We start from the raw sequence: 120,721 nt of genomic DNA, 5'->3' as shown, positions 1-120,721 counted from the left end.
TCCGATCCTAAATTTAGGATCGGATGTAGTATCTTTTAAATAGATCAAGACATGCTTAAGAAAAGATATAGAGGCAAGCATCAGGACAGGTTACTGTTCGCTAACAATTAAATTACTAAATAGCACAAATATCAGTTCCGCGCTCTTACATATAGTTGCAGGAAATGGAGCTTTGTCACCAAATTACATGACACTACATGACTTAACTGAATCTAGCACACATTATATAGAGGTAATTAATAACTAACAGGAGCATAGTTGGAGCTGTTATGGTTTAATCTTGTTACATCCAAATAATGTAGCTGCCTAATTTCTTTTCTGTCACGTAAGATATATTCAAGTGAGTGTTATAATCACGTGGACTGCTTCCTTCTGTTGTTTAGCTGTCATGGTTGCCAAGCAACGAAGAAGACCATTCCACACTAGCTAAGTACCGGCAGATCAACCTATGAAATTGTTGCATTGGGGATTTATGTGGGCCAATTGCACCGGCAACATTCGCAGGAAGAAGTATTTCCTACTGACAGTGGGTATACGTGGGTGGCGCTGAATCCGCTGATCAAGAGTGAAGATTAGGCGCTAGATGCACTGAAGAAAATCAAGAATTCAGTTGAGACAGAACCGAGTCTGAAAGTAATTAATGGGGCTCAGGACAGACCGAGGTGGAGAGTTCACATCCTATAAGTTTGGTCAGTTGTGTGATGAAACTGGCATTCGGCATTTCCTAACAGCCCCGTACACGCAGCTGCACAATGGTGTCGTTGATAGGAGGAACTGTAACCCTATGCAAGTTCCAATGGAAGCCAGACTGCATTTGAGCAAGAACTTTGTACCGTACAAGTTTAAGGTACTTAGTAACACACACCTGACCTGACATTACTTATTCAGTGGGGATTATGAGCAGATATATGGAGTATCCTACCACTGAACATTTATTTGATAGCCGTCAAGCACATTCTGAGGTACCTCCCAAGAAATAGAGGCTGTCAGATGGGTCTGTCAGGGTATAGTGACAGTTATATAGGTGGTGAAGTTGATCATGGTCGCAAGAGCCCAACCCCGGTGATCTTCCATTTCGGTTCAAGTCCTATTGCACTACTACTACAAAAGACATTAATCTTGCAAGTTCAGCACCGACGCGCAGCGGAAAAAAGTTTGTATCGACTCTATTAGGAGCTGCAGTCACAGCGAAAAAAAAATCATCTATGATGTTTTAAAAAATAAAAATAAAACATCAGAAGTGACATGGTTACCTCTGACGCTTCCTACTTCTGACATTTTTAGTATTTACTTGGTGAGGGTTCAATTACTGACGTTTTTTGGGCTTGTCGGTGTGATTTTCGGTCCACACTAATCTCTACTCCGAAGCCACTGAATAAACATAAGCGTTCCCAACATGCTAGCAAATAAACTCGATCCCCTCCTCTCGGTCCAACGGGCTGGCCCAGGCCCTCCAAGCCCACTTAAGTGAGCCGTGCCGGCGAACCCAAGACCGGGCACGGCACATGGCCACTATATTTTTCTTTTCTATTCTCTTCCTCTGTTCTCCCCACTTCTCTCCCCCCACGCTCATGCTCCCCAGCTCCGGCCTCTCTTCCTCACGCCCCCAACCTCCTCCTCTCGACCTCGTCGCCGCCCTTCCTCTTGCCGCTCCACCGCACTGCGCCTCCTCTCACCGCCGCACCTCCTGCGCGCCGCCGCCGTGCGAAGCCGTCGACAGGAGGTCAGATCTTGGCCCTGCACGCCCTACTAGGGCGCCACATCGATCCGCGCACTGCCGCCATCGACTAGGTAAGTGTTTTTGGTAAATAAAAATAAGCTAAAATAAAATGAATATAAAAATAATGATGGAAAAATAAATTTTCGAAAATTAAAAGACCAAAATAGAAAATAAAATTGAAAAGTCAAAAAAACTTAAATTCTAAAATTTTAAAGGAAAACATTGAAAAATAAAAAGTTGTCAAAAGAAGCAAAAAATTAAAAATCTAACAGCCCAAAAATGGACTGTTGGAATTTGACCGCCACCTTCTGTCCTGGCAGACGACCACCAAATAAACTAGCCCGTATTTTCGTGTATGCATGCTTGGTGGATGGATCGAGTTGGTAATGGATCTGTGATTGCATAATTGGTTGTAGTGATAAATTGGTGAATTAATTTACTATTTTTTTAAACCCTCAAAAAGTAATCTCTGAGGTTTCTAAACTCTACAGCTCAGTGGCGAAAATGTTACCTCTGACCCACATGAACGCGTCAGAACTGATCGTCTTAGACATTTGTCCTCTGACGTTTTTGTTTTGGGTCTGTTTTAGGCGCGTCAGTATATAGTTAATTAATGACAGCAAAAACATTCATGACACCAAGTCACCAACGAGCTATTTAAGTTATAGAAGGCCAAGTTGATGGCGGGTTTGTCTCCACCGCCGGGAAAACCCAATGTAACAAATAACAAGTCCATATCATTCATTTTGTAATTGTAATACCATTGTTAACTTTTTTTTGTTTAGAAGGAGATGGCACAACAACGTACTTAGATGGGATATTTATGTTTGTTGTGAGATTAATTAAAAATTTAAGACTGTTCGATAGTTTTGTTTTCATTTCAGTCTGGTTTTGCGTATTCACACCTATGCATGCAATAAATTTTGCGTATTCAGTATTGACACGGCTAGTAAGAAGTACCTAACCATCTAACTCCCTTAAAAAAAACACTCTAACTTCTCGGTCGGAGTTTCTTGAAAAATAAGTCTGGACAAGGTCATTTTGTATTTCTTTAGGTTATATGCACGCACTAGATCTAGATGCATGTCATGTATCTTCTATACCTAAATATGAGATCCGACTACATGATTTATCTTAACATGCAAGCATGCCACCTCATCATGTCCAGCACACGCAAATCATACATGTCACCTCATTAAGTCATGCATGCATTTTGTTTTGAACCCATGCATGTATTCATTTACTTTCTTACATTATCTATCAATCCAAATCATGCCACATCATCAATTCAGTCATGTTTTCTCTTTTTATATATTTCTTAGGTTTTATTTTTTCTTAAATGCAAAATGAGAATACTTTTACATCTTTTCTTATTAGTTTAGTCAATTTTAAGTTTTTATATATATTTATTTTAGCATGTTAGACATGTGTGCAACAGATGACATTGCAACAAGTTATATCCAGCATGTTGGCAATACAGTATACTATCCTTACTTTAATTAGTATCAGCACTGATGCCGAGACTCGTGGCTAGGGGATACTGGAAGAAAAATAGGGCGGGCGAACATTATCAAATTCTTAATTAATCACAGAAAAAACATTCATCACACCAACAAGATATTTAAGTTATATATATAAGGCCAAGTTGATAGTGGGTTTGTATTCACCCTGGAAACTCGGTGTAACAATCAACAGGTCCATGCCATTCATGTTGTAATTGTAGTATAATTGTTAACTTTTGTTTTTGTTTAGACGGAGATGGCTCAACTACATACTTACATAAAAATGCTTATGTTTGTTGTGATTAATTAAAGACAGAGGACTGATCGAGGACCTATATACATAGTTTTGTCTTTCATTTCAGTCAGAGTATTGCGTATTCACACAATCACACCTATGCATGCAAATCAGTTTTGCGCATTCAGTAATCACATTCACATGATTAACCACCCTAACTTGTCAGTTGTCAGTCAGAGTACGTTTCTTGAAAAATAAAACTGGCCAAGGTAATTTTTTTCTTCATTGAAGTTACATGCATGTAACAGCTGCATGTCCAGTGTTAGTGAAACCATGTGTGCTACAGATCACATGGCAAACAAGTTATAACCCGCTGTTGGTTAGCTATACTATCCTTGCTCTTATTATCAGCACTGACGCTGAACTCACGGCCAGAGCATGCTGGAAGAAGAATAGTGCGGTCGACATTATTGATCGAATTCTTTATTCGTCACCCAAGACTATTTTGCTAGGTCTTCCCATGGTAGTCCTTAATTAATCACAGCAAAACCATTCAAGAGACCAACAAGATATTTGAGTTATACAAGGCCATGTTGATGGTGGGTTTGTCGTCACCTCCGGGAAAACCCAATGTAACAAACAACATTTCCATATCATTCATGTTGTAATGGTTATATAATTGTTCACATTTGTTTTTGCTTAGACGCAGAAGGCACAACTAGGTACTTAGATGTAATATTTTTGTTTGTTGTGATTAATTAAAGACGTAAGACTGTTCGAGGACCCATATATATATATAGTTTTGTCTTTCATTTCAGTCAGTGTTTTGCGTATCCACACCTATGCGTGCAAATCAGTTTTGCGTATTTAGTATTCGCATGACTAATACAAGGCACCTAACCACCCTAACTTCTCAATAAGAATTTCTTGAAAAATAAAACAGGCCAATGTTATTTTGTCTTTCTTTAAGTTATATGCATTGATGCATGCACCAGCTGTCTGTCCTGTGTTGGTCATACCGTGTGTGTTATAGATGACATGGCAACAAGTTTTATCCTGTTGGCTATCATATTATCCTTGCTCTTATTAATTATTAGGACTGATGTTAGGCTGGTCATAAGGGGAGTAACATAAGCTAGTAACATGCATATGTTACTACTTCAATAGTGGGTAGTAACATATTTGTGGTAACATAAAAGTCTCATTTATTAGTTTTATAGACTCATCGTATCTTGAAAAGTGTGGTGTGATGGTAACATATCTAGTTACCCCAACCTTCTCTTTCCTCATTAATAACATGACACATCATCAAAATTGCTTAGTTGGCACTTTAGTTAACACCTTTGTTACTCCCACTATGACTAGTCTTAAAGCTCATACCATGTTGGAACTTGAAAAAAGAATAGGGTGGTCTACATTATTGGTCAGATTCTTTATTTGTCACCCAAGATGATTTTGCTAGGTCCTCCCACGGTAGTCGTTAATTAACCCAACAAAAACATTCATGACATGAAGAGTCTCTATTTAAGTTACACATTGTCAAGTTGATGGTGGGGGTTTGTCTTTACACCCAAGAAAACCAAATTGCTTATATCCTTTAAGAGAAGTGGTACAATACTATTGGAAGGATTTTCCGACCAGATGAGAGGAGATTAGCTATGCGAATTGGGACACGCAGCCACTATGTTCTATTTATATGTACGTCATGTCAAGGAGTGGTGTCATGACGTAATGACTGAGATAGACATGATATATGAGATTATTTACAGTACCTCGGTACTCCAGAAACCACTAAGGGAGTGCCAATTAGATCTCACCATCTATATCAAAGGCCTTGCGGCCGAAAAAGAACTCAACAATATGTCCGTAATAACCTCCATCAATTTAGGCCGGCAGTTGGAGCCACGTTTCCCATTTACCTTAAACATGTTTCCTAATTACTCATAACAATCAACAATTCCTTAATCAAAGCTCATCTGTCTCCTCGCTGCAGCTGCTCCCAGCAGCTCCCGCCGACCAAGGTCAGGTGTTACCATGTGCCGTTAACCTCCTCCTATGTCCCACACCTTAAGCACAGGCCTAATGCTCGTCCGGTCTCGTACAGGCTTTGGTGCCGGTGTGTATGGGTGGGGCAAGAATTTGGGGCTTTCACGAAGGTCTTGTTCTCAATGCAAATGCTTGGGGATGGCTTACCCCTTGCGGGTCTAGTTTTCATTTACCTAAAAGAAAAAAAAACACTTAAACAAATGATACGTGAGTTACATGCTACCAAAATTATATAGTTAAATTTGTATTCACTACTACAGAAAGGTTTATCAGTAACGGTCGGGGCCGCCGTTACTAACTTCCTATTACTGATGATGGGTATCATCATTAACGGTCGCTCCAACCGTTACTGATGTACCTATCATCAGTAACGGTTTATGCGACCGTTACTGATGTACCATCATCAGTGGCAGGCAGCCCGACCCGACCGTTACTAATGAATACCATCATCAGTGACGGTCACGTTCCCGCGCCCGTCACTGATGATATGTACATCAGTAACGGTTGCTTTGCAACATCAGTGTCGGGCGAGCGACCGACATTGATACATTTTCAGTAATTAAAAAAATAATTAAAACCACAGAAAATACACAGAAAAATATATATTTGAATACACAGCACAACACAGCACAGCACAACACAGCACAGAAAAATACACAACCATATCATTTAAAACATACAAATGTATATAAAGCCGCATCATTTAAAGCATATAAAGAATACAAATGTATCTCATTTCAAATTTGAAGCTATTGTTGTGGGTGAACCATAGTCACCACTTGTTCCACGCGTTCGTAGAAGTCCCTACTAGGCTTGATTACCTCATTGTTGATGAGATGGGCAAACTCCCTTTGAATGTTATACACGACCCATTTAGGTCGGTGTCCCATCGTCATTTGGGGCCGCCAGTACTCTTCCATCGCCACGACTGACCCCTTCCACTCAGGCTTGAACATGTTGGCATTCTCCATAAGGATGTGACAACAGTAGTAGCCAGAGAACACACTGCCGGGTGGCTGTTGCTGGCAAGGGAACCTGTGGTTGTGATGAGGCTCGTCTTTATAGCCTTTACCAGCTAGTTTTTCCTTGGTCGCCACTTTCCAGGCAGTGTTAATAAGCGATTTGATGGGTTTCCAGTACCGACCTCGAACACCCTTCTTCGGAAGTAGTGAATCGAAGTAGTACACACTACGGACCAAGGCAAACAAATGAGTAGTGTCACCCAATGATCTCTGTTTTCAAAAGAAACAAACTTTACTATCTAAGGGTGTATAAGAAAGACTGAATTAGAAAAAACAAACAGTTCCATATATAAAACTCAACTTACTCCAAATTAAGGAAGAAGAGGATAAAGTCGTGGTCCGCGTATTTCTCCAGACATGCCACCAAGTAATTAGATGCCAGGGTTCTTGAGGGATCCTTTTCTGGCTCAAGACCGATGTCACCGTAGTTGAACACCGCGGGGTCTAAAATGGCTACTTTTTTTACCTCCATTCGCCGCATTTCCCTTATTTGGTAGGCAGACCACAGCCTTAAGAGGTTGATATCAAGCTTTTGGCGGTTGAAGAGGTGGAACAGTTCGTTGAACTCCACACCAAAGGTGATAGGACATCCTTGAATGTTTCCAGTTTCTTGGTCAAAGAAGCCATAGTCTCGTGGGATTCGAACATTGATTTGTTGGGCATGCTGTTGAGAACCAGCTGATGCTTGCATCTAGAACTGATGAAGCTCTCGCATCTCTCTGGACACGGCACGCAGGGAATCTTCGGTGACCATCGGTCTTCCAGGATAGTAAATAAGCACCCGGTCAAACTCCCTAGCAACGAAATAGGATCCGTCTTCGAATCTCTCGCCTTGATGGGGGTTCTTCATGAGAATGTCAGGCCTATTGTCTTCCCAGACACCAGTTATGTCAGGCACATAGTGCATCTCATCTTAATTGACATTGGAGGAGTCCTTGATGGTCTTGCCGCCGCGCCCCCTCTTTCTATGCCCCCTCTTATTGTCCCATGCCTTTTGCTCCTCTGCCTTGAACTTGTCATCGATCTTGCGGCCACCCATGGACTCAGTGGCACCCAAGAGAGAGAAGGTAGGAGGGACGCTTCCAGCCTGTGCCGACCCTGTGGTCTGGCTATCTTTGAGCTGTGGAGGCATCGACATTGCCCGCTCTTCATCTCCGCCGGCATCGATAGGAGGACGTATCCTAGGGGAAAGGCCAAGCGGCAATTGAGAAGTACCTTTGTGGGCGGAGGGAGGTGGAGTCATAGAGGGCCGGCGCTGGTTGTAGAGAGATACCAAGCTCCTAGGCCACATAATCCGGTAGTTTGGACAACCGCCTAGGATATCCACGCCTTCCTCCGGAGGTAGCGGGATAGCATAATCACGATGCTCCTCGACGACGAGTCCACCATCACACTCACTTGTGTGTTGTTCATAAGAATGCCGTGCACTAGTGGCGGTGATTGTCTGGGCATCAGGCGGCCAATGGCGCCTACAAGCTTCCCAGGCTTGTCTACGTGGATACGACACTTCACCGGTGCCTGCGCGTAACAAGAAGAAGGCATATGTGTGTAAGATCTTTATTCATGAAGGTAAGGAGTGAAAAAGAGTTTCAAAAGTATGCTTACAAGGATATTGTCGCTCAGACCCGGATCGTTATCCCGGATGCCCTCGCTTGGGTCCGGTTGGCTAGCGGGGGCGTTGTCCATGCTAGGAGCCGGGTTGTAACCTGGGGTGTATGTGTCATCGTCTTCCATATGTGTGTTGGATGCGGCACTACTCTTCAGCTGGGTGCTCTTTCGCGGAGGAAGAGGAGGAAGGAGGTTCCTCAAACCCTCCACTCCTCCCCCGAGTATGGCGTCAAGGGCGGGGTGGTCTTTGGCCAATGCTGACACCAAATGATGGACGGCTTGCTCTGCATATTCTCTTGACACCTCTTGACACACCATAGATGTCTACTCTCACGCCTCCGCCTTAGCTTGTTCTATTATTTCAACAGAAGCGGGGAGCTTTTTCTGGACCCTGCTTCGCTTCGGAGCAGGCGGGAAATCATCCCATCAGGCCCCTTTGCCTTCCCCTAGAACACGGCCCGTGTGCTCCCCCTTTTGCAAGCCGGCGGTCACAGCCGACTCCCACCTCTTGCTCTGCACGGAGTCGGCGGATGTTTCTGACCTCTTGCTCTCCTCCCATTTGTGGGCATTTTCATGTTATCATATAAGACAGGACGTGAGTCTATATGGATCATGAGTGACATAATTAACGCCGAAAACAAATTAATGCACATGAACCCTTACCGCAAATTTTTTAACAGGCGGCTGCATTGGCTCAATGCCCGCCCACTCCTCTGGTGTCATGTGCTGACGTGCATATTCTCTAGCACGTTGGTCCTCCAGCATGTTATTGAAGCGACCGCCCCCGTATACGGGTTCGATCTCTGTGCTTTAGTGCTAGTCCCTAGATCGACTCACTAGCACACACAGTTTCAAGATGTAATATCATAGAACAAAGGTCTCAATATTACAACGAATCATCCAGAATTTAAAAAGGTACTTACAACTCGCATGACCTCATGGGTTAGCTGGAAATAAAACAACTGTTTAGCAACGGAAAGTGAAAGATACAAGGGCACATCAACACCACGGTGAGAGCGTGTTGGAATGTAAGCCCGTAACCCAAACAAGCAGAACGTTCATCTTACTCGTCGTCGGAGCTTCCTGCATCATTAAACGATGCAGCCACTAGGGTCAATACATTGGATGTATTGGCAAGATTCACTAGGAGTTATATCAGAACCTACCAAATATATGCATAATGTGGCAGAGTGGGGTTCAAGCTATTTGCATAAAAGCTTTGTTATTGAATCCTATCTTTTAATCAAATAGATTTTTATCACTATTGGACACAGGGTAGACACACCCATGCTCCTATTATCCTAGAGCACATTGATGTGGATTCATCAAGTGCTCCTACCCTGTTCAACCATTCATTTTATTTAGAAATTAGTATGAATGAGACTTTCCTTACAGCTCCACATCTAGTCGCTCAAATTGTCCGTTGCCGGGGACACGGCTAAGTACTTAGTTTTGACGCTCTCGAGAGTTTGTACACATTCGCCACAAGAAACCGATGTGTTAATCCCTTGCTGTCCTCAGGGTAGAGTAGCAACGGCATCGATTACGAGATTTTCAGAGGTAATTCCCTAAACCACGAGAGAATCACGCTCCCCTTACACAGCTACCTCAGTACAATTCCTCGGGTCTAGGTTCATACAACTTACTCTTGTCTCGCCAGAGCCCATATAGCATTGTGGTTGTACTAGAAGCTTCTAAATAGGAAACTAGTCCAGTCTCGGTTACCCCAAGTGGCATTCCACATTTGCAACGTAGGCGCTCCCCGAATCCACGGGAGAGACGTCCATGGACGATCCATTCCTGAATTCACAGGAACTTGACTCAGAGGGACCCATAGAAATGGACCTGATGCCGCTAATCCTCAAAATCTTCAAAGCAGCCCACCCAGGACGGTTCATTGAATTATTTGTTTTGCCTTACATCTAACAAAAACATTTCATATCGCCAAAGGCATAACAATATCATAATGTAGTTATTTCCCCCACGATACTACCATTCCCCCACGATACTACCATAGCCTAGCATTCAACTATAATCGATGGCAATTTTGGTAGCAAGGTAATGGCGAGGGTAAACTATACTACCTAGGATTTAGAGCTAGCATAGAAGTACGAGTAATATTCCTGATGCAACTAATAAAACATCTAGTGCATAGTAAAACTATTTAGGAGAATGATCAAAGTGAACTTGCCTTGTCCAAAGTTGAGGTAGTTCTCGCACTCTTCGCAACAACAATGATTACACTCCACACAATCTAAAATAAAAGAAACATGCACACAATAAACACAACATTCAATACAAAAGCTATGCCATGATGCATATGCTATGATGATGCACATCAAAGGTTACTTCTAAAGTACAAAGTTTCGTTTCTGTTTTGAAAAGTTTTTCAAATGATTTGGACAGATTATACAACATCAAAGAGGTAATTACTATGCATGATACCTGGATAGGGTTTAAAACAAAAGATTGTGCGGCCTTTGCAACACAAAGTAATACTTAACTTGTATGCCATGATTATACACAAAATAATTTCTTTTCTGGTCCTAATGGACAGAGAACAAGTTTAAATAATTTTACAGCAAGATAACATGCTCAAAACTATTTTGAAACAATTCATTTGAAATTTAAACCATATTCAATCATTCTGTAAATAGCTACTGTCTAAGTTGTCCAAAACTTAAATTAAACAGTGCCAAAATATTCTACATGTTGTGACGATTCCAAAAACGTGTGGAACACAATTTTTGGACAAACGGTTTGAAAGATATGGGGCTTTGAAGTTGTAGGGTCTTTTCTGCAAAAATGCATTATCTAATTTGGCCGAATTAAAAAAAACAAAAAAAATACTACCACGTGGCAGAACGTGAGTGGCCGGAGCCTAGGGTTCCGGCCGGCCGGGCTAGCTCGCCGGACGGCGGCGGCACGGGTAGGCGGAGGCGGCGCCGACGGCACGGCTGCGCGGCGGGGGCGGCGCAGGCAACGGCCGGCGGCGGGCGCGGGCGGCCGAGCGCAGGCGGCGGCGGGCGCGCGGGGCGGCGCGCGGCGCAGGGCGCGGGCGCGGGGCGAACCGCGGGCGGCGGGCGGCGCCGGCGCTGGGGAAGAAGGCAGACGGCGGCGACCAAACTCAAAACGGAGCGCGTCACGGCGTTCGGAACGAGGAGAGGAGGGAGGCTAGGGGGTTGGCGCGGGGAGAACCTCACCGGAACGGCGGAGAAACGCGAAGAACGGCGGCGGCAGCAACGAACTCCGGCGAGCAATTAAATCCTAACTGATGCGAAACTGGACGTGAGGTTTGGGGGAAGTGGTAGAGGAGTCCGGGGTCTTCGATATGACGCGCGGGGTTTCAGATTTGGTGGTTCGTGCGCAAAGAAATCGGAACGGAATCGTGAGCCACTCGGAGTCGTGCGTGGCCGGGCTTCTCGGGCAGGCGGTTTGGGGAAGAAGGGTGGCGGGGCCCACCGGTCAGTGGGAGTGGGCGGCTGGGCTAGGCGGAGCCGGTCGGTCCGGTCCGGTTCGGCCGGTTTTCGTCGGTTTTTTTTTTCTTTTATTTATTTTCTATTTTTGAACCTCAAAATTGATTCGAAGCTCCAAATCACTCCAAATAAAATGCAACAAAATTTTTAAAATCATATTTTCATATGATCTAACTTTTGGAACAACAATTTTCTCAAAATAAAATATTTAAAAATACATTTGCCTATAAAATGGCTTTTAGGGCCCTTAGGCTATCGAAACAAATTATTTTTCAAAATATTTTCAAAAGCCAATTTATGGAATAGCTTTATATAGGCATTAAATCCCTTTTTACTACAATACCCTCATGGATTAAAATGCAAATACTCAAGAGCAAGATCAAAGCCCAAAATCAAATAAAGGCATCTGTGCAAAAGGGTTTTCTGGGCAAAATTTAGGGTTTTGAAAGTGATCAAATGCAAGGGTGACATGATGCTTATGATATGCAATGCATATGAAGAGTCATATGAAGAGTTTTGAAAATTGGGATGTTACAGTTATGCACTGGAGGCACCCTGCCTACCGCCTCGAGAATTCGGTCCTGCTTGCGCTAGACCATTTTCTTCCCCTCTTTCCCTGCACTCCCTAGCCTGTGGTTCAAGGGCTTCCTCGCGTGCAACGCCCTCATACGTTCACTCTTCGCAATGAAGGCAGGGTTAAACGATTCCTTTTTGATTTTTTCCCATTCGGCCTCATCAGTTATCGACGGCCACTTCTTCTTGATGATCTCATAGGGTTTGTCCATCCACTTTCTAGCGGTACATTTCCAATTAGCAAGACCATTCCGCACTGCTATGTTGACGGACGCTAGGAATCGCTCGCGCCACTCGTCAGTGACTTGGAACCTCCTTGCAACGTCCGCGATGCACGTGTTTCTAATGACTTCGGAGATGTCACTCCACTCGTCAGTGATCTTGCAATATTTACGTGCAACGGCTCCACAGGGGGTTGCGAAGGCCTTCTGTGCCCTCTCAGTGACTCCGGGCGTCCTTTGTTAGAGTGTCGGGTGACCACGTAACAAAACTCCTTCAAGTTGTGGCTCCCCCTCGGCGTCTTCTTCCTTGGCTTCTTAGCCGTAGAAGCAGTTGGCTGCGGGTTACTCTCTTCCACCCTTTTCTCGTTGTCGCGCTCTTCTGAACGAGAGCTACCTTCGCCAGAGCTAGGTTCGCCGCCAGAGCTGACAATTTGCTCTCCCGATGAAGACTCTTCATCGACACGATCTACCTCCTTAGGAGCTACGTCCTCAAGAACTAATTTCTGGCTACTCTTGCCCATTTCGTACCTATGCCATCAAAACCATCAAATATATATCGGCCGAAAATTTTGGCATGACCTATGCTAAAAAACTAGCAAATTTTGTCTACTAGAAGCTCGAAACCTGCATAAAAAAACCCACCCGCATATGTACCCCGTCGGCACGATGGCCGGCCCCTTCTCCAATGACCCGACACGATGGTCGGGCCCACAATTCACATAAATGAATCACTTTCCAAAGCGGCATGTATATAAACAACATTTATAAACAGCATGTATATAAACAGCATTTACAATGTATATAGCTTTCAAACAGCATGTGTATAAACAACATTTGTAATTCCAGCATGTATATACAACATTTGTAATTCCAGCATGCATATACAACATTTGTAATTCCAGCATGCATATACAACATTTGTAATTTCAGTTAAGCCCTAACACCTAACCAACAGCAGCAGTTAAACAAAAACAGGGGCAGAGCAGCAGTTAAACAAATTCCAGCATGTATATACAACATTTGTAATTCCAGCATGTATATACAACATTTGTAATTTCAGCATGTATAAACAACATTTGTAATTTCAGTGAACCCTAACACTTGTAAAACAGGGGCAGAAGCAGCAAGAACGTGTAATTCCAGCATGTATAAACAGCACGTAACAACATTTGTAAAACAGGGGCAGAAGCAGCAACAATCTAGACTAACCCTAACCCTAACCCTAACAATGAACCCTAACACTAACCCTAACCCTAACAGTGAACCCTAACACTAACAGTGAACCCTAACCCTAACAGTGAGAGGGAGGCAGAGGGAGCGCGCACCTGTGCGTCGAGGAAGACGGCTCGGTGGCGCGGGGTCGATGGCGGGGAAGAGGAAGACGATCGATGCGGCGCGGCGGGCTCGGGAACGACGGCGTGGGCTCGGGGCGGAGGAGGAAGACAGTGACGAGGTTGCGGGCGAGGGTGACGGCTGCTCCGGGCGAGGACGACGAGGCCGTCGGCGGCGGGCTCCGGTCGAGGACGGGGAGGCGCGGGCTCGGGGCGGAGGAAGACGGCGCGGAATCCGGTGCGGGCTCGGGGCGGAGGAGGAAGGAGGCGAGGACGAGGAGGTCGGCGGCGGGCTCGGGGCAGCACGCGTGGCGGCGCGACAATCCGGAAGTGCTTCGCTAGGGTTAGGGAGGCGCCCACTGCTGGTCTCTCGGGTTAGGGGAGGACGCGCAGGCGAGAATGAGACCAGACCGTTTCGACGTGTTCTCTTATATACCCTACATACATCAGTAAGCGGCGGGTAAGGGAGCCGACCGTTACTGATGTGCCTTCAATCATCAGTAATGCTCGCGCTAGAATGCGACCGCCACTGATAAGCTCTTATGAGCAATGCACAACCACTCATCAGTAACGGTCGCACAGCAGCGGGACCGTTACTGATGAGTTTCTCATCAGTAACGGGCGAATAACAGGCCAACCGTTACTGATGATTATACTTACTAGTATTTCAAGTTTGATGAATAAATTCATGCATTCGTCTAGTATTTATACACCACATCATGTCTTGTCTAGTATTTGTACACTACATCATGGAATTCATGTATTTAAAGTTTGATGAATAAATTCATGCATTTGTCTAGTATTTGTGCTAAATTAAATTCAAATAATTCATCACATGCATACACAAAAGTACACCGATCACACATAATTTCACTTAGTACAAAGTTTGCATTCCAATTCAGTACGAGTACATTACAATGTGACTACTAGTGCTTCTCCTTCCTTTGGTAAGTCATAACTTGACTCCTCGCAGTACTGCTTCTGAGGTAGGGTTTTTGTGGTACTTTCTCGCTCTCGCTCCCATCACTTCTTCTTTTCCCTCTCCTTTTCCTCGTTAATATTGTGCGTTCCGCTTCTTCGTCATCTGCAGCGGTCGTCGGATCATGGAAACCTTCGTAGTCTTCCTGTGCAGTAACTCCATCCACTCCAACAATACTTCTTTTCCCTCTTCTTACTATGACGTGGCCTTTATTTGCCGGGTCGTCTATGTAGAATACATGCTTGCATTGTTTAGCAAAGACCCATGGTTCCTCTCTTGCCGGGATTTTTCTCACGTCAACTTGTTCACGAGGGATCTCAGGAGGTAGCACCATCGTCGTGAACCTGTGACTTTCTTCTTTGTCACCTTTGGTCCATCTTACACGGAACATTGGGATCTTTGTGATCGAGTACTCCAATTCCCAGATCTCCTCGATAACGCCGAAGAACGCTTTGGTTTTGCTGTTGTTGTCGGTCGCGGTCTCAAAAGTCATGACTACACCACTATTTTGATACGTGCTTTTACGGTCCTAAGACGCAGTGTAGAAGTTATAGCCGTTGATCGCATATGATTGCCAAGTAGAGACGTGGTAAGCAGGTTCCCGTGACAAACATGCAACCGTCTCTTTAGATTCATTGGTCGTCTCCCTGCCGTTCCAATAATTCTTCAGCCACGCTGCGAATGTTTTATTGTGCTCCCAGTGGATCCAGACTTCTCCTCTTTTAGGGTTTTCATTTCGCAGTAGTTCCATGTGCATTTCCAGATAAGGCCGGCAGCAATCGATAGTTTGCAACACAACCAAATGTGCTCTTTCTAAGTCAGCTTCTCTTCCTCTTCCATAGACATTAAGGAATGTATGTCCAAGGCCACCTTCACCATCGAGCTTGCCCTTGTGCCGTGATTCGGGAACACCTATTGATTTCTGATCGGCCAACCAATCCGTGCAGAACTCGATGCACTCTTCTGCCCTAAAGCCTTCCACGATGCTACCTTCTGGACATGATCTGTTACGAGCGTAGCGCTTTAGAACCCCGTTGTATCGTTCAGGGCCATACATGTTATGCAGGAACGAGGGCCCTAGGGACAAGATCTCATCGCATATGTGGATCATTAGATGGACCATGATATCGAAGAATGATGGAGGGAAGAACATCTCGAGTTCGCACAGAATCTGTATCATACTATCTTGCAGTATCTGGCATCGTCTAACGATGATTGACTTCTGCAAGATGCTGTCAAAGAAGTCAGAAAGCTTCATGATTGTCTCCCTTACGTGCGGCTCCATGATACCTCTGATTGCGACTGGAAGTAACTGACTGAGTATGACATGGTTGTCGTGAGACTGCATGCCAGATAGCTTGTGACTCTTCATGTCAACTAGATGCTTGATGCTCGATGAGTAGTTCGATGGGACTTTAATGCCCTGCAGGCACTGGCTGTCGCACCCGTGGCACCCGGGGTACCACCGTTGCTCAACGCGTGGGTCGCCTCGCTTGCTCCCCGCAAGGACGGCACCCTGGGCAGCATAGTGCAAGCTGCCCGGGAAGCCACCAGCACGGCAAGAGTCTGGGAAAGGGGTTGCCCTGGAGCAGGACAAGCCGGGCTGCGGGGGTTACCCTGGATGACAGTGTGAAGATCCCCATCAGGACGCCCCCCGGGAAGCTCACTTGCCGGGGAGGGTGTCTCCTGACGTAGGCGCTTACGTCAGGGCCGGTGCCCAGTGCAGACAGGGTATCGACGCCACGTGGCCGCCCGGCAGGCTCCTTCTGTGCAGGGCTGGTCGGAGCTTGAAGTGTGGCACAAGTCGAGCATTAAATGCTCTGACAGGGAAGTGGTTTCCTGTCTAGTCAACCTACAGTGAGTAGCTCGCAGTGAATCGAGGGCGCGTATCGCCCTAGCTATTGTGCTTTGTACCGTGCATGCATGCCAGCGCAGCAAAGGCAGACTGCCTAGGGTCTTTGTTCGGCGCGTATCCAAAACCGCGTCCCCCATGCAGACCGAGGCACCTGTGGGTCCCCTTGACTATAAAAGGAGGACTGATGCCACTAGTCAAAGGGTTCGACTCTAGCTGGGTTACTATTCCTAGAGATTTAGCCCGGAAGTAGTAAGTAGCCATTTAGCAGAAAGGAAGAGAGCGCCCGGGAACTCCCCCGGCAACCTATAAACACTTGTTCATTGGCTAATACATACTCAGAAGCAGGACGTAGGGTTTTACACCTCCAGGTGGCCCGAACCTGGGTAAACTTGCTTGGTCATTGCTACGCTCGTCATTGGCCTCGCCGGCGATCGCCAGAGCGATCCCCATTGCCCACTGCCGAACCAAAAAGGGGGTGCCCAGCATCCCCGATGCCTAAGCCCCGGGCTACGACATCTGGCGCGCCAGGTAGGGGGCGCGTGCGAAGAGCTTGCCGGTGACCGCCGGCGCCATCGTCTTCAGCTACATCAGCTTCGCCTTCTCTCACGACAGTATTCGTCGCTATGCCTCCTAAGCGGGCTGGCGACTCTCGGATCAAGCCGCGTGGTGCCCCGGCGGGAACACGCGGTCACACGACGTGCAGCGCACGTCGCAGGATCAGGAGAACCCTGAGCCTGCCCGGGTGCAGCAACAGCAGCAGCAAGTGATACTTCCTCCGCCTCCGCCACGCTCCGTTGGAGACCGGCCGAGGCTAGCCCCGCAGCCTAGCACTGGGGCCAGTCATAGCTGGGTCGCTGCTCGTGCTCGCGAGCCGCACGTCGAGTAGCCGCGGACCAACGACGAACCGCATCCATCTCAGCATCCTTCTGTTGCTTCCCAAGCAACTCCCTCCGGCTCGCGGGATCGTCCGCGAGGCACCGGAGCTGTCCCAGACGGCAGCGCTGGGCGGAAGCACGTGGTGTCTCCTGTCCGAACTAGGTCAGAAGCCCTCGTGGCGACTCAGGCCATCATGCGCTACGAGCCGCCGCAGGGAACACCGCCGCTCGCCGCCCTCCTCGCTGCAGCCAACCGCCGGTCAAGAGGATCACACGGCTAGTCTAGGACTGACACCGACCCGGTTGTGGGGCTTGGTTCAGGCCCTAACCCCCAGCCGGAGCGTGGGGTGCCCGGCGGTAGACGTCGCACGGGCGTGGAGCCCAGCGACCTCGTCATCAACCATCCTGCCTGCGGACCTGCGGGGGATGCTCAACGCGCGTCAGAAGGAGGATCTGCGTGAGTGCCTTGAGCAGCGTCACCGACTTGCACGTGACCGCGCCAACCCTGGAGGCCAAGGTGAAGAGCTCCGGGGGGCTGACGACGGTTGCCTCACGTTCACCTGTGAACTGCGGCAGGTGGAGTGGCCCCGCAAGTTCCGAGCCCCGCCAACGCTCGGGATGTACGACAGGACCACGAACCCTAAGGATTTCCTCCTAACTTACTCGTTGGGCATGAACACCGTGGGTGCCGACAAGAAGGTTAAGGTCAACCGGTTCCCCATGGTCCTGAAAGGATCGGCGAGAACTTGGTTCCTCAACTTGCCGGCAGGATCCATCTCCTCGTGGGATGACTTGCGCGAGCATTTTGTCAGTGCGTTCCAGGGCGGCTACAAGCGCCCAGGAACCATGGCGGAGCTGCACACCGTGGTGCAGAATGAAGCGATCCCCCTTCACCAAGGGTTCGATCTCTGTGCTTACTGTGCTAATCCCTGGATCGACTCACTAGCACACATAGTTTCATGATGAAATATATAGAAGCAAAGGTCAAAGTACTTTATTACATCGCATCATCCAAAATTTAATAGTACTTACAACCTCGCATGACCTCTGGGGCCAGCATAAAACAAATACTGTTTCAACATCATAAAACAATATTTCGAAATACTGCAGCGGAAAAGGGTAGAACATAAGGGCCACACTACTCCAAGGTGAGAGCATGTTGGAATGTAAGCACATGACCCATGACAAAACGACGAACCTCACTCATCGTCGGATCCACCTGCATTATTAATTGCAGCCACTACGTGGTCAATACATTTGAATGTATTGGCAAGCTCACTAGAGTTATAAAGGACCTACCACGTACATGCATAGTTTGGCTAAGTGGGGTTTGGCTATTTTGCATAAAGGCATCATTATTCAAATCCTATCATTTTTAGATAAATAGCTTTGAATTCTATTGGACACGGGGTAGAAACACCCATGGTCCTATTAACCTAGGCACATTGAGTAGAAACATCAATGCTCCTACCCAGTTCAAACCATTCATTTTATTAGGACATTAGAATGAGTGAGACCTTCCTTACAGCTCCAATATCTAGTTGCTCATAATTGTCCGTAACCGAGGACACGGCTAAGTACTTAGTTTGACACTCTCGAGAGGTGGTACACTTTACCCACAAGAAATCGACGTGTTAATCCCTTACTGTCCTCAGGGTAGAGTAGCAACGGCATCGACTACAGGAATTTTCAGAACATAATCCCCCAGACCACCTGAGGGACGCGCCCCCACCTACACTGCTACATACTGATGTCACCTCGGATCCGGGTTCATACTTCTTACATCCATCCTGGCAGAGCCCATAATACCATGTGGTTGTATTGGAAGCTACTAAACAGGAAACTAGTCCAGTCTCTGGTTACCCCGGGTGGCATTCCTCGGTTGCAACGCAGGCGCTCCCATAGAAATGGCAAGACGACTCATAGAAATGGACCCATAGAAATGGACCTGACGCCGCATACATCTCCACTTCCTCAAAGCAGCCCACCCAGGACGGTTCATTGAATTACTTGTTTTGCCATACACTAGGAAAACTATATTTGTAATTCAATAGTATCACATTGTAATAATACCGCCCTCGTATATTATCATAGCATAGCGTATCACTACTACGATGGCAATTGGTGGTGAGGAAATGGCAAAGGTGTCCTATACTACTAGGAGAGATCATAGCTAGCATAGATACAATAATAATCCTAACAATGCAACTAATAAAAATCTAGTGCATAATAAAATAATGGGATAATGATCAAAGTGAACTTGCCTCGATAGTAGTTGGAGTTCAAACACTCGTCACAATCGCAAGGTTCGCTCTCCGAGAATACTATACAATCAACAAACATATACATAAACACACAATACAAACATGACAAAAGAATATGTATGCCATGATGCGATGCAAATCATGTGACATGAGTGGGTTGGTTTTATTTGGGTGATCTATTGATCCAAAACATTGATAATTAAGCACATGCAATTAGGGCTTTTAAATAAATTGCAAAGGCTAGGGTTTAAACCCTAAAATGAGGTTTTATTAGCATCAGCCGAATAGATTAATTCAAAGCATTTATTTCTCTGTCCCATTGGACAGAGGACATTAAAACAAAATTTTGGGCACTGGTTTCATTCAAAAAGGACTTCTAAATAATTAGTTATGATTTAAATGGCATAAAACCCTAATCTGTAATTTGAATGTGATTCAAATATTCAAATTTGAAATTGGATTCCAAAAAGGTGTGGATCACTAAATTTGACCAAACAGATTTAAAGTTATGATCATTTGAAGTTACAGGGGCCTATCTGCAAAAGTGCCTTTTATTAATTCCGGGGAATTAAAATTACATTTCTATTTTATAAAACCGAGTGCCACGTGGCGCATTATTATTGGACGGTACCGGTTCGGTTTATAAATAAATCCGAGCCATTAGATCTAACTTATAAAGATCGGACGCTCTAGAGTGCGTACCGGTTCGTTTCATAAGTGATCTAATCCTAGCCATCGATCTAGATCGGACGGACGAGGGGAGTTCTAGGGTTTTACCGGGCGGCGCGGGCTGCCGGAGTTGGAGAAGACGGCGGCGCGGGCACGGGCGGGGCGGCGCGGGGTGCTCCGGCGTCGCGGGCGGCTCGGGGAAGTCACGGGGAGGCGCGGCGCGGCACGGCGGAGACGGGGGCGCGGTCGGCGGTGCTCGGGGACGGCGCGCTCGGCGCCTAGGACGAAGAGGACGCGGCGGCGCGGGTGCGGCTCCGGCGAGGGATTCCGGCGGCCTGGCGGCGTGCGAGCTAGGGAAAACGGGGGGGAAAAAGAGAGGGGGTCGCGGGAGTTCTATAGACGTGCTCGGGAGTGAAAATGGAAGGCCGGAGGAGGAGATTGCGGCGGCGGGCGCGGGGGGACGGCGGCCGGAAATCGCGGCGGCGGTGCGAGGGTTTCCTTCCAGGGAAGAAGCCCCTGACAGGTGGGCCCCACCTTTCAGCGGGTGCGGGCACGCGCGGGCGGTCGGGCGGGCGGGGCCGGTCGGGCGCGGTCGGACTGGGCCGGTTCGGCCCAAAGTGGCCGGGCCGGTCCGGTTTACCTTTTTTTTTTCTTTTTCTGTTTTTCTCATTTCTTTGATATCTTTTGAGTTGGAACTCCAAATTGGTCCAAATGAATCCCAGAAAATTTGTAAAATCATGTTATACCATGATACAACTTTTGGAAGTTGTTTCCTCTCAAAATAAAATATATAAAAATACATTTGCCCTATAAATGCCTTTAGAGCTATATATCCATTTAAATAAAATACTTTTTCAACTCCAAATAATTATCCAAAAATTATGGGATAGCTTATATATGCAATAAATCCCTTTTATACTTGAACCTTAATGGTTTGAAGATCCAAAGCTCAAATGGGTGTAAACCCTAGGGTTTAAAATGAAACAAAAATCTTTCCAAAGCCCTTTTGAGATTCAAATTTGAATTCAAATATGCAATTGTGGCATGATGCTTATGAATGCAATGCTCATGTAAAGGTTTGAAATTTTGGGATGTTACACAGAAGCAAGGAAAGATGTTGCGGAACTTCATCAACTGCTTCTCCAGTCTCTCCTACTCAATTCCTGAGGCGGAGGCTGCAGCCATCATCAACACCTTCGCCATCAACGTCCATGACCCTAAGATGCGTGAGAAGCTGAACACGCACCAGATTCGGACGACGCATGAGCTCTACACCTTGGCGCACAAGTGTGCCATGACCGAGAAATTGCAGCTAAGGCTACCGCGAATCCTGCTGAGGGCTCGCAGAAGAAGGGTTCCCGAAAGCGCAGCGGGAAGCAACTACTTGCCGCGGAACCGGGGGCTACCTCAAGGCCTGCAAAAAAGGTCTCGTCCACTGGCAGGTCTGCCGGCAAGCCGGGCAACGCGTGCCGCTGCCCCATCCACACCAACGCCACCCATGACGCATAGGATTGCCGCATCCTGCAGGGTATCAAGCAGAGGTGCGAGCAGCGCCACGAGGAGCGCCGAGTAGCCGGCGTCTGCTTCAACTGCGGGGATATCAGGCATCTCTCCCGCGACTGCCCGAATGACCCCAGAGCTGGAGCGAAGCTTGCCGGCGGAGGTGTCGGCAGAGAGGAAGCCCAGGGGGGTCGAGACCAAGCCCACGCCGTCAAGGAGCGGCTTCCCTGGGGACGGGACAAGGCTCGTGCTGAGGAGCAGCGCGAGTCCGATTACAGTGAGGGCGACGAGCCCGGCTTCCAGGAGCCCTGCGGCATCGCCTGCATCCATTGGGGAGCTTATGCTCTCTCATACTATAGCGCGGTAAAGTGCCTCACCCGGGAGGTGTGTGCTGTTGCCGGACATGGAGATGTAGCAGCCGTTGAAGTGGTTGCACGTGCCGATCACCTTCAACTCTGACGATCACCCAGCCCGGCAGCTGGGGTCAGGGGTTTTGCCCTTCGTGGTCTCACCGATCATCAACAACATGACGGTGACCAAGGTGCTGGTGGACGACGGAGCAGGGTTAAACCCCCTGTCCGCCAAGTGGGTGGAGAAGCTTCAGTTGCCGCTGTAGCAGATGAAGCCCACCGACCCGTTCCGGGGAGTGAACCCCAGGATCGTGCCGGTTACCTTCGGGTCCCGGGAAGCGTTTAGGACTGAGCACCTCATGTTTGATGTGGCTCATACCCCGTTGCCGTACAACAGGATCTTTGGTCGGCCGGCACTGATCAAGTTCATGGCGACAACCCATTGCGCCTATGGCGTGATGAAGATGCCGTCCACGTATGGAGTCCTGTCCATCAAGTGCGATCTCAAGGACGCGGCTTGGTGTATTGGCGAGGTCGTCAAGGCCACCGCCGTAGCCGATTCTGGTGAACAAGGCGTCACCGGAAGTGAAGGTTCGTTGCCGGGCGATCGCCCACAGCGAAGAAGGCTTGTGTTACCCTGCAGCAACTTGCCGGGGGAAGCACAAGCTCGAGCTCACGCTCCGGCAAGGGCCAGAAGCTCAAGGAGGAGGCCGTCAAGGTGAAGAAGCTGCCCCTCCAAGTCGGCAACGAGGAACGCACCGTCACCATCGGTGCGAACCTCGATGCCAAATAGGAAAGCACCCTCATCACTTTCCTCCGAGAGAACGCCGACGTGTTCGCTTGGGAACCATCGGATCTTCCCGGAGTCCCTAGGGAGGTGATCGAGCATCGACTTGCGGTGCGTCCAGACGCCCGCCCCGTCAAGCAGAAGGTCCGCCGGCAAGCACAGGAGCACAAAGACGTCATCAAAGCAAGAAGTGGACAAGCTAAAAGCTGCGGAGGCAATCAGGGAAGTATTGTACCCCACTTGGTTAGCAAAACCAGTTGTAGTACCCAAAGGGGAAAACAAACTGCGCATGTGTGTAGATTTTACTGATCTAAACCATGCATGTTCCAAAGACCCCTTCCCTGTACCCCGCATTGATCAAATAGTAAATTCCACTGCCGGTTGCGATTTGTTATGTTTTTTGGATGCTTTTTCCAGCTACCATCAAATTAAGATGGTAGTTGAGGACGAGAAGAAAACGGCGTTCATCACCCCGGTTGGCTGCTACTGTTACATGTGCATGCCTTTCGGGTTGAAGAACGCGGGCTCAACATTCCAGCGTGCCTTACGTGAGTGTTTGGAACCCCAGCTAGGCCGAAACGTTGAGGCCTACATGGACGATATCGTCATCAAGTCAAAGCGCGGGGACTCGTTTATTGATGTCTTGTGGGAGATGTTCGATAAGCTCCGCAAGATCAAGCTCAAGTTGAACCCTGAGAAATGCACTTTTGGTGTAGACTCGGGGCAGCTTCTGGGCTTCTTTGTTTCGCATAGGGGGATTCAGGCCAACCCAAAGAAGATAGAAGCTATCGAGTAGATGGAGGCTCCCCGCAAGGTGAAGGACGTCCAGCGCCTCAATGGCTCTATTGCCGCACTGGGGCATTTCATTTAAAGGCTGAGCGAACGCGCCTTGCCTTTCTTCAAGGTAATGAAGAAGAAGGGCCCAATCGATTGGACCCCCGAGGCTGAGGCGGCGTTCCAGGACCTAAAGCAGTATCTGAAATCGCCGCCGATCCTCGTCGCGCCCAAGCTGGGCGAGCCGCTGCTACTCTACCTAGTGGCGACTGACCAAGTGGTCAGCTCGGTGCTTGTTGCTGAGAGAGAAGAAGATCTCCCGGGGGCTGGGGTTACGGGGCTGGGGGCTGAGCCAGCCCCGGCAACAGCATCGAATCCGGGAACCGCCATCGAGCCGGCGGCGCCGATACCACGCAAGCGGCTCGTGCAACACCCTGTGTACTTCGTCAGCACGGTGTAGCGCGACACCATCGTACGGTACCCGCAAGTTCAGAAACTCTTGCTGGGGATTCTGCTTGCATCCCGCAAGCTGCGCCATTACTTCCAGGCGCACCGCATTACGGTGCTGTCAGGGTTCTGCCTCGAGCGGGCCCTCACCAACCGTGAAGCCACCGGGAGAGTGGCCGAGTGCAGGATGGAGTTATCGGAGTTTGATCTGCACTTCACGAACACCAAGAGTATCAAGAGTGTCGCTCTGGCTGATTTCGTTACGGAGTGGACCTCGACAGGCATAGAAGAAGAGGAGCCAGAGATGTGATTGAGTACTTCGACACCGGGCAGGCTGGACGAAGGCCACTGGATCATGTACTTCGACGGCGCGTTCAGCCTGCAGGGGGCTAGCGCTAGAGTCGTGATCGAGTCACTCACGGGGGACCAGTTGAAATTCACCATCCAACTCGACTTCCCCAACTCCACCAACAACACGGCTGAGTACGAGGGGTTGCTTGCCGAGTTGCGGGCGGCAATCGCCCACGATATTAAGCGCCTGGTTGTCCGCGGAGATTCCCAACTCGTGATCAACCAGGTTAACAAGGACTACGACTGCCCACAGATGGCAGTGTACGTGGATGAAGTCCGCAAGCTAGAATGCAAGTTCAAGGGTTTGCGATTCGAGCACATCAAGCGCAAGGATAACTTCACGGCTGATGAACTGTCCAAGTGGGCAGTAGAGCGCCGGAAAGTCCCGGCAGGAGTGTTCTGGCACAAGCGGATTATGCCTTCAGTCACTCCCAAGCCGGCTGCCGGGAAAGCCCCCCCGGCAACCGAAGGAAACCCCGCAACAGCGGAGGTCCATGCTACTGATGTGGTAGCATGCATGAGTAGGGAAACCCCACCTTGGGCGGTGGACATCGCCCGCTACCTCAAGGGGGAAGCCCTCCCTGAAGACGACGTTGCCGCGGAACGCATAGCCCGGCAAGCCAAGATGGACGCTCTGGTAGACGGGAATCTCTACCGGAGGCGTGCAAACGGAGCAAAACTCCTTTGCGTACCCCAAGACGAAGGGCGCACACTTCTGGAAGATATACACAGAGGCACATGCTCTCACCATGTGGCCTCCCGGGCTCTGGCCGGCAAGGCTTTTCGGCACGGCTTCTCCTGGCCTACAGCACTAGCCGATACCGAACAACTAGTCAAGACATGCGAGGCGTGCCAATTCCATGCAAAGAAGAGTAATCAGCCGGCGCAAGCCCTGCAATTCATTCCATCCTCCTGGCCGTTCGCGGTCTGGGGGCTGGACATCGTCGGCAAGTTGCCGAGAGCAGTTGGCGGCTATGAGTACATACTCGTGGCCATCGTCAAGTTCTCCAAGTGGGTGGAAGTGGAACCAGTGCGGAAGGTGACCGCTCAGGCGGCCATCAAGTTCTTCAAGGGCATTGTGTGCCGATTTGGTGTGCCTAACGGCATCATCACCGATAATGGCACACAATTTACGAGCGCCGTGTTCCAAGCCTACTGCGAGGACATGGCCAACGCAAAGGTGCTGCAGGGGCTCAAGACGAGAACCTTTGACAAGCTCAAAGGCCACGAGAAGCACTGGATTCAAGAACTCCAGCCCGTGCTGTGGTCGATCAGGACCACACCTAGCCGGGCAACGGGTGAAACTCCATTCGCCCTTGTCTACGGGGCAGAAGCGGTGCTGCCCCTCGAGCTCAAGCATGGATCCCCTCGAGTACGCGCGTACGGCAAGCATAGCCAACACGAGCAGAGGGTTGACGATCTTAACTTCATCGAAGAACTTTGATGCCGGGCTGTTGTACGAGCTGCACGCTACCAGCAGGGACTCCGCCGTTATCACGACAGGCGAGTCCGTACCCGGGAGCTCGAGGTCGGAGACCTTGTCTTGCGCCGGATACAAGGAACGAAGGCCGGGAACAAGTTGACTCTGAAATGGAAGGGGCCCTTCCGGGTAGTGCAGGTGACCAGGCCGGGGGCTGTCCGGCTAAAACCGAAGAAGGCTTGCCGGTGCAAAACAATTGGAATCTTGAGCACTTGCGCAAGTTCTACCTGTGAAGCGGTGGAGCCAGACCCACGGGTGATGCTGCTGCCGCATGCCTCTCGAACTAGTGTAGCCGGGCAACCCTCGATTGTAATCCGCTAGTTTCCATCAATAAAGTTAGGAATTTCCTCAGCATTTCAAGTTGTCTCATTATTGCATGTTCTTTCTTCTCTCTCCTCTCTAGGTGCACAGAAGTCTCTTTCCATCCTTGGCTGTGAGTAGGGGGCTGACGGAGCCTCGAAAACAAAAGTCCCGTTGCCGGAACTGCTCCCGCAGCTCCTTCTCTCGCCGCTGCCGAGTCATCCGCGGCCTTAGCCTGCTCCTCCAGCTTCACGCGCAACGACTGGAGTTGGGAGGAGTAGCCGCTGACCAGCTCACTCTTCTCGTTGAGGCGAGCTTGAGCTGTTGCTAGCACGTCCTCGTGCTCCTTGTTGTCCTTCTCCCGCGCCGCGGCCAGTGAGTCCAATACTTGCTGGTGCTCGGCGCGTTGGGCCTCCAGCTGCCGGTGGAGCTCCGCCTCAGGGACGACTGGTGTTGTGTCCTCGTCCCTGGCCTGCCGGGCTAGCCAGGTCTCCTCCATTAGCCGGGAGAGCTCTTGCCGCTCCCTCTCGACGTCCTGCCGCACTGCACCTAGCTGAAGCGTCGCGAGCTCATGGTGCTCCCTCACCTTGTTGAATGAGGTGAACTGGTGCTCCTTGATGGCGTCGAGGAACTGGTGCCCCTGATCGTAGATACTTAGGTCCCAGGTGATTGGGTTCCAAGTCGCCCCGGCAAGAATGCCGAGGTCTGGACTGGAGGTAGCGACGGACGACGACGAGACCCCCGCTGCCATGGTCTGGCCGTGTGGAGCATCGTCCCCTTGTAGGGGAGCCACCTGCTGCTCCCCTACCACGTCTTCCTCCACACCCGTGCCCGTGGGTTGTGTGTCTGGTGGAGGGGGCGCACCCCCGGCAGGAGTCGTCTCCTGCTAGGCAGCCACGGGACCCGCGCCCTCGGCCTGCGAAGCCGGGGACGCGCCGCCGAGCCCCACTCCGGTAGCGGCGGTGGACGCCCCTACCGTCGTGTCTGGGGCGGTGGGCTTGACGCGGGAGCCACCTCCGGCTCGTCCTCCAACTCAATGACCTCGACGTCAGAGGCGAAGTCGATCACCGTACCGCCCGCCCCCGTGGTGGGCGCATTGGGACCTGCGACAAGGGCAAAATAAGGTACTTCAAGCCAAGCTGAGGCACCCGGCAACGAGCGCAAAGGAATTCTGGATGAGTACCTTGCGGGGTCGCCGCGCTTGCGGGGGGAGATCTGTTCCCCTCTGCCCTGGCTTCTGCTACCGGGCTGCCCCCTGCAGCCTGGGTTTCGCACGGTTAAGAGTTAACCAAAGTGATCGCACCGTTAAGAGTTAACGTGCAGAAGGAGCATGTACAGTGGAGTCAGGGGAGGGGTCTCTACCTGCTGCGGGCTCCTCCTCCTCTGGGACCGGGTCGGCGACAGGCGTAGTGGCGGCGCCACTGGTCATCGTGCTGATCTGACTGGCACTAACGCTAGCCCGGGTGCACGGCTTCTTGCTGGGCGCAGCGAGTGCAGTGTCGGTTCTCCACCTCTTGCCGGCTCCCGCCGGGGCGCCGTCCCTACAAGGCATCAACAAAGAAGCGAAGGAATCAAGGCAAGCACAAACTTGAAAAGCAAAGGGGGAGAAAAATGTCAGCTTACCTTGGGGGGTTGAGCTTGAGCGAGTAGCCCGTGAAGATTCCCCGCTTGGGCGGGACCACGGACCCTCATGGCATTGCCGCCGCCCCAAGTGCCGCAGAAGCCGCCGAAGTGCCTGTGGCCGTTGTGGAGGTAGCCGCTGCCGCAGCGGCCCCGGTGCTCTTGATCGCCGCACCAGCGGCACATCGTCCTCGTCCTCCACCTCCACCTCAGGGAGGGCCCTCTGGGCTCTAGTAACGCCGCCAGCCTCGTCGCCAGAGGACTCGTCACTAGGCCAGCTGGAATCCGATCCCCCCTCGCTCTCCTCGGCCACTTGCTTCCCACGGGCTGCGGGTGGCGGAGGCTACGGGGCTGAAACTGGGGGATCGGACATCAGCCCCCACTCGTTGCAGGGTGGGTAGCTGCCGACAATGTCGTGGAGGCCCGCAACGCTGGCGTGAAGGGATGGTGCCCCTGGGGGTAGCTCTTTGAATGGGGCGTCCTCGCCGGTGATTCCCTTCACCCACCCCCGGATCACCTCCGGCGTCACGCCCACGCTTTGCAGGCGTGTGGTGTCCCCAGGCCCCGTGTACATCCACACGGGGCGAGACCGCAGCTGCAACGGCGCGATGCAACAGCTAATGTAGGTGCGTGCCACGTCCAGATCGGTGAGCCCCGCTAGCCGCAGGGCCTTGATCTTCTTGACGATGGGAAGGAGCTCCGCATCCCGGCTGTAGAGGTCCAGCCAGCTACCGTTACTCGCTGGCAGCTCGGTGGGCGTATGGATAAACTCATCGGGCTCGTCCACGTGAACCCAACACCAGTCCGTGCGCCACTCCTTCTCGATCTTCTTGTCAGTCCGCACGATGAACTCCGATTTCATCTTGTCACGGGCTCGGAACGAGACCCCCGACGACATCGCTCCCGTCTGCTCGACGCGCGGGTAGAAGTAATGGTGGAACAACGCCACTGACGGCATCACCCTGACAAACCCCTCGCAGAGAAATTGGAAGATGGCGAGAAGGAAAAGAGATGTGGGGTGGAGCTGCGCAACTTTGAGCTGGTACGCCGCCATGAGAGCATGGAGAAAAAGGGAGTACGGAGGCACGAACCCAGCAAGAATGAAGCGGGCGAACACCCGGAAGTCGTTGTCCTGGTGGTCTCCACCAGTAGGGAAGATGAGCGTCTCGCCGTACTCGTTGAACGAGGTGACGACGGCGTGCCGAATTCTTGTCAACCCCCTCGCCGTTGTAGCCGGGCTTGAGGAAGTCCTGCTTGGCCATCATCTCCCGATTCCTCTGCTCCTTCTCCGACGGAGGCTTCTTAGGAGCTTTCTCGCCCTTGTCGCCCGCAGAGCTTGTGGAACCCTTGCCCCTCTTGGGGACCTTGGGCGCCATGGGGAATGTGGGTGGCGATTAGCAGGATTAGGGGCGTGAGGAGGGATGGGGATGAGGAGGAAAGACTGGGGGCTAAGTGATTGGCCCCCAGCACAGCGATGGGGTTTTATGGCACCCCAGCACTGAGCAACGGTCACATCCGCACCCTACGGGTGCGTTGGCGATAACTGCGTTTTAAGAGGGCAGTGCGCGACATGGCTTTAACCACCTGCAATTGAGGGGAAGGTTAGGGCGGAAATCTTGCCCCCCACCACTCTGCCCGCAACGGCGGGGCCCTTGGAACAGCACATGGTCGGGAACCCGAAACGACTTGGGACCCACGCGTCGGTTAGGGCATAGCCCCGCAACCAACCAAGGATGATTTCGCCCAGGAACAAGCGTTGACGTCCCACGCCCGGGGGCTACTATCGCACCAGTGGCACCCGGGGTACCACCGTTGCTCAACGCGTGGGTCGCCTCGCTTGGTCCCCGCAAGGACGGCACCCTGGGCAACACAGTGCAAGCTACCCGGGAAGCCACCAACACGGCAAGAGCCTGGGAAGGGGGTTGCCCTAGAGCAGGACTAGCCGGGCTGCGGGGGTTACCCCGGATGACAGCGTGAAGATCCCCATCAGGACGCCCTCCGGGAAGCTCACTTGCCGGGGAGGGTGTCTCCTGTCGTAGGTGCTTACGTCAGGGCCGGTGCCCATGCAGACAGGGTATCGACGCCACGTGGCCGCCCGGCAGGCTCCTGCTGTGCAGGGCTGGTCGGAGCTTGAAGTGTGGCACAAGTCGAGCATTAAATGCTCTGACAGGGAAGTGGTTTCCTGTCTAGTCAACCTACAGTGAGTAGCTCGCAGTGAATCGAGGGCGCGTATCGCCCTAGCTATAGTGCTTTGTACTGTGCATGCATGCCAGCGCAGCAAAGGCAAGCTACCTAGGGTCTTTGTTCGGCGCGTGTCCAAAAGCGCGTCCCCCATGCAGACCGAGGCACCTGTGGTATCTCCTTGACTATAAAAGGAGGACCGAGGCCACTGGTCAAAGGGTTTGACTCTAGCTGGGTTACTATTCCTAGAGATTTAGCCCGGAAGTAGTAAGTAGCCATTTAGCAGAAAGGAAGAGAGCGTCCGGGAACTACCCCGGCAACCTGTAAACACTTGTTCATTGGCTAATACATACTCAGAAGCAGGACGTAGGGTTTTATACCTCCAGGTGGCCCGAACCTGGGTAAACTTGCTTGTTCATTGCTACGCTCTTCATTGGCCTCGCCGGCGATCGCCGAAGCGATCCTCATCGCCCACTGCCGAACCAAAAAGGGGGTGCCCAGCATCCCTGGTGTCTAAGCCTCGGGCTACGACACGGGCACATCCTATGCAACTCGTCTTTGTACAGGTTGTAACATGCAAGACGACACCGCGTGGTCACCATCACGAAACCATTCTTGTCGGCTGCCGACACTTGATCGTTGCCCCACAACTCTTTTCTGATAGACATGAGTTCTAGGTTTTTCCATGCATTGGGTCCATCTTTCGTCTTCTCTGGAATATTCGTCAGCAACCCCAGCACGCTATCGCATACATTTTTCTCCACGTGCATGACATCTATGCTGTGGCGGCATTCTAAATGTGCCCAGTACTCCAGGTCCCACAATACGGACCTCCTTTTCCACACCACGCCTTCAGGTTCCTTATATTTCTTCACAGCAATCTATCCGGGGACAACTTCAAGATCGTTCACAATTTCGAGGATTTGCATACCAGACTTCTCCTTCGGCACTATCCTGTGCTCCGTTTTCCCATTGAACCTTTCCTTGTCGTCCTTCCAAGGGTCTTTAGCATCCAACCACTTTCGGTGGCCCATATAAACAATTTTGGATGAAGCTGGCAACTTCTCCGATGTCGTGTTTTTCCCGCACTTTGTACATGCCTTGTAGCCATGTGTCACCTGACATGAAGTATTTCCATTCGCGGGGTAGTCATGCATGCAGGTCAGAAGCGCTGCTCTCATCGTGAAGTACTCTCTCCTGTTTGCATCCCAAACCACTCTGTCAGGGTTCCAAAACTGCTTCAGCTCATCCTTCACTAGCTGCAGATACACATTTAGGTCAGCTCTCGGCTGCTTTGGACCCTGTATGAGCATGCACATGTGGATGTACTTTCTCTTCATGATTAACCATGGAGGAAGGTTGTAGACAAACAAGATCACTGGCCATGTGCTGTGCTTGTTGTTCATGTTTCCGAAAGGATTTATCCCGTCAGTGCTGAGACCGAGCCTCAGGTTTCTGGGCTCTGCCCCGAAATCTGGAAATGCCGTGTCGAAGTTCCTCCACTGAGTCCCATCGGCAGGGTGTCTTAGGACCCCAGCTTCCTCCACACGGTAGTGCCCGTCAGGATCGAATGCAGCCTACGCCGGATCGTGATAAACGAGATACCTCGCGTCCTTAACGTTCTGCATCCAACGCTCAACTCGGCCACCTGCCGTAAGATACCAGACAGTCTTTGCCGCCCTGCCCTTCATCACTTCTTCCCATCGTCTTCGTCAGCTCTAGCGTTTTTCTTCTTGTATCTCGATGCACCGCATATATGGCGGCTCTCATCGTTCTCGTACTCTCCAATGTATACCATGCAGTCGTTTGGACATGAATGATGTTTCATGCAATCTAATCCAAGCAGGCATGTAATCTTGTTTGCCTCGTATGTGCTCTGGGGCAACTTGTTTGGCTGTGTAAAAACCAAAGCAAGGTAACTCAACAAGTTTGTGAAGCCCTTGTCTGACCAGCATGATGCTGCTTTCAGCCTCAAAAGTTCGAGCGTCACTTCGAACACGTTGTTTTCTTCGCCAGCTCCATCATACAAGGGTGTGTTTGTGTCCTCAGACAATTTTTTGAACTGAGCAGACTCTGCCTCATCTTCGGGGTCCTCCAGCTGGTCCCGTAGGTACGGGTCATCTAGCATTTCGGCAATCCTGCCACGTGGAGCTCCTTCACCTTCCACATTAGCCTCCTCATCGACCCTTGTTTCTTCCTCGGAATAATTCGCCAGATCATACCGCAGGACATCATCATCTTCGCTACTGCTACCGACATCAATCGCATCCTCCTCGTGACAAGTCCAGCGAGAATAACCTTCCACAAAACCCGATGCCAAGCACGTGCATCTGAACATCTTCAGGCTTCATCATGCATGTGTTTCCACATTTGCGACATGGATAACGTATCATCACAAGTCCTTTTCGTTCCATATCACCTTTCACGACTCCAAAAAAGACCGTCCATTCGGTTATCCATCGAGCATCAATTCTTTCCTTGGCGTACATCCAAGAACGGTCATTCGATCTACAACACAATACACAAGAAAACACAAAATAAAATAGTTAGCCTAATCATTGACAAGGGATTAAGGTGTTAATTAACCGGAGCTAACTAAAAATTTGAAATTAGAGACATTCGGAGAGAAATTGGAGGCCGGCGAGAAAGATCAGGAGGGAGAGAGAGCTCGCAAGGGAGAGGAAAGCTCCGGGTGACGACGAGAAGGCCGCATTTTGGCCGGCTGCCGGAGCTCAAAAATTTGAAATTGGGGAACTTCGGAGAGAAATTGGAGGTCGGCGAGATAGATCGGGAAGGAGAGAGAGGTCGCAAGGGAGAGGGAAGCTTCGGGCTCGAAGATCGGAGCTCGCCGGCCGCCGGAGCTCCAAAAATGGAGCTTGCCGGCCATGGCCCGCCACCCGACGGCCATGGGGATGGGGGCCGCCGGTGCGCGCAAGGGGGAGAGAGGAGGAAGGGAGAGGGAGGAGGGGTACCTGTGGGGCTTGCCGCCGGCCGATTTGGGAATGGCTTCGCCGTCACCGGGGAAGAAGGGCTGCAGCTGGTCCGTTACGACGCGCAGCGCGACGAGCTGCGGCTCTGGTCTGCGTATTTAAACCACGACCCTCATCAGTGGCGGTCGGGACATGGGCAACTGTTATTGATAATAGCGGATACATCAGTAACGATCGCTTTAACACGGCCCGTTACAGATGTACCACACATCAGTAACGGTCGGGCCGAGAGCAACCGTTACCGATATGTACCACACATCAGTGGCGGTCACGTTGCGTGGTTCATCAGTAACGGTCGTCTCTTAACCGACCGCCACTGATGTGTCTCGCGAGGTATGATGGTACTGTTGGGGAACGTGGTATGCTACGCTAGCACAAAATAAAATTTCTACCGCTTCTGCCCGGATCAATGTTGTAGATAATGGATCACGAGATTACCACTAGACGCGCAGACCCGTAGCGGAAGTAGAGTCGATGTAGCGCGTCGATGCCGAGTAGTCGAACAGCCTGCTCCTTCTCGCCGATCCCACGAACAGTTCGTCCAAGCGCCGCAGGTGCAGCGCCTCCGAGGTATCCACACGTACAGGGAGGAACTCCGTGCGGCGGACTGCTAGATCCGATCGCAAGGCTTTGCGCGTGGAGGTGTGACGGCCGAGTCTAACTCGCGTCTGGACCGTTGTAACCCTAACCGGGTACGCCTCCTCCACTTATATAGACCTCCCTGGTGGGCTTCACTTCAACACTTGAGGCCCATTAGGAGTCTAAGCCCGATACGAGTTGGATCCGATCCAATTCGGTCCCATCCCCTTAAGCGTGCGACCCTACAGGTTCACGGTCAGACGGACACGACTACGAGCTCGGACTGCGGGTCCGAGTAACACCTTACTCGTCCACTAGCACCGACTCAAGTCGATAGTTGATAGCGGCGCCTAGCAGCACGTGCCAACTCCCGAGTAACCACAAGGTATATTAACGAACCATACAATGTGTCATATGCAACATTCCTTTTGCCTCACGATATGTGTGTCGAGCTCAAGGCGAGTGCTTGTCATCCTTATGGATAGCTCGACTCTCTTCTCGTTCCTGTGATACAGATTCTCGAACGGGTTAACACTTAACCCAAGTCGCATGACCATGCTTTCCGAATCTGATCACTCGAGAGGGCTCAGAGATATCTCTCCGAACACGAGGGGCAAATCCCATCTTGATCAATCATGACTCGCAGCAAGCTTCTCAGCAAACCCGAAAGCTACCTTTATAACCACCCGGTTACGGAGTAGCGTTTGGCAACCCCTAAGTAGGCCGATTCACATCCCAAGCTCATGCGATGACCTCAGGTCTAGGACTGACATATGCATCGTACTTGAGACTAACAAATGACAATCATCTCGTTGTGTCTCCGTGCGGGTCTGTCCGATTCCATAATCTCATTATCGAGTCCATGCTATCAGTCGGCAACACCTTGCCCTATGACTTGTGAAACGTAGTCATCATACTGATTCACATTGCTAGTTTAGGTTATGTGTCCGCATAACCTCAATGACCAGGGACCATTAGAACAACATCATAGAATACATAGTCTCACAAACAAATCACGTATTTATTGATACATATCAGTGATGATGTTCGAGGACAATAACAATAACTCATGAATACATAGGAAATAACATCATCACATGATTGCATGTAGGGCATATCTCCAACAGGTACATCAGTGGCGGTCGCCTCGCGTGACCGCCACTGATGTATGGCTGGGCGAAGACAGACAGACCCTGCTCTGTTCATCAGTAACGGTCGCGCCAGACCCGTTAGTAATGTGCCGTGACATATAAACCGTTTTGTAGTAGTGATTCGAAAAAACTTTCCAATGGTACAAAATTGATAATACATAATCTACATATTATTTTTCTATATTAGGTAATACGAGGTAATATTGTCGCTACTAGTTTGTTTTGATACCGGCGACCATTTTTCCTAGCTTCGCCGTGCCCGTGCAGCTAGCGTACCACCTCCTGCAGTCAACGCATCGTCCTCGGCTCCCATCCTGTCACCGGTGCAACACTCCCTTTCGTCTCAAAAAAGTTAATCTCTTGTTATTGATGTCAAGGAGGTAATTTCACCGGTCACTATTTCGTACACAAATGTTACCAAAATCCGGCTCATCAAGTTAGAGCATCTCTAACACGTCCCGCATAACAGCGACCCAAACACATCCGTGCAGAATACATCCGTGCAGAACAGATAGCAAATTCAGAACTGAAATTTTTTAAAATAAGCTTCCGTGAACTAAGTTCATCAACCATCACTAGTACTCTAGTAGAAGTAGAGTTAATCAACTACACAAAATACTACATAATTAAAGAGGATCAATTAGCAAAAATAAAATTTGCTCCTAGGTCACCGCCGGCTCCTTTTTCTGCTGCGGTGGCTCCTTCTTCAGTCTCGGCGGCTCTTCTTCTCCTCGCCGCCTACTCATAGTCCGATAGGATGATGAGCTCCCTCTCCGGCACTGCCTCCTTCTCCGTCAATGGCGCGGCAGATGTCCGAGTCCTCGGCCTCCTCCTGCCGGCGGTGGGCATCTTCCTCGTCAGTAGTGATGATGCTCCCTGCCAACGCCGCCAGGTAGGCCGGGTCCTCCTCATCCTCCTCCTCCCCCACTAGGGTTTTTGGCGAGATAACGCGGCGGTGCATGGCCGCGCGAGAAGACTCAAGCTCCTCCGCCACGGCGTGCGTGCGCCGCGAGCGACGGTGGAACTCCCCGCCTCAGTCGCCAACCGGGATTCTTCCACCAGGTAGGCCTAGTAGCAGCGCTTGATGTAGCGGCTGAGGTGACGGTGCTTCTCCCATTTGCGGGCACTGCGCCGCCACGCCCCGATGGAACGCCTCCGTGCTGCCTCATTGACATCAGCTCCGCGGCGGCTGCGCCGCCGCTAGGGTTTCCCCCAACACATGGGTGAGGAAAGGGTACGGCCGCTGCGGCGAGCCACGGAGCGGTCAGACTTGGTCGAGTGCACCATCGCCGTAGTTGGGGAGGACGGTGGCGGCATTTGCTCGCTGGAGTTGGGGGAGATAAATGGATTTCACGGTGGGGGAAGGTTTTCGCGGCGGAGGTGGGCGGCGGAATGTGAGGAGTTGATACCGAATACGACCCCTGACTCATCATACATGCCTCCGTGTGCAGGCCTTTTCGTGTAAACGGAAACGTTGTTTTCGGGCCGTCTGTTTTACGGTATCTGCTCGGACTGTTTTTCGGCCCAAAAACCTCATAAGCGGATGCGGATCACCATATGTGGGATACGCTAGAGATGCTCTTAGGAACCAAACCGGACCCGGCTCATCTAAGTTAGGCAACCAAATACAAAAAAGATATCTATTCAGGACTGAACCAAAGCGTACATTTGAAAGCCATAATATGTTTGAAACAAAACAAATTCTTGCTGTTGTGCCATCTCCATCTCAACTGAACCAAAGCATACATTTGAAAGCCATAATTGGTATAGAAGGTTAAAAAAAATTCGTCAATCAACTAAAACTTTTTAAAGCGTGAAAGAAATTCTAAACAAGAGACAACTTGGGATGACATACTTGCAGTTTACTTTCTTGGCGAAGTCTGACAGCAAGTGTGGATCATAATGAACCAAAGACAAAAATAAAATCATGTCTGGAAGGGGCCAAATTAGTTACGACGACTTGGGTACCAGTGTGAATACACCAAAGACTGCCAATTAAGCCTTTGTTCTTTGTTAATCGGCACAAATTTCATGAAATAGTCAGAGTAAAATACACCACTAGTCCATGAACTTGGCAAAAATACATACTTTAGTCCACGAATTCGGAAAAAACACACTTAAACCCCTAAACTGGAACTACTATGTCAATTTAGTCCAAAAACGGTTCGGTGAAACTTAAACACGCCACGTGGCCTTCACGTCGGCTTCGGCGAGGACCGCGGGCTGCTACTCGATTTTCTCAGGGGTTTTTTGTGCAACGGCGTGGTTTTCAGGGCCCCAGGATCCCCTTCTGGGCGTGGCCGCCTTGCCCCTCGCAGGACGGCTTGGGCATGGTAATTTTGCAAAAAATATCCTGAGAAAATCGAGTAGCAACCTGTGGTCATGGCTGAAGCTGACGTGGCAGCCACGTGGCATGTTTAAGTCTCGTCGGACCGTTTTTGGACTGAAGTGACACAGTAGTCTCAGTTTAGGGTTTAAGTGTGCGTTTGCCGAGTTCGTGAACTAAAATGTTCATTTTTGCCAAGATTTTTGTCAAGTTCACGAGCTAGTGGTGTATTTTACTCGTTAAGGCTGTGCATGTGGAAGTGCCGAAGAGGCTTCCTGTGCGCGTTAAATATACGTATGTATTCTCGAAAAAACAAATATGTACGTATGTAGAGACAAAGCTAAAGACCCAAGTGGCCAAGTCATCTCACATTGTATATTGGTCAATGGTAGTAGGTGAAAGCTAGTCCAATCAGTTGAGAGATCGATCAGCTCGAGAGAGTTTATTCGACGGCTGCATATATACACATGCTCCTCATGTTCTAATCCAGCTGCAGGCTCTCATCATCTAGTTGTTTCTTCTTTCTTCGCTCCATTGCTGAACAGGTTTTGCACTAGTTGTTTCTTCTTTCTTCGCTCCGATTACTTCATCCAAAGATCGCTGTATATTGATGACTCTACAATATGCTAGCTTAGCTGCTATTAGCACCTACATGTGTATTGATATCTCTTCTCTACATATATTTATAGCCATAAAATTCTAGATTCTAATCGTGAAATTCATCTTCCAGCACACATCGATCTCTGTTTAAATTTTTGTAACCCTTAAGAAAATTTCATCAATCAACAAGATACGTTTTTATTTTCTGAATTGAACTGTTGAATCCCGGTCATATCGAGTAACCGAAATTGATGAATTACTAGGGATGCATTATATCATGGTTAATTTGGATGATTAGCTGTATAAGTTCATAAAAGGGTTCTTAAATATTTTAATGTGACAACTGACAACCATGTTAATATTTCTGTTTTTCTGTCTACCAATATGTATTATGTACCAAAATCTTTAAAGCATTTTTCTTGATCACAGCAACCTGCTAGACATCGGTCTGGATATAAATGTTCTAGTTTGTACAACCCCCGTGTGCAGTACTGCAGGCTAATAAGACTCCATATAATTAATAAGGTACCCTTCCTTTCAAAGTCCACCACATGCAGGGTTCCGTTCCTCTTTGAGAAACAAAAATGACAAATCAAAAATGACAAATCCGGATGTGAATAGGTCGCAAAAAAATAAAAACACAAAAGACAAAATTTCTGACACAATTCATGTTTGTATTTGTCTTTTTTGTTTCACTACATATAATGAATTTAGAGTTGAAACTTTGCAACATGGAAGACACATATCTTATGAACCAACTCAATTTATTTCAAAAGTTTTGAAAACTTTTTAGGAGTGCTACCCTACGTTGGTAGCACGGTAGCATCGAGTACTTTTTAAAACATTCATGGTTTTTAGGGGAAAGTATGTCTTTAAGTTGAGATCCACGTATCTTATCACCAAACGCACCTAGATCCAATGCTCCCACACCTTTCGGTGCTACCGTGCGTTGTTTGGAGTACTTTTTAAAACATCCATGGTTTTTAGGGACAAGTATGTCTTTAAGTTGAGACCCACATATCATATCACCAAACGCTCTAGATAAAACTAGATCCAGTGCTCCCACACCCTTAGGTGCTACCATGCTACCAACACACAGTAGCACTCCTAAAATGTTTTCAAAATTTTCGAAATGAATTGAATTGGTTCATAAAATATGTGTCTACCATCTTGCAAAGTTTCAAATCTAAATTCCCTATATGCATAAAAAAAAGACAAATCCGGATGTGAATAGGTCACAGAAAGACAAAAACACAATAGACAAAATTTCTGACACTATTCTTTTTGTTTCTCTCTACATATAATGAATTTAGAGTTGAAACTTTGCAAGATGGAAGACACATATCTTATAAACCAAATCAATTTATTTCAAATAAATTGAAAACTTTTTAGAAGTGCAACAATGCGTTGGTAGCACGATAGCACCTTAAGGGATGGGAGCACTAGATATTCATGTTTTACCATTCCTTATTAGCTTTATCCAAGCGGAATTAGTTAGTGCAATACATAATTAATTTTTTATATATATGCCGGTACTCTTTTTTTCAGAAAAGCGTACGTATGGCGGAGGCTATACTCTTAGCTGTCTCAGCGATTGGGTCAGTTTTATTAGATCAAACTGTCTCAGCTGTCCTAGAGAAGGTGTCGAGGAAGGTTGATCATCTAAAAGAATTACCGGCAAAGATCAAAACAATTGAGGAAGAACTGAGAATGATTAATGCAGTAATTCAATTTATGGGTGCACCACATCTCAGGAACGATGTCGTCAAGAACTGGATTGCATGTGTCAGGAGGATGGCTTACCATGTCGAGGATGTAATTGACAAGTTTTCCTATGAGGCTCTTAAGCTCAGGGAAGAAGGCTTCCTACATAAGTATGTCTTCAGAGGAACACGCCATATCAAGGTTTTCAGTAAAATTGCTGCTGATGTTGTGGTGATAGAGGGGGAGATCAAGCAGGTCAAAGAACTGCGGACTTATTGGAGCAATACAGACCAGCCCATTAAGGATGAGCATGCAGATGTTGATAGGCAGCGGTTTGGAGGCTGCTTTCCAGAACTTGTTAATGATGATGATCTTGTGGGAATTGAAGAAAACAGGAAGAAGTTAACTGAATGGCTATGCACCAATGAAGGAGAAAGCACTGTGGTAACAGTGTCTGGCATGGGAGGCTTGGGAAAAACCACCCTAGTAAAAAATGTGTATGATCGGGAGAAAGCCAACTTCCCTGATGCTCATGCTTGGATTGTGGTGTCACAGAAATATGATGCGGTACATTTGATGGAAAAATTGTGGAGGCAGATAGATCACACAGAACATCCAGATAACCCTGCTGTCAAAGCTGATGTTTATCAGTTAACAGAGGCAATAAAGACGATACTCCAACGCAAGAAATGCTTGATTGTGCTCGATGATGTATGGGACAGTAAGGCATGTACTCACATATGCAGTGTTTTCCATGGTCTCCAAGGAAGCCGTATTATAATCACAACACGTAAAGAAGATGTTGCAGCTCTTGCTCCCCCAATCCGTCGTCTGCTAGTCCAGCCTCTGGGTAGCACCGAGTCATTCAAGCTCTTCTGCAAACGGGCTTTTCACAACTTCCCTGGTCGCAATTGCCCTCCAGACCTCGTGAAGGTGGCTGGTGATGTAGTGGAAAGGTGTCATGGCCTGCCATGAGCAATTGTATCTGCCGGCAGCCTGTTGTCCATGAAGCAACCAACATACCATGCCTGGTGTCTAACTTACAATCATCTTCAGAGCGAGCTGCGTGAAAATGATCATGTCCAAGCAATACTTAATCTGAGTTACCATGACTTGCCAGGTGATCTCAGAAACTGCTTCCTGTATTGCAGCATGTTCCCTGAGGACTACGCCATCTCAAGGGAGAGCCTTGTACGGTTGTGGGTTGCGGAAGGATTTGCGTTGAAGAGAGATAACAGCACACCTGAGGAAGTGGCCGAAGGAAATCTCATGGAACTTATTGGCCGAAATATGTTGGAAGTTGTGGAGAGGGATGAGCTCGACAGGGTTAGTACCTGTAAGATGCATGACATTGTCCAAGACCTCGCTCTTGCTGTTGCTAAAGAGGAGCGGTTTGGCTCCGCTAATGATCTGGGCGAAATGATGCGCATAGATAATGAAGTTCGCCGTTTTTCCACATGTGGTTGGAAAGACAGTACTGGTAGGAGGGAAGCAGCAAGAGTGGAATTTCCACATCTCCGAACAATACTCTCATTGGCATCAGCTTCATCCTCCACCAACATGGTTTCCTCAATTCTGTCTGGATCCAGTTACCTTACCGTCCTCGAGCTTCAAGACTCTCCAATCAGCACACTGCCTGCATGCATAGGTAATCTGTTCAACCTCCGCTACATCAGCTTAAGGCGCACCCTTGTTCAGTCACTCCCAGACACTATAGAGAAGCTCTCCAACCTGCAGACACTAGACATCAAGCAAACAAAAATACAGAAGCTGCCACCGGGAATTGTAAAGGTCGACAAGCTACGACACCTTTTAGCCGACAGGTTTGCTGATGAGAAGCAAACAGAGTTCCTGTACTTTGTTGGCGTGGAAGCACCTAAAGGTATATCCAACTTGGAAGAACTACAGACTCTCGAGACCGTCCAGGCAAGCAAGGACTTGTCCGTTCACCTGAAGAAAATGAAAACGCTGGAAAATGTGTGGATTGATAATATCAGTGCTGCTGACTGTGAGGACCTTTTCTCTGCCCTGTCAGATATGCCCCTGCTTTCCAGCTTACTTCTCAATGCATGTGATGAGAAGGAGACACTTTGTTTCGAAGCCCTCAAGCCAATTTCAACAAAGCTCCACAGACTAATTGTCAGAGGTGGCTGGACTGATGGGACACTCAAGTGCCCAATATTTCAAGGACATGGAAAGTATCTCAAGTATCTGGCTCTGAGTTGGTGCAACCTTGGGAGAGAAGACCCGCTGGAGATGCTGGCGTCTCATGTGCCAGATCTTACCTACCTTAGTCTTAACAGGGTGAGTAGTGCGGCTACGTTGGTTCTTTCTGCAGGTTGCTTTCCACAGCTGAAGACGCTTGTCTTGAAGCGCATGCCTAATGTCAAGCAGTTGGTGATTGAAAAGGATGCCATCCCGTGCATTGATGGTATCTATATCATGTCACTCTTGGAGCTCCATATGGTCCCTCATGGCATCAAATCTCTTAGATCATTGAAGAAGCTCTGGCTGCTGAATCTGCACAAGGGCTTCAAGACTGAATGGACTTTGTGCCAGATGCGGAACAAGATGAAGCATGTTCCAGAGCTCTATGACTAAGCTAGGAGCGGTAGACATGCTGCTTCCTACAAAAATCAATATCCATATATAGGTTATCGGTGTGCATGCATTTATTTGTAATAACACATGCTATTGAGATAGTATCGTAGCAGTTGTTTTGTTTGTGAGTTGCATCCCTTCTTGTATTTTTCGTTTTCTGTGAGTAATGAAATACTGGGCTTGGCTTGGCGTCGCTCGATGTCTAATGTTCTAAGACATTCCAATGCAGTCCTACTTTGTCATCTCAACATATTCGTATCTACAAAACTTTCATAAATTAATGTATGTAATGAAACTTCTAGTACTAGTTGTTCAGGAGAACAAGCCGAAACATAAAGTTAGCGCAAAATTTCTTGAATGCATATGGTCTTTTTCTTGTACGACATCGTAACTATGGTGGTCATTGCACCCAGCTGGTATATGTTGGCTTGCCAGAAATGACATATTCCCCATGGTTAGAGACAAGCATAGCTTGAGTCTGAGAAGATGTCTAAGTTTCTATTACATTGTTGGGCTTACTCGAATACTCAGCGGAGAATGAAAGACTTCATGCTTGAGCAGGTCTGGAACCAAAGAAATTCTGACAGTGGTGCTTTAGCAATGATGCGCTATCGAAGTCCTATTTGTATCTTCCAGTGTACACAGTATTCTGAAAAACAACCAATCAATAACCTCCTCTGCTTCAACTTCTCCCTATTTACCTCTACATATCAACAGGAGTTGTTTCATATATATAGCATAGTGAACACAGTACTAACATGCAAAGAGCATCTAAATTATTACAGACAAACCGCTGAGAATGTTTTCTGAGGCATTGGTCGAGATATGCAGATTATGTATCATTTTCTTGTTTGTTCGAGCATTTGGAAGTTTTAACCTGGGTGCAGTGGGTGTCATTGTCTAACCTAGCACCAAGGTGCCAGGGAGCTCCCACTTCTCGAAAAACAAAAAACCTAGCACCAAGGCTGGTGCTCCCTTATGGCACATGCCAGATATCTAATGCATATAATTTAAAAAAGCCAAAGAAGTCCATCTTACATGGCAACAACACTAAGGCCTGAAAAATAACACCATATAGGGCAGTTTGAAAGGAAAACCAGAATCAAGAAAATAAACTAACAAATTCTTAAATGATGATGTTTATCACCAAGACGGAAGTGTTTAATTGATGAATAAACTTTGCATCAGACGCAGCTCTAGTATCTTGTTTCAGCAGGCCATTACATTATAGAGATTACATAATTAAATTGCCAGACCCTGATGACGTTTTGTTTAACTACAGAAGAAAAGTTACAGACATGTCATCATATTTATGTGCAGATGAAGTTAACCTGCTGCAGGTAAAAGTGTCGAGAACACAAAACAGTAGCGTTAGCGGTTGGGCATTTCGTCGAACACATAAAATGCACACAGAAAAACAAATGCGCAGACTGAACATGCACAGCACACCTGATGTATCAAAAGGGAAATAGTATCCGGCGGAAGGAAATCACCAGATTGATGTGCGTCAGGCTCTCATGTTGCGCGTCACGTCCTCTACCGCCGACATGGAACGTCTGCCATCGTGAAGCTGAACGTAAGAAGAATCTGTTGGGCCGCTTCCGGAGGTAGATGACTGAAATAGTTGCCAATTTCAGTCAATCTCGCATTGCACAAAGACTAAGTGACAGAAACGGTCATTAATTGTTTGGGATTTCGTTGACATACATACAGTACATTATCCGAATGCCGCGCAGCTTCAAATCACACACAGACAACAGTGTCAGAGCATCAGTAATGCACAATTTCAACGCCGAGCAATCAGCATAGTGTTCTTCCTCCTTCTGTTGTTGCAGATCCCATGGCGTTGCTGCTGACGATCTCGCTCTCGGGAGGGACGGAGTGAGGTGGACGATGCGCCCGACGCAGGGAGGCGGCGGCCACTCCGAGGGTTTGCGAGCAGTCGCAGCTCAGGGTGAGGGGGCCGGTGGAGGTACGGCCGCGGTCCAAAGAGCTGGCAGCATAGGAGATGCGGCGCCGGCCCATGGGGACGGCAATGTGGAGGAGAGGCGTTAACACCGGCGACGCAAGCGGTGTAGAGGGGCGACGGCGCAGGGGGATAGGGAGAGGGAGAGAGAGCTAGCCAGCTAGGTCGTGTGAGAGAAAGATGGGGGATGGGAGCTCCGTGCATTTTTGGATTCAGTTTTGCATTTTTCTGCCTCTGATTTGCATTTTCGGATTCAGTTTTTTTCCCTTTTATAAGAGGTGTTCATGTGCCGATCGAACAAAATCGGGCAGCAAATTTTCCCTTTGTTGATTGTTGGCACCGCACCAACCTGGTCAGGTGCGACAAAATCGGGGCACAATTTTGCGTAACGGTTTTTTTTCATTGCCCATCTCTACTATTCTGCTTGCTAGCAGATTGCTACCGTGTGGGAGATCCGTTTCGTGTGTGGATTGAGGACGGGAGCTTGCACTCGTGTCGTGCGAGAGATCGAGAGGAGGGGGCTTGTGCTGAGGATTGACGAAGACGGACAGCTTCAGGACCTGTGGTATTAGGTGGTATATTGAACGTAATTTTAGTGAGGTGACGTCCCGCAACCGCGACGCCCATACCATCAGCACCAACACCAATTTAATATATTGGTATAGATAAAGACACAAACATATTCATTTCAACGTTCACCCCACTAAACGTACACGGAGTACAAACAGTCCTGCGGTCAGACTTACTAAACATGAATTATTTGTTAACCGTATGTGCTTTGTGATTAGTCATTGAAGCTGAAATTTTACCCTTCAGAAAAATCTTTCAGCCCTAACGAACCACTTTCTTTTTCTTTTCTCCTTCCCTTGCGACTAATAGTAGACTGAGACAACCATCAATGCTCGTTTAACTTCCTTGCCTAGAAAAGCTCACCATGGAACTCCTTTCCGTACGGGCAGACACCCTCCAAGCCCTACTCGCTGGCTGTGCTGTCCGCGAGACCTTGTTGGTCGATAGATGCAAAGACTTCCGACTACCTACTCATCAATTCAGGGACTCTTCGGGGGATCGCCATGGTCAGAACTGTTGTTCGTCCCGAGCCAACCATCCGGTTAATCAAGGCACCTTGAGATCTTGGGCTTCATGACAGACGATTTTACAAAACTCAAGCTTTTTTTCTACGAAAAGTCAGAAGCGCTGCTTTTCATTAATTAAGACGAAAGAACAGCGCTGCTTTTCATTAATTAAGACGAAAGAACAACTCGGGAGGACAAACCCTATGAAACCAACAATACTCAATCATCTAGAAAGAGGCAGCCGACTTGCATCCTGCAAACTTCCAGGCCATAAGCTCATGGAGCGCTAGCTCACAGAGCTTGCGGACAGAGAGGGACTTGGAATGGAAAACCTTCTGATTGCACTCGAACCAGATGTGCCACCATCCAAGCATGACAATGGTACCAAGTCGCTCACGAAACAAGCTGGAAGAGCAGCGCCGGGCTTCATCAAACCACCATTCAGAGAGAGAATTATCAGAGAGGTGAGGCAAACAGTGAATGTTGACCTTGGCTTGTCGTAGGAGCAGATCCCAGATCTGGGAGGCAAAGGAGCAAGTGGCCAAAAAGGTGGTTGGCAGTCTCCGGTGAGATTCAGCACATCTAACAGATAGGATTAGCAGGGATACCTTTTAGATTAAACGATCGGCGGTGAGGCATCTTTGGAGAGCTACGGTCCAGGAGAAAAATTTGACTTTCGCGGAGATCTGAATTCTCCAAATGAGAGCAGCTTCCAAAGAGGAAATTCTTCCAAAAAACTGAAAGTGGTAAGCAGAGGCAGCAGAGTATCTCCCAGACGACTCAAGCTTCCAAGAAATTGAGTCTGGCATGTCGGTGAGGGAGATGCTTTGAGTATAATTCCGCAGCTTAATGAATTGCAAGAGAACTTCATGGGAGGGCTCACGCTTGATGTTGCGGATCCAACGGTGGTTATGGAGCTCCGTCTTGACACAATTGCCTCGTGCCCGCGAATGATGAAAGAGGACAGGCAGATGCGCAGCAAGCGGTTGATCAAGGAGCCATGGGTCATTCCAGAAAAAACACTTCGAGCCATCTCCGAGATGAAATTTGGTAGCAGCATGAAAGAGAGTAAGAGTCGTCTTATCTTTGGCGAAGTGGCTGAAAAGCCCCTTATTAGCCCCGTCCCAAGCAGAAAATAACCATCGAGCTCTGAAGGCTCTTCCATGCCGAGCAAGATCAGGAATTCCAATGCCACCATAGTCTTTAGGAGCACAAACTTTCTGCCATGCGACAAGATTTTTAGCTCCTGCTGGGGAGTCTGAACCAGACCAAAGGAAGGAACGGCGCAACTTATCAATTTACTTAATAACCCATGTGGGTTGTTTGATGGAGACCATTTGGTAAGAAGGCAGAGCCGAGAGGACCGAATTGATGAGGACCAAACGTCCCGCTTTGGAGATAAATTGGCCTTGCCATCCGGCCAGCTTCTTAGCAATCTTATCAATGATTGGTTGGAAATCACTTCTCTTGAGCTTTGAAATGGACAGGGGCATACCAACATAAGTGCAAGGGAAAGTGCCAAGGTCGCAGCCCAAAGCATTCACAGCCAGCTGCACCTCCTCATCTTTGCATCGAATACCAAAAATTCTGCTTTTGTTGAAGTTGACAACGAGACCCGTTGCATGCCCAAACAATTTTAGGATTTCAGCAGTAGCTTCTTTATCAAGAGGGTTTGGATTGAGGAAAATCATAGCATCATCAGCATATAACGAGGTACGGGCCAGCCGACTGCGCCGACCAATCGGGTGAAGAAGTGCATTCTCCTCGGCAAGAACGAGCAGCCGCGCCAAACAATCCATGACGAAAACAAAGAGCAGCGGTGACAGGGGATCACCCTGACACAAGCCTCTGCAATGAATGATTTTATCCGAGAGGGATTGATTAACCAAGATCCGAGAGGTAGAATTTCTAAGAAGCATAGCAGTCCATTGAATCCACCTGTTTGGGAAGCCAAGATGGAGCAGCAATTTGAGCAAGAAAGGCCAAGAAATTGAGTCAAACGCTTTTGATATATCAAGCTTCAGCATAAGGGTAGCATGATTTTCATGGTGCAGCCTTCGGATAGCAGACTGAACAAAGATGAAGTTGTCGTGAATGCAACGACCTTTGATAAAAGCACTTTGGCAGGAGGAGACAAGCTGATGCATGAAAGGCTGTAGCCTAAGAGCCAGGACCTTCGTGGCGAGCTTAGCAAAGCTGTGAATTAGGCTAATTGGGCGAAAATCCTTCGGCTGCGAGGATTCTTCAGACTTGGGCAGGAGAACAATGGTGGCAGAATTGAGTAGCATGAGATGCTGATCATTCATCGTCCAGAACATTTGCATCGCAGCCATGATGTCCCCCTTGATGATAGGCCAGCAGAATTGAAAGAATTTAGCCGTGAAACCATCCGGACCAGGTGCTTTTTCAGGGTGCATCTTCATAATAACACTTTTGATTTCCACTTCAGCAAAAGGTCTGCAAAGCTCGGCAAGGTCAGCATGAGGAAGTAGTAGATTGTTGAGGTTGAGCGAGCGAGGATGGCTGCCACAATCCCCCACGATCTGATCAAAGTGATCAAACAACATTTCAATTTTATGCTCGGTCGAGGTGGCAGAGATGCCATCTTTGGAAAGAACAGAAATGCAATTTTTTCTCCTTCTGCTAGAGGCGCGGAACTGGAAGAGCTTGCAGTTGGTGTCATTAATCTTGAGCCACAAATAACGAGATCTTTGGCGCCATATAGATCTTTGTATGGAAGCAATCCCAAGGCAAAGAAACTTAAGAGTTTTTCTAAAGGTGAGCTCATTGGCAGAAAGAGCTCGGCTGTCTCCAGCTTTGTCTAACATGAAGATTAGCTCGTTGACAATTTCACTTTGCAAAGATAAATTCGCTCGGAATTGTGAGTTCCATTTGGAGAGCGCCTTGGAAGTAACCGAGAGCTTGGAATGCAGCGTGGCAAAGGCGTTCTCAGCAGGCGGAACAGAAGACCAAGCATCATTCACAATCTGCATAAAGTCTGGTCTCGTTGTCCAGAAATTATCAAAGCGGAATCTTCTAAAGCAGCATCAGAAACCAGCAACAGCGGAGCTTGATCAGAGACATTAGTGGAGATGGCATGCAGCAGACAGCTAGGCAAAGAATCATTCCATGCAGCATTGAAAAGGACACTGTCCAATCTGACTCTGACATTGCTGGATTGCTCATTGCTCCAAGTGAAAATACGGCCATGCATATACATCTCTTTCAGCTGAAGCTCGTTAATGAAATTTCTAAAAGCCCTCTGTTTATACTGCTGTTATTTTTATCGGCAGCCCTGGCAATCAAGTTGAAGTCCCCGGCAATGACAATAGGAAAGTTGATATGCAAGAATTGGTCCTTGAGTGCAGAGAGGAAGGCTCGCTTGTCGGAAGCACTCTGGGGACCATAAACATTAACCAGCTAGCCACCAACAACAATCAGACATGCGGTCTTTGAAAAAAGTAGCAAGCATGTTTTGAGTGCAGAATTAGATTAGCATCTTGCCAGGCAGTAACGAGACCTCCTGCAGCTCCTTGGGCAGGCACAAAGACAAAGTTGGAGAAGCTGGATCCACAGGTAGCAACATCCAAATTGGTAACAACACTGAGCTTGGATTCTTGCAAACAGACAACAGAAACGAGATGATTGGCAACCAGTTCATCGACAGCACTACGACGAGCACGGGAGTTAAGCCCCCTCACATTCCAAACTAAAATTCTTAGACAATCCATGGAAACAAACACGACAGGTTGGGAGCTAAACCACACAGCAAGTCAGGCAGATGCCTTCGACTTCTTCTCAGATTTCACAGGGAAAGTGCAGTAAGCAACTTGGTGAGAGGAGGAGAGGCAACGGAAACATCGACCGGACAAGTCAACAAATCCACCGTCATGTCCAGCGGAAGACGTGCACGCTACACCAGGAGCGGCATGGCGGGGCCCGTCCGCGCCGCGGGCGTCCCATCAGCGACTGGGGCGACGCCGGCATGGAGCGGCCGCGAGGAACCCAGGTCCCCAATCGCAAGCACGGGAGCAGCAGCAGCGGGAGACGACGAACGCCTCCCCACGGGCAGGGGAATCTTGGCAGCAGCAGAGGAATCGCACACCTGAGCAAAGGATGCTCGAGGCGACCGGGCGGGCACGGGGACGGCAGAGGACGTCGAATCCAGCAGACCTGCAGGCCGGGAAGCATCTTGGAGCCCTTGACAAGGCGGCGAGCAGTCCGAGGAGGACACAGACCAGCTCACGCGGTCAAGCGGCGAGGAAACGGCGGGAGGTGGGGTGAAGCTGGCAGCACCGTCTCGAGGGGAGGCGGAGCAGGACCGAGAGCGGCGAGATGGGCGGTGGGGCGGCGCAGAGGACATGGCTGGTTGGGTGGCCGGCGGCGGGGAGCGCGGACGCCTGCGCAGTCGCGGGAGCTCTCTCTCTTCGTCTTCAACTATCAAAGACTCAAGCTTGCCTCTGTAACATTTCAGGTAGATGTGGCCAACTATGTCAGAGTCAATACTGCGCATCATATGATATCTGATCCTGTTATATAATGTGTATGACCTCTCTGTTATTAGGGAATGGTTGCTGGCAGCTTGAAAACGCTGATGCGCCGCGTCAAGGTTTTGCATCTCAAATCTAGTGATCCTAATTAATCTTGATGCAGTTATTGTCTTGCTCATATCATTTCCTTGCTCGGAGAACCTGTACATCATGGTGATACTCTTCTTTCTCTCTTCAGTTGCTTCTAGTGTTAAAATTGTTTCAATCATTTCATATGTTGTCGCATAAATTCTTAACTTACTTTTCAGGTAGAGCTGTAGATGTTGAATATTAAACTGTAAATGGCATGATCACAACCTAAGGTTGTGTCTGTTTGATTCAGCAAATCATGCTTGGGTCTGAAATCTTAATCTGTTCCGAGGAAGATATATTTGGTTGTCGCAAATTGTTACCCGACTAATCTAGCGATGCAGCTCTCTCGCCAAGCCTATGACTTCAGTGACAAGGTGAAGAAGTAATAGGTCACATAGAAAAAATTACATACTATCAAATAGCCGGTATATCCCTTCAGGATTTCATTTCTTCATATCGTCTAATATATTTGTTCAATTCAGAAAAAGGAAACAGATTTCTCAGAACAACAACACAGAACAGATTTATTGCAAAACATATATGATATTACAATCAGATACAATACAACACCACATAAGTGTTATGGGAAAAATAGCACAAGAGATGATACACTTGAAGATAAACTCATCCAAGAGAAGAAACTTGTGAGGATTTTACACCTTCAGCAAGAACTTGAAGATACCTAGGAGTAGGTGGCATCTCAACATCAACCAATCCTTCTAGGATTTGAACAATTTCTCCCATTGTTGGCCTGGAGTTCTCACTGTCTTGGACACACCAACAGGCAACCTTGCAGATCCTTTCAAGCTCCCCTAAGTGCACATCAATGATAACTTCAGAATCCAACAATTTATGGACCCCTCCTTCTGCAAGCTCCCTCGCCACTACCAGGGGAAAAAACTTATCTGCACTTGTGCCTCCATGCAGAGTGTTCCTCTTTCCAGATATAATTTCAAAAAGCATCATTCCATAGCTGAAAACATCTGCTTTGGTTGTGATAGCCTCGCCACTTATCCACTCCGGTGCAAGATAGCCTATGGTGCCTCTCATTGAGGTCAAAACCCTACTAAAATCCCTGCCTAGGAGTTTTGCCATTCCAAAATCTGCCACCTTTGGAATTAATGATGCATCCAATAATATATTTTGTGGCTTGATATCACAATGTATGATGCAATCCCTGCACTCCTCATGCAGGTAAGTTAACCCCCGTGCAACTCCTGTCGCAATTTGGTATCTTGTATTCCAACTTAAAGATAAACTGCTACCCCCAAACAGATGGTAATCCAACGAACCATTGGGCATATACTCATATACAAGCAATCTCTTCGTCCCTTCAGAACAGAAACCAAGTAGTCGAATCAAGTTAATATGATGAATAGTTCCAATAGTGCTCACTTCTGCTCGGAATTGCTTCTCTCCTTGACGAAGGCCCTCTAGCTTCTTAACTGCCATTGTAGTTGTGTCTGGTAGAACTCCTTTAAACACAGAGCCAAAAGCCCCCGCACCCAATATTTCGGAGAAATTTTTGGTTAGGAACTGCAGATCGCTGTATTTGAAAGTGATCACAGATCCCTCCGCAAGATGGATACCATTAATTTGTCTCTTCCTACAGAGAAAATATAAGGTGATCACTCCAGAACCTAAAATAGCAAGTCCACCAATGATAATCCCAAAAATCCACCATTTCTTCGTTCTTGAATCTGGTAGCTCTGAGGCTGCCACTCGTATATAAATGACATCCACAGAACCATCAACGGTGTCTTGCAAATTCAGAAGTTCTGCATACCAAAGTGAGCAAGTACCATTATAAGAGTAAGCACTGCAAGAACAATTGTCCAAGCAAGCTGTTTGGCAATTTTGAATGCTAGTAGCCTGAATGCTCTGTGCTTTGTGAGGCAATTTAACACTGGTGATTGTATAGAATCTATCCTGCTTTCCTTTCACCAAGTCTTTTCTGCTACACTGCAATGGGACATTTCTCCTACAACCTGCAGTTTGATCACCTAGATTCCAACTGTTTGGATCGCTCTCACTGAAGCCCTTGAGGCAGCTACATGATGATGACAGGCCACTCCCACTGCACTTGCTATAAGCTCCACACAGTCCATACACATCACAGTTGGCTTTTGGTTGTGAAAAATAGATTACCCAGGCCTGTGCAGTCTCTACCCATACAGAAGACTGACTTTGACCTGACACGCTAATGACATTCCTCGATAACACTCTATCGTCTGTAACATTGTAGGTGAAGTATATCTCCTGGCTATTGTTAACAAACCCATAAGTATATGGTGTGTTGGGATATGTATTGGCAGGTGACAACTCTGGCATGTTAGGAAATGAGGTGCCAGTCCAGTTGCCACTAGCCCAATACACCTGGGAGCTATTCCATAAGAGAATGTATTGGTTTGAGCCATCTGGATCCATCTCCACAGTGAACATCCCTGGTGCTGGATCGCCATGGTTTTTCCAGGAAACCATCCGATTGGACACGCCAGTCACCTTGTTAAGACTGAGCTTATTACCTGGGAGCCAGGTGTCTGTAATATCATCAAAACTTTGCCAGAGCACATTGGAAGTATTGGACTTATGTCTAACAACTAGGTTTCCTGTGTCAAGGAGCACAGCAACTGTGGAACCAAAAGCTGCCTTGGTTGAATTACTTGACCAGACAATCGATTTGGAGTGAAGGAGGATAATATTTCCATCATCAGAGATGGTGAAGCTTGATGAAGCAGGATCAGATATTGGTTTCTCCCTGTTGGCCACCCATACAACAGTTTGCACCGAGATTTTGTTGTACCAGATACCTACGTACCACTTGCCAGTAGACCCTTGAGCTGTCCATAAAAGGATCACGGGAAAAGTCAGTATAACATATTGACTCGAAATTATAGCAGTATCAACCTGTAGTATTAATGGTATTCACAATACTGTTTGCGAACAAACACACTGGAAATTTCAAAATACTAAGGGATTGTTTGGTACTAGAGTTTATGGGTATTTTCTAGAGTATTATACACTCCAAATTAAAAAACACTAGAAACCACAAATTGTTGTTTGGTAGGAAGGGTTTAGAGGGTATTATCCCTAGTTTTCTCCCACAAAACACTTCATTTTGTATCAAATTAAAACACATCTCATACTAGTGTTTTCCTAAAAAACACAAGTGTTTTGGGTTTTTGAGAATTTTGGATGAACACCTAAACCCCTCAAATAGCAAAACACTAGTAACTAAAAATACACTAACAGCAAACAAAGCCTAAAGTGGAGACAATTCTTAGCTTTTAAAGCTGCAGATATTCGGCTCTTTGTCAATTGTACTATGTCTTAATCACTATTAAAACTGGAGTAAGCATAAAACATAATGGTAATTCTATCCCTACGTAATTCAGGGTTGATTTCTGAATATAATATTTAAAACATCAGCTCAGAGATCTCTAATATCTGAAACTCCCTGGTACGTATTGACACAATACTGTATAGTCCAAAGTCAAAGTATTTGAAAACCATCAGATCTGCACATATAGAAAAGGCTTCTATTCTGCACGAAGACAGGACCTCTGTTCCTAAGTATAAATATGTTGTAATTTTATCCTACGTCTTCTTAAAGTTTGACCAAGTATATAAAAGATGACCAACAACTGTAACTCTAAATTGGTTTTATTAAGAAGAAGATAAATACTTTTCATCCCTCAACTTGTAGGAAAGTTTTCTTTTCACCCCTTAAAAATATTTTGTACTTCTTCGCCGTCCAAGTTTCAAAAGTGGACACTTTTCATCCCTCTGACAATCCGAAGCGGTATTTGTTTATTTCTTATTCTCCACTGCGCCACTTTTTTCTTCCATCTTGATGACGGAGATGGAGGAGGATCCAAGTATCTGGTTTTGAGGAGTGTCCGGTTTTGAAAGTTGGAGGACGAAAAAAGTACGAAATTTTTTGAAGTATGAAAACGAATTTTCCAACAGTTAAGGGACCAAAAAAGTACTTTTCTCTTTTATTAAACATTTGTCATGACACTCTCTCCGTCTTGAATTAACTGACATGTATTTGTATAGATTTTTATGCAAATACATGTCAGTTAATTTGGGACGGAGGAAGTATATACTTTCATAGCATACTTATTTGATATTATATTATTTTAAAAAAAACTTGGTCAAATTTGAAGATGCTTGACTTAAAACAAAGTATTTAGGAACGAAGCGAGTATTGAGTAATTTATAATTAAGTTACGCACGAGAGTTAACAGTCTAATAAAATATATACTCTCTCCGTCCAAAAAAATATGTTTCAAGTTTGCCAAAAAATGTATAGATGCATTCAAATTTAGTTAAAGTTGAGACATATTTCGTTGGACGGAGAATATCATATATTGAGGAGGAAATTAAGTAAGAAGACGATGCATGCATGGATGTTGTACGCACCTTGAGGCTGGAAGAAGCCGAGCGCAAACTTGCCCCGCCGTGAGATCAACCTGCGATCTCCGGATAGCGGCCGGCTCGCCCTGAGCGTGTCAGTTGCATTAATCGAAGATGACCCTTTTCCTTCTGAGGACGGAACCAGCAGCAGCAGTACTGCCACCACGAGCAGCAAATGCAGGAAACCTGAAGAGAACCACTTCGCCATGGACTGATCAAATTGCTTAAGTATATGGAGAGTAAACTGTGACCAGCTTATATAGGAGTATAATAAGTTTGTTGGGTCGTCCTCTGGTCTTCGCCACTAACTGGCGGCGGCGCCGTTACGGAAGGGTCATATAATATGGCAGAGAGAACGTGCTGTGACCGCGCGGCCTCGATCGTGACTTAACTACTTTGACCATACCAATTCGTTGATTCTAATTCGACGCTCACCGTGGTACTAAGTACGTGTTGGTGCCTGTGTCTATCAAGAGAAACGTCACATTCTCTTTTCTCAGGTCTGCACGCCATTTTCTATCAAGAAAAGCGTCAAAATGTGTATGATTTCTGGCAAGATCGACCTTAGAGAGCCAGACAGGCACTTGCAAAACTTGGTTAATTCCGGTGGGGTGGAATTAATGCAACGCGAGCTTCCTCTTTTTTTTTTAGTTTTCCTTCCGTTGCTATTATTTTCCTTTTTTAATAAAACCTGTAATTTTATTCAACGCCAGAACCATTACAGCCACAATGCTTTGGATCATAGATTCTAGAAACTATAAGGTAACTCTTATAATTACGATGAAATCTCTTCAAAACATCTTCTCCGTGATATCATGTTTTGCAACATGAAATATTGCTGAGGATTCAACATAGAGATTGCATCAGACTGGAGTAGCAACATTGCCACTGATATCCCTGCACGAACTTGAGTACCTTTAAAAGTTTCGAAAAAACCCTTGAGTCGCTCATCCCTAGGGCTGGCTAACGAGCACGCTCGGTTCGTTAAGAGCTCGGTTCATTGAGCTCGGTTCGTTAAGAGCTCGGATCGTTAAGATCGTTATCGTTAATGATCTGAGACCATTGTTCGGCTCGGTTCATTAAGAGCTCGCGAGCGCTTGTTAAACTCGTTAAGATAAATAGATGGCATGTTGATCTAAATTTTTTGGCATTACCTATTTGCTTGGGATAAATTTGGCAACAAACAAAATAAATCAAAAGCTGAACAACGCTATAAAGATTGGAAATAACACGGCACAAGAGAAATGACAATACAATTCGAACATCAAAATAAGTTTCAGTAGCCACTCACGAGTGATGTACGAGACGAGCTCGCTAACGAGCTTAAGATCGTTAAGCTTAACGATCTGAAAAGGAAGTCTTGTTTGGTTCTTTAGTTAACGAACCGAGCCCTTAACGAACCGAGTTAGCGAGCGTTCAATAAGATTGTCGAACTTCGATCTTTTCGCCCAGGCCTACTCATCCCCTAAAGGTGCAGGTCGTCTGTTGTGGTGGTGTCACGGCAGATGCCATAGGATGGCTTAACTTGGGGCCGATGGACGTAGGAGGATCCGGATGAGGGAGGAAGTGAAGAGAAACACGCACAAAACACACAAGCACACACAAATTTACCCAGGTTCGGAACCCTCTTGTCGAGGTAAGACTCCTACTCCTGCTTTGTTGTATTAGCCGAGATAGGCAAGCTCTACAATGGCGCTCCTTGAGGTGTATTCTTGAGGAAGAAGAAGAAGGGAAAACCCTAGATGCCTAAGTGCTCTCGTCCCTATCTGCAGAGGGTAAGGTTCTATTTATAGGCCGCCCATGTCACACTTACATGTGGACCGAGTGTAACGTCATCTTCCTTGGGCCCCACCGGGCACGCGGCTTGATTCCCTCCAGGCAGTACCGTAGGGGACAAGACAATTTTACTTTTCCCTGCCAGTCTGCAACGGGTACAGCTATCGTCTGCCGGCTTCCGTCAGAGATTCTCTTTCGGTGCTTCTCTAGCGTGGTCACCTGACACCGGTACGCAGGCGCTAACCGCTTTTCTGAGATGATGATGGATTTACTTTACTTCGCACCGCGTGGTCAGGATAAGACCGTTGAGAGATCTCGGCGATAACTTCGCACCGCGTGGTCAGGATAAGACCGTTGAGAGATCTCGGCGTGCTCGTCCTTATCTTGCAAACTCATAAAACAAGATAGCCATGCCGGCATACGCCCGGGATGCCGGCTTAGTGTTAGTTTAACTTTACGATGCCGGCATACGTAACTATGTCGGCTTTGCCTCCACCATCTCGGCTAGAGTTGTGTCGCCATGACCCTACCTGGGGTCATCCCCCCGACACTAGTCCCCGAAGATGTTGTGGTCCGGCAGAGAAAAATATCGGGCCTCGACAGTTTTCCATAGACAGACCACCAACGTCTACTTGGGTTCAGCCAAGAAGGATGCCGAGATAACCCCAGGTTCTCCTAGCCGAGATCAATTCAATCCGAGACTCCGGGTTGGCACGGTTATCCAGCCCTTAGCCGAGATTCTTTCTTCTCCATGACCGACAGTTAAAAACTTACTTCTGCCGATATAGATGCCACCTGTGACTTGGATTCTACACTTTTTTAAACCAACGGGAGGATAAGGCTTGAGTTACTGCCATCGCGCTTTTTGAGGCGAGCGTGCCGTCCCGTCGGACAGTAAAGCCGACAGAGCCATCAAGGGGGTAATTTCGGTTCCCACGCAGACACTTATCCTCACGGATCTTGCGGGATTCTCGACGGCACGCCACGCAGTAACCGAGCGTGTGCTTTGATGGGAGTAACTGCCCCAAATCGTGGGCAATCTTCCCGTTAGCCACTAAGGTGGTGGGCACGGGAAACCCGCACCCCATTACGGTGCCATGTCTATAAGAACAGGAGGAGAGCGTGGGCAAAAAACCCTTCGCACTCCTCGGACCCTTCGTTCTCCTCTGTCTTCCTACTCCTTGCGCACTTCGCCGCCCCTGCTAGCACCAAGCTCACCTGCCGCCGCGGTTTCTCGCCTCGAAGCTCGCCGCCGCCGGTTCGCTTGAACCCCTCTGAGCTTCCGCCGCACTCACCTGCTAGCTCGGGCCTCGCGCGAGCACCATCTTCACCAAATCTCAAACCCTAGATCTGTTCTCCAACAATGGCGTCTTCTTCCGGCAACCCCGCCGTCGACCCTGCTGCTCAGGCGGAGGAGAGGACCAGCTCCGAGCGCGCCGCCTAGGAGGGCTCTAACGTGACTCCGGCGGACATCCAGTGGCTCCGCCGCTCCCGGCGGATCCCGGATGAGGTCGAGTGCCGGGTTCCCGATGGAGAAATCGTGCCAACTCCAGAAGCTGGTGAGCGTGTTGTCTTCCTCTCGTATTTTGAACGCGGCTTCGCTCTTCCTGCTAGTAATTTCTTTAGGACTTTCTTAGATTTCTTTGGCCTCCAGCCGCACCACCTTCCGGCGAATGCCATCCTCACTCTTTCGGCATTCGTCACCTGTTGCGAAGGCTACCTCGGCCTTTGGCCCTCCATCGACTTGTCATCCCGGTACTTCATGTTCCGGCCACAGGTTCTCCCAGATAAGGACAATCCCGGCGCTGCCACCATCGTTCCTCGCCGCAACTCGGCTTTCCCCAGGATTCAGGGTCTTGAGTCATGTAAAAAATGGCCCAAGACCTTTTTCTATATCAAAACCACCTCGGAGGCTGACAAGATCAACTTGCCGGGATTCGAACTCGGCCCCCCGGAGGAAAAGAGAAACTGGTCTTACGACCCAAAGGATACCCTCCCGGAGGTCGCCGAGATCCATGCCGCCATCCTGGAGCTCAAGGACCAGGGGATGACGGCCGACGATCTGCTGGCCACCTTCGTATACCGGCACCTGTGCCCGCCCCATCGCCGGATTCACAAGATGTGTTTCTACGGCGGCCAGTTTGACCCGGACAGGGTGTCGACCATCAAGCTTTCTCACACTGAGGTTCGGCACCGGGTCAAGGCGATCGCCAAGACGAACATGTCGGAGCGATGGACCTGGGGTATGCCGGCGTACGCCTGGGATCGTCGCGCTCCTCCGGTGAGTTTTAGTTCTTACTATCTCTTGTTCATATCCGACATACAGTTATGCCGGCATTTGTCTGATGTATGCTTATCTCGACTCAAACCGACTTCTTTGTGCAGAGGTTTTCTCTTCAGCGAAGGGAAGACGGGGGTTCTCCGGACAAGCGCTTCGCAGCCCTGCGTAGGTCCGCTGATACCGAGGACCCTGATTCGGAGGATTTCATGCCGGTCCCCCATGCCGGCCCTCGCCGTACCAAATGTAAGGGTCTCTGATATTCTTTTGTAATCCTTTCAATATTTGTTAGCAAAGTATTCATACTTGCTTTATCCCGGAAGCAGCCGATTCGGGCGAGCCTGCCGCTGAATCATTGGACGCAGCCGCCGCTGCCGCGCCGACCCGGGAGAGACACGCGGTCGTGCAGAAACGCGCTGCCGACAAGGATCTTCCGCATAACGTGAAGCGGAAGAAGACTGCGGCATGTGGTCCTAAGCCCAAGCCCCTGATCGTCGGGTAAGGCCCTTATCACCTCAACCTCTGGTGTCGGTTTCCTTCTTTATAATTATGCAAACGACTAAGTTTTTTATTTCTGCAGGGAGGCTTTAACGGCCACGCAATCTCGGACGTGTATTGCGTCCGAGATACCGGCGGCTCCCTCTTCCCGCGTCGAGGTTTCAAACCCGGCCACGGGTGAAACTGAGACCGCCGCGGATCCGACATCCCCCGCCCGGGATGTCGGCCCAAGCGCCGACGCCATGGTCGTCGGCCAGACCGAGACCCCCCAGATCGAGACTCCTGCGGCCGGGATCTCGGCAACCGAGGCTGCTACTAAGGCTGCCCCTACCTCGGCCGCAATCGAGACGCCGACAGAGCCGCCAGCCTCGGAGACGCCGCAACAGCCGGCGGCGGGTCCTCAAGAACCCCAAGGGCCATAGCCGACTCCGACACCGCCTCCGTCTCCGTCATGGCCGGAGGACGCCCAACCTGCTGCCGCACGGGCCAAGAAGGCCAAAGGCCCCGCTGCTGCAGCAGGGTCCGCAGCTCCGGGCTCCGCTGGCCCGCGACCTTCCGGCAGGCCGCAGGAGGTTCCCCCTCGGACGACCAGCGGGCACAGCTGGGGGTCGTTGGGCCAGTCCGTCATGGACTGAAACAACGCCGATCACTACGAGGTGACCTCCAGCAGCTTGCAGTCGGCGCGGCAGAGCCCCTTGGTGGGACCACCCCCGGCAGCGACTCCGGAGTCGATTTCGCCCCGGATGTACCAAGCCAAGGTGGCTTTGTTCGAGACCGGCCGAGCCACCGAGGTACGAATAACTTCTTAAAAAACTTTAACTTCTAAATTCAGCATAGTATCCATATTTCTAGTCCCAGAGGTTTAGGGTTTAGAATAACCGGCCTAAAGCTTAAAATACATCAAACACTTATTCCCCGAGATTCGGGCCGGGTTTAGAATAGCCGGCCTGAAGCTTAAAATACTTCAAACACTTATTCCCCGAGATTCCGGCCGGGTTTAGAATAGCCGGCCTGAAGCTTAAAATACTTCAGACACTTATTCCCCGAGATTCAGGCATTAATTTCCTGCTACAGTAAACTTAACTGTGAATCACTATTTGCAGCTCTGCCTGAATAAGCGCACCGCCATCTTCAAGACTTTGCTATCGAAGTACAAGAAGTTGGAGGCAGAGCACAAGGTGCTTAAAGTTGAGCGTGAAAGCCAGGGTAAGTATATTTTACCAGAAAAGAATCTTTGTCCGAGTATCAATGTTCTGCAAGGACTAACACTTGCTCTTGTTAACAGCCGGGGACAACGCCCAAGTAGCGGAGCTACTGAAGCGCGTCGCTGAGGTCCAAGGTAACACGTCGTTCCTATCCCGGGTTCCATTCATATTAGATGTCAGTCTCTATAATATATGTCTTTTAAACACATGAGAAGACTCGGCTGGCCGAGCAGCATCGGGAAGAGGTGACCCGGCTGCAGGCGCAGATCGCAGCGCAGGCCGAGGCGCACCGAACCGAGGTGAACCAACTCACCTCAGCCCTCTCTTCCTAGGCCGATGAGAAGATCCGCCTGGAAAGCGAGGTGAAGAAGGGCAAAGACCTAGCTGCCTAGCTTGAGACTCGCGCTACTGCCGCCGAGTTGGAGGATGCCGAGAAGACCAAGCTGTTCAAGGTCGTCCGGCGTGAACTCATCAAGATTGACAATATGCTGACGAGTAAGTTATCTTGACTCAAATTCCTCATCCAATCACTTGTTTGAGTAGTAGCAATAATGTGCCGAGACTCACTGCTATTTTTCTGTCTCTGCCAGAGTTCTTCCCCACATCCCTCGAGCACGCCCAAGAGACGGTGAGGATCGCCCGCCGGAAGAGGGATCCGGCAGCAGCGGCGGGGGAGCCATGTGAGTACGACTTGGTGGACTACCTGGTGAGCATCGCGAGCCGGGTTAAACCACTCAAGTCGTTCGGCGTCAACATGCTGAACACCGGCATCCGGGCCTTCCGCGCGCTGTGGCCGGGAGAAGAAGCTCCTACGGACATCCCGGATCTGGCGAAACGTTTGCTGGAGACGGAGTCCCGGCTGAGCGACTGGCGGGAGTCGGCCGCGCGCATCGGTGCCGACGAGGCGTTGCCGTTCGTACTATCTTGGTACGACGGCATTAACCTCGACGTGCTGCAGTCAATGCGCGCCGACTCTCCCTACCTCACGGATCCGGAATTGGTCGCCAAACGCAAGGAGCGGGCCTACTCCTTCATCCAGTATGCCGATGTGCATACATTTGTGGTAGGCCCGGTATCTGAAGCTGAGATGACCGATGGAAGCGAAGAAGCAGCGGACGAAGAAGCTGTTGTGGAGTTGGCCTCCACCGCGGCGGGTGCGCCGAGTTCCGGCGGCAACAATCCTTCTGTATCTTCCTAGTTTATTTAGAAAAAACTTTAGAAATATTAGATTCCCGGAATGCTGGGTGCATATGTAATGCGGAAATTTTTTGTTTCCCAAGTACTATGCTCTTAATTTAATTAAGTCTTTTGTTTATCGAATTCCCGACCGAGTCCCCGAGTTCATTTTTTCTTTTAGTGAAATTTTACAACTTTGGTTCTTTTGTCTGCCTTCAAGGCGTTCGACGTATGAATCGCAAAGTAATAAAACCACTCTTTCGAAAAAATTAACTCGATGAATTCGCTCGGTAACAACCGAGTTAAGAAAAAGCCGAGTTAAAAGAACGTGCATCTCGGATCGCTTTATTGCTTGTCTCCGCTATCGCTTTTCATGTGTTCAGTTATCTTATACCCAACTCTAGCTTGCCATGAAGCCGGGTTGCGGACAGCAGCGAAGTCATAGAGGGGATGTTCAAAACCGACACATTACTAAACCGATATAAGAGTATGCAACTAAGCCATGCCGACGTACAAAAGATAATTGCAACACAGCAATTAAATGACTATGGGAGTCCTCGGGTTTCTTTTAAGAACCTAGTGGATAATTTCATTGTTTTAAAACATTCAATCATAAGGAGAAAACGATACAAATACTCAGCTCTCAAGTATAAAACGGACGGAGCAAGGCTACGTTCCATGGCCTCTTGGTCTCATTGCCTGACCGGTCCATCCTGTTCGCCTTGGGATCTTGTGCATCTATAAGATAGTAAGAATCGTTGTGGAGCACTTTGCTCACAATGAAGGGTCCTTCCCATGGAGGTGATAGTTTGTGCATGCTGGCTGTGCGCTGCACAAGTCGGAGGACAAGATCTCCTTCCCGGAACACTCGCGGGCTGACCTTTCAGCTGTGATAACGCCTTAGGTGCTATTGATAGATGGTCGACCGAGATAGAGCTAATTCCCGTGCTTCTTCGAGCAGGTCGGCATCATTTTCTCGGGCCTCTTTTACCTCGGCCTCCGTATACATGGTTACTCGTGGAGAGTCATGTTCAATGTCGGCTGGTAGGACGGCTTCCGCCCCGTATACAAGGAAGAATGGCGTGTAGCCTGTAGAGCGATTGGGAGTCGTCCTGAGACTTCACAGCACAGCCGGAAGTTCATCCAGCCAGCATCCCGGAGTACGCTCCAATGGTTTGATTAGTCGAGGTTTTATGCCGGCTAAAACCATGCCGTTTGCTCTTTCCACTTGCCCATTGGATTGAGGATGTGCTAGGAAGCGACATCCAGCCGGATTTTCTTTTCAGCACAGAATCGTGCGAAAGGTCCCTCCGCGAAGTTCGTTCCATTATCCGTGATGATACTGTGCAGGTACCCATATCTTAAGATGATATCCTTCAGAAATGACATCGCGGTTTTGCCGTCACATTTTTTTATTGGCTTGACCTCAATCTATTTGGTGAACTTGTCGACCATGACTAGTATTTGCGTCATGCCTCCTCGCGCCCGCTGGAACGGTCCCACCATATCCAAACACCAAACAGCAAATGGCCAAGTAATTGGAATAGTTTTGAGTTCAGACGCCGGCATATGAATCTTGCTGGCATATCTCTGGCAGCCGTTGCACTTCCTGACTATGCCTTCCGCTTCCTGCAGTGCACTCAGCCAATAGAAACCATGTCGGAAAGCTTTGCCCACTAGCGTTCTCGAAGACGCGTGATGGCCACACTCTCCTTGATGAATATCCCAAAGCATTTCTTGCCCTTTTTCCGGCTCGACGCACCACTGCAGGACGTTACTGACGCTCCTCTTGTAGAGCTCACCATTGATGATGGTGTACGCCTTCACTCTTCTCTGGATTTGCCTTGCCGACACTTCCTCTTCCGGGAGATTCCCATCTTTGAGGTAAGATATTATCGGTTGCGTCCAAACCGGCACAGGACGAGTGGTGAAGATTGGCTCATCCGGCTCGTCTATCTCCATTGGCTCAATGCCATTGTTTCTGCCGAGTTAAGGCGCTAAGTCCCCGGGTTACCGGAACCGTTGCCACTGTCAATGTCCATGGGAGTGACGTCGGCTTCTGAGCTCGCCAGGATAAATATCGACTCCGATTCTGGCAAGGGTTTGATGGACGGTTTGCGTAAATGCTCTAATGCCACCCCAGCTAGAATAGCCTGTCGTGTCGAGCCGAGTTTTGACAATGTGTCGGCTGCTTCATTTTCCGCCCGAGGGATATGGTGAAACTCACACCCTTTGAAGTGGCCACTGATCTTCTGAACATGGAACCGGTATAGCACCATGTTGGCATCCAATGCATCCCAATTACAAGAAGCTTGATGGACGACCAAGTCGGAATCACCAAAGCACTGAATCCGGTGGACTCCAATTTCTTTTGCCATTTTCAATCCGTGCACAAGTGCCTCATACTCGGCAACATTGTTGGATGCTGCGAAGTGAATTTGCAATACGTACTTAAGTTGGTCGCGCTTTGGCGAGGTCAGAACTATGCCGACACCAAACCCACTTTTCATCTTAGAGCCGTCAAAATGTAATTTCTAGTAGTTAGTTTCCGGGGGCGGTGGTTCATACTCCATCTCGGCCCAATCCACCAAGAAATCCGCCAAAGTCTGAGATTTCACGGCATCCCGTCTGTCATACTGCGGTGCATAGGGTGCCAACTCGACAGCCCATTTTGTGACTCGGCCGCTCGCGTCTTTGTTACTCATGATTTCCGAGACGGGCACCTCACATATAACTCGGATCTGATGTGCCTCAAAGTAATGCTTTAGCTTTTTTGCTGCCATATATACGCCATACGCCATCTTTTGGTAGTGGGGATAATTTTGCTTGGACGATGATAACACCTCGCTCAAGTAATATACCGGCCTCTGCACCGATTTGCCGTTTTCATCCCTTTCCACTATGATGACAGCACTGACAACTCGATTTGTTGCTGCAATGTATAACAACATAGGCTCCTTCTCCATCGGCGAAGCTAATATTGGTGCCGTAGCAATCATCTTCTTCAGCACTTGAAAAGCTAGGTCCGCCTGTGGCGTCCACACAAATTTGTCGGTTTTCTTCATCAGCTGGTATAAGGGTATAGCCTTTTCACCTAGCCGACTAACAAAATGACTCAGCGACGCTAGGCATCCCATGAATTTCTGCACATCTTTGAGGCATTTTGGCAGTTTCATTCTTTCTATAGCAGCAATTTTTGCATGGTTCGTTTCTATACCTCGGCTTGATACCAAGAAACCGAGCAACTTTCCTGCCGGCACACCGAATGTGCACCTGGCCGGGTTCAGTTTCATTCGGAATCTTCGCAGATTTGCAAATGTTTACCGGATATCATCCAGGAGCGTGGCGCTTTTCTTGGTTTTTATGACCACATCGTCGACATATAACTACACATTTTTGCCGAGTTGATCGTGCAAGCACTTCTGCATGCACCTTTGATTGGTAGCTCTTGCATTTCTCAAACCAAACGGCATAGTGCGATAGCAATAAGCCCCGAACGGGGTGATAATGATGTCTTTATTTGATCATTAGGGTTCAATGGTATCTGATGAAAACCAGAGTACGCATCCACAAAAGACAACAACTCACACCCGGCAGTGGAGTCGATCCGAGGTAACGGAAATGGGTCTTTGGGACATGCCTTGTTTAGGTTGGTATAGTCGATACACATGCGCCACACCTGGCAGCAGTTGGGTCGTCTTTCTTCTTCTCGAGCATGACCGGGTTTGCCAGCCAGTCGGGATGCAAAACTTCCATGATAAAGCCGACAGCTAGAAGCCAGGATACCTCTTCCGATATGACTTTCCTTTTGTCGCCGGCGAAGCGTCGAAGGGGCTGCTTCACCGGTCTTGCGTCTGGTCTGACATGCAATGAGTGCTCAGCTAACTCCCTCGGTATACCTGGCAGGTCTTGAGTTGACCATGCGAAGATATACCGATTCTCACGAAGGAAGCTGCTGAGCTCGCCTTCCTATTTCTCCCCCAGGCCGGCACGAATGATGGTGGTGCGGTCCGGGAACTCGCTGTCAACCTGTATCTTCTTTTTCTCCTTGGCTGCCTGAAAGGCCACACTTCCATGGGGATTGGTCATAGCCGGCAGGCCAATTTGTGCCGCCAGAGCCATCGCAACAGCTTCTTGTAATTTCTTCTTCTCGCCAGCGATGACCAGTGACTCGGCCAAAGGAGACCCAGTTGCCGCACATTCCATTGAGCGTTTGTAGTTGCCAGTGATAGTTATTGTACCATTTGGTCCCGGCATCTTCATCTTTAGATAACCAATGTGAGTAGTATCCATGAACTTGGCGAGTGCCGGCCTACCAAGCAGTGCATGGTACGGACTACTAAGGTCCACCACCTCAAACACTAGATTTTCGGTCCGACAGTTCTCCCTGGTGCCAAATAAGACGTCCGCTCGGATCTTGCCTACCGGGACACAAGACACTCCCGGCACAATACCGTGAAAGGTAGTCCGGCTGGCCTCTAGCATGTTATTTGTAATGCCAAGCTTAAGCATCGTGTTCCGGTACAGGATATTGATGCTGCTCCCATTATCAATAAGAACCTGAGTGAACTTGACGTTAATGTCGGGCCCAATGAGCGTCGGGTCGACCACCAGGGCATATCACCAGGGTTGGGCATAACCTTGGGATGGTCAGCCCGGTTCCAGTTAATCTCCTGCTCCAACCAATACATGAATTTTGGAACTGCCGGCATAACAGCATTGACCTCCATCTCTCGTCTGCGCTGACTTCGCTTGTCACTGGGCTCAGTGATGAAAATCATGTAGCTCTGGTGATGCTCCTTGTACTCGTTTCTCCCGACATACCCTGGGATTTCTTGTCCCTCCACCTGGTTGACTGCATTGTTTGCCTGAAGGGGTCCTTGGATCTGTGTGTTCGCGCCTGTGAGGGGTGGAGGTGGGGGTAACCGGCTTGCCTCGACCTTCTCGGCCCATTGCATCCAGCTGCATTGCCGCGTTGTGTGGTTCGCCGGCTTGTTGGGGTTAGTCGTGTGAAAACGACAAGGCTGATCCAACATCACCTCGAAAGTATACTTCGGCTTATCTTGCCAGGGCTTCTTTTGTTCTCCCTTCTTGACCCACTGCTAATTTCCTGTTTTCTGACACTGGCTAGAGCCGGCGTCCGGCTAATCCTGAATTGCAGCGACATGGGCTGGCCCATATCGATAATCCGGCCTGTCATCCCTTCTCTTGTTGCGATGATCTTGATGATCATTCCTCCGGAATGCCCCAGCAGGATTGTATGTCGGCTGCTCCCTTTGTGGTTCTACCGGCATCAGCGATGGCTGAGTCGGATTGCCAAGTGCGTACATGTTGGCGATCCTGATCATTTTAGACAGAGTGACCGCCATCTCTCTTTGCAACTTCTGCCACAGCATGCTGCCGTGCCGACATCCCTGGGCAAACCACGCTATGGCTTGCGATTCCACTATCCCTTCACAGGAATTACCGAGATTGTTCCATCTTGTCAGGTAATCCCGGTCAGTCTCGTTGTCTCTTTGCTTGCACATGGACAACTGTTGAGGACGATTCGGCCTCTTGTAAGTACTAGTGAAATTGCTGACAAATGCTTCCTCAAAGTCTATCCAGCAATTGATGCTGCTTTCCGGCAAATTGTTCAACCATATCCTTGCCGGTCCCACAAGCATCTGGGGTACATAACGTACTGCCCATCTGCGATTGCCGCCTGCCACGCTTACTGCTGTGACATAGTCTTCCAGCCAATCTTCCAGCTTAGTACTGCCGTCATACGTTCTTGTACGCCTGGGCAGCCGGAAACCCGAGGCTGGTCTCTCCCTCATGATCCGATGCGCGAAGCAACACGGTCCCGGAGGGCCTTGCTCCTCCAGAAGCTCAGACAGATAAATTCTGTCAAGCCGATGTCGAGCATCCAAGGGCGATACCTTCCTGTTCCCAATTCGGCCTCCGAGCGGGCCGAGATTGTCGCGCTCTCGCCTGATATAACCCTCGTCAGCCATGGCCGAGTATCTGTCATCGTAACGGTCATAACGGCAATCTTCACCCCGATACAGGGGGTTGCGCCCGACACCCTGCTGTCCCGCAGCAGTATTGGGTGCTGGACCCCGAGGTCGGTGCCCATGATCAAATGAGTAACGCTCCTGCTGATCTCGGCGGTTGCCGCGGGGATGCAGACCGCTTTGGCTGTCATCAACCCTTCTGACTATTTGTTTCTCGGCCAGGGCCGGGTCATAGCGTTCCAACTGCTTATCCCGGCCAAAGTTAACGCTTTTGTCCCGTTTGTCACCAGGTGAGGATGCTAGCTTGTCAACCCGACCACCAGCATCTGCAGCCGAGTGAATGACTTGAGATGCATCGGGTTTGCCGTGCATTCTCATGTATGCCTCATTCTGTTCGTTAGCTATTTGGAGCAGTTCTTTCATGCGCAGCTGCCGCCGCCAAAGTGCCTCTCCCGTAAGATTTGGCAACTCCTCAGCCGCAGCCTCGGTAGCCCTGAGATTTTTGACAGGGCTATTGTATTTCGGTTTTAGTGCCGAGGCAAAACTTGCCGACACAGCTGGCACACCCCTGCCATCTCTTGTCATCTCAGCATTCAAGTTCTTGCCACGGTTACGCACCTCCCCAACTCTGCTAGGGTTAGTAAACGTAGTAGAACTGAGACCATGAACTTTGTTATACTCACGGAGCGAGATGTCGAGCTGCTGTCGGGCGTTGGCGACATCGACGGCTTCCTTCAGCAGCTTCTGTCTCTCCAACTCCAACTCCGCTTGCAGCTGGGCCGGGTTAGCATTCGACACCACAGGCGCGGTCAGCCGCTCGATGGAGGCCTGGATCTGAGTTGGCTTCGGCGGCAGAGTCGACGCTCCAAAAGGAGCTTCACCGTTCTGCCGGACTTGGTTGGGACCGCGCCACTTCCTGCAGCGTCCCTTCCCGCATCAGCGCGATGAGCCGTCACCATAACCTCCACACGGTCAGCGGGGCAGTCGACGTGCCGCCTGTTGGGGAACGCGGTATGCTACGCTAGCACAAAATAAAATTTTCTACCGCTTCCGCCCGGATCAATGCTATAGATAATGGATCACGAGATTACCACTAGACGCGCAGACCCGTAGCGGAAGTAGAGTCGATGTAGCGCGTCGATGCCGAGTAGTCGAACAGCCTGCTCCTCCTCGCCGATCCCACGAACAGTTCGTCCAAGCGCCGCAGGTGCAGCGCCTCCGAGGTATCCACACGTACAGGGAGGAACTCCGTGCGGCGGACTGCTAGATCCGATCGCAAGGCTTTGGGCGTGGAGGTGCGACGGCCGAGTCTAACTCGCGTCTCCACTAGGATTACCCTAGACGGGTTGGTCTCCTCCACTTATATAGACGTCCCTAGTGGGCTCAACACTTGAGGCCCATTAGGAGTCCAAGCCCGATACGAGTTGGATCCGATCCAACTCGGTTCCCACCCCTTAAGCGTGTGACCCTTCAGGTTCGCGGTCAGTCGGCCACGACTACGAGCTCGGACTGCGGGCCCGAGTAACACCTTACTCGTCCACCGGCACCGACTCAAGCCGATAGTTGGTAGCGGCGCCTAGCAGCACGTGCCAACTTCTGAGTAACCACAAGGTATATTGACGAACCATACAATGTGTCATATGCAACATTCCTTTTGCCTCGCGATATGTGTGTCGAGCTCAAGGCGAGTGCGTGTCATCCTTGTGGATAGCTCGAGTCTCTTCTCGTTCCTGTGATACAGATTCCCGAACGGGTTAACACTTAACCCAAGTCGCATGGCCATGCTTTCCGAATCTGATCACTCGAGAGGGCCCAGAGATATCTCTCCGAACAGGAGGGGCAAATCCCATCTTGATCAACCATGACTCGCAGTATGTTTCTCAGCAAACCCGAAAGCTACCTTTATAACCACCCAGTTACGGAGTAGCGTTTGGCAACCCCTAAGTAGGCCGATTCACATCCCAAGCTCATACGATGACCTCAGGTCTAGGACTGGCATATACATCGTACTTGAGACTAACAAATGACAATCATCTCGTTGTGTCTCAGTGCGGGTCTGTCCAACTCAACAATCTCATTGTCGAGTCCATGCTATCAGTCGGCAACACCTTGCCCTATGACTTGTGAAACATAGTCATCATACTGATTCACATTGCTAGTCTAGATTATGTGTCCGCATAACCTCAATGACTAGGGACCATTAGAACAACATCATAGAATACATAGTCTCACAAACAAATCACGTATTTATTGATACATATCAGTGATGATGTTCAAGGACAATAACAATAACTCATGAATACATAGGAAATAACATCATCACATGATTGCCTCTAGGGCATATCTCCAACACCGCCGTGAGCCGTGCAGATGGTGGGGGGATCTTCAGCCATCACCACCTGCTCTGGGTACATGCAAGGGCTGTCAGTAGCAACATAGACCTCGTGCATGCTGAAATTGATGAAGCGGCCTGCACAGGGAAGCGGTGTGCCATTGAAGCAGCCCGCGTTGTTGTCGATGAAGCCCAGAGAGCCGAATCTCTGGACCAAACCGGAGACCACGCGCTCTCCGGTGACGAGGAAGCTTCCCGTCCGGATGAAAACTCCAGCCAGCGTCGTTGCTGGCCCCTTGGTGGGCGCCAACTGTCGTGGTGGTGTCACGGCAGATGCCATAGGATGGCTTAACTTAGGGCCGATGGACGTAGGAGGATTTGGATGAGGGAGAACGTGAAGGGAAACACGCACAAAACACACAAGCACACACAGATTTACCTAGGTTTGGAACCCTCTTGTCGAGGTAAGACTCCTACTCCTGCTTTATTGTATTAGCCGAGATAGACAAGCTCTACAATGGCGCTCCTTGAGTTGTATTCTTGAGGAAGAAGAAGAAGGGAAAACTCTAGATGCCTAAGTGCTCTTGTCCCTATCTACAGAGGGGTAAGGTTCTATTTATAGGCCGCCCATGTCACACTTACATGTGGGCCGAGTGTAACGTCATCTTCCTTGGGCCCCACCGGGCACGCGTCTTGGTTCCCTCCAGGCAGTACCGTAGGGGACAAGACAACTTTACTTTTCCCTGCCAGTCTGCAACGGGTACAGCTATCCTCTGCCAGCTTCCGTCAGAGATTCTCTTTCGGTGCTTCTCTAGCGTGGTCACCTGACACCGGTACGCAGGCGCTGACCGCTTCTTTGAGACTTTGAGATGATGATGGCTTTACTTTACTTCGCACCGCGTGGTCAGGATAAGACCGTTGAGAGATCCCGTCTATCGCCGAGATCAAAGTGCTCGTCCTTATCCTGCAAACTCATAAAACAAGATAGCCATGCCGGCATACGCCCAGGATGCCGGCTTAGTGTTAGTTTAACTTTACGATGCCAGCATACGTAACTATGCCGGCTTTGCCTTCGTCATCTCGACTAGAGTTGTGTCACCATGACCCTACCCGGGAAGTCTTGTTGGGTTCTTTAGTTAACGAACCGAGCCCTTAACGAACCGAGTTAGCAAGCGTTCAATAAGATTGTCGAACTTCGATCTTTTCGTCCAGGCCTACTCATCCCCTAAAGGTGCAGGTCCTTGAACCGCAAGATCTTCGTCAGAACGCCAGAGAAGGATTCCAAAATTATAAAAGATAAACAAAAAAAAGCACCATGACACACTAACAAAAACCCAGCAGATACGTATAAATGGATCTGCGACTACAGAAACCCAAGATCCGCAAGATCGGGTACACAAAACTGAGGCCCCCCCCCCCCTCCACCTCGCAGTGCCCAGACGGCGGCCGGAGGCGAGGGGAACGCTAAATCTTCAACCGTGACGGCTAAGGCACAGCTCTCTTGCGAGACGAGGTCTTTATTTTCCATTTGTTAAGCTTGTCATTAGTAGTTTCACGAAAAGATCGTTAAGCTCGTTACGTTTTCTAAAAGCAAACTGAATCCAGGCATCCAGCCCATGTAAGGCCTGCTAGCGCCCAAGGCTTCTTATGTACTAGGCCAGCTCCGGCCCCCAATGCACAGCCCATCCGATCATCTCTTCTTTTCCTTTTCCACTAACTAATTTCATCGAGTCCTCGCGAGACTCGTGAACATGATTGATAAGGGGTGGCCCAATCTTCTCAGAGAGAAACGTGGATAACTTGTATGATTCTATAAATCTTCCGGTTGTTCACCCGTCGCCGCACGACGAACTTGCAACCCAATGGAAATTCGCAACACCACACACTTGCGCAGTAGTCCGCCAACCACAAGCAGTTTCGCAATCTTCCACTTCCCAGCAGAACGACAGATTACGCTTGAACTTTCAGTGGATAAACACCCTATCGAAACGAATATGGTGTAGGTAAAATTCCTGATCGAAACAAAGAGGATGTCGGAGCACGGAACTCCAGCACCGGGGATGCTGGGCACCCCCTTTTTGGTTCGGTGGAGGGAGAGGAGATTGCTCCGGCGATCGCCGACGTGACGAAAGACACGAAGTGTCGACGCGTGAGTTTACCCAGGTTCGGGCCACCCGGAGGTGTAACACCCTACGCCCTGCTTTGTGTTGAATTCACGAGAATGTGTGTGTTTACAGGTTGCCCCGGGGAGTTCCCGGGAGAGCTACTTGTTCTCCTAAGAGATTTTGCTATGAACGGGAGCAATGCTCCTTGCTACTACTAACTGGGGTCCAATCGGGACTCGAACCGGAACTAGAACCCTTTGACCGGTGGCATTGGTCCTCCTTTTATAGACAAGAGGATACCACAGGTGTCGATGCATGCAGCGCGACACATTTCTTACACGCGTGTCACCGCCACAGGAATTACTCTACCGTTGATCCGCGCTGGCTTCATGCAGCGCCCAAGCCACTGTGCATTGTAGGCAAAACAGCTCCTAGGGTAGCCGCTCTAGACTTGTTGAGCAAGATTAGCCCTGCCGATGTGACTCCTGTCGGTGCATTAAATGCACTACGCCTGCTCTGTGGTCTTGTCTCCACTGTTCCGTCGGCCCCACCTGCGACCACCGAAGCCCCGGTACCCGGGAGTGCCCTGGTACTGTTGCCCGGCAAGCTGCGGGGGAGTGAACTGGTAGCCTCCCGGGCTCGCCCTTCCCGGGAAGCCGACCTTGCGGGATCCCATTAGTTGCGACCCACGCGTCCCGTGCCAGTGGGGCCCTGTGGGCCACTGGTACGACAGTAGCCCCCGAGTGTGGGCCGGCAACCTTGAGCTCCCGGGCAGTATCGTCTTCGATTGGTTGCCGAGCTACGCCCTTCCGACGCGTGGTCCCCAGGCCAAGCTGGGAACCCGGCCACGTAGGCCGCCGTTACGCCTCCTCCCGTCGGGGTGGGAGGGGCGGATGCACGATCTCTAGTCCCCACTATATCTCTACGAGCAGGGAATTATGGCCACGTCGCGCATGCTACCTTGATTCCTCCAAATCTTTAGGGCACTTGATTACTGATCACGGGGGACGCCCGTTGCAATTTTGCCTGCCGGATATAAATCCCCAGGGGCGGCGTCACAAGTTCTCCCCTCCACCACAACCCCTGCCATTGCCTCCCCCAAGCCCCCTTGCGCTCCAACTCCCGAGAAGCCTCCCACCTTTCTCCTCCCTCCCTCCACCGATGGCACCCAAAGGCCCAACACGTCCCAAGGGCGCCAGCAGCAAGGGAGAGAAGAGCGGCAAGAAGGAAATGTCGGAGCGAGAGCGCAGGGACAAGGAGAAGAGGCCTCAGCTCGAGTTCTTCAAGACCGGCTACAACGGCGAGGCCGTGGAGAAGCTGCGCCTGGCGGTGGCCACCAAGCACAACGAGCACGGCCCGACGCGCATCCTGCCCATCGGGTTGGACCCCGGCGAGCACTACTACCGGGTGTTCATGAGGTTCATCCTCTCCGGGTTCGTGCCGCTGCACTCCCTTTTCCTCCACGCTGTCCTTTCTGCGTACCGCTTGCAGCTGGCGCAGATTCACCCCACTTCCTTCTTCAAGCTGGCCGTCTTCCAGTACCTCTGCGAGGCGTTCGTGGGGGTGATGCCGTCCGTGGCGTTGTTCTGCCACTACTACTATCCTCGCGTCGAGTAGGGCGAGGCGATGTCTTCCGGGGTCTCGTTCCGGTTCCGGGACGGGCTCAAGTCGGAGTTCATCGTCACAGAGGACCGGAAGATCAAGGTGGAGTGGCGCGCGGACTGGTGCTGGCTCTACATCGAGGAAGTCCCACGACGAGGCCTCAACCAAGCCCACCGTGAAGCCAGGGACGCCGAGCTCGCACCGATCTGTGACAAGATCGTGGCGCTGCGGCGTGCGGGGCTCGCGGATCTGGATGTGGCCCGGAGCTTCATCGCGAGGCGCATCGCTGCGCTGCAGCACCGGACTCACCCGGTCTGGACCTGCTCGGGGGAAGACGACCGAATGAGGCTGCAGCGAGGCGGGCTAACGATGGAGCAGATCAGCACGTGGCTCAGGGGGATCACCGGCGACAACTCCCCCTTTGCCGGGCTTCCCCCGAGTGTGACCGCGCTCCACACGAACGTCACCAACCCGGGAGCCAGCAACTACCCACCCTGCAACGAGTGGGGCATCATGGCGGGGACCCCGTCAAGTAGCCCTCCCCCGCGACCAAGGGCCCGGACCGGGAAGCAACCGGTGGCCGAGAGCGAGGAGGAGGAGGAGGAGGAGGACGGGGATTCCAAGGGGCTGATGACGGGAAAATGGGGCAAAAATACGTGTCCACGTCATAGAGATAGATAGTATAATTTAAATGCGCAAATGCGGAAAATAAATAAGGGATCAAACATTGCAGGCTCTTTATTTCCAGAACTCTTACATTTACATAAAAGATGTTAATTACATCTCCGAAGAGAAAACCCCTGATTAAGAAATTCCAACATATCTAAAGGATTACAACATATGCCTATGACTATTACAAAGGAGAAAAATAAAATGAAATCCTCCTCGCTTGTCGATGATGGACGCCTGCTCGGGGAACTTGAAGTTTGTTCATGTGATTGTGTTTAGAATTTTGGAGCATATATTCGCATTATGGAGCAGATTTTTGGATTTGATTTGCACTAGTATGATATCAAGTGCGTATATATAGTTTTGGCTATGCGTGGAGCTCACGATGTTGACTCCATATTCATATATTGGGCATGCATATTAATTTGACATAGCTTAGTGGCACATGTCTGACTATGATGCTTCTAAGCATCATAATCAAAGTGATGTTTATGAGTTATATTTTTATCATTATATTTGGTATCTTGTAATATATATTTTGCTAATATGCTTCATTCATTTTATCTTACTTGGAAAAGCCACGTGTAGAGCGTAAGTTATAATTTAGCATCAGCCTCATATCATGGAATTCCGATGGGAACCCACGCACAGGGCATTGTTTATCATTTTAGCATTTTTACGGCTCAAACTATTTGAATAAAATATTTAAATGCACTATATGATTGTTGGTGCAAGCGACACATGCTATGTTCCTAACCGCCATTCATTTTTTCTTATCATACGTGCACCCATATGAAAGATGCATACAATTTATTTTGGACGAGATGCAAATATAGTAATATAATTTGCATGCAGATTTGAAGCCGAAGATAATTTGACTATCCCTGACTTATAAAAACATGACTTATTATTTTGGCAAAATAAACTCATATCATGTAATTCTTATTGAGAACCCATGCGAAGAGCGTCAAGTTATAATTTGGGATTTTCATGGCTCATATCGTGGAATTCACGAAGAACCCATGAACGGAGCTTCCATTTATGATTTCAAGATTTTGAACGGCTCATATCATGGAATTCGTGAAGAACCCATGCGCAGAGCGTATATTAAATTTTTTGTTATTAACATATCAATTTTAGGTGTTTCCCCGAACATTGTCCTTGTCCTGAACCAAACGAAGGTATGCAAAATATATGATCCTTGTTTTGAACCGCAAAGGCCAAAACGAAGGGATGCAAATATATGATCCTTGTGCTGAACCGCGAAGGCCAAAACGAAAGCATGCAACATATATGATCCTTGTGCTGAACCGCGAAGGCCAAAACGAAGGCATGCAACATATATGATCCTTGTGCTGAACCGCGAAGGCCAAAACGAAGGCATGCAACATATATGATCCTTGTGCTGAACCGCGAAGGCCAAAACGAAGGCATGCAACATATATGATCCTTGTCCTGAACCGCGAAGGCCAAAACGAAGGCATGCAAAATATATGACATGGAACTATGCAAATTTCCTTGATCCGACCAAAAGGCCGAACCTAGAGGCATGATATCATTGAGAAAGCAAATAGATTCCTTGATTCGAACCAAAACTTCCGAAACGAAGGCCATGACATGTGGAAGATGAGGATGGTCCTTGACTTGAACCAAAAGGACGAGCCTAAGGGCAGAGGGATGGCATGACTTGGAGCTACATGGATTCCCTTTTGATTATCAAGCAACACCCTGAGGTTGAGGTGGTCAAGGGCAAGCAGCTGGCCTCTTATTCTGCCAGATCGATGAAACATAAAAATCGAACTGGTCAGAAAGCTGCTACAGATGACAGATGGATCCCACCGGACGTGGACTCTGTCAAATTAAGCGTTGATGGATCTTTTTCGCCGGATGATGGCTCTGCTGGTGTTGGTCTGGTGCTACAGGACCATCGAGGAGAAATCATTATCTCGGCCTGTCGAAGTATCCAATGGTGCAATGATGCCCTTGAGGCTGAGCTTTTGGCATGCGAGGAAGGCCTTTGTGCGGCCATTGGGTGGTCTGACAAGATCATCATCTTTGAGTCTGACTGTGCCGAGGCCCTCTCTCTGATTAATGCCAAGATACCAGATAGATCACTGTATGCCCTGTGTGTGCGGGAGATCCGAAGACTTCTTGATGCGCACCCAATCAGTGTGGGCAAGATTAATAGGAACCAAAATTATATCAGCCACATCCTGACGAACCTTGCTAGGAGTAATAATCATACTACTAGTTGGATCCGGCATAGGCTGAGATCTTAGATGTTGTGATCTCGAATGTAATCGTTTTAACTGATTAATGAAGTTTCTTTTCACAAAAAAAAAAAGGGATGGCATGACTTTCTACCTTCTCACCTCCTCAAAGCACCCAGTTCCTCCTTGATTTTCCTCTTCGCCTCTCTCACGGAATGTTACGAACTCACCGAGAGAAGCAACAGCAGGACCGTATGTGTGTGTTTTGTGCCGGGGATGAGAGCAGCAGAGGTTTGCCTTTCTTCAATGGATTTCGGACTAGCCGCGAATGGACAGTCCCGCCACTCAGGCCTCCTCGTCGATCTGTATTTATAGGCAGGAAGAAAGGCTCAGAGCCCGGCGACGTGCGCATGCCCTGCAGGTCGTGGATGCTAGGAGTTATCTCTTTTCTTTATTTTCTTTGTTAATCCAAGTCTTGCAGCGTGGGCAACAGGAGATCGTGGGCTTAATACGAGAGAAGTTTCCCCAGGCGTCCTAGCGCTTAGCCGGTGTTACTGATAGCTTCAATTGTGCAGAACGTGTGCGCGGAGATGGATGGATCAAGTTTTCTCGGCCAGCTGCTGATGGGCCTTTGATAAATTTAATTAGCCTAGCTTGAGCTAACGCATGCGGCCTACAGCCCTGTATATATGGATATGGGCTGATTAGTTTTAAATAGATCAATCTCACTAATCTATTTGTATTTTGTGGGGTTGGCAGGACCGCTTCGATATTTATCCCACGGTCTAATATCTTTACTGTTCTTTGATTTCCAGTTACGTCCGTGTCCGCAGTCCGCAGGCTCGTACTTCGTCCCACCCCGTCGCCTTCGTAAGTCATTTTCAGCGAAATTACATGGATTGCCACCGTCCGCTCTCCTTGTTCCCGAACGAAAAAACCCCGATCTTCCCTTTCCCCTCGCTCGCCCCCGTCTCCTAGGGTTCCTTCCCAACCCCGTCTCCTAGAGAAAGCTAGGTCGAGCGCCAGAAATCATTCCCGTGCCGCCGCTACCCTCCTCCCCCGTCGCGGCGGCCGCCGACGCGACCTCCACCACGGAGACCTCGGCCTCCCCCGCGGAGGAGAAGCTAGGTCGACGGCGTGTGCTGGTGGTGGATTAGCAGGCGACGGATGAAGGAGCTTCGCGGCGCTGGCGATCGACTGCAAGGTGGAGCGTGCGGCTGGCAGCGCGGGATGGCTGAAGGGGAGTGGCGCCAGCGTGGAGCAGGGAGCAGAGGTAAGGGGCGGCTGGGATCCAGAGGAGAAAGAGGGAGGCGCGCAGCAATAGGGAGGGGGAGCAGCAGAGAAGGAAAAGGCCAGGGGAGAGGGCGCACGACAGCAGCGAGGGAGGGAGAAGGGAATCGGTGGAGAGCAGAGAGAATGGGGCGACGGGGAGAAGAGAAGGACAAAATGAATTGGTAGTAGCTTCAGCAAGTTGCAATCTACTCGCTCGAACCTTCATGTGAAAAGATTTGAGGCTCGTGCCCCGTTGGAGGTCGATCGTCCTCCATCTCCATCACTCTGCAGGACGCGAAGGTGCTTCCCCCACCCCCACCCCTACCTATCTCCCTCTTAGGTAAAGGCCACGAGCGGGAAGGAGGATAAGACACACTTGTTGTGCTTGATCTGCTTCGATGCGGTCGCTGCAGTGAGCCCGCTTCAGCGCTACCATCAGGTGGAAGAGGGGCCTTCAACTCCAGCCTCGGGGTGTTGCGTGGTATGAAATTGCATTCGATTCATGTTGATTCGATTGTGACTTAACCTGATTTGTGAAATTTTGTTTATGGACAACCCTTGAGACTTAGAACATCAATAAATATTAGAACCATGTTTCAATTCAATTAGGTAATACTTAGGGTCTGATTGCATTGCACGCGCAATATAATCCGCTGCAATAAGTCAGATTTCCCTACAGTTGCAAACACATAAAAATGTATTTAGTTAAAGGCCTTCATAAGAAGCGTGTAAATAGTCTTTTATTTTTTGCCTTTGTTATCTGCCAGACTATAGATAGCAGCCTTGCATGTTCATTTAATGACAGTGCACACATACTGATGCATATATATTGGGAGAGAGATACATGCTTCTGAAAGCAATTAAGTTTTTGATTGTAGTAATTTTGTTCGGCTGTTATTCATGTATGAGGGAGACAAGGTAAAGTGGGAGATGGGCAGTTCAAGGTGCATCTGTTGACCTGATCAGTGCTGAGGGACGCAAATTACAAGTATATCAGCTTTTTTTTTTTTGCCAATCTTCTTTTCATTTTATTTTGGGTAAAGCTCTTCCAGCATGTGTGACAACAATGATGATTCTCCATACAAGCCTGCTGTCAAGCGCAAGGCTTGTTCAATAGTTGACAGTGGCAGTGAAGATGAAGGTTTCATGAGCTAAGAAATATAATGGCAAAGTTTATGTGCAGAGCAAGACTGGAAATGTTCAGCCAGATGACAAGACTAAGAAAGAGTAAAGATGTCATGAAAAAAAAGGTGATGCCATCAGCCAGAATCCTACATCGCCAAAGTATATCTCAGCTTCTCTATGCAGGCCTCTAATTTTTTTCTGTATCTACTGATATTGATATGTAACGTGTTTGATGTCATGAACACGGATGTAGTAGCAGAAGAGCTATAATAATAACGAAGTGATTAAATGTTAAATGAGTGGTCTTGTGATTTAATTGATAGCTGCTTCATAGTTGATGCATTTTTATTTATGTGCCAAGACACATTGCCCCAAAGAAGAGATGTCGACAACCTTGCATTTCTTGTGCAGGTTTTGCTGGACTATGGGAAAATCGTCGAGTCTAATGTAGGGGGGAAAGCCTTACAAGTTTAACATTGGTAAAATATATACAAAATATACCTTCACTTTTATTATGTTTATTTAAATTTTGAATGCTTATCATATATATCATGTTGATAACAGGATATGGGAAGGGACATCCTGGATGGGAAGCTTTGCAAACTGACAATTTCGACATGGCTCCTGTAGGTAATGTAAACATCAGAACCTCCAGGTTAGAGCCATCCCATCTTCTCTCAAAGACATGTATGTGCTAATTTTTGTCCAGAATGACATGCCTTCTCGGTTCCTACGATGGTCCAGTTTTGAATCTGTCTTCTAAGTATAGATTGTCCTTGATGCTTTAAATATATTAGCCTGCAGGCAATTCCTTATTTTACTTCAGTGTTCCTGCTTCATTTGTGTATTATCTCCTGAAATCTCATGGATCTCCTCAGATGATGAAGATATGAATCCATTTGACATTCATTTCTGCAAATTAGAATTGAAGATATAAACCTGTCTTTCTTCCTGTTATTTGGAGTAAATTATGCTGACAAACGCATGGAATTCATATTACAGTGGAATGCTTGGCATGCTGTTCTTTCTTCTGGAAAATAGAAGGTTTGTTTGCTGTCCGTCCTTTTATTCTGGGAAATAAAGGGGAGACCGGGAGGGAGAGCCTTGCTGATCAGAAAAACTTAGATTTACAAGTCAGTATATCACCAAACTTTAACTATTTCTGTCGATATATCCATTTGAGGTTATCCCTATGCAGGTGTGCTAGAGAAGATATTTCTGTCGATATATATGACTTGATGATACTTAGACTACAAAGGGAGTCGACTTGTGAAAACGATCTGATTCTAGAAGTACAGCATGAGCTAATGTTTGATTGTCTCTGATGAAACTGACAACCTGCAAAGTCAAATTTTGGGAGATGAAAGCAGGAAGAAGTACAGCTTGAGATTCTACTCGCAGGGCACTAAAAGCTTTTGGGCAAGCTGCCTCAACGAAAATGGCAGAGCAGGAAGCTCTACCTTGCCCGGTGTAGTTAAAATCATTTTGCAAAAACATTCATTTCTGATGGAGCAGTGGCAGGACCTTGATTTTTCTCTTTACTCTTCCTTCCTTCTGTATAACCTATGTTTCTTCCCAAAATTTGTAATTTGACAACAGATATTCAGGTCTCCATGCTATTGGCTGCTCCACCATTTTCCATCCTCACATGATGTCTCATCTTGAAATTGAGAATTTGTTTGCTGTGATCTTTTGGCAACACAAAATCAAGCTCATTTTTATCTATTTTTGCTTTATTCATTTTCCAGGTGCAGGAATTCAGCTTGTTTTAATCGATTAACCTGTGACGGTTTACTTGCTATTCAGTTTCACAGAACTAGAGTTAGACTATCAAGAAAACTATCTATATCAGAGATAAAAACAGAATCCAATCTATACGTATTCCTGGATTGTCACATTCCAGTTCTTCTGAGTTTTTCAGTCATTGTCCCCCTTTTCTTTTCTTGTTTTAATCATACATTGTGTTTACTGTGTGCCATATTAAGAGACAGTGACCTACAAGTGCTTTGAGCGATTTGTCAATACAATATGTTTGATAAAATAACTCGGGTTTGGACTTGTGAGGGCGTCGCCCTCCTGACTCATGAATCGCTCGGCACCTTGGTATCCAACAACACTTGGGTTTGTTAACATGTAATTTTTTTGGAAAGCTAAAAGTAGAATCAGTATTAGGATTGCCACACACATGCCTGGAACTCTGTTTTTTTTTCCGACATTTGTCTACACGAACGTTGTAGATGTCACTGGCCAAGCATTAGAAGTTTTGGGCATACAAGAGGTCCCAAAAGAATTATGCACGGCGGAATTTTGTAGCTTACTGATTGAGGATTTGAGGTAATTAAATTCGATGTCCTTTTGGATCATTGCATTATATATTTGGGTGCGGTAAGATAAGGAGTTAAGAATCGCACATGAATTTGGTAATCCGTAGCAACGCACGGACACTCAACTAGTTTCATAAATATCTGCGACGTCCTCGATGGCATGATTTAAGTCACCTTTTAGGACCCGCCGCCAGTAGCAGCACATGTTTGTATGTATCATACATGTGTTTATATCGGCTCATTTAATTGGCCGATACCAACAATTATCTGTCGATGTTTTATTTCCCATGTGATGGAGTTTGCCATCCAAATTAAAAATATCTTTTCATACTGGTCAAAGAATAATATCTTTTCATATAATTACCATATTATTTAAAATGTCAGGACGGAATCGGTGTCAACAGGGGCTGACGGGCGCGTCCGCCGGCCACAACGCCTCCCACGAGGTCCCGGAAGGGACTTCCCGCTGGGGGAATCTTTGCCGACCGCAACCCAGCGAGCTAAGCTCTCTTCCTTAAACCATAGTTCTTGTTTTTACTGGTAACATTTTGATGAATAACCCTTCTTGCCTCAGGCCGGCGGGGAAGAGAGGACTGGTGAGCTCCCCACCGGAAACCTTGAGCAAGAAGCCGCGCACAGCCCCTGGCACGAGTGGGGGAAGTCCCCAGGTCGGGACGGGGGCGCGGCGACGGCGGCAGCAGCGGGTGGGGGCGACGCCACCCGGTCCGCAAGCAAGCCGGCGGTCCCGGGAGCAGGTACGCCTGGCAACCTGATCAGGTACATTTCTCTTTCTTTTCCTTTTCAGCGCCTAACACTTTTTCCTGTTCTCTTATCCAGAACCGGGAAGCGTTGCCGGGGCCGACCCGGCAACGATCGTCGGCGGGCGCCAAGAGGCGTCCGACTCAGGGGGAGGGGACACTGCGCAAGGTACGACAAGCCCGCCACAGCATTCCCCCCTGCTGATCCTTTATGCGTTATACTTCACTTCTTCTTAACAGTTCTCCTTGCAGCCCCTCCTGTCGCCGCAACCGCGGGAGCGGAGGCTGTAGGACTCACCCCAGGGGGCACCGCGACCGACGCGGAAGTCACCCCTGAGGTGACGGTGGAGCAACCCCCCACCGGACAGAGCGAGGACGGAGGGGGCTCTCCCGGCATCCAAGCCACCGACCCGGTGTTAAGCAGGGAGGCGACGGACACCGGGTCTGAGCCCCTCGATCACACCGCGAGGAGGCCAGCCGCGAGCGGCCGCCCAGCCCCCAGGCGGAGGCAAGGGACGAGCTCGCGGCCGGTGGAAGCGGGAGGTCGCGGTCACAAACGGTGGCCGGAGGTGCCTCCTCGAGTTCCGGGGCGATCGCGGGCATCGGCGGGGGTCCGCTGAACTGGGACCCCAGCATCTTTGACCAGGGGCACGAGATCATAGAGGGCATCAAGCGGCGGCGGTTGGGATTCTTCAGCTACTACAACAGGGTGCGCCAACAGCTCTCGGCAACCTAGGGTTGGCTAGACGGCGCGCGGGAGGAGGTTGAGGAGCGTCGGCAGGAGCTGGCATGCCTCCAGGAGGAGATCCGGGTGGCGCAGCTAGCCCAAGCCGAGGCCTCTGAGCCCTCGGTCCCGGAAGCGCACGTCCAACGCCAGGTACAAGAGCTGCGCGCGGAGCGCCAAGAGAGCACGGCCCTGCTCCGCAAGTTGGCAGAGGTGGGGAACGAGTCGCTGGCGAAGCTGGGGGTACCCCGGCAGCCATCGACGGCAGCGACGTCCGCACCCTCATCCCCTTCTTCGCGGAGTTTGTGGGGAGGCTGATGGCCGTGGAGGACCGCATCCGCAGCTTCGGGGACCGGCAAGTGAGTGTCGCCGCATCTCAGGTTGCCGGCACCATCCTGCCGAGGTTCCCGGAGTTCCCCTTCGAGACCATCTTCAACGACTGGTCGCCGGAGGAGAACAAGGAGGAGCACGCCAACGCCGTCAGCCAGTTCGTCAACGAGATGGTCGCGCGGATGACGGGGCAGGCCGGTGCTGGTGACGAGGAGGAGGAGGTCGCCGCCGAGGAGACGCCCGCTGTCGAGTCCGCCGCCCCGGAAGCACCCCGTAAATAGTTGTCCCTTGTACTTTTCGTCTTTCCTTTTGTACTCTTGCACTGGCGCGAGGCGCCTTATTTCGTGTTAGCCTTTTGCCATTCTGAATGTCATCCATGAACTCGTTCGTTTATATTTTATTATATCCAATGCTATTTTACTTGCTTTTCCGCCTAAGACTAGCTTGCCGGGTAGGGGCTCTGTCCTTCCCGTGCTTTAACCTTGCGTATCCGGGGACTCGCCAACTACGTGCTTGGCCAGACTAGGGACCCGGGACGGACCCGCGGTGCCGACCTAGGGCCAAACAACAGCGGCTAGTCACTCCGCCTGCGGGTTAACTACCCCAGCGCGCACGCCTCCGGGACGGACCCGCGAGCCACGTGTGGGGGGTGTCCTCCCCCCGCAAGCGTCCTTCCTACACTCCGACTACACGGGAACTGGGCTTACCTCGACAAACCAGTTTCACTAAAGGAAGAACCAAGGACTCAAAACAAAGTACTTAGCTTTCCATTCTCTCTGCTCTTGGAGCACCTCGTTGAGAGCCGTGGTAAGGACGCGGTGGCAGTGCACCCTCCAGCGAAACACGCAGAGGCATGCACCCCCGCTGCATCTTCGCGACGCCTCTCGCCTCTTGCACCGCCATTTCTGGTGTCCTTCCGTAAGAGGTGTAGCAGGGCCGCAATGGTGGGAACACCCTCAGCGACAAGCGCAGAGGGATGCGCCACCATCGTCTCTCTGCGACATCTCTTGCCTTCTTGCCCGTTGCTGGTGTTGCGCTTGCTCCGGTCTTTAAATAGCCAAAATGCTGCCCTTGCCACCACACACACGGGACCGGCGGTTGACGCGTTGAGGCACTGGCTTTGTCCCAGAGTCCTGCATCAAGCCTCGAAGCAATTGCCATATACGTACAGCTTACCCGCAAGACGACGATACCCGTGACTGCTCCACGAGCGTCACAATGCGCCTTTGTCTCCACTTTTACCCTGCATGTTAGATCTTTGCAATGTCCAGAATTTTTTTCGAAATGCACGAAAAAGACTGCACTAATTGGATAACCTCCTGCCTCCCAGCCCCTGGGCACAGAAGTGTCGACCTCAGGCTTGGGTGTGAGCATCTTCTCTGTTCCATGGTGCCACTCTGTCACGCAACACGTTGTGAACGGGTTCACCAACCGCTGGACCTCGTTCCGGAGCGGCCCGGGAACAAGCTTGGTTTTCGGGGATCCGGCAGCCCCCTGCTCACAGCCAAGGATGAGGAGCCTATTCTGTGCACCTAGAGCAGGAGACAGAAGCACACATTAACAGTAAAGCACAATAGTTACTGAAGCAACACTTATTTTTATTCAACTTTGCGCTAGTGGATTACAATCGGGCCTTGCCCGGCTACAGTAGCTTAAAGAGGCACGCTGCAGCAGCGTCACCCGTGGGTAAGGCGTCATCGTTTCACGGGTAGAACTTGCGCAGGTGCTCAATGTTCCAACTATTGGGCACCGGCAAGCCTTCTTCGGTTTCTAGCCGGACAGCCCCCGGTCTGGTCACCTGCACTACCCGGAAAGAGCCTTCCCAGATTGGAGTCAACTTGTTCCCGGCCTTCGTTCCTTGTATCCGGCGCAGGACAAGGTCTCCAACCTCGAGCCCTCGGGGACGGACTCTCCTGTCGTGATAACGACGGAGTCCCTGCTGGTAGCCTGCAGCTCGCACAGCAGCCCGGCATCGAATATCCTCGATGAAGGTTAGGTCGTCAATCCTCTGCGCGTGTTGGCTCTTGTCGCCGTACGCGCGTACCCGAGGTGACCCATGCTTGAACTCGAGGGGCAACACAGCTTGTGCCCCGTAGACGCGCGCAAACGGAGTTTGACCCGTCGCCCGACTAGGTGTGGCCCTTGAGCTTGTCAAAGGTTCTCGTTTTGAGCCCCCGCAGCACTTCCGCGTTGGTTCGCTCCACTTGCCCGTTGCTCCTCGGATGAGCGACGGAGGCAAAGTGAATTTTAGTTCCCATGTCCTCGCAATAAGCTTGGAACACCACACCAGTGAATTGTGTGCCATTATCGGTGATGATGCGGATAGGCACACCAAACCGGCACACAATGCCCCTTGAAAAACTTGATGGCCACTTGTGCTGTGACGCACTTCGAGAACTTGTCGATGGCCACGAGTAGGTACTCGTAGCCGCCAACTGTTCTCGGTAATTTCCCGACGATGTCCAGCCCCCAGACCGCGAACGGACACGAGGACGGGATGACTTGCAGGGCTTGTGCTGGCTGGTTGCTCATCTTGGCGTGAAACTGGCACGCTTCACAGGTCTTGACTAGTTGTTCGGCATTGGCTAATGCTATTGGCCAGTAGAAGCCGTGCCGGAATGCTTTCCCAGCTAGCGCCCTGGAGGCCACATGGTGCGACCAGGTGCCTCGATGAATATCCTCCAGCAGCGTGCGCCCTTCTTCCTGGGGCACGCAGAGGAGCATAACTCCGTTAGGACGCCTCTGGTAGAGATCCCCATCCACCAGAGTGTACATTTTGGCTTGTCGGGCCGCGCGTCTGGCCGCACCGCCAGCCGATGCTCGATCACCTCCCTAGAGACTCTAGGAAGATCTGACGGCAAGCGAACACGTCAGAATTCTCCCGGAGGAAGCTGACGAGGGCGCTTTCCTATTTGTTGCCAAGGTTCGCACCGATGGAGACGGTACGTGCCTCGTTGCCGGCATGCAGGGGCACGTTCTTCACCTTGGCGTCCTCCTCCTTCTGCTTCATACCCTTGCCAACGCGCGGTGCCCTTTCCGGGAGCGGCTCATGCCTTCTTCTGTGCGGGCTGTTCACCCGCAAGTGGATCCTCGTTCCCGGCAACGTCGTAGTCAGCGGGATCCGCCACTATGGAGGCCTTTACGACCTCACGCACGCACCAAATGGCGTCCTTCAGGTCGCACTTGATGGAGAGTACACCATACGTTGACGGCATCTTCATCACGCCATAGGCGCAATGGGTTGCCGCCATGAACTTGATCAGCGCCGGCCGACCAATAATCCCGTAGTACGGTAACGGGGTGTGAACCACGTCGAAAATGATGTGCGACAGTCCTGCGTGTCATGGGTGGCGTTGGTGTGGATGGGGCAGCGCGCGGCCACTACCGACTTGCTACCCGATGCTCCCGACGACACCGCCTTCTTGGTGGGCCTCTGGGGAGCCCCCGGTTCCGCGGCGAGCACTTGCTTCCTGCCGCGCTTCCGGGAGCCCTTCTTCCCGGAGCCCTCGGGTGGGTTTGCCACTGCCTTGGCAGCAAACTCAGGTGCTAAGCGCCCTTCCTCGGCCATCACGCACTTGTGCGCGAGGGCGTAGAGATCCCTTGTCGTCCGGATCCGGTGCGTGTTCAACTTCTCACGCATCTTCGGGTCATGGACGTTGATGGCGTAAGTGTTGATGATGGCGGCCGCTTCCGCCTCTAGGATGGAGTAGGAGAGGTTGGAGAACCTGTTGGTGAAGTCCCGCAACGTCTTCCGCCGTTTCTGCACCACCGTGTGCAGCTCCGCCATGGTTCCCGGGCGCTTGTAGCCACCCTGGAACGCGTTCACAAACTGCTCACGCAGGTCAGCCCAGGTGGCGATGGACCCGGCGGGCAGGTTGAGCAACCAACTTCTCGCCGATCCTTTCAGAAACATCGGGAACCAGTTGGCCCTGACCTTGTCGTCGGCACCGATAGCGTGCATGCCCAATGTGTAGGTTAGGAGGAAGTCTTTGGGATTCACGGTCCCGTCGTACGTCCCAAGCGCTGGCGCTCGGCACTTGCGGGGCCATGTCACCCAGCACAGCTCGCGAGAGAATGCGGCGTAGCGTAGCTCGTGAGAGAATGCGGCGCAGCCGTCATCGGCGCCCATGGGAGCGTCTTCCTGCTCCTCTGGACGCTGGCGCTCCACCTCACGCCGGCACCGGCGCTGCAAGCCATGGCAGAGATTTTCCTACTGGCGAGTGTTCAGGACGCCCCGCGCGTCACCTGGCATGACGGTCGGCGACGAGTCCAAGTAGTCGTCTAGATCCTCGTCACCTTGTCCTCCCGATGGTGGAGGATGCTCTCCATGCCCCGAGACGCGGGGCGCGTCGCCGCGTCCCGGGTTCTGTCCCCAGCCCGAACCGGCCAGGCCGCCCTCACCTTTCGGCTGTTGGGCAACGAGCGCGAGGAGTGGATCCAGCTCCGCGCTCCACGCGTCGTGTGCTGGCGTGGCGTGGCGTGCCTTGTGGTGGCTCGTAGCGCACCATGACACGCGCGGCAATGATGGCTTCCGCCAGGGTTTGGGCGGGGGGTTGCCAGTTCTCCGACGAGCTGCCGTCCGCCCGGTCGCTCGGTGCCCTCCGGTGTGAGGGTCGTGACTCCGTTGGCGTCGCACGCGACGCGCTGTGGTCGTGGCGCAGCGGTCGCTGCGCATCCTCAGCCCACGAGTGAGCTCGCTGGCTGTCACGTGCGACGTTGAGGTCGCACGCGCAGCTGGCTCCGGCGCTAGGTGCCGCAGGACCCCTAGGACGGTTGTCCGTCGACGCCCGAGGAGGTGGGGATGGCAGCTGCGGTTGCTGCTGCTATTGCTGTTGAGGAGACCCCTGGCCCCCTTGACCCTGCGACGCACGCGCGGCGTCGTGGGATCGAGTGCGCATGGCGAGTGTGTCGCGTAGGTCGACCCGGGGCTCGTCTGCCTTCTTGGGCGGCATGGCGAGCTAGTCGTGGACGATGTCGCTGATGAAGAAGCTGATGACGAAGAAGCTGATGGTGAAGCCGATGGTGAAGACGATGATGAAGCCGATGACGCCGGCGATCACCTGAAGTTCTCTGCACGCCCCCCTACCTGGCGCGCCAGATGTCGGAGCACGGAACTCCAGCACCGGGGATGCTGGGCATCCCCTTTTTGGTTCGGTGGAGGGCGAAGCAATTGCTCCGGCGATCGCCGACGTGACGAAAGACACAAAGTGTCGACGCGTGAGTTTACCCAGGTTCGGGCCATCCGGAGGTGTAACACCCTACGTCCTGCTTTGTGTTGAATTCACGAGAATGTGTGTGTTTACAGGTTGCCCTGGGGAGTTCCCGGTGGAGCTACTTGTTCTCCTAAGAGATTTTGCTGTGAACGGGAGCAATGCTCCTTGCTACTACTAACTGGGGTCCAACCGGGACTCGAACCGGAACTGGAACCCTCTGACCGGTGGCATTGGTCCTCCTTTTATATACAAGGGGATACCACAGGTGCCGATGCATGCAGCGCGACACGTTTCTTACACGCGTGTCACCGCCACAGGAATTACTCTACTGTTGATCCGCGCTGGGCTTCATGCAACGCCCAAGCCACTATGCATCGTACCCAAAACAGCTCCTAGGGTAGCCGCTCTAGGTCTCCATTGTTCCGTCGGCCCCACCTGCGACCCACGAAGCCCCGGTACCCGGGAGTGCCCTGGTACCGTTGCCCGGCAAGTTGCGGGGGAGCGAACTGGTAGCCTCCTGGGCTCCCCCTTCCCGGGAAGCCGGCATTGCGGGATCCCATCAGTTGTGACCCACGCGTCCCGTGCCAGTGGGGCCCCGTGGGCCACTGGTACGACTGAGGAATTATATACTTTCAGATGAATGCTTGGAGCAATTGAACAAAAGGTTCTGAATAAGCTAAAACGTGGTCTCCCCTAAACCTAGGCGTACTCCTTGTTTATATAGACGAGGAGTAGCCCAAACTCAATAAGACTCCGACTCAAACTCAAACTAGAATTCAACTGAAACTAGAATTCGACTCAGACTCAAACATGGACTCGCAGCTCCGGGTGCTCCTTAGACGTTTCTTTCTGACGATATTTTGTACACTGTTCTCGAGGCACTGATGGGTCCGTGAGGTAGCTGTGGGTTTAGTCGATGCTGCGAAGTCTAGGGTATGAATTCCCGCAGTCCTTTGGAGGCACCATGGAAGTGCGGTGTCTTCACACGAGCACACACAAAAAAGTTTGATTATTGTCGTCATGGTTTTACAACGACTCCCAACGAGCAAGTCCTTGGGCAGCCTTTTCTAATGTCACACATATAGCTGGTGATTAGCGAAAGGGCCAACATATGCATAAAAAAAAGCTACAAAAATTAATGCATATTTTTATCACATAATATCATACACATGCTTGCATATATTAATTTCTCACCCTTAGTGCAGCCAGTACCGTCATGCATGCATGTGTTTTTCTCACCCTTGGTGCAGCCAGCATCGTCATTTTAGTGCACCCATGGAACCTGCTCCAAGGTTACATCTCCCTCTGACTGCAGCATCGCTGCGTCCGTGTCATCGCCGATGGCTTCCATCCAATTCTCCACAACAATGCACACCAAGAACGTCGGGGTCAATAACATCCATGCACCCGGGGCAACATCGTCGATGGCTTCTCGGCACCTCATCTTCAACAACAATACAGGGGGCAACACCACCCTCTTTTCATCAAATCCACTGAAGGTATCCCAGTGTACATCCACCCACCGAGGGCCTTCCGGCACTTCTTCTACATTGATGCATCTTGTTTTTATGGGAGCAGTGCAACGCGCCAGTGCGGCAAGCGTGAATCTGTGAAACCCTTCAATCTAGTCGGCTGGCATCGTGGCAGCTAAATGGTCACGGCTAAATTGATAAAATTCCTTAAAAAAAACGTGGCATGGTATTTCGCCACGGGATTTTGAAAAGACTAAGGTTAATTTGTTGGCTGGCGCCGTAGCTTCTACACGGCCCAACAAATTACCTCAATATCCATACCAGCTTTCATATAATTTACCAAGCTATCATAAAAGTAAATCAAGGTAGCAATAAATATTTGCATCAAGATTGGTTAGTGGAATTATTTTCACCGATCAGAGTCCGTTTTGTACACTTTTATCTACTTGATTACATGTGATTTATACAATAATACACAAGTGCAGGCTCGAATACTTGTTGATGGAAATCACAGAGATTTTCTTGTGCGTACAAACGGCTGCACGTGTAATACATGTGCGCTAGAAATAAACCTCCTCAAATACACGCATGCAACATCCCTGCGTGTGTGTGCGCGTTGGTGTTGTTTATTTTCTGATTTAAACGCCCATATGGATAATACGTGCTGATGTACATGTGTATGCATGGAAACTGACGTCAAGTATATATGGGAGCTAATATGATAGGTATGGAAAAGCATTGACTGATTTCCGTATATACACGTTGATTGATTTGTGCTGGCAGAATGGAAGGCGGTGACGAGGCTTTCCAAACTGTCGTGGAGCCGGCGATTGGAGATGGCCTCTTTCCATCTTTCGAGCCATAAGCTCCCGCCTATCTAAACCAGCCCCAAAGTCAACAGGCACGGGGGGCAGAAAGGAGACGTGCCCCAGGCGGCGGCGAGGGACAGCAGCCTCGTCCATGAGGTAAGGGCGGCAGCGCGTGCTCTAGACGGAGGGCGGCAACCTCGGCCAGGAGGCGAGACCCGGCGGTGGCGCCCAGGGCATGGGCAGCGGCCAGCCGCACAAGAGAAGAACCACAACCCACGTACAGGGCCGACTGCCGGGTACTCCAGGCCGCGTCCGGGCATGGCAGCCTCAGCCGTGAGGTGAGACAAAGGGCAGTGGCCATGCTTCAAGAAGGTAATGTCCTCCAGTGTTTCTTTCCCATGCAGAGGAAGAATCAATCAAGGATGTGGCTCCAGGCAGCTACTGCAGCAACAACGACACCAAGCAGCTGGAGCTTGACGATGAGGTGTATGCCCGTAGCGCCTTGCTTGTCGCCGGCCGGCCACGGCAGCGATCGCCACAGGAATCCCGTGCAAGTTCGAGATGGCCTGCGCGCCATCTAGGAGAGCAATGGCGCCGACGCGCCGTCCATGAACGCCATCGACCCAGGCGTGGCCGTCGCCATCGGCGCCATGGAGAGGCCCTCACCGTCGACACCACACGGGTGTTGTTCGCCTAAATCCAGATCGACCAAGGGTGTTGATCCCTTCTTGCGTGTGTCCCAGCTTGGACGTGCACACGACTTCAGATTAGAACCTAACTATTTTTTATGCAGATAAAAGTTGTCTTGTATTCGTGCACACATGCTCCTAGGCCTCGCCACGAGATTGCCGGCACCGGTATGCTCAATGCCAGGTAGTCAACCGCCGGCCTGCGAAGGCTGCTGCCGGTCGCTGCCGGAGATGATGGCGACACACGTCACCGTGGGCTGTGACTCGCAGCTTGTAGGCATATTCCTCTTCACGCCTAACATGCATGGTCCCCGCCTTGGCGTATTCTTCATCGACCTGGCGTCGTGCTAGACGTTGCCGCTCAGGCGGCCTTCCACGCGGTGCCCACCAAGACACCACCATACACGGCGTCCACCATGGCACATCACAGTCTACACCACCACTGATATCTACTCCGACCGTCATCCTCAACATCGTCCAACCTCCGACAAGGCGAAGTTGTACTCCACCAACTAGTCCTTCTCCGATGAAGTAAGTATGTTGGCTATCTACACCTTCACTGGCATCTACATCAACATTCATCCTCGACATCATCTAGCCTCCGATGAGGCAAGGCTTTACTCCGCCGACTAGTCCTTCTCCGATGAAATCTTACTTTCTTGCACTGACGAGGTGCTAGCAAGCCATCCCGTCCACACCGGGACATCACCAGGCCCGGCACCGACAAGGCGAAGGCCGCCCACCCGAGGCTTAGACATCTCTTCATCATCGGACAACGACAAGCCAGAGGTCTACGGCTAAGCATCGACGGGGCGTGGCGTACCGCTCCACCGTTCCACTTCACCTCCACATCACCACCGTCTACATCAAGCACACGGGGAAGACGAGACTTGAAGACGAAAACCATTGCAGCAGCTTAATCGGAGGTGTCGCGCGGCTCGAGTCGCGGGAGTAATTAAACGGGAGCTTTGTGAGGCCCCCTGAACCAAGCCACCACAATCGCCCAAGTCATATTGGCCGCGCTGGCAGGCCACGGAGCGCACTCCATCAAGGGAATTGTAATTTGTTTCTCTAAGTGAGATTAATAAAATGCATATTTTCCTATATTTTATTTGTGTATTTAGGTACACTGGCACGTCTGCGTTTAATTTTCCACCGGCACATGAGAGATACTTTTTAAGTATTTTTCGTGTCAAACAGTGTCGGATTCGTCGTAGGCTGTCCTAGTGCGCCTCATATTCGTACACGACTTGTGTGCATCCTGAGTATATCATCCTTATCGTTGGCTGCCCCTTGCACACAAGACATTCTTCTAACTTGTATCATTCATCTTCACTTTTGGTGCGTCTGCCTCCCTCTCCTCCCTCGCGCATATCTTGATGTTGGATATCAACATTTGAGGATCCGTACCCTCATCAATGATGATACAAATAAGTGCACCGAACCAAATCGTTGGCAAAAGGTCGGTTACTAAGAGCAACATTAATAGCACAACCTATTGCCGGCTGTAACCACATGCCATGTCACTTAGAGCTTTTATAAATAAATATTCATATAATAAGTTGGCTATTAGGATTAGGATGGCTAATAGTTGACTCTTATGTATTTAATGCCCATATGTATATATATTTGTTGTGATTCATTGTGTCTTGCATCTTGTGGTCATTTCAAACAACATACATATATATGGCATCCATGCCATTAGGACATAACAAGATAAGTTGACTAATTTTCCAACAACAAATCATTGAGCAAACAAAAAACATATGCCACATAGCACCATGACACTCAAACTTAAACATAACAAATTGTTAAGTATGATTGTGCTAATTCCATCTGCAGTGTGCTAATTTCCTAGCGCTCACAAGTTACAGAGTTCTTAGTGAACTGAACTTACAAAAGTTTCCGATAAAAAAGAAACCGATCAAAAACTTGCAAAAGCGAGGCCCAAGATGTACATGTGCCGGGCATCCGGTGAGTCCTAAATGGACCAAACGGGAAAGCTTGCATCAGTAATTGCCCCAACGGTCAGATGGCTCAGGTTGGTGTAGGTTGGCCCAGGTTCTCACTATCTATGAAATGGGCCAAACGGGATGCCGAACCATTTATTGCAATCGGATGGTAGACCGACGCTGCCAAATAGGGCTTTGATACAGAAAGGGCCTAAATGGCATATGAATAGCGGCAATCCCACGAGAATGTGACAATGGGAGGATAGAAGGTATCGATAAAGAGCTACGTATATCTGGAGCTACAGAAGGAATATTTGTTCAGACGTATAGCTGGTCACTTGGGCTGGGCTTTCGCAAAAGCCTACTTGCCCACGACCTCCGTTGGGTCGTGCCTGGGCCTCGAGCCCGTGGGTCGGCATGGCACAACCCATTTAGCATTTTTCTCTTTTCTTTTTCCGTTGTGTTTTCCTCATGGGCCGCCAAGCTAAATGGGGCCGAGCCCGGCCGGACTACTGGGCCGTGCCTTCTGCCATTTTAAGAGGCCTAGGGGCCGGGCGGGGCGAAGCTTGGTTAGCACTTCGCAGCTGAGCGGGCCGCGCCGGGGCCAGCCCGTCGGCAGCTATACTCTCTCGTCTAGTCCAGACGATATTCTCAAAAAAAAAAAAAGTCTAGGCCAGACGACGACGGCAACTCCGTATCCGGCGGCAGTTCCTTCTCTTCCTCCCCTTTCGCTGCGGCCACGCCGGTCATGTCCGGCGGTAGCGACGAGCACGCAGCTTCCATTCCCCAGCTTTCTCTCACAAGACCTAGCTCGCTCCCCCTCACCATGAGCTGCCACTGTTCCGCAAGCCCTCGGATTCCTGCGGTCTGACGCATCGTCCACCTCACTCTTCCCCTCCCGATGGCGAAATCGTCAGCAGGGACGCCATGGGATGGGATCTGCAACGACAGGAGGAAAACACCATGCGGATTGCTGGGTGTAGAAATTGTGCATTACTGACTGTTGGTTCTGTGTGATTTGAAGTTGTGCATTCAGATAATGTACGCCTAACGAAGTTCTAATCCATTAATCACTGTTTCCGTCACCTAATTTTTGTGTCATTCCAAATTGACTGACATTGGCAAATATTTCAGTCATCTACCTTTGAAGCGGCCCAACAGCTTCTTCAGTTCCTCTCACGTTCAGCTTGACAATGGCAGAAGTTCCATGTCGGCGGTAGAGGAAGCGACGGGCAACATGAGAGCCTCACGCAAATCAACCAGGTCATTCCGTTACGCCAGATACCATTTGCTTTTGATTTGAGAACATACCAATCACTCTTCTTCACATGATACATCATGTGCGTTTGTTCAGTCTGCACATTTGTTTTTCTATGTGCATGTTATGTGTTCTACGAAATGCCAAATTGCTAACGCTACTATTTTGTGTTCTCGGGACTTCTACCTGCAGAAGCATGTTAACAAATTTTGTGAAAGTTTCTTCCTCAAAATGAAACCACATAAATCTGCCTGTGGATAGCTCCTAAAGATTAAGGGATGCACAAGCCCAACAGCTGGAACTTCTCATGTAGGATGATTCAATGACGTTTTCTAGTCTAAAGTTTATGCTTCAGAGTTGTCGTCCTTACCAAAAGCCATTTATAAGGCAACTTTCCACAATTTCTAGGGAGACATGTCACATGTTGGCTATGGTCTTATATATTTTGAATCTACAATGCCCCCCTTTTCCTATCAAAGTATACGAACTGACATTCACTTTTCAACTTAAATGTCTCGATTTTCTTGCTATCAAGTCCAGATATGCCTAGAGGGTTACCTTTACTGCATCGCTAAATTCCAGGCTGTGATTTTTTTTCCCGCCAATGAAGATAATGCCAAAAAATCTGATGCACCAAATACTTCATGTCTCTTTCTTAATTAGCTATGTGATTTTTGACGAGGGAACACCTACCTGGCTGTGGTCACCATAGTTGGGACTTTGGGACTTGGGATGTCGTAAAGGAGAGAAACTAGAGGCATTTGATCGAGAAATTTTGCTCTAACTTTACTGTTTGATCGAGCTTCTGCTCCCGAACAGCTAGGGCAGGATTTGTTATTAGATACATTTCAGTCATGTTTGTAGGTATTTCTCTTATGTACCAATTGGCTGTCATTGTGGGCGTTGCTACAGAAAAAGCAACACAAGGAACCAATGGAGTCTGGCGCCAAGCATCTCGAGTGGATCGCCAGGGAGTTTACATCCCGGGTTTGGGTGGCATGCTAGTTTGAGGTTGCTTAGTCTGTAGATTGGTGCATGGTGTGGCATGTGACATTTTTTTCATTGTTGAGCAATGAGCACAATGAAGTCATTATGAGTTGGGTGACCCTCATCATTGAGGAGAGAAGGAGAGTTAAACTCCTAAAGGGAGATCTTCATGAAGAGGAATTTCAAATTTGTGGTGTGCTTGTTTCCTTAGGAGAGACTTGACTATGAAGCAAGACAGACTGGAAGAATCGATCTATGCGAAGACAAGGTGCAGTACATAGTAAGCTTAAAGTTAGGATGATTAGCTATTTTGGATGTATGTATTTAGGCTGCTGGTTTAACTACGGTATTTAGTATTTTTTAACCTCGTGACATTAGTAAAACTAGCTGCATTAAGTGCACGTATTATATCTAAAGTTAATTTTGCATTTCAGGAGGGGATACGCACCCATGGCACCCCCACTGGATCTGCCCATGGTGCAGACATCAGGGGTAGTAGAGCTTCCATTGTCTAAAAAAGATACATTAATCTTTGAAAGTTCTGTAGAAAAGAATATGTTGAGATGACAAAGTAGGGCTGCATGGGAATGTCTAGGAACGTTTTACCTAGAGCGAAGCAAAGCCAAGTCCAGTATGCCATTACTCGCAAAACACGAAAAATACAAGAAACAATGCATTCACAAACAAAATAAGTGCTCTGATGCTATATCAATAGCATATGCATTATTACAAATAAATTCATGCACACCGATAACGTATATATGGATATTGATTGTTGCAGGAAGCTGCTTGTCTGCCGCACATAGCTTAGTCACGGAGCTCTGGAACATGCTTCATCTTGTTACGCATCTGGCACAAAGTCCATTCAGTCTTGAAGTCCTTGTGCAAATCAAGCAGCCAGAGCTTCTTCAGTGATTTAAGGGATACGATGCCTTGAGGGACCATATGGAGCCCCACGAGCGACATGATATAGATACCATCAATGCACGGGATGGCATCCTTTTCAATCACCAACTGCTTGACATCAGGCATGCGCTTCAAGACAAGTGTCTTCAGCTGTGGAAAGCACCCAGCATAAAGAACCAATGCAACAGCACTACTCACCCTGTTAAGACTAAGATAGGTAAGATCTGGCACATGAGACGCCAGCAACTGCAGTGGGTCTTCTCTCCCAAGGTCGCACCAACTGAGAGCCAGATACTTGAGATACTTCCCATGTCCTTGAAATATTGGGCACTTGAGTGTCCCATCAGTCCAACCACCTCTGACAATTAGTCTGTGGAGCTTCATGGAAATTGGCTTGAGGGCTTCGAAAGAAAGTGTCTCCTTCTCATCACATGCATTGAGAAGCAAGCTGGAAAGTAGGGGCATATCTGACAGGGCAGAGAAAAGGTCTTCACAGTCAGCAGCACTGATATTATCAATCCACACATTTTGCAGCTTGTTCATTTTCTTCAGGTGCACGGACAAGTCCTTGCTTGCCTGGACGGTCTCAAGAGTCTGTAGTTCTCCCAAGTTGGATATACCTTTAGGTGCTTCCACGCCGACGAAGTACCGGAACTCTGTTTGCTTCTCATCAGTATACCTGTCGGCTAGAAGGTGTCGTAGCTTGTCGACCTTTACAATTCCTGGTGGCAGCTTCTCTATTTTTGTTTGCTTGATGTCTAGTGTCTGTAGGTTGGAGAGCTTCTCAATACTGTCTGGGAGTGACTTAACATGGGTGCGCCTTAAGCCAATGTAGCGGAGGTTGAACAGATTCCCTATGGATGCAGGCAGTGTGCTGATTGCAGAGTCTTGCAGCTCGAGAACAGTAAGGTAGCTGGATCCAGACAGAATTGAGGAAACCATGTTGGTGGAGGACGAAGCTGCTCCCAATGAGAGTATTGTTCGAAGGCGTGGAAATTCCACTCCTACTGCTTCCCTCCTACTGTCTTTCCAGCCACATGTCGAGAAACGGCGAACTTCTTTATCCATGCGTATCATTTTGCCCTGATCATTCGCGGTGCCAAACCGCTCCTCTTTAGCAATAGCAAGAGCAAGGTCTCGGACAATGTCATGCATCCTACAGGTACTAACCCTGTTGAGCTCATCTCTGTCCACAACTTCCAACATATTCCGGCCAATGAGTTCTATGAGATTTCTCTCGGCCACTTCCTCCGGTGTGCTATTATCTCTCTTCAGAGCAAAGCCTTCAGCAACCCACAGCCGCACAAGGCTCTCTCGTGAGATGGCATAGTCCTCAGGAAACATGCTGCAATACAGGAAGCAGTTTCTGAGATCACCTGGTAAGTCATGGTAACTCAGATTAAGTATTGCTTGGACATCGTTATTTTCACGCAGCTCGCTCTGAAGATGATTGTACGTTAGACACCAGGCATGGTCTGTTGGCTGCTTGGTGGACAACAGGCTGCCAGCAGATACAATGGCTAATGGCAGGCCATGACACCTTCTAACTACAGCAGTAGCTACGTTCTGAAGCTCTGGAGGGCACTTGCGATCAGGATAGTTGTGAAAAGCCTTTTTGCAGAACAGGTTGAATGACTCGGTGCTACCCAAAGGCTGGACTAGCAGACGACGGGTCGGCAGAGCAAGAGTTGCAACATCTTCTTTACGTGTTGTGATAATAACACGGCTTCCTTGGACACCATGGAAAGCACTGCATATCTGAGTATATGCCTTCCTGTCCCATACATCATCCAGCACGATCAAGCATTTCCTGCCTTGGAGTATCTTTTTTATTGCCTCTGTTAACTCATAATCATCATCTTTGGCACCAGTGTTAACAGGCTGTTTTGTGTGATCTATCTTCCTCAACAATGTCTCTAGCAAATCTCCCACACCATATGTCTGTGAGACCACGATCCAAGCATGAGCATCAGGGAAGTTGGCTTTCTCCCGATCGTACACATTTTTTACTAGGGTGGTTTTTCCCAAGCCTCCCATGCCAGACACTGTTATCACCGTGCTTTCTCCTTCATCGGTGCCTAGCCATTCAGTCAACTTGCTCCTGTTTTCTTCAATCCCCACAAGATCATCATCTTTAACAAGTTCTGGAAAGCAGCCTCCAGATCGCTGCCTACCAATATCTGCATGCTCCCTCTTAATGGGTTGGGATGTATTGCTCCAATAATTCTGCAGGTCTTTGACCTGCTTAATCTCCTCCTCTATCTGTACAACTTCATCAGCAATTTTATTGAATGTATTGATATGGCCTCCCCTACCAATGTACTTGCTTAGGAAACCTTCTTCCTTGAGTTTAAGAGCCTCATAGGAGTACTTGTCAATTACGTCCTCAACATTGTGGGCTAGCTTCCTCACGCATGCAATCCAGTTCTTGATGACATTGCTGCTAACATGTGCTGTATCCAGATCTTTTATTACATGGTTCATCATGCTCAATTCTTTCTCTATTCTTCTGACCTTTGCCGGCAGCTCCTTTAGATTATGTGCCTTCCTCGACAGTTTCTCTACAACAGCTATGATAGCTTCATTTAATAGAAGTGTCCCAATCTTTGACACAGCAAGGAGTATAGCCTCGGCCATTCGTAAGCTTTTCTGAAAAAAAAAAGTACCAGCATATATATTAAAAGTTAATTATGTAATGCACTAACTAATTCTGCTTGGATAAAACTATTTTTATACACAATATGACCATTGTGTTATTGCTAATAAGGAATGGTAAAACATGTATTCACTCATACACACTGGTGCTCAATACTGAAAATCTTGAACACACATTGATTATTGCGGTTTAGTTATCTTATGTAGTAATAACTATGAGACATGAGTCAAGCTTCATTCATTGCACTCTACCACACGATAATTTATTTGGTGTTAACATCTATCAATATGGAGGACTCCAGCTAAGTATGTTTGCCGAGCATGATGCCAAATAAAGCACACATCAGTTAAACGATATAAATTAACTATGCAAGTAGAAACCTGGTTTATAAAACTTGGAAAACAGTACAATCTTCATGAGATAATGTTAACACCAACCAATCTGAAAATCAATTAGTGCAATGCTTAGACACCTCTGAACCATTGCAGACGTTTGGTAGTTTTGGCCATGAGCTTGGATGCCCTTGTACGGTACCACCGATATAGTGGGAGAGGAACGAGAACCATGGATGTGTTCAGAGTTTTCAGAAAAGAAGCGTACCTTATTAATTATCTGGAGTCTTATTAGCCCGCAGCACTGCACATGGGAGTTGTACAAACTAGAACATCTATATCCAGACCGATGTCTAGCAGGTGTTGTGATCAAATTACCCCTGCTACGAAGAAAAATGCTTTAAAGATTTTCATATATAATATATCTTGTCTGTAATGAACAAACAGCTACTAGCTGAGGTATGGGATGGTCAGGAGCTGAAACTCTCCTTTAGGAGAAATTTCTCTCCACAGATGATGAATCAATGGAGAGACTTGGAACAGATTATTTCTAGTGTTTCTCTTAATACAGAACATGACTCGATGACGTAGAAAATGCAAAGTTCTGGGATTCATAAGTTACAATCTTTATATGCAGTACTGAATGTTAGGGGGGTTACGCCTGTTTATCAACCTGCCCTTTGGAACATTTCCATTCCTCCAAGAGTGGACGTGTTCCTATGGCTATTAACTAACAACAGACTTTTTCTAACTAGGGAAAACCTGGGGAAGAGAAAGGAAGTGACAGATAAAACTTGTGTCTTTTGTGCTGAGAAGGAATCAGTTTCTCACTTGTTTTTGGAGTGTGAAGTGATTCGAATTTTCTGGGAAGAACTAGCTTTACTAGTTCAGAGTCCAAATCTGGGGAATTTTGAAGCAACAGCGGCCCTATGGTTGAGTGATAAGAAAAAATCTGTAGTAAATATGATTACTTCTGCCATGCCGTGAACTGTATGGAAATTCTGAAATGACATGCTGTTTGCTCATATAATCTAGTCGAATATGCAGGTAATCTGGCAGAGGTTGCCGCGGTTGCTAACGCGTTGGCAGCCTCTCTGTCTCAAGAAAAAATCCCAGAGCTGGGACAATTTCATGATAATCTTGGCGAACAAAGCTCTGGAAGCCCCCCAGGTAACGTCTCTCTGAAGAAACGGCGTACATCGCACACGCTGGCTCCAGGAACTCCTCAGGCTCCTACTGACGTGCTTGGTCTGTAATTCTGTATGAACTTGTTGGCTTGAGGGTGGCTCTGCTAAGGGTCTGTAAGACCTGAGCTAGTCACTGGATATTGTTCCGTTTTGATGAAATGGAACAGGGCGAGAGCCTTCGATCTAAAAAATTCATCCTAATTTACCATGATATAATGTATGGATGATGCATGCCTATTGATTCTTCCCCCAGGCTAGCTCACACGCATCATGCAAGTGGTAATAGATGAGGTCGGCCTAGAATATTCATCAATTTGGACTACTCGATATGACCGGGATTCGACAGTTCAATTCAGAAAACAAAAACTTATACTCCTATTGTTGATTGAGAAGCTTTTCTTAAGGGTTGCAAGATTCAAAAAGAATGTGCTGGAAGACGGATTCCACAAGTAGAATCTAGAATCAATTCTATGGTTACATATTTATCCACTGCTATGAGCATACATGCAGCTGGTAGGTAGCATATGTAGAGAAGAGATAGCAGTACACATGTAGGTGATAGTAGCTATCATATGTAGGGAAGATCGAGATATCAATATACAGAGATCTTTGGATGAAATAATCGGAGCGAAGAAAGAAGAGAAATAATCGGAGCGAAGAAAGAAGAAACAAGTAGTACTACACGAACCTCTTGTCCTCTTCAGCAATGGAGTGCAGTAGCTAGCTGATGAGGGCCGGCCTGCAGCTGGATTAGAGCATGCCGAGTATATATATATAGCTGATAAGGGCCTGCAGTCCGTTGAACCAACTCTCTCGAGACGATCGATCTCTCTTGTTTCTTAGCTTTCACCTACCATCGCCAACGAGTGAACTCAACTTATTGACGTATGGTCTTGACTCTTGAGGCCACTTGGGTCTTTAGCTTTGTCTCGACACAGGAAGCCTCTTCGGGACTTCCACACAGCGACGACCCTTCCCCATTTTAATTTCTTCACGCGGTCCACCGGAGCCTCAACTATTTCCCCCGCTCCACAATATATCCATGTTGATGGACTCGGTCTGTATTTTACATCATATAATATATGTCCTCCACAACTAAGTATAGACAATTCATGAAGTTAAAGACGGATATAATGTATTCACTCGGTTTCTAAATTCTTGTCGTTATTTTAGTACAAATTTGAACTAAAACAACGACAAAAATTTAGGAACGGAGGGAGTATCTACAACGCTAGTTGGAAAGGTGAAGACAAAGCCAGAGCACCAACTTGGCCTTTTATATAACATTGATGGATACCTTGTCCGCTGCCTTCATGTTATTGGCTATATTGTTGTGTTTTATGTTTTTAGATGGAGATTTTTCTTTTAAAAAAAACAAGGGCAAGCCCTTTTTTCCTTCGAAAAGGAGGGTATATCCTCAGGCTCTGCATCGATCGATGCACACGGTCATAAATTACTGAAAGCGTTAAATAGTAATATTGTTTCGTAAACTGATTGAAGTTGAGACGGAGATGCATGGCTCAACTACTTGTTAGATAGTTTTTACTTTTGTTTACTGTGATTGATTTATTAACGACAACCGATGGAGAACCTGGAAAATTAATCTCTCAAGCCAATCCATGTCTTGTTTCTTAGAGTATCTTCAGCAGTAGCCCCTAAAACAGGGTCCCTAAACTGCATCTAGGGATTCCCCTCAAAATTTAGGGTCCCAAAATTTACAAACATCTTCAGCAGTACCCTCTATTTCATAGCCCCTATTTTGTTTATGACATGTGCATCCTCTTTGTCAGTGACTTGTCTCTATTTATTTTCTTTTTCTTTTTTCTTCTTCTTCTCGCCAAAATTCCCCATCACATCGGCTTTGAAGAGCTCGCGGCCATGAAAAGCCCAGGCGACATAACGAAGCTCGTGGCCAGGCTGAGCGGTCGGCGGTGTTGTGCGTGGGCGTGGGACGGTGGGGAATAGGATAGATTGGCAGGCGGTGCAGGGCGCGGACGCAGGACGTGGGCATGCGACGTGGGGTGGCCGGCGGCACGGTGTCTGACGACGCGACTGTCAACGGCGGCGTGGGCGTCCGAGGACTGGGGCACAACGGCAGCGGTTGGAGGCAGGGGCGCAGGCAGCCAGGGATGGGGCGCGGCGGCAGCATTCGGAGGCGGTGGTGCGGCAGTGGACCGGGGGCGCGCGAGGTAGGCGGCGGCTGGGGGTGCAGGCGAGGGGGACAGAGGCGACGCGGGGAGTGCAGGCGATGCCGACTGCACGTCGGAGCTCGCTGCCAAGGAGAGGCGGCTCCGGGGGGCATAACCGAGGTGCAACGGGCAGCGGGTGCAAGGAGAGAGGCACGACGCAACGGGCGACGGCTGGAGTTGCAGGCGAGGGGAACGGCGGCGGCGGGATTGGCCTCCGGCGAGAGGGAGGCGAGGTGGAGCAGCCGGTGGAGGGCACGTGAAGAAGAGAGGCTCGGGAGGAAGACTCCTCAAGGGATACCTGGGAACAGGGGTTGTAGAGAGTGTTTTAGGGGCCTCACTAGAATAGGGATCCGAGTAAGGACACTGTTGAAGAAAATTTTGTGGCCTCGGCCCCTAAAAATAGGATAGGGACTATGTTTAGGAGCCCCTAAAAATGCTCTTAGCTTTCACCTACCGTGTCCCATGTGTGAACTCGACTGATGATGATTGACCTGGGTCTTTAGATTTATTTTCTACATACGTACTCCGTACTAGTTAACAGCTACAGATTAGCTTTTATCATTGCCGATAGCAACTGGTTGGTGAACTGGCCGCAATGGAACCCGGATTAAACAAAAAGAATGTGGGCATCTCGGTAGGCAGTTTCCAGAAGCGCGTGCTGCTCTTGGAAGGTCCTGTGAAAATATTCTAAAAGTTTTGCGGGCTTTTCTTTGTGAAATTTCTGAAAATCGTGAAAGTTCCCTGAGTTTGATTTACGACAAAAAGTTTAGCAACTGACGGAGTATTACATTTACTACGGAATATATCATAGTTGACAGATCACTATTGTCGGGTCTGAAGTGGGCTATGTTCGTAATAAATGTTATCAATGATGGGTAGTCGAGGAATTTCTAGGAGACAGGCGTTTAGCAGTGCTTTACCACTGAGTATTGGATTACTAAGAAAATCGTAATTGCTTAACACACAAACAAATGTACAATTTCAAATCAACTCATTTGAAATATTGAAGTTTAGAAAATCGGTTGGAAGATATGAATATAATATAGACAAGTGAATTATATGGGATGAGATTTGAAAAATCTGTCGAAGAGAGTTGGGGGGGCAAATGGAACGGAAGATCCACATATATGAGATTTCGGAAATGAGATTTAGAGAATCTTTTGGAGTTGCTCTTAGCAGCGCTTCACCACCAGTGGGCCGAACTCTAAGGATCGATGGTAATCTGTTCATCATCAAAACCTTTTCTTTTCTCTCCTATCCCGATTGTCCCGCGGTTGTAAAAGAAATAGTAGGAAATAAGTCGTACGTTAGGCATCGCTAAACATTTATCTCAATGCTTCAGCTACGAATGTTTTCTTTGCTTTAGCTGTGGCAGCTTCAAAAAGGTAGAGTAGAAATTTCAAGTAAGCATACTAGTGCGGAGTTTTGGAACTGTAAGCACATTTTGCCTGCTGACTGAATCGTCGATGCGAGCCCGTGCGTCAGTCCAACTACGCACATTTTGCAAAAAAATACTTACATCATTTGGACATTTGGACATAGAATTGTAAATTTTATTTTGAATTTTAAAAAACAATTTGTTTGGTTGGCACAGAATTAGCCATAAGAATTCAATCTCAAATTTCATGAAATCACACTATAACTAGTCTCAATTCTTCTCTAAAAGCCATCATTTCTCTATAATGGTCTCTCACTTTTCAATTCAGTGTGGTAGACAAACATGATTTTTCAACTCGGAATTCAAATTCAACCAAATGAAATCTTATCAAAAATTGGATTTCATTTCATTTTGATCAAATGAAATGAATTCTTGGTTGCCAAACGACCTGTTAGAGAAAAATACTTGTGTTTCACGGTGAAGGTGGTCATAGTTTTACACAACTTTTCCAAAAATACTTGTACTCCGTACTTCATATCGTAGGTCATTCATGCATGAAACACTTGCAGATAAAAGTACATTCGGGATTTTCTGTCAACGTCTCCGTAGACACCCCAAACCCTGAATCCTACCTTGGCCTACCTTCTCTGATTTGCCTCCCCGGCCGGCCAATCTCCCCTCATTCTTCCTGCCCACCTCCCGCGGAACGCGAAGAGCGAATCCAGCAACCCGCCGATTGGTTCCTTCTCCCGGTCCCGGGGAGAGGATGTCGTCGTTGCGGAACGCAATCTCGAGGCGGGCTCACAAGGAGCGCGCCCAGCCGTAAGTTCTCCTCCGTCTCCCGAATTTGTCCGGGTTCGCGTTCCGATACGGCGCCGCCGCACGCCATCTGTGCCGTTGCCGATGTTTTGGGACTACTTTGCGGCTTCGGATTTGGGACTGAGTTGGGGGGATTTTGATGGCTTTTGCAGGGAGGCGAGGAAGAAGTTCGGGCTTCTGGAGAAGCACAAGGACTATGTCGTCCGCGCCAAGGCCTTCCACCGCAAGGAGGATTTCATCAGGGTATTGCTTATGTTCTATTATTGCTTATGCCTGGCTTAGGGAACTTGGAAATCCTTACATGTTGCGTGAAAGTCACTTGGCATATTTAGTTTTGTGCGATTATCCAGTTTTTTCTTTGTCACCTATGTGATGTGCCCTTTAGGTCCTTACCTACTCTACTTCATTTATCTTGCCACCAAATCATGGGCAGGCGGAACCTTGCCAAAATTTTGGTAGGGTGGCCTTGGGCTCAAAACAATCACACACTTGGTTCTTGTGGTAGTTTAAGCCGGCATTTTGTTTTGTTTATTGAGTACATTCCTGAGGTTTATATTATAACTATCTTAACCTATGGTCCTCGTTGTTCCGTGGTTAACTACAGAAACTGAAGGAGAAGGCATCGTTCAAAAACCCAGATGAGTTCTATTTCAAGATGATCAACAGTAGAACCGTGGATGGAGTACATAGGTCCAAGTATGTATAGGTACATAGTTACTTTCGCAGTTCAAGGTTTGGTATGTTCTAAGTTTTAACTTCGGTTATCATGTATCTTTTATTAGGCCTGAAACTAACTATACTGAAGAGGAACTTCTGCTTTTGAAGAATAAAGACATGGGATACATCCTTCAAGGATAGAACACAGCAGCAACTCTACTGATTTTGGCAACATCCCTTCACGTATAAGGAGGTAGCTTGCTTTTCTCTTTGAGAATTTGGTACCTGTGTTATATGTTGGCTATGTGGTTAACATTATGCTTGTGAAGGATCGTTTCATTATTTGCTTGGTGAATGGATTGGTCCTTTATCTCTCATCTGAAATAAATGTTTTGTATGTGAGATGAGATCAAGTTTCTCTCACTTTCTCAAGCTAAAAGCATTCTTGATTCTCGTGCACTGTAGTGGATCAACTTACCTGATAAACATATATCCTTATTAAATTATTTATAGGAAAACAGCTTCTTCCTACAAGGAGTTAGAAGGCAGGAAACTCAGAGTTCAAAAGCTTGAGAAACTGTACGCAGACATGGCCTTGCAAAAAGAGTTGTAGGTGCGCTTTCTCTGACAAATAAGAAATTACCTTCTGTTGAGTACCAACACCATGAGAACTAGTCCAGACTGAGTTGATGGCAGATAGTTGGTATCCTTCCTAAGATGGAACCCTTGCAGATGGGGCAATCTAGCGGTTTCGTAGTGAAAATAATGTGTAAATTACCAAATCAGGGGGGCTAGTTCATATTTAGACAGCAACCTATATCCAAAATGACCTAAGTTGAAAAGTATTTGTTGATGGTTCAGTAGTCTATTTCTTATATTTGGGATTTCGCATAACCATAAATTTATATTAAGTATTTACATTACGTTACTTATTTAATACTTGGGCAGAAACCTGGACGCAAAAGGAAACTCCGTGAAGAGGAGATTGAAAATCCAACATCACAGCATGTTTATAAGGAGGCTCGTTTATAAGTGGCGTGCGCAACGGAAGAGACAGCAATTTCACTACTGTATAACTTCATATAAGAATTACATGAAGTATGGCCGGCTGGTACTGAAGTATAACTGGGGCTTTTGAAGAGTTTCTCCTGAATTCTGAAGCACATCCCTGTAATTTGACCCTTCCACAACCACACCAATTCTTTCCCGTGTAGCCTTTACTTGATGATATTTGTGGTTCCTATACTGGAGACCACGTACTGCTAATACTGTGTGTTCTTTTGTCAAAATGTTGGGCTACGAGAATCAACATGTAAGATTTTTTTTTATGGAGATATTTGGTCTTTTTGTGGTGAAAAACAAGATGTTTGTTTCGAACTTAAATCCTGTCGATAACTTCTATTCCATGAAAAAACTTCTATTCCATGATTACCAGCAAAGGAGCATAGGTTTGCCAAAAGTTTGGAAACCATTCAAGAAAGAGCCAAAATAGAATTGACTTCTTAGTGAATGTCATAATCAATTCAAAGAGGTTTCCAGAATAAAGAAGTTAGAGAATGCTCGGCAGGGCCGGCCCTGGGCCTGGGCAAACGGGGTGACTAGGCATGAGAGGGCTTCAAAGTCTGTAGTTCTCCAGTATGCGTAGTAATGCTAGGCCTAAAGATTAAAGCCCATTGTAGCACACGAGACGCCCATTGCAAGGCCTAGAGTTCAGTTGTACCAGAAAAATTCCCCTAAAAAAAAGGTTGTACCAGAAGAATCCCAATCAATAGTTGGCGCACTCGCCCGGGCTCGGGCCCAGGCCACGAATCCACGTGGAGGCTCCACAGTTTTAGATACTGGGGCCCATGTGACACGCGTCTTGTAACGTCTTTCTACGACAGACTGACAGCTGTGATGGATATCGCAACAAATGAAATGACTCAACGAGCAACTAAAGTGACGGCCAAAACCTATTCCGGAAGTCCGGAAAGGTAAATCAAAATGATTGGGATTTTATTTTTCTGGGAGTGCTGATGAGTGGAGTTCAGTTGCAAGGCCAATTTGTTTTGTCAGAAACGTCCATCTTTTCTCATTTCTCTGACGAGGAAATCGATTGAATTAATCTCGTATCGAGCTATCTCAGTTGGCAAATTTGGCATTTTTATGTAGAGTCCTAAAGCGGATGTATGCAAGTTAAGGTCAAGAAGTAGCTGCTAGTCAGCACATGCCGAGACCTGAGTGGCTGTGTTGTGTTGATCCGGATAAGATCAGAGAGTCCAAACGGCTTGTCCGTCTCGCACTGCATGTGAGCTAAACTGTATATAAATGGACCTTATCCGGCCCTTCCGCAAGCATTATCCTGTAACATAAGATATTTCCTTCACGGCCGAGAGAAATCATTCCTCTCCTTCACTCTCATCATCCTGTCGAGGAACCGACCAGCTTACTTACCAACAAACAATACGGAAGGAAGCAACATTTTATTATCTCATGCATGGCCAAGCAAGGCAGGTAGAAGCAAGCAGAAGTTTGATATGTATCCATCCAAGCATCATCTTCTTTCCAAAGATTCAGAAATCTGGATAGAGAGGCTGCTGGACAGTTTCATCATCTCTGAATCACAGGGTAATCCATCCTTCCTTCATCTTATGGTTTCAGTTTTGCTCGACAGTCTAGAGTTGTAGTACGACTCACCAGTCACCACATCGTAATTCTTCTACGCTTTACCAAATGAAAACTTTACGAATGCAAAGCGAGATGTTATGGTTAGTAATGAGTCCACTCATCAGCACTCCAGTTGCTCTCAACTTGAGGGGAAATAACAAAACAGTAAGAGATGACTAGAGCAGCAATTAAATTTGAAAAAGTGCATGGAAAGGTCTGTGCTCTGCAACAGCATGTCAAACTCAGTAAAAGGCAGTAATCCAGTAACCACTTCCAGTTTCAACATTCCCCAATGAGCACAAGAAAATGGTAACCTGGTCTCAACCCAAGTACAAGCCTACAAGGCACTGCTGACTTACACAGAGCTTGGTAGTTGGTAAACTTTTGATTTGCAAAGAATGTAAACACAGAAAAGGGATCTTTTTTTAACACAAGATCAGCAGAGTGTGTTATACTTACAGAACTAGTGTAGAAAAATAAATACTCCCTCCGTCCCATATTAAGTGACTTTCTATTACATGCATCTAGACACTTTTTAGATATAGATATATCCATATTTGGACAAATTTGAGTCACTTAATATAGGACGGAGGGAGTATGTGGTTTTCACTGAAAACGAGTTAAAGTTGTGGTCTAATTTCGGTTTCAGGTTAAACTGCAATCACACACGGTTGTGTCTGAAGCAAGTTCAGAGACAGATCATATAACACTGCATGTCGACAGAAAACAAGAACACATCACGACACCACATGCTATAACAAGAACAAAAGAGTAGCAATGTGCAAGCCATATCATGAGTTTTGGGGATAAATTGATTTCGGTCTCAGCCAAACGACTTCTGCCAGGCTTCCGAATTCCGATCAACCAAAAAGCACTGAAGATACTGCCAGTACACTAAAATCATCCACACAGAAATAGCTGATACTTAAACTGAGGTATCAAGTGAGCTATTTTCCAACCCATAAAAGGATGAAAAGTATGAATTGCCGGCTCAGATAAATAGCTCAACTATACTACTTATCCCATTTCAGAGAAATAAATGCCTTGATTTATTTAAAATTTGCTTATCATTGGCTATCTGCCAATACATCATGAACAGAAAAGCATACAGGACTGAACTAACTTGCAATCATTCGTTTAATATATATCCAGTAGGTTCCATGCAAAGGTTAATTAGTTGAGTGCATTTTTCATTGCTTTCCAAACTTTTACTGTAGATATTTCTGCTCCTTTAATTTTGATTCTATACAAAAACTTTCCACAACAAATCTTAGTTGATTATTGACACCGGACACAATAGCACACTACAGCACTGGTATCATAAAAGTAGTACAGAACAATTTCCACACCTGACTAGTGGAAAAAGAGAGTAGAAAACTAGCGGACAAAATTAGACAACATTAGGTGGGTAAAAAACCAGCATACATAGACGAAGGAGCCTTCTGTTTTCTACCAAATCATGCCATAGATTTGGACCAGACAGTTACTAAGTATTAACTGCCCATAGTTTTTAGTAGTTATGATCATTAAGAAGAATAGAAGCAGACTCCTATTGACAGAATGTAAACACAATTCGGTGATCAGTTTAAATTTTGTAAACCCATGGCTATTTCATTTATAAGATATTCTATAATCAATCTGAGTGGATTTTCGTAAGTGTTATGCTTGATTAAGTTGTGATGCTTGATGTCCTGGACAAGCTCACAATGCTATTCTAGTTAGAGTAGCATCCTTAATGTTTTACATGTTAAACCCATTCATATACTTGAAAACACAATTGATTGATATATCATAAACTGAATCAAGAAAAACCTAAAATATTTCAACAATATAATAAACACTAAGACACATTATGAATGTACTACCTTTGAGAGTATTATGGATACACAGAATCAGTCACTATTTGTCACAAAAAAAAGTATTCAGAATTGTCTCAGACAGTACCATCAAACCCAGAATTGTTCACAACTTATCAAAACAAGAAATTCCCTCATATACTGTGAGAATCCACAAATATTTGGAAATGCATATATGTGATTTAAACAAATTCTAGTACCATATATAATATTTCCTTCCTAGTCGCTATCTAGTTTTTTTAGGGTTGTGCCTAGGTGTGGTGGAATGCCATGTTATCATTCAGTCAATTCCACAAACTCTCTCTTGTGGGCACTCCTCGCTTTCCTCTCAAACGTATCTCTCACATTCTCAATATATCTTGGACCATCCAAATGTGATTGCTAATATAAACCACAACTGATACATTGCATCTAGAGGTCAGAAGGTTCTGATTTTGATGAAATTCATGAAGGATTAAGTAGGAACAAATGACCAGACGTATGTTAAAAGCGTAGAAAGATATTTTCTGAAGAGCTGGGAAGGCTAAAAGGGCATATTCATGATTCAGAGGGAGCAACCGATGTTCTAAAATGCAGAAAGTGAGTGTCGCCTACTGTCTAGTCTACTCATACTACCACACAGAAGCTGCATTTTATACTAGTGGTGGGACCAGTTTGCATAAGGAAGCGGCGGCTTATGGTTTGAACTTTTGGCCAAATTTAATTTTTCTGCAATTTGGTGAATGGAAGAGGTTTTCACGACAAGCTACAATAGGTTACTGTACTTTGCAAACCGATGCCCCAACCAATGTGGTGGTTATGATTTTTTGCAACCTATTTAGAGTCTAGATTGACAAGAGACTTCAGGAATGTAAATTATGAATTAACAAGAAAAGAGTTGCAAACCAACAGATATTATTTACTAATGTGGGGGAATGTCCGGAATCTCCTACTCATTGTTGAAGCACTCTAAAGTATTTCTCCTCTCATTTCCTCACAACAATACAAGCGCTCAAACCCAAGGCAGACCTTCTTCTCTTTGAATAAGTGCACTCAAGACTTCAAGCAAGTGCATCGAAGCAAGGGCATGCATCTTTCTTGGCAATCCTTCCTTGGTTAAGGTCACCAGGGGTCTCACGTCTAAGAACCATGTAGGTATTGACAAGACTTCAACATTAATAAACCCATGACATTTGTTTCAGAAACCAAGGTAAGATAGTGTAGTTTGATGCACCAATAGTTCCTCCTAATCGCTTTAGTCAACTATTAAATGTGAGGAAAATCTAGAAGCGTGTGAAAATATCACTAATCTCCCTTGTGTAATCATGACCTGTGGAGTTATAATTGTAACTTAGCGAATTAGCACCCTCTGTGAAACTAATCATGACAACTTTGTTTTGGAAAATATCACATGTAAATCATCCAACCCCAAATGAGGATAAATAGTCAATTGAAAATATCACACGCACATCACCCCAATGTTTAGGATGGCCAATGATTATTATTCTAAAGATATATTGTTTCTAAAGCATGAGAATATCAAGGTCAAAGGTTAGTAGCTTGGTAATCATACAAGAAACGGGGGAATGGATCACTAGAAGCTAGGGTGTCTTTATATTGACAATGAACATTCATTGCCACAATGTTTAAGATGGTCAATGATTATTGATCTAAGTAAACATTTTCCAAGTGTGATGCACTTTAGGACTACCTACAATGATGCTTGTAGCGGGTGGAAGCCCATGGAAAAGGATTAAGATAGTGGCAAATTAAAGTTGTTGTTTCATGAGTAAACAAAAGTTCATAAATTCAAAGAGTACCGAATGATGATCCTAGTGGTCTAGACAATAGGTTGTATCATTGATCTAACAAAGGATGAGAAGATAAGGTGTTAGGGCTAGATGATCACAATTGATCAGGAGTAAGTAGTGTTAAACAATCAAGATAGAGGTGTTCTCTTCCCAATCCCAATATAGGTTGAATGGTCCTAACTAGCTAGATGATTGGGCCAAAGAGAGAATCCATTAATGCATATATGAGATGATCCAGGCTAAATCTAATGACTATATATTAACTAGGTGGATGATCCGATCAATGACCTAATTTGTTCGGTTAGTAACAGTTTGTTGGTAAAATATCCATCAATTCGTCTCTAGAGTGAAGGCCATATATGGAAGCTTGTATGCCTCCGATGACTGATTAAGCCAATTTCTTATTGTGCCAAGCTTCAAAAAGCTCAATAGCTCTTGGTATTTCAAGATCATTCCGGTGCTCAGATATTAGGTGATTAGAGATTAGGCCTAGTAACGGAACATATACATAAGTTTTTTTTAACTCTTGTTGTCTTGAGCATAAGTTGGAGCTATATTACTTTATTATTTTAGAAATGCTTGAGTTCATTGGTGATCTTTCATGTAGATACTTGTTGAAATCTCGAGAAGTGTGATGGTTGAGACCACACCTGTCTTAGGGGGCAGTTGGTCGATTGTCCAATGTCATAAGAAATCGATGACGAATCCCCTTGGAGTTTGTAACTCTTTCTATTTGCATTCAAAACTTGCTTAGAGTTGCCTTATAGTGCTAGGACTCGAACCTCTTGCAAAATTCTCCTTGTTATTGTTACATGAGGCATATCTTATCTAAAACAAATTTCAACACCATGACGGCAATTTAGTGTTTTAATAAACCGAATTAACTCCATCTTAGGCATGCTAGGCTAACTTGACTCAGATGGACCAGCATTCCTTATTATGGCTTTACGTCACATATTACCTTCTGTTTGATATGCGGCATCGAACCTTGCTAATGCACATGGGATGGCTTAAATCTTTCAGTAATACTTTGCACTTTTCTGATATCAGATCAATTGGATCGAACCACATGATCCCAAAGTGTTCATCTATTTGTTGACCAAAGAGTGTTGTGCCATCGTGTCTCGCGTTAAGCATGACGAAGGACTACTTGAAAAGGCGCTACCACCCCCACAATCATCTCTAGAGACCTCGTAGAGCTATAGCCACCTCTACCTATAAAGGGGCATCTCCTTAAATTCTAGTGTTTATCAGGCCAAGTGTCTCAAACCCCAGTTGTGGTGACCTCCCTTGATGAATCTTGTGGGGTTCAAATTTTTCACATTCCCCCAATTTCTTTGACCCAACCATTAAACCTAAGTCACTGTTTGTTCTATTCTTAACCATTCATGGTCATGTTCTTGTTGCTGGTAGCAAAGGTTATGGTGATGGATGTAATCTTGTTCATCGTTGTTCATGATTGGATCTGTATTTCCTTTTGTTGTCGTGGAAGTATAAAGGCTTTAATAATTTTTGTGATGGCAATACGCCATGGTTGAAATAGGTGTGAACACTTTGTTTTGAGCGCTTGAGTTTTGTTGCGACAATATGACATAAGATAGACAATTACTGAGTCAATATGGTAAAGAATACAACAAGGAGAACCTGATGTTAGAGGAGACTTACGGCAAAGAAAAGCTAAAGAGATGAACTATCCCGCAAGGGTACTAACAAAGCTATGTAGTCAAGCATCAATTTTCTATATGTACTAATATGTATAGATGATAGTCAATCTCCAATTTTCTCTAGTAAGACTGCCGACATTGACCACTTCAAGCTTCATCATCGATATTTTTCAATTTAGTCGCCGCTACATACCTCAACACTCCCTTACATGACTTCGCCACTCCATTTTTGTGTCTAATGTTGATAGTCCTCAAAAAATCCACTTAGAGGGATTTTGATGTTTTTTGTGAGCTTTTCATTAGCCATGGTAGATGTTATAATTGTCTGTTACATCTTAGGTATCCTGGAGGCAATCTATGTACTTAAACCTTGTGTTAGTTGTGTCTTGTCTTGTGCATGATTTATTAAGCCAACATTCACAACCATTTAAAATTCTTGAGTACATTTACTTATCAATTTGATAGTTTTTTTTCATTTGATACATCATATATCTTCCTCTAGATTTTCCGATGTGATCATATTAAGTGCTATGTCCTAGTGCTCCTATCCCCATGGAACACTTCGTGCACATCTTGTCCATTCCATGTCTTGGACGATTTACTTAAATTCTTCATGATACTTAGATGCATCACATATTCATACCCTACAACTAGCCAAATAAATCATGATACTTTTGGTGGGAAGTGATAGCCAAATCATTGACACCAAATGTTGGCAAAACATATGATAAGTTCCATGTTGATGTATGTTTGATATAAATGTCAACTAAATGATTTCTTGATGTATGATCCAAGACCAGGGTCCAATGTTCAGAAGTATAATTAGCCATGCACGAGTCAATGAAGAATTTCTTTACTTATGTTGTTAAGAGTTTATTAATTTTCCTTGGTATATCTTATCCTACTCTCGCTATTCATGTAGTCATTGATTATGTATGTTACATATTTATACCCGAACACGTGTGTTTGACTGTATCCTGTGGTGTAAATGACATGCAACTAATCATTATTTATTTATACTTGACTGGGTTTTCAGTAGTCACCAAAGAAATAGGGAAAATATGTAGGATCCTCACTCATATTTAGTAGTTAATGATAAAAAAAACATCAAGACTAACAAGTTGGGAAAACATGTGTGAAGTTTTTAGTCTTGATGATATATATGTTTGATGTCAAAGTCACCTCAATGAATTTGTGAAGTATGAGCCAAGAAAAAGGTATGCACGATATATATATTGAGAAGTTAGTAGCCATAGAGATCCTAGCCGTTCGAGACGATGTTTTATATTTGAACGCGGTCTCTTATATGCAATTTCTATTGTTATTTTCATATGAATATACTAGTGAACTTCTATGAAAAATGTGATTATAAAAGTGTTTTTTATAACAAATCTGGTCATATTAGTTTCACATCGCCAAGCTAAAAATATTTTTTGCACAAAAAAATTACGAAACTAGGGAAGTTCGACACATGTTTCAGAATGACATCTATTTATGAATGTAGGGAGTATTTATCTAGGGTGTTTTTAGTCTTTACATGGATGCATGGTTGTATCATTCAAGCGGTCGACAACACATGGACATTGTTGAAGATAAATGGAATTGAAGTTTTTGATGTTGTAGAGAGCAAGATGATTCAGTTGACAAACATAGGTGGATGATTGATCCTTGAAGGTTATGACAGATGAAGAATGAGGACGCCCAAATGGTCGAAGGGGATTATTTGGGGGGAAATCAAGTGGATGATATGGCTTGGTCGATGATTTGATTTGGGCTATGTAGCTTATCTTAGCTCCAATGGATAGATCATATCCAAAGTATTTGCATTGGCTAAATATATATGCTAAAACAATGTTTAAAGAGCAATCTATTGAGTTAAAGATACATATCACGCAAAGCTCCATCCCACTCATAATTCAATAAGATTAGGAAGCCAAAAATCCCTGATCTCTCTTGTGACACCCTCCTGGATAACCTAAGAGATTTCCTAAGGGACTTCCCCTTTGCCCTCGTGTTGCTCCATCGTTTTCCGTATGGCCAAGTGCTTCCCAATGGGACTTGGTACGTTGGAGGTGCTCTAGACAAAAGGTTTTCAACAACTGGATCAATGTTGATAACGACAAAAACCTAGGTTGTCGTTTTCCTTTTGGAGCCGTCACCATGGAGCTCCATTCCTCTCCCGTGGCGAGAATCCAAGTTCCACTCAGAGACGGCAATGTTGGCGTTCACTTCCTTCTTGGAGGCGTCCGGACCTCTTGGAGTTCCAAATTGTTGTGAGCAAGCTAGGGCTCACGATGTTGTGCGGGGTTGCGCTAGCGTCATGGGTGGTGGTTGCTAGGACCTAGATGGTTCATGTGCACTAATTGAAGGTGCATCCTCGAAATGTGATGCAACAATGGCTCTGCAAGGCTGCACTTGCCTTGAAATGTTGTACAATAACAGCCCTATAGGGCAACACCATGACTAGACATGGAGGGGTATCGAGTTGGTTGGTCTGTCTCCATGGTGACCTTAGATCGATGCCGTCTCCATGATCGTATTTTACGGGCAGCTATCGGCCTATCTCGGGTAGCTAACTTTCTCTATCACCAGGGTCATGTCGCGTCATCGCTCGTGATCAAGGGATGTCAGAGATGGCCTAGACTTGGATGTGTTTGTGGTGCAGGTTAAGCGTCATGTTATGTGGTAACAGGGGTTCGTTTGTGTTCCGCAAAGTTTTCCCCATAAACAGAGTTACTTTCGAGGTTATTTAGGGGAAACATAAAAAGGAGGCATGTTACCCTTGATAACACCTAGATGGGCGCCTTGGAGGCCACTTGGGTGCAACTACAGAAGACATGATAAACTGTGAATGTTTATAATCCCTGTATACAGAGTGGAGGACTACCTCGAGTTTGAGTGCATGTGGCCTCGTGAGGACATGATATGTTGAAAACATATCTATTCCATTTGAATTGTAATATCATGTTGTCCTTAGTCTTGATCAAGTTTTATTGGATTTTTTTGACTAAAATCTATTTTGTGATATTTTAGGAACCTTACAATGGTAAAACTGCGGGAAGAGTTAGGCATACCAAAAAGATAGGAATGAGTCCCATAGGGCTCTGCCAGCACCACCTTTAGACCTAGGGTTTTATTAATTAATCCCTAAGAGGATTGCTTTGTAAATTTGGTTTTTTTTCCTCGCGACGAGAGAGCCGCCACAAACAAAACAAGAATACTATAGAAAACACATCACCGACAAAAGATGATTGTAGGAGGAACTGTCGCCGGAATCATCATCAGTGCCGTTGGGGGTACAAGAGCGTTTTGGGTGGTCTTTGCAGGTTGCTTGACGAGGATAGAAGGTTCAGAGACCATCCGTTGGTTCGTTAAACCTTGAATCACCTACTTAAGGGAATGTCGCTGCTACAGAACTCCACACTAGAAGGACCAATAATCTTAACAGATATAGAGCAGCAAGACACAAGATGCATATAGTCCAGAATCTTATGCAAAAAAAGACAATGTCCATGGCGTTCTACAAATTTTCTTGTTTAGCTTCTACACTTGGAATTTACTGCTCATGATATATATGAACTGAACCTAGGGTGCAAGACTCTAGTAGTATTGTTAGGTTAGGTATCTCATTGTAATTCTATAAAGAATCATGAACTTACTATTGATCATGTTGCACATAACTGAATAGAAAGAAAACCATTTTTGGTGAATTGGTAGATATAGATGATGGGAAGAATCTTGCCTTGCTCAAAAAAGATCTTGAGTTTCATTGAATGAGACAAAGAGGTCATATTTTAGCAAATTATGGCCTAAGGGTACAATGCAAATCATTTTGGTTTGATCACCAAATTAATATGAAATTGGTATCTAAAATGGCGAGCCCGATGTAATATATACACGGCAAGTAGATATAGTTTGGCAAATGCTCAAATGGTTTGGACTAGTGGCCATATTTCACTGAACAATGGTAACAATGAACAGATGGACCCTTTGTTTTGTCCCTCGTATATGAGGGGGACTACGCCTTGATGTATCTTTCTTTTCAAATTGAGGAACTCGGCTCCCAATTTCATGAACGAAGCCGCAAGTCTACAAGGTTCGATCCAGAGGCCCGATGGGAAATTAATCATGATGGTCATTACATAACCGCCATACTCCAGCTCAAAACAAACGCACAACTGAATTACAGAATATGCCGATAAACTAAAATGTTTGCAGGATCAATATGTAATTTGCCTTGTCATCAACATCCATCCAAAACGAGCACAGGATACTTCCAATGCAGTACGCGAGAGTCTGGATGCCCCTTCGTTTCAACTTCTCGCGATCAGCATCCTTTTGTAATAATCCAGCCCATAAGTTAACCCAACGGCAAGTGGAAAAAATTAGATTAGTTGGTTCCTTAAGCACTACTCCTTCAAAGCATGATTGATTACGACATTTCCAAATACTCCAACAGATAGCAGCAACGCTTACAGCCGCATAAATGCGCAGTTGATTACAACATTTCCAAATACTTCATAAAGTCCTTTATCGATACAGGTGCTTTGTTGACTCTCAGTGTATCTATCGATTGAGGAAATCAAGCGTGTTTTTACTTGTGCCCCTATTAATTGTGTTGAGAATAGCTCAATGCATTTCTTTTTTTAGTTCATTTGAGGTTATTTTGTATTAAACTACTACTAGATTTACTGTCTCCTTAGCTTGTGTGCATAGGGACCAAGGGCAGATATAGTGAAACAGAGGGTATATAACAAAAAAACATGATATAACATGCGTTATCGTTATAGATGTCTCCATTTCAAAATAGGAAATGATAAATGTACAATCCTAAAGACTAAAGACGAAATCATACCATGCTTACTCTCACTATATTAGTATAGTGTGTTCATCTGCTAGAGGCATGCAAGCGTGCATGCAAGGATGATCTAATTTCGTCAAATAATATCATTTAACTTTCCCTTCTAGGTATACGTGCAGGTCATATTTTGTTACCCGGATGGACTATGGAGCATACATAGATAAGACGAGCTAATTAAATCACTCCAAGCAAATTCAACATGCCATGTATGTCACATCCAAAAGAACAAAGCAGTTTTCAGCATGGCAGTGTATTTTTCTTTCAGAAAAAAAGAGGAGTGGCCTGAAAAGCTAAATATATACCCACAGTGGTCGGTGATTGAGTGTGTGTCATCACTATGTCAAGATATGTACTCCTGTGTCACGTCTAAACACCCAACTGTAACTATACACAATGCTATTTAATTACTTGGAGCAATCACACTGAGCGACGTGGTGTATTAGACCTAGCAAATATGAAACGTACCACATCAAGGAACTAATGTGCTGCAAATGTGAATTAAGATAAATCAACCCCAATAATAAACAAAACTCAATGAGTTAAAGTGCCCTGAATCAATCAAGTCTAAGAGACCAATGCGCAAATTGCAGAGATGAGCCAAATAACGCACTGGAACTTTGGAAGAACCAAAGAGCTAATTAAAGTGAAACACATCAAACGATTTTTAAAATAGTACTAAAGAACCGTGCACAAGAAACAAAGCAGCAACACTTAAAAATCTAGATTTATCAGTACCCAATAAATAGTAAGGGGGGCTTGGTAAAAAAAAGTAGCAACGGGGGGAGAAAAGAATGCTCCCAAATGAAAAACCTGGTATTTTCACATCTGTTTCAGTGGGCTTGGTTTATATATGTATAGTCTTGGGATCGATCATGGTGATACAGAAATTCCCAGCTGATGATGCCAAAGAAGAAGGCATGCACTAGCTAGATGAGAAAGGTGTCCATAAAAATAGATAAACAGTAATCACAGGAAAAACGGAACGGCTAATTATGCAAACACCTACGCATATATTTATGCACACATATATGTACACTGGCTAGGTACATCACTAAGGCCAGGAACTTCCTTCTCCACACGAGAGATGGGGAAATTAAGAAGCAGCGGCCGAGACCCAAATTAATTAATTAACATGTACAATCGCATGCTCACGATGCCGGCCGATCAAATTGGAGTAGCAGGCACGAATTAATCTCAGCGGCACAGACACACACACACAAGCAAATTAATCGTGTGACGCAACGAAATTAGGGAGCTCTGACTGTACACACACGTCAGCTAATTAACATGGAGGGGGAGGAATGAATTAATATATCGGCAAGGGTGGCGACTAGACCTTGTTGCTGTCCGGCGGGTAGTCGTAGAGCAGCGTCGGCGGCGAGAAGACGGAGTAGTCGTTGTCCAGCAGCTGCGCCCTGAAGAAATCCTCCTCCTCCTCGCTGCCGGCGAACGCCGCGACGGCGGCGCCTGGGCCGGCGGCGCTCCCCTCGGGGCTAAGCTCCTGTTGGGTGCTGTACTTGGAGGGGCCGGCGTGGAGGCCGGTGAGCTCCTGCACGAGGGCGCGGAAGCCCGCGGCGGTGGTCTTGACGCGCACGGGGTTCGAGATGTACACCACCTTGATCCCGGCGCCGCCGCCGCCCCCGTCCTTGCCCGCCGACGGCGCGCCTCCGCCTCCGCTGCGGGGACTGGGGCACTGCCGCCGCCGCCGCTGCTGTTGCTTCCGGTGATCCATCAACGGCTCTGGGGCAGCAGCAGCAGGAGGAGGAGGATGGGGATCTGGTTCTCGATCAGGAAGTGGAAGTGGTAGTTCGGGGAGCGAGGGCTTCCACGCGTGGTCCTGGCCATGTAAGGACGGAGGCCACTGGCATTGTGTTTATGGGGGATTTAAGCACAGCACGGTGGTCGCAGTCCTGGATGGGAGAGGGAGTTCCTTCCTGGAGAAAAGGGGGGACGGCAAGATGGAGGAGACAATGGGGAGACCGGGCGCATCGGGGGATTACAGGACGGTTAGGCGTGTGACCTAGAGTAGCTCGAGAATACGAGGGGCACCGGCTAAGTCCACGCCAAATTCCCCCCATCAAATTTTCTAATACACAGAACTAACTTTATATATTGTCTTTTTTTTTGTCACGTCGTGGAAACTGTTGAATATCTATGGAGGAGAGAAACCACCATTGCTTTCCATCTTTTGACAATAAAATAGCAGTAGCTGCTTTGAGAGAAGAAGAAGAAGAAGAAAAGTCATTGCTCACCATAGGTACAAACACAGAGTAATTTATGGAAATTGGAGCAATCTAGATTAATATCTAGTGTTGCTGTAGTCTTCCATGCACTCAAAAAAACTTTTAAAAAGTGCAACAAAATTAGAAAGATGTGGATAACAAAAATAGCAAAAAGCAAGTTCAGTGTGTGTATAAAGAATGGTGCAGATTTTGATGGTCATGATCTATGCATCTTGAGGGGTCTACTTTGAAACATTTTCTAACAAGACAAGGATAGAAATTAGCAAGGACAAAAGGATAAAAAGAAGACAAAACCCTCTCAAATAAGCACGGATCAGTGCTTACTGCTACTATTAACTTTTATTTTTTTTCTACCAGAGTAAGTACAATTTTTTTATTGTTTCTTAAATGTTTTCAATATATATTTTTATTCTTTGACTAGTTTCTTCTCGCTAGATACAACTATCGAGAAATGCCCAAAAAATTATTGGAATCAAAACGACTTCTAAGGAGACGTCATGACATATCTGGCGTGTCCCTAGTGATTAGCGCTATGTCTGAGATGGACAACCTTTTAAGTTAGAAGTTAAGTGAACGA

At 47.9% G+C, this 120,721-nt stretch overlaps 3 protein-coding genes, 4 long non-coding RNA genes and 2 pseudogenes across 14 annotated transcripts; 5 read left to right on the top strand and 4 right to left on the bottom strand.

Annotated features, from left to right (window-relative positions):
- The first annotated feature begins 37,609 nt into the window (after positions 1-37,609).
- LOC100828961 lies at positions 37,610-42,365 on the top strand (annotated as a pseudogene).
- An 851-nt stretch (positions 42,366-43,216) lies between these two features.
- On the bottom strand, positions 43,217-44,311 carry LOC112269509. Its single transcript, XR_002961367.1, has 2 exons — positions 43,825-44,311; positions 43,217-43,732 (listed from the first exon to the last, which is right to left on the bottom strand). It is a non-coding gene; the product is annotated as an uncharacterized LOC112269509 (long non-coding RNA).
- Positions 44,312-50,167: 5,856 nt separating this feature from the next.
- Positions 50,168-54,493, bottom strand: LOC100828659 (G-type lectin S-receptor-like serine/threonine-protein kinase At2g19130). Its single transcript, XM_010241391.3, has 2 exons — positions 54,207-54,493; positions 50,168-52,621 (listed from the first exon to the last, which is right to left on the bottom strand). The coding sequence occupies exons 1-2, from the start codon at positions 54,406-54,408 to the stop codon at positions 50,406-50,408; spliced, it is 2,418 nt and encodes an 805-aa protein (XP_010239693.1). The 5' UTR covers positions 54,409-54,493; the 3' UTR covers positions 50,168-50,405.
- Positions 54,494-76,966: 22,473 nt separating this feature from the next.
- On the top strand, positions 76,967-80,132 carry LOC104585280. 6 transcript variants are annotated; one of them, XR_732890.3, is made up of 5 exons: positions 76,970-78,569; positions 78,856-78,923; positions 79,009-79,099; positions 79,447-79,488; positions 79,643-80,132. It is a non-coding gene; the product is annotated as an uncharacterized LOC104585280 (long non-coding RNA). The 6 variants fall into 6 exon arrangements; XR_002961098.1 differs by having other exon boundaries at positions 76,967-77,800; positions 78,198-78,569; positions 79,009-80,132; XR_002961097.1 differs by having other exon boundaries at positions 76,967-78,569; positions 79,009-79,577.
- Positions 80,133-93,382: 13,250 nt separating this feature from the next.
- LOC106865629 lies at positions 93,383-95,878 on the top strand. The gene is made up of 3 exons (XR_002961171.1): positions 93,383-93,756; positions 93,850-93,978; positions 95,742-95,878. It is a non-coding gene; the product is annotated as an uncharacterized LOC106865629 (long non-coding RNA).
- LOC100824961 (disease resistance protein RPM1) lies at positions 95,486-100,977 on the bottom strand. Of its 3 annotated transcripts, none has more exons than XM_010241390.3 (3): positions 100,730-100,976; positions 99,123-99,237; positions 95,486-98,515 (listed from the first exon to the last, which is right to left on the bottom strand). In XM_010241390.3, the coding sequence occupies exon 3, from the start codon at positions 98,501-98,503 to the stop codon at positions 95,768-95,770; it is 2,736 nt and encodes a 911-aa protein (XP_010239692.1). In that variant the 5' UTR covers positions 98,504-98,515; positions 99,123-99,237; positions 100,730-100,976; the 3' UTR covers positions 95,486-95,767. The 3 variants fall into 3 exon arrangements, with proteins under 3 accessions (XP_010239692.1, XP_010239691.1, XP_024311740.1); XM_010241389.3 differs by having other exon boundaries at positions 99,123-99,234; positions 100,730-100,975; XM_024455972.1 differs by lacking the exon at positions 99,123-99,237 and having other exon boundaries at positions 100,730-100,977.
- A 3,108-nt stretch (positions 100,978-104,085) lies between these two features.
- Positions 104,086-106,461, top strand: LOC100828051 (annotated as a pseudogene).
- A 943-nt stretch (positions 106,462-107,404) lies between these two features.
- On the top strand, positions 107,405-114,931 carry LOC104585279. The gene is made up of 2 exons (XR_002960745.1): positions 107,405-107,691; positions 108,380-114,931. It is a non-coding gene; the product is annotated as an uncharacterized LOC104585279 (long non-coding RNA).
- A 2,144-nt stretch (positions 114,932-117,075) lies between these two features.
- Positions 117,076-119,907, bottom strand: LOC106865623. The gene is made up of 2 exons (XM_014896036.2): positions 119,238-119,907; positions 117,076-117,375 (listed from the first exon to the last, which is right to left on the bottom strand). Exons 1-2 carry the CDS (start codon positions 119,631-119,633, stop codon positions 117,244-117,246), a joined length of 528 nt encoding a protein of 175 aa, XP_014751522.1. The 5' UTR covers positions 119,634-119,907; the 3' UTR covers positions 117,076-117,243.
- Positions 119,908-120,721: the final 814 nt, after the last annotated feature.

The sequence above is a fragment of the Brachypodium distachyon genome, chromosome 5 (genome assembly GCF_000005505.3).
Source record: "Brachypodium distachyon strain Bd21 chromosome 5, Brachypodium_distachyon_v3.0, whole genome shotgun sequence".
In the NCBI taxonomy this organism is placed as follows: Eukaryota; Viridiplantae; Streptophyta; class Magnoliopsida; order Poales; family Poaceae; genus Brachypodium; species Brachypodium distachyon.
Note: the sequence above shows the minus strand (reverse complement) of the source record. Positions and strands in the feature narration are given on the sequence as shown.

Excerpts from the sequence above, each read along its gene's own strand:
- LOC100824961 (XM_024455972.1), bottom strand. The coding sequence starts at position 98,503 with ATGGCCGAGGCTATACTCCTTGCTGTGTCAAAGATTGGGACACTTCTA.
- LOC100828659 (XM_010241391.3), bottom strand. The coding sequence starts at position 54,408 with ATGGCGAAGTGGTTCTCTTCAGGTTTCCTGCATTTGCTGCTCGTGGTG. Across the intron at positions 52,622-54,206 it reads CGGCTTCTTCCAGCCTCAAG|CTCAAGGGTCTACTGGCAAG; the intron begins GTGCGTACAACA and ends TTTTATGGACAG.
- LOC106865623 (XM_014896036.2), bottom strand. The coding sequence starts at position 119,633 with ATGGATCACCGGAAGCAACAGCAGCGGCGGCGGCGGCAGTGCCCCAGT. Across the intron at positions 117,376-119,237 it reads ACCCGCCGGACAGCAACAAG|GATGCTGATCGCGAGAAGTT; the intron begins GTCTAGTCGCCA and ends TTATTACAAAAG.